The sequence below is a fragment of the Dermacentor andersoni genome, chromosome 2 (genome assembly GCF_023375885.2).
Source record: "Dermacentor andersoni chromosome 2, qqDerAnde1_hic_scaffold, whole genome shotgun sequence".
Taxonomy (NCBI): Eukaryota; Metazoa; Arthropoda; class Arachnida; order Ixodida; family Ixodidae; genus Dermacentor; species Dermacentor andersoni.
The window spans coordinates 148636302-148780480 of NC_092815.1; the positions used below are offsets into that span (position 1 = coordinate 148636302).

Below are 144179 nucleotides of genomic sequence, written 5' to 3' on the forward strand. Positions count from 1 at the left end.
AATGATGAACACTTTGGAGGAATATGCAGCGGCCCCACTAATGGCGCAGCGTGAACGGCTAAGCACGACACCTCAGGGACGCTCGGTTTTACAAAGACTTCACTATCCACTGACACCACAATATTGCGGCGACGAAACAGCACTACTGCCATCTGAAACCCGAGAGCGGATCCACGTGGCGCCAATCCCCGACACATGCACCCAGTCCATCATGCGGCACGGAGACGCGCGCGGGCAGCCACCTTGCTAAGGCGGCGAAGCGATCCGGATACATTACAGACACGTGTTCGGATCACAGGAATACAGGCACCCTCAATACAATTGCAGCAGTCGTGACTAGCCAAGGACGAACAACCGCAGCAGCATCCATACACACTAAATCGGTTGCAACGGCCCAAGCTGTGGCCATAGGCCAGGCCATACGCGCCGCGGAAGCTAATGGCAAATCGGTCTACATGCTGACAGACTCGCAGGACGCCTACCGCCTCTTCCTTGAGGCGGGGGGGGGGGGGGGGGGGCTGTACGGGGCTGCGGCTTCCGCATCCTAGCAACGGAACTCACCACGGATCATTGCGTCACCTGGTGCCCGGCGCACACAGGGATAGCGAGGAACAAACTGGCGGACCTCTTGGCTCGAGGCACGACAGGACGAGTCGTGGGCCACACCGCCCGAGAGAACACCTCTACACCCGGTGCGCCAAGAGAAATCCTCGAACTTCAACGGCTAAGTGGGCGAACCAAAGCCCTCCCTCACCTAGACCTAGACAGGAGGCAAGCACGGGACTGGCGCCGCCTGCGAACAAACACTTTCCCACATTTATACAGGCTACACAAAATTTACCCAAACAAATACAGCCCTTTGTGCGAAGGAACATCGACATTGGAACAGATAACATTCCAGTGCGCGTTACGTCCGGCGGCTGCCAACCTTGCCGCTGCTGGTCAACACTCTCCATAACTGGTCGTGGGAGGCGCGACTCGCGGAATTGGAATAGGGTAGCCAACTGACGACCCTTGACCAGGCCCGGCGAGCCGCTGTAACCAGTGGGGCCCTGGAGGAGGGGCTCCACCCACCATAACCAAACAACCTATACTACAATACACGTTCACTCTCTCTTTACTCTCTAGCAATTCACGTGGTAGACCATGTCGCAGAATGACGTGATGAAGAAGGGAGTAAGCAACGCCTTTCGCGGTGGCGGTTGGCAGCGCCGATGTTTCAGCATACCGTGTGAGGCAGTCCACGGCGACAATGACCCACCGGTTGCCGGAAGGGAAGGGGACCGAAAAGACCGACTGCAACGCAGTCGAAAGGTCGGGCAGGGCAAGGCAATTGCTGTTGAAGACCGGCGGTGCTTTGAGGAGGTGTCTTGCGGTGACCCGTAGGACATGACCGAACATAGTGGCTAACGTAGCGATACATGCCGCGCCAGTAGTACGATAGACGAAGACGGGAATACGCCCTGAATGTGCCAGCGCGGCCACATTGGGAGTCAGCGTGGAAAAAGCTGCAAATATCCGAGCGCAGATGACAAGGACTAACAAGCAGCTACCTGCGACCGTCGGTCAAGTAATTGCCATGGTACAAAAGCCTCCGCGAACGGCAAAGTGTGAAGTTTGAGGAGGATGGGTGCATGAGGGTGAGTCAGACGAATATAGAGATATATGGTCAAGGAGCGGAGCGGAGCCATCCAGGGACCTTAGCGCTGTTCCGCCGGCATATAGGTGATGGTAAGGGATGATGGCGAATCGCAGGTGGAATTTGTTGAGCAAACAGGTTCAGAAGGTAGGGGCGAACGGAAGAGGGCGCCAGCGTCCGAGTGTTTTCTTTCCGAGCGATAAATAACACGAATATCATATTCTTGAAGGCGTAAAGCCCTGCGAGCGGGGCGTCCAGTGGGATCTTTCATAGACGATAGCCAACACAGGGCATGGTGCTCGGTAACAACGTCAAACTGACGACCACAAATGTGAGTACGAAATTCACCGATTGCCCAAATAATGACCAAGCATTCCTTTTCTGTTACGGGGTAATTTCACTCTGTCCTTGTTAGTGTACGGCTGGCATATGCCACAACATTCTCATCAAAGCCACGCTTGCGTTGGGCGTGTACGGCACAAAGTCCGATACCACTAGCGTCCGGGTGGATTTCAGTAGGTGCGGTAGGATCAAAGTGACGCAGTATTGGAGGGGATGTGAGGAGTCGGCGAAGCGTTGTAAATGACTCATCACACTCGGGATTTCAAGTCGAGAGGTCAGTGCTGCCGGCAAGAAGCGGCGTCAAGGGGGCCATAATGGAGGCGAGATTGCGGATGAAACGCCGGAAATACGAGCACAAGCCGATGAAACTACGGAGCTTCTTTAGAGTGCAGGGCTTGGGGTAATATCCTACCGCATGAAGCTTCGCAGGATTCGGTAAGATGCCTTTATTCGAGACAACGTGGCCCAAGATCGTAAGTTTACGGGCGCCAAAATGACATTTTTTTCTAGTTTTGCTGTAGTCCTGCGACAGTGAGAACCTCGAGAACTTGTTCAAAGCGAGTGATGTGAGAGAAAAAAATCTGCAGAAAATACTACTATATCGTCCAAGCAGCACAGACTGGTCTGCCATTTTAATTCTCTCAGAATAGAATCCATCATCCTTTCTAAAGTTGCAGGCGCGTTGCAAAGGCCTAAAGGCATCACATTAAATTCATATCACCCGTCAGCGGTGACAAAACCCGTTTTTGGGCACTCGGATTCAGCCATGGGCACTTGCCAGTAGGCGGAGCGCAGATCCAGCAATGAGAAATATTCGGCTCCTTGAAGGCAATCCAGGGCAGCGTCAATACGCGGTAGCGGATAGACATCCTTGCGTGTAATCTTATTTGGTGGTAATCGACGCAAACCTGATCGAACCATCCTTTTTACGCACCAACACGACCGGGGAAGCTCAAGACTTTGAGATTCTTGAACCACGCCACGTTTCAGCATATCGTCGACGTGGTCGCTGATAACGTGGCGTTCACTCGGCGATACCCTGTGGGGACATTGGCGCAGCGGAGCATGGTCACCAGTGTCAATACGGTGAACAGCCACAGACGTGCGCCCAAAGGAATGATGATGATATGTGGTGTTTAATGGCGCAAGGGCCAGGTTTGGCCAAAGAGCGCCATGACTAGTTGTGATGTTGACGATGTATTATGGAGATGTGACTTGGCTGTAAACTGGCCTAAAAATTGTCGCTGTAAAGTGCGTAAAATCTACGTGCTATAAAATTATGGCGATGAGTCATGACGAATACTTTGAACATTAAAATCCATCGTAAAAGAATGATGCAGAATAAAACATATATGAGATAATAAAAATACCTGGAGCACTGTTGCCTCACCGGAGCCCTTGAAACACAAGGGCCTAGAGGCACGTGCTATACAAAAGAGCTATCACAGCGCCATCCTCCGAAGAGAGGAGACGCTACGAACATATGGGGCTAACAACATGCAACACAACATCTTTCAGGAAACTTAGGACTGCATTGGCGTCAAATAGCGGTTCTGGGCCGAGTAACATTACGGGATGAAGGGGGATCTGCTGCCGGTATGCTAAGGGAAAATGTTTCTTTCTGTCATATTCGGCTTCCCGACACTTCAGGAGGACGTGGAGGACGGTCAGCCTCTCCCCGCATCTACCGCAGGTTGGAGGCTCATTTCCAGAGAGTAAAAAGTTATGCGTGCCAAAAGTGTGTCCTATTCTCAGGCGAGAGAATAGGACATCTGTTCGCCGTGATTTTGTTACGGGGGGCCAAGAACCTAACTGTGGTTTTATCACGTGCAGTTTGTTATTTACTTCTGCGTCCCACATACGTTGCCAGTGGTTTCGCAGTTTTCTTCTTAAGAAAGGTTTCAGGTCTGTGACAGGGACTGCAGCGGTAGAATTAACAGTGTGTGATGCAGTTGATGTGGCCATCTGGTCCACTAGAACGTTACCCTGGATGCCGCTATGGCCAGGCACCCAGCATATAATTACATGCTGGTTAGATACATATGCTTTACATAGGACGGAATAGAGTTCGATTATTATAGGATTTTTGTGCTTACAGAACGACATCAAAGACTTCACAACACTAAGGGAGTCCGTATATATAACTGATTTTCTGAGTTTTGATTTCCTTATATGCTTCACGGTCGACAATATTGCGTAGGCCTCAGCCGTGAAGATACTAGTTCCGGGATGCAGTAAATCGGATTTCGAGAAGGATGGACCGATGGCTGCATATGACACCCCCTCGCGTGACTTCGATGCGTCTGTGTAAAACTCCGTGCAGGAGTGTTTGTATTGCAGTTCCCGGAAACGCATCTGGATTTCAATCTCTGGAGCGTGTTTTGTAACCTGCATGAAAGATATATCGCATTTTATCGTCTGCCACTCCCAAGGAGGTAGCAGCTTAGCTGGAGGCATTAGGCGGAGCTCGAGGAGTGGAACATGCATTTCATCACTAAGCTCTCTCACACGCAGCGAGAAAGGCTGTCTTATTGAGGGACGATTGCGAAAAAGTGTAGCATATGTCGTGTCATTAACGGTATTGAAACATGGATGTTGAGGATTTGAGTGGACTTTCAGAAAATATGCTTGGCTGATGTATGTTCTCTGCAGATGAAGTGACCACTCATTCGATTCTACATATAAGCTTTGTATGGGACTCGTTCTGAAAGCGCCAGTGGCCAGTCGGATTCCTAGATGATGCACTGGGTCTAGCATCTTTAGTGCGCTCGGGGAGGCAGAGTGATAAATTACGGCACCATAGTCAAGTCGCGATCGAATGAGGCTTTTATAGAGATTCATTAAACACTTCCTGTCACTACCCCACGTAGTCTGGGATAGAAGTTTCATTATGTTCATTGTTTTCAGACATTTTTCTTTAAGATGTTTAATGTGGGGGACGAAAGTGAGTCTGCAGTCAAGTATAACACCTAGAAACTTGTGCTCTTTGTTTACAGGTATTTGTTGTCCACCCAGTTCTAAGCAAGGGTCTGGGATCATTCCTCTCTTTCTTGTAAAAAGAACGCAAGTGCTTTTGTTAGGATTGATCTTAAATCCATTCCTGTCTGCCCACATTGAGACTTTGTTCAGGCCATGCTGTACCTGTCTCTCGCACACTGCGAGGTTACAGGATTTGAAAGCTAGCTGAATGTCGTCCACGTAGACAGAGTAAAAGATGGCCTGAGGTAATGAAGCGCGAAGCGTGTTCATCTTCACAATGAAGAGCGTGCAGCTGAGCACGCCTCCTTGGGGTACACCCGTTTCTTGCGTAAAAGGACGTGAGAGTGCATTGCCTACTTTTACCCGGAACGTACGATTTGACAGATAGCTTTCCATTATGTTAAGCATATTTCCGTGGATGCCCATTTCTGACAGGTCTCTTAAGATTCCGTAACGCCACGTTGTGTCATAGGCCTTTTCCATATCGAGAAATATCGATAGGATGAACTGTTTATGTATGAATGCCTCCCGAATATTTGCTTCAACACGTACGAGATGATCGGTTGTGGACCGCCCTTCTCGAAAGCCGCATTGATAAGGATCAAGCATTTTGCTCATTTCAAGGAAATGGATCAGTCGCCGATTAATCATTTTTTCAAATACCTTACAAAGGCAACTTGTGAGGGCTATCGGGCGGTAACTTGCCACTGAGGAAGGGTCTTTACCTTGTTTCAAAACAGGGACCACAATAGCTTCCTTCCATGCGGTTGGAAGGTACCCTGCATCCCAGATGGTGTTGAAAAGTGTGAGTAGTGTAACTTGCGTGTCATCGTTTAAGTTTTTGAGCATTTCATACATAATTCTGTCAGATCCGGGTGCAGAGCTCTTGAATGAGCTCAAGGCAGCTTTCAACTCAGCAATACTGAATGGGCAGTTGTAGGATTCACTCTGTGGACATTTTCTTTTGAGTGGCTTACATTCTTCTATTTGCTTATATTTCAGGAAGGATTTCGAATAATGTTTTGAACTTGACACACTCTCAAAGTGCTCCCCAAGTGAGTCTGCCTGATGTTGCAGCGTATCACCCTGTGTGTTTACCAGAGGGAGTGAATATGTTTGTCTCCCTCTAATTCTATTTACGCGGTTCCAGACTTTCGCCTCATCTGTAAACGAGTTGATGTTCGATAAAAACTTTTGCCAGCTCTCTCTTCTGGCCTGTCGGCGGGTTCTCCTGCCTTGAGACTTAACTTTCTTAAAGTTAACGAGATTCTCTGCAGTGGGCGAAGCGCGTAGCAACCCCCACGCTTTGTTTTGATTCCTACGTGCGACTCTACATTCATCGTTCCACCACGGGACATGCCGTTTGCATGCCGATCCACTTACTTCACGTATGCATTTAGATGCGGCATCTATAATAAAAGCTGTAAGGTAATCCACAGCAGCATCAATTTGTAACAAGGACATGTCATCCCATGATATGCTAGTTATGGTTCGGAATTTCTCCCAGTTGGCTGTGTCAACCTGCCACCTAGGAGCGTGTGGTAGATATTCGTTTTGTTTAAGTGTTCTTAATAGTATGGGGAAGCGGTCGCTTCCGTAAGGATTGTTCGCAACTTCCCACTCCAGTTCAGGCAGTATAGTCGGGGAAACTATGCTGAGATCAATTGAGGAAAAGGTATTATTTGCAAGACAGTAATAAGTGGGTTTCTTCTTATTCAAAAGGCACGCACCAGAAGAAAAAAGGAACTGTTCAACAAGACGACCTCGCGCATCTATACGACAGTCACCCCACAGGGAGCTGTGCGCATTGAAATCGCCGAGAACAACATAAGGTTCTGGCAATTGATCTATATAGGATTGAAATTCTTGTTTCGTTAATTTGTGATGTGGGGGTATGTAAAGAGAGCTAATGGTGACGAGTTTGTTTAGGAGGACAGCTCGAACCGCCACTGCTTCGAGAGGCGTTTGTAGCGGGAGAAGTTGACACGCAATGCTCTTATGGATAACAATGGCGACACCGCCCGATGATGCGACAGCATCATCGCGATCTTTACGAAAAGTTATGTACTGTCGGAGAAAGTTTGTGTGTTTGGATTTTAAGTGTGTTTCCTGTAAACACAGCACTTTTGGATTGTGTTGGTAGATGAGTTCTTGTAGATCATCGAGATTCCTAAGAAGACCTCTGACATTCCATTGAATGATTTGTGTATCCATATTAAAGAAAAATTTGGTGCTGTGTTTACGGAAACGGTGGTGATGTCTTAGGTTACAGAGCTCTTTCGAGGCCCTGTAACGGGAGTTCTGCCCTTTTTGAAGCGTTCGAGGGAGCCTCGCCGCTCCTTAGGCGCTTGGTGCGCCTTGAGGATAGGTGTTGTGTCCATTGCCTATTGTGAGGCACCGGACACGTGCTCTTGCGAGCGAGAAATTACAAGAGAGAGTCCTGTCTTGGAGGGCAAGACCCCTGCGCCCACCAGCCCAGAGGTCGATGGGGCACCCTGCGGGATTTGGCTGCGCCGGCTGTTGCCAGCGCTGGAAGGGGCCGGGGAGGTTGGGACAGCCTCGGCGGCGGCCACCTTCGGGGTCGATGGTCCCTCATTCTGGGTCGACGGAGCAGCGCTAGCTGCAACCGCCGCGGGGGCAGATGGCGTAACTGCCGACTCACTGCCTGTGGGTCGGACAGTTGCCGGAGGCCGTTGTGGCGCTGCCCCCTGACGCGCCACTTCGGCAAAGGTTTTCTTGGGCAGGTACGATACTCGCCTGCGTGCCTCCTTGAAACTTATATTTTCCTTTACTTTAACTGCTACAATTTCCTTTTCTTTTTTCCAGGATGGGCACGCACGCGAGTACGCGGCGTGCTCCCCTTCACAATTTACACAATAGAGAGTGTTCTTGCAAGCTTCAGAAGTATGTTCATGGGCACTGCACTTTGCACAGGTTTGACGGCCTCGGCAGCTCTGCGAACTGTGGCCGAAACGTTGGCATTTGAAACATCTGAGCGGATTTGGCACATATGGCCTAACACGGAGCTTGATATACCCTGCCTCGATTGATTCGGGCAGGACACTTGATCCGAAGGTGATTATCAAGTGCTTGGTTTGGATTTCTTTGCCATCTCGCCTCATCTTAATTCTTTTGACATTGATTACATTCTGTTCACTGAAGCCCTCCAAGAGTTCAGCCTCAGTGAGCTCGAGCAAGTCATCGTCCGACACAACGCCGCGGGTGGTGTTCATAGTACGGTGCGGGGTTACTGTTAGTTGGTGATCCCCAAATGACACTAGCTTAGGCAGTTTCTCGTATTGCTTCTTATCGCGGAGCTCCAGGAGGAGATCACCGCTTGCCATCCTGGTCGCCTTATAACCTGCTCCAAAAACATCAGTCAGGGTCTTTGATACAATGAAAGGTGAAATGGTGCGTACTGGTTTGCCTGGTGTTTCCGAGTGAACTACATGGAAACGTGGGAAGTTGTGGACTTGGCGTCCGAAAAACTGAAAGACTTCATCGGTGCGCCCTCTTTTCTGAGGGCGATCAGGGAGTTGAGGAAAGGAGCTATCCATAAATATATGTGATATTTCGGCAGTAACGCCAGCCACCCACCATGGAGTCCTACAAGGGGACGCTGCAGGACCTGTGAAACACTGCCTGCAAACGCCAGCTGCACATTACCACTATAACCAAATATGAAATAACCAAGGTTGGCTATTCACACAAGGTTAACCCTTGCTGCCTGGAAAAATCGGAATGAAAAGAAGCCAGAAGACAGGAAAGGTGGAAAGTAAGGGAAAGACGAAGGTTGTAGGGAGAGAGAGACAGGAAAAGGCAACTACCGATTTCCCCCGGGTGGGTCAGTCCGGGGGTGCCGTCTACGTGAAGCAGAGGCCAAAGAGGTGTGTTGCCTCCGCCGGGGGGCCTTAAAGGTCCAAACACCCGGCATCGGCTCAACCCCCAGGATCCCCCTTTCCCCGGACACGGCTAAGCCGCGCACGGCTACACGCGGGAGGGTCCAACCCTCGTGTGCTCGGGTCCGTGGTGTCGCAACACACCAAACGTCTCCTGACGCAGACGCCCCTGCGGGGTGCGCCCAAAGGAAGGATGGTCAAGGTCAAAAGACGCACGAAGACGTTCAAGTAGTTTAGCGACTTGGCTGCGCTGGGCTTAAGTCAGGGCGTTATCTATGCTGCACGACAAGATGTCTTGGTCACGTTAAGCGGGTGTGGTGGCAGAAGTGACTACATCAAGAGGCAGTAGCGCCACATCAGAAGATATCTGGGATGGGAAAATGGCATGAAAAATGTCCAGATTGAAGAGACATTCGCCGTGTAATAACGTTGAAGGGCAAGGAAAGGGACTGCACGCGTAAACTGCGCCGCAACCATCAGCAAGTTCGACGACGGCAAACGGAAGTTCGAGGTTCCGGCGACTGGCAGAATCTTCAGACGGCGTAAAAATAGCACTTGAATCAGTGATAGAGCCACAGCGGATGGACACTAAGGCGGCCGAGAACGGAGAAATGACGACATCGGCAGCGACAACCACTTTGGAGGACGGGCACGTAGGGTCTGCGATTATCGTACTGAACAGATATTAGCCAGTTGTGCACGAGCGCAGTCGACTACAGCATGATGTTCGAAAAGAAAATTTCAGCCTAGGATAACATCATGCGACGCACGCAAGAGGACGACAAATTCGACGACATACGGGGCGTCTTCAATGAAAATACGAACGGTGCACGCGGCCAAAGGTGTAACGTGCTGCGAGCTCGCCGTCCATAATGACAGGTCAGGAACCGGTGTCATCCCTTTTTTTCAGTTTGCGGTACAGCAGTTCACTTATCCCAGAAACAGCTGTTCCTGTGTCAAGAAGAGCTTCGGTCGCGACACCATCTATAAACACTGCGATTTCATTAGAGGGCAAAGTATGAGGCCTTAAAAATTTCGACGACAGCGCAGTTCTTGCTTCAGGAACTGCGGGTGTCAATTTTCCCTCGGCGGAGAATTGGACCGCCGAAGCATGGGGGAAATGGAGCGGCGGCGAGTTGAAGGCGACCGACGTGAGCTGAAGGTGGCACGATGTGAATAATAGTCCGAAGCGTCAGCGTGAACATGGCGTTCTGTTCGTTGATGTGTGTATCGAAAGTGGGGTGCGACGTGACGAAAATACCCTCCACGGCGGCGACAGTGGCGAGCAACATGCCCAGCGATACCGCAGGCGTAGCAGACGGCGCGATTATCTGGAGTACACTATGGCTTGTGAGGGGGTCCGGGAGGTGGGTAGGCTGGTAGGTGAAGCGCGCGTGCGGAACGTGGCGCGGAGCAGAAGCTGTAGACTGGGCTGCTTAGCGCTGGCGACGTTCGCACATATTAGCGAATCACGGCTTCAGCGTAAGTAAGAGGCGCTGTAACGTGCGCTGGTGCCGCAGGGGAGGGCAGTGCCTCAGGGACTTGTGTCTCAATGACATGACGGAGCGGGTTGTCCAATGCGGTAGAGGTCTGGGGAACAGATGCCACAAGGGACAGCTGGCGGGCCACTTCCTCGCAGATGTACTGCTGAATTTGCGGCAACAGGACGGAACATTCAGCTCCTGTACGTGTGGTTTCCAAGGCTGAAATTTCCGCGGGTTGCAAAGTGATACGACGCGTGGAAAGGCGCTTCTTACGCAGCTTATCAAAACTTTGGCAAATTGGGCGATTGTCCGACGGTTCTTAGCGACCAGGATATGGAAGGCATCGTCGTCTATGCCTTTCAGGATGTGCCTTATTTTCTCGGTTTCCACCATTAAAGCATTCAGCCGCCTACAGAGATAGATAACGTCTTCAATATAACTCGTGAAGGTCTGACCATTTTGTTGAGCTCGGCCACTCAGGCGGTGTTCAGCGCGAAGCTTGCGCACGGCTGGGCGACCGAAGAACGAAGTGAAGGTTTCCTTGAACACCGACCAGGGCCGGTATTTTGTAGCGATGCCTTTTCCGATTCTATGCTTTTTCAGGCTTTTCGCGCTTGGCCAGTGGTCAGAGCGACGGTCTGCCCACATTACCAACGAGATCAGGCGGCCGTGTGTGGTGGATGATAAGAATAGCCTAGAATAAGGCATAAGGCATCGCTACAAAATAGCGGCCCAGGTCGTAAAATCGGCTTCATGACTGGTAAACCATAAGCTGGCCACATCAGTCAGGTAAAAGATGACGTGAGTTAGCTTGGCAGCGTCATCCCGCTCGTTATGAGCGCTACAGCGTTCATACTCGGACAGCCAGTCTTCGACATCGCGATCATCAGTACTGCTGAACGGTGGAGGGTCACGCTGACGAACCACACCAGCACACATGGCAGGCGCGGGGGTGGGTACGGCTTAAAGTAGTGGCGTCCTCAGTCATTGCAGCCGGAGATGATAAAGTACGGCTGCGGAGCCCCAGGACGAGGAAAAGGACTATCGAGCACCTCCACCATATTGTCACGTGGTAGTGACGGTGAAGAAGGCAGCAAAACTGTGATTAACGAAACGAGCGTTTTATTGGGCGAACTTTATCCTCAAAAGCAGGCTACACTCGCAGAACAATAACGGCGAATACACTCGTCGATCGTGGAAAATCTGATCAGCGGGTCAAGCGTGTCGGCTTTTATACAACAGTCGTCGAATGTTCAAGAGTAATCGCTGGGACCCGCGTGCCTTTCACAAAGTTCTACATTATTCGCGTCCCGCATTCACGCGATCAGACTCGCGCGTATGGTACGGTCACAGACAGCGGATGGAAGCATCGATACCATACCAGAAACTTCCGATACATGCAGGCGCGTCCTGCGCAGTGTGATAACATTTGTTAGGCAGTGAAACGTGTCGCCCTATAAAGACAAGTACACATGTCAATACCGCCCTCCTAAAAAGCATCGACCCGATGCTGCAAACAAACGATAGTAATAAAGCAGCACTCGTAGCACAGAAAACAACAAAATAAGGAAAGTTCGTCAACGTCCGTAAAGGGGTTTAAACGCACTACGTCGACCATTTCAGAGCGTGCGCGCCGCCGCTGTGAATGCGAAATGCCGTCTGGCACGCCCTCATATTCCAGTGCGCCAATACGACGGATGACCTTGTAGGGTCCAAAATAGCATCGCAATATTTTCTCACTCAGACCTCGTCGGCGTATCGGGGTCCATACCCAAACACGGTCGCCGGGCTGGTACTCGACGAAGCGTCGTCGTAGGTTGTAGTGTCGGCTGTCGGTACGCTGCTGGTTCTTGATCCGCAGGCGGGCGAGCTCTCGGGCTTCTTCAGCGCGCTGGAGATAGGTAGCGACGTCAAGATTCTCCTCGTCAGTGACGCGCGGCAGCATGGCGTCGAGCGTCGTCGTCGGCTTCCTACCTTAAACCAACTTGAACGGCGTGATCTGTGTTGTTTCTTGCACCACCGCTTTGTAAGCGAAGGTTACATACGGCAGGACTGCGTCCCACGTCTTGTGCTCGACATCGACGTACATTGATAGCATGTCGGCGAGGGTCTTGTTCAGGCGCTTCGTTAGACCATTCGTTTGCGGATGGTTGGCAGTTGTCCTCCTGTGGCTTGTCTGGCTGTTTTGCACAATGGCTTGGGTGATCTTTGCTGTAAAAGCCGTTCCTCTGTCGGTGATGAGGACTTCTGGGGCACCATGTCGCAGCAGGATGTTCTCGACGAAAAATTTCGCCACTTGGGCAGCGCTCCCTTTTCGTAGAGGTTTAGTAAAAACGTCGGTGTTCCCTTCCACTGAGGGCTCCACTGAGCGGCGGCGAGGTAGGCAGTGATATCGCGGCGAGGTCGTTCGCAAATCTGTGGTTGCGGCGCGTTAGCGGCGAACCCTCGGAGTCCCATCTCCCGGTATGGGCATCGACGGTAGATGTGCCCGGCTTCTCCGCAGTGATAGCAAAGCGGACGGTGGCGGCGAACGCGCCAAGCATCAGTGTTCCTCGGAATGCTGCGTGGGGCGATGCGTTGGCGCGCTGGCGGCGGGGGTGGTGGTGGACGACAGAACTGTGTCGTCACTGGGCCCTGCTGTGGGCGCGGAGGGCGTACGTGACGGCGGGCTACAGCGGCGTATGTCATCGCTTGCGGCTGAGGCTGCGGCGATTCAGGGGTTACTCCGAGTTGTGGTTGGAGCTCCTCACGGACGGCGTCGGCAATCGAAGCCACTTGAGGCTGTGATGACAGGAACAGCTTCTGTAGCTCCTCCTGCACGACCGCTCGGATAGACTCGCGCAGGTCGTCGGTGGCCAGTGACTGAACCACGGCGTAGTTTGTCGAGTTAGTGTGGTGGTTGAATTGTCGGTTCCGCATTTCCAGTGTTTTCTCGATGCTGGTGGCCAAGCGAAGAAACTCGTCGACGGTTTTCGGTGGGCTCCGTACCATTCCGGCGACAAGTTCCTCCTTTACAGCACGCATCTGTAGGCGGACTTTCTTTTCCTCGGACATTTCCGGGCCGGCGTGGCGGAATAGGCGGCTCATTTCTTCTGTAAAAATCGCGGTGGTCTCATTAGGCAGCTGCACTCGGGTTTCTAGTAGTGCTTGGGCTCGTTCTCGGCGCAAGACGCTTGTGAATGTCTGCAGGAAGCCGCTTCGGAAAAGGTCCCAGGTCGTTAAGGTGGCTTCTCTGTTCTTGAACCACGTCCTGGCAGCGTCTTCCAATGCGAAGAAGACATGTCGCAGTTTGTCGTCGCTGTTTCAGCTGTTAAAAGCAGCCACCCTCTCATACGTAACAAGCCAGGTTTCCGCGTCCTCGAATGTTGAATCGCGGAATGTCGGAGGCTCCCTTGGCTGCTGCTGCCGGACGATGGGGGACGCTGGGGCTGCCATTAGGGTTGCCTCGGCCACAATCTTCTTGGTCCTCTCAGGTGGCAGCTCCGGGGCCAGCTGTAGAAGACGGCGGCTTGCTCGATGGTCCGGGACTCCGCTGGTGTGTTCTTTGCGGTCTGGGCTTGGATCATGGCTTGTCGGGGGCGTCCGGTATATGAACGAAAACCACCTCCACCAGATGGCACGTGGTAGTGACGGTGAAGAAGGCAGCCAAAATGTGATTAACGAAACTAGCGTTTTATTAAGCGAACTTGTGCCCTCAAAAGCAGTCTACACTCAAAGACCGATAGCGGCGAATAAACTCCACTCGGCAATCGTCGAAAATATGAACAGCGGGTCAAGCGCGTCGGCTTTTACACAACAGTCGTCGAATTTTCCAGAGTAATCGCTGGGACCCGCGTGCCTTACATTATTCGCGTCCCGCGCACACGCGATCAGATTACACAAGGTTCGGTCACAGACAGCGGATGGAAGCATCGATAACCTTCCAGAAACGTCCGATACATACAGGCGCGTCCTGCGCTGTGTGATAACATTTCTTAGGCAATGAAACGTGTCGCCCGATAAAGACAAACAAGTACACATGTCAATATGTAACAGGCGTAATCGTCTCAGCAACGTGGGCACGCCGTCTGGAAAAGCGCCACTGACAAGGCAGCCACAGCAAGAAAAACCGACAGAGTGAGACACACACGAACGTCGAATTCTGTAGCTGTGCTGGCACAGAACTGGTTGCCGTACCATACGTATATATTGCGCTAGAGCGGCAAGTTCGGCTAGTTGGTGGAAGTTCATATTGTAATACTGGGGTACTGCGCTGTAGACACAGGGAAAACAGAAGTGGAAGTGGGCAGGACGCACGCAGACTCACGCGTCCTCATGCAGTCTGCGCGTGTCCTGTCCCCTTCTACTTCTGTTGTCCGTGTATATATAGCGCAGTACCCCGCTATTACAAACTGATAACTGTCGCGCTTCCCCTCTCGGCTGGCGAAATAAAACAATTAAGAGGACGCTTAAACTTCGTCTTTAAGAGTGGAACCTGAGAGCATTCAAATATCCCTGACTGCTTCTCACGCTTCCCGGCAACTGGAGCGCATGTAATCGTACTGTTTACCTGGAAACGCTTGCCGCGAACGCTATGCACGAAGGCGAACTTTGTCGTAGAACCACGGCCTCTTGAGTGGGCCGCGATGTGGTGGAGGCGAGCGCTAGCTGGAGTTAATGCAAGGAACCGGGCGCGACGCTCCGTGGTCCAACATACTCATCGCGCCGGCGCGCGCAAAATGGCGGACGCCGCGGCCGGTTTGTTGTGTGTGAGGGGGTTTCTTTGAGTTCTCGCGCAAGAGAATTATGTTTTCTCGTATAGTAGAATTACAATCCGGGATCTATCATGTCTGTAGAGTGTGTCTGTAGATTATGTCTGTAGATTGCTTAGAAATTCAATTAGTTCAGTCAATACATTGCATGATATGGAAGGCCTGGGTATACGTGGTTCAGAAATCTTTTTGCCGATGCGACGTCTGACGGAAGACACCTAATTTCCTCCCATACAGGTCCTTAACGCTGTCGCGTTAAATCGAAGAACCCGGAACCGCTGTCGTAACACGCCATCGCGCAGCCTGTAACGATGGCGGCAACTGCCATACCGAAATAAATGCGCGAGTGGAGAAGCCGGAGGGCGGTGCGCGTACGTAATGGTGACTAGACAAGCCGGAATGGTCTTTCCCTGGGCTAAGCAAATAAAGTAACTGCTGATTTCTAAGTCGTGGAAGTTTTCTTGAAATCAAGGGCAACGACTGCACGGCACACCGCGCTGTCATATCTTGATTTCGCCACCCGAGAGGCGAAGGGAAACCGTTATCTTTGCCTATGCCTCCGCCGTATTGTCAGACTAAACGCCGCACGCAACAGCCACGTCACATCAGGGAGGAGCTTTGTGCCGAATCTCACTCTGTTGCATGTGTAATCATGCGAACGACAATTAAAATTTGAAGTCGCATATCTCGGAGCAGAGACACACTAGAAGAATTCTTCCAAATGATGCTGCGTCGAAACACGACTGCCTCTAATTTTTCAATACAAACATAACCACTTACTGCCGTAAAAAAAAGTTAATTATTCAATTTTAGTTCATTGGGCTGCTGACAGCGATAATTCTCATCTCAATGCGTTTCCCTGTGGCCACAGAATTTATTCGCACAGCTGGTCTTCGCGTGCCTCCCAGTGCCTAATTTTAGGACAAGTATGATGCTTAATTGTGAACAGCCGGTATATTATAAAGAATACAGAGTGGCGGAGGCGGAGATTGGGCTGGGCTGCTTGTTCGGCGAGCACCAAGAATTAGAGGAAGCCGAGGCAGAATAGAGAAGCCAGCCCTGTGAACGAGTGTTGTCTGTTTCTGCTTTACAATGGCGCAGTCAGGAAACAAGGAGCCATAGGATCATATCCGCCTCTGTCCACGACTCTTCTAGATATAGAGGTTTTAAGGAAGAAGAAAAATATTAAGCAAACATAGACCGAATGCTACATTAATAAATACCTATAGATAGTTTTATTGAGGGTGCCGCCATGTTTTGATCACAGCGCCGTCTCTCGTCTGGCGCCATTCTTGTATGCGGGATCGCGCTGGAGGGTGCACGGCGAACGTGTTGTTCACGATGAGTCTCAATTTTTCGTGTTTTGGGACAAGCTTTAGGGATTCGGAAACGTCTTAGCGTGTCGTTATTAAGCTTTCAGCTTCGATATAGCGGCAAAATCGCACGGCGGCGGGCCTAGAGACAATTCTATGGCTCTGCTCGCTATCTAAATAGGATTGATGACATCCGGAACTTTACATTTTGCCGCGCCAATGATGATGATGTATGGCGTTTTGTGGCGCAAGGGCCAGGTATGGCCAAAGAGCGCCATGTCTGTGCTAATGAGTCTGCAGTGTACTTATGATTACTATGGAATTGGTGCGAGGTGGCTGTAAAGAGGCCTTAAAATATACGCTCTAAAGTGCGTAAAATCTGTATGATAAAATGATGGCGATGTCGTATGACTTGTTCTATGAAAATTTAGATGCATATAAAAAGAATGATACGATAAGTAAAATATATCACGATTATAAGAAATGCCAGAGCACTACTGCCTCCTTAGAGCCCTTGAAACACAAGGGTCTGGAGGCATGTGCTATACCGTACAACTATCCCAGCGGCATCCTCTAAAGAGAGGAAGCGCTAGGAATGCATGGGGCTAATAACATGTAGGACCACATCTCTCAGAAAACCTAGGACTGTGTCTGTGTTAAAAAGCGGTTCTGGGCCGAGGAACATTACTGGATGGAGAGGGATGTGCTGTCTGTAAGCTAAGGAAAAATGTTTCGTTCTTTCAGATTCGGCTTCGCGACACTCCAGAAGGACGTGGAGCACGGTCAGCCTCTCCCCGCATCTACCACAGGTTGGAGGCTCACTTCCGGTTAGTAGAAAATTATGGGTGCCAAACGTGTGTCCTATTCTGAGCCGACAGAATAGGACATCTGTTCGGCGCGATTTTGTAGTAGAGGGCCAGAATCCTAACTGTGGTTTTATCAGGTGGAGCTTATTATTCGTTTCCGCGTCCCACATGCGTTGCCAGTGGTCCCGCAATCTCCTTCGCAAGAAAGGCCTCAGATCTGTGACAGGCACCGCAGCGGTAGGGTTAACAGTTTGCGATGCTATTGACGTGGCCATCTCGTCCGCCAGAACGTTACCCTCAATGCTCCTGTGGCCAGGCACCCAGCATATAATGATACGCTGGTTAGATATGTACGCTTTACACAAGACGGTGTACAGTTCACTAAGTACAGGATTTTTGTGTGTATAGACTGACATCAAGGCCTTCACGACGCTTAGGGAGTCTGTATAGATCGCTGCTTTTGAAAGTTTTGATCTTCTTATATGTTTCACGGCAGAGAGTAATGCGTAGGCCTCGGCCGTAAAGATGCTTGTTTCGGGATGCAGTACGTCGGATTGCGAGAAGGATGGGCCGACTGCTGCATAGGATACCCCGGCATTTGACTTCGAAGCGTCTGTGTAGAAATCTGCACAGGAGTGCTTGTGCTGTAGTTCTAGGAAATGCATTCTGATTTCAGCCTCAGGAGCGTGCTTTGTGACTTTTATAAAGGATATGTCACATTGTATCACCTGCCACTCCCAGGGAGGTAAGAGCTTGATTGTGTGCATTAGGCGATGCTCGAGGAGTGGGACATGCATTTCATTGCTAAGCTCCTTCACACGCAGCGAAAAAGGCTGTCTTATGGAGGGACGGTTGCTGAAAAGTGTAGCGCACGTCATATCGGTAACGGTATCAAAACATGGATGTTCAGGATTAGAGCGTACTTTAAGGAAATATGTAAAGCTGTTGTATGATCTCTGTAGGTGGAGAGACCATTCATTTGATTCGGCATATAAGCTTTCAATTGGGCTTGTTGTGAAAGCGCCCGTGGCTAAACGGATGCCTAGATGGTGAACCGGGTCTAGCATCTTTAGCGCGCTTGGGGCGGCAGAGTTATATACTACGGCACCATAATCTAATCGTGACCGGATGAGGCTCTTATACAGATTCATTAGGCACTTCCTGTCACTACCCCACGTAGTCTGGGATAGAAGTTTCATTAGGTTCATTGTTTTCAGACACTTTTCTTTGAGTTGTTTAATGTGTGGGACGAAAGTGAGTCTATTGTCGAGTATAATACCTAGAAATTTGTGCTCTTTGTTTACAGGAATCTGTTGTCCACACATTTGTAAGCAAGGATCCGGAACTAGGCCTCTCTTCCTTGTAAACAGCACACAAGAACTTTTTTGAGGATTGATTTTAAAACCATTTTTCTCTGCCCACCTTGACACCTTGTTCAACCCATGCTGTACCTGTCTCTCGCATACTGCGAGGTTACAGGATTTGAAGCCTATTTGAATGTCGTCCACATAGACGGAATACAAGATGGCTGGTGGTAAGGACGCACGAAGCGTTGTCATTTTAACAATAAAAAGTGTGCAACTGAGCACGCCTCCCTGGGGTACACCAGTTTCTTGTGTAAAAGGACGTGACAGCACATTGCCGACTTTCACCCGGAAGGTACGACTGGACAAGTAGCTTTTTATTACGTTTAACATATTACCATGAATGCCCATTTCTGACAAATCTCTCAAGATTCCGTAGCGCCAGGTCGTATCGTACGCCTTCTCCATATCGAGGAATATCGATACGAAGAACTGTTTGTGTACAAGCGCGTCACGAATATGTCCTTCAATACGTACAAGATGGTCGGTTGTGCAGCGCCCTTCTCGGAAGCCACACTGAAAGGGATCAAGCATTTTGTTTTGTTCAAGAAAATGGATGAGTCGCCGATTTATCATTTTTTCAAATACCTTACACATGCAGCTTGTGAGGGCTATCGGGCGGTAACTTGCCACTGAAGAAGGGTCTTTCCCTTCTTTCAAAACAGGGACCACAATGGCTTCTTTCCATGCCGTTGGAAGGTACCCTGCGTCCCAGATAGTGTTGAAAAGTGTAAGTAGTGTTACTTGCGTGTCATTGTGTAAGTTTTTGAGCATTTCATACATGATTCTATCGGATCCCGGTGCAGAGCTCTTGCATGCGCTCAAGGCAGCTTTCAACTCAGCAGCACTAAAAGGGCAATTGTACGGTTCATTCTGTCGGCATTTATTGACGAGTGGCTTGCATTCTTCTATTTGTTTATATTTTAGGAAGGATTGCGAATAATGTTTTGAGCTTGATACACTCTCAAAGTGCTCCCCAAGAGAGTCGGCCTGATCTTTCAGTGTACCGCCCTGTGTATTTACTAGAGGAAGTGAATAAGTTTGTCGTCCTTTTATCCTGTTAACCCTGTTCCAGACTTTCCCCTGCTCAGTATAAGAGTTGATACCCGATAAAAACTTCTGCCAGCTCTCTCTTCTGGCCTGTCGGCGCGTTCTCCTTCCTTCAGATTTTACTTTTTTAAAGTTAATAAGATTCTCCGCAGTGGCAGAGGCGCGTAGCAACCCCCACGCTTTGTTTTGTTTCTTACGGGCGGTCCTACACTCGTCGTTCCACCACGGGACGCGCCGTTTGCATGCGAAACCACTTACTTCAGATATGCATTTAGACGCGGCATCTATAATGAAGGCTGTAAAATACTGAACGGCAGCATCAATTTCTAAAGAGGACATGTCATCCCATGAGATCCTGGTGAGAGTTCGGAATTTCTCCCAGTCGGCTGTATCGATTTTCCACCTGGGAGCCTGTGGTAGACATTCGTGTTCTTTATATGTTCTTAGTAGTATAGGGAAGTGGTCGCTTCCGTAAGGATTGTCGTTTACTTCCCATTCAAGTTCAGACAGTAGTGACGGGGAGACTAGGCTAAGATCTATTGAAGAAAATGTTTTGTTTGCGAGAGAATAGTATGTCGCTTCCTTCTTATTCAGAAGACAAGCACCAGAGGAGAAAAGGAACTGTTCAACGAGACGACCTCGCGCGTCTGTACGAGAGTCGCCCCACAGGGAGCTGTGCGCATTGAAATCACCGAGAACAACATAAGGTTCTGGCAATTGATCTATATAGGATTGAAATTCTTGTTTCGTTAATTTGTGATGTGGGGGTATGTAAAGAGAGCTAATGGTGATGAGTTTGTTTAGGAGGACAGCTCGAACCGCCACTGCTTCGTGAGGCGTTTGTAGCGGGAAAAGTTGACACGCAATGCTCTTATGGATAACAATGGCGACACCGCCCGATGATGCGACAGCATCATCGCGATCTTTACGAAAAGTTATGTACTGTCGGAGAAAGTTTGTGTGTTTGGATTTTAAGTGTGTTTCCTGTAAACACAGCACTTTTGGATTGTGTTGGTAGATGAGTTCTTGTAGATCATCGAGATTCCTAAGAAGACCTCTGACATTCCATTGAATGATTTGTGTATCCATATTAAAGAAAAATTTGGTGCTGTGTTTACGGAAACGGTGGTGATGTCTTAGGTTACAGAGCTCTTTCGAGGCCCTGTAACGGGAGTTCTGCCCTTTTTGAAGCGTTCGAGGGAGCCTCGCCGCTCCTTAGGCGCTTGGTGCGCCTTGAGGATAGGTGTTGTGTCCATTGCCTCTTGTGAGGCGCCGGACACGTGCTCTTGCGAGCGAGAAATTACAAGAGAGAGTCCTGCCTTGGAGGGCAAGACCCCTGCGCCCACCAGCCCAGAGGTCGATGGGGCACCCTGCGGGATTTGGCTGCGCCGGCTGTTGCCAGCGCTGGAAGGGGCCGGGGAGGTTGGGACAGCCTCGGCGGCGGCCACCTTCGGGGTCGATGGTCCCTCATTCTGGGTCGACGGAGCAGCGCTAGCTGCAACCGCCGCGGGGGCAGATGGCGTAACTGCCGACTCACTGCCTGTGGGTCGGACAGTTGCCGGAGGCCGTTGTGGCGCTGCCCCCTGACGCGCCACTTCGGCAACGGTTTTCTTGGGCAGGTACGATACCCGCCTGCGTGCCTCCTTGAAACTTATATTTTCCTTTACTTTAACTGCTACAATTTCCTTTTCTTTTTTCCAGGATGGGCACGCACGCGAGTACGCGGCGTGCTCCCCTTCACAATTTACACAATAGAGAGTGTTCTTGCAAGCTTCAGAAGTATTTTCATGGGCACTGCACTTTGCATAGGTTTGACGGCCTCGGCAGCTCTGCGAACTGTGGCCGAAACGTTGGCATTTGAAACATCTGAGCGGATTTGGCACATATGGCCTAACACGGAGCTTGATATACCCTGCCTCGATTGATTCGGGCAGGACACTTGATCCGAAGGTGATTATCAAGTGCTTGGTTTGGATTTCTTTGCCATCTCGCCTCATCTTAATTCTTTTGACATTGATTACATTCTGTTCACTGAAGCCCTCCAAGAGTTCAGCCTCAGTGAGCTCGAGCAAGTCATCGGCCGACACAACGCCGCGGGTGGTGTTCATAGTACGGTGCGGGGTTACTGTTAGTTGGTGATCCCCAAATGACACTAGCTTAGGCAGTTTCTCGTATTGCTTCTTATCGCGGAGCTCCAGGAGGAGATCACCGCTTGCCATCCTGGTCGCCTTATAACCGGCTCCAAAAACATCAGTCAGGGTCTTTGATACAATGAAGGGTGAAATGGTGCGTACTGGTTTGCCTGGTGTTTCCGAGTGAACTACATGGAAACGTGGGAAGTTGTGGACTTGGCGTCCGAAAAACTGAAAGACTTCATCGGTGCGCCCTCTTTTCTGAGGGCGATCAGGGAGTTGAGGAAAGGAGCTATCCATAAATATATGTGATATTTCGGCAGTAACGCCAGCCACCCACCATGGAGTCCTACAAGGGGACGCTGCAGGACCTGTGAAACACTGCCTGCAAACGCCAGCTGTACATTACCACTATAACCAAATATGAAATAACCAAGGTTGGCTATTCACACAAGGTTAACCCTTGCTGCCTGGAAAAATCGGATTGAAAAGAAGCCAAAAGAAGACAGGAAAGGTGGAAAGTAAGGGAAAGACGAAGGTTGTAGGGAGAGAGAGACAGGAAAAGGCAACTACCGATTTCCCCCGGGTGGGTCAGTCCGGGGGTGCCGTCTACGTGAAGCCGAGGCCAAAGGGGTGTGTTGCCGCCGCCGAGGGGCCGTAAAGGTCCAAACACCCGGCATTGGCTCAACCCCCAGGATCCCCTTTTCCCCGGACACGGCTAAGCCGCGCACGGCTACACGCGGGAGGGTCCAACCCTCGTGTGCTCGGGTACGTGGTGTCGCAACGCACCAAACGCCTGCTTGCGCAGACGCCCCTGCGGGGTTTTTTTTTTGCCGCGCCAAAGAGGTTGCATTTATAGCTATTGAGTTCAGTTTGTAGCCAGCTTTCACAAATGACGTTGCAGAATAAAGTTGCCTCACAGCAACGAAAGAAGCGGCTTTCATGCGAGGAAGTCCTTCTTGCATTCTTGCAGTCAAGTCAGTTTCTGGTAAATAGAGGCATCTTTCAGGGATTTTATGATTGATCCAATTGTTCCTGCTACCTTTCAAGAGATGCGCAGGGTCGACAACGTAGAAAACAGGACGAGCGTTACCTGCTTGATGTGTATAAAGAATGCCCACTTGAAAACTTGCAGCAAAAAACGACATCATCTTTTGGTTCAAAGCATTAATGTCAGTTACTACAGCAATAACTTTAGGCATCATTTTCTCAACTTATAAGATAATGCTTGAGGCATGCACCTGCAAAGTTTGTGCATTCATTTTGCTCTTAGGGAGTATATGAATCACATCCCTGTTTGGAGAAAGGAGTGACTGCACCATGAACGCATGAGCTGTTGTTGCTGATTTTGTGGGATTGACTAATGACCGCAATATGCACTGATAATCACCCCTTTTGTAATCGAAGTAAGGTTTTACTTGTATTTCACCAATCACCAGAGTCACTATCTTCTAGTGTTCTTTCAATGACTTCACTCGCTGTCGCATGAGAGAAAGGCAGTGCGTTGGCTTTTGTCTTGTAGTGGATCAGCTCTGTAACTTGCGCGAATGTGCCGGAGTGTGGAAGGATAGGGCACAATTTTTTGTTTTTTTTTTTTCGCACAGCTCTTGTAAAGGGATGTTACAAGAGATGCGTTATGTGACAGCAGCGCAACACCGTAGCCGCTAAGCCACCGCGGCGGGTCGGAGACGCGTCAGTAGAAATCGCAAAGTTCAGCCTAAACACAACCTACAGACACGATAGCGTCGGGTTGTAATTTGAATATGCTGCAAAAGGTAAACCTGTTTAGCGGAAGCTAAAAAAAAAAAAAAAAAACTCCTTTTCCAGCGTTTCTATCATTCATGAAGCCGCCCGCCGCGATCGGTTCCTTGCTACACCATCCAGATGGTGGTCGCCTCCGCGCATCTGCGACCCAGGCAAAATGCAGTGTTTCTACTAGAAAACTGACCCCCTCGCCTTCGTAAATAGCGTTCGCTGCCAGCGTTTTCCGGTAAACATTACAGTTTCATAAGCTGCAGTTGCCGGGAAGCATCAGAAGCAGTCAAATATCCTTGGATGCCATCGCGTTCCACTCTTAAAGGCGAACTTTACACGTCCTCCAATTTTTTTCCCAGTGGTTAGAAGCCTACCTAGTTAATGCTAGCGCTAGAAGCGCATTTTTCTTTTCACCTTAAAGACTATGATTAACCACATCTGGGTGTTGGTGTTATTAGAAGTAGTAGGAGTGTCTTCACCACAACACTTGAAACGGAATGGCAGACCTTGAAGCATATACAAATGTTCTGCTGAGGGGCACTTTTCATCGGTGCTTGTGTCGCTTATGTTAGCTACAGGTCTTCACCCGTAAAAGTAATCCAAACGCCAGACGATTTATTACCAGCGTCAGTTACATTAATCGAACCAGGACATCCTTCGGGAACCTTCAAATTCCGTGGCAATATTTTTTGGAAATTTTCGGAGTGGAAATCTTTTGTTGAAAAGAAAAGAGCAAGGTGGAAGACCAGTAGCTTTCCTCTCATGTAACTAAAGACAACGTTTGAAGGTTTCTTTATTTTTTTTTTGTGCAATAGTGGTAGAGACACGAGATATCACTTCGAGTAAGCGATTTTAGAAAATGTTAGCATGAGATTGGTAACCCAGGAAATGACACGCCCGATGGCATCATGGCTCTCAACCGAAACATCTTAGAGTCATTCAATGGCCACTAGGCGCTGGTTAGCTGTGGTCACTAGTGAATAAAATAGACAGTTACAAGCGGCTTGTGGTCCCAAACCGCTTGGGACCCACTAGCGCGCATGCGCAGAACCCAAGCCAGTCTTGGGTTCTTGCGTTCGCGTTAACCCAAGACCCAAAAATCGAAAACTAGCGTGGGCCCCCAAACCGTCTTGGGCCGCCCTCGCGGGTGACAGCGATGGCGTACAGCAGATGGTCGCAGATCAGACTTGCTGTACTTCGACTGATTTTTGCCAATTCATGCGGGTGAACTCGCAGTTTTTTCGCAGCGCGTGACAAGAAAACACCAACTAAGAGCACTTGCCTTCGATTGGCTTTGCTTGGCTTAGAATTGCACACTTAATTCGTAATACTAACCGGTACTAACACAGTGATTGCGTTTCTTACATTTTATTGTTCGCTCCTCTTGCTCAAAATGCGTTGTGTTCGTTTTCACTTGTAAGAAAAGAGGTTTTTCTTCTTCTTTTTTCAAGCACCTGCACCTTTATATTTTCCACACTGCGGCCTCCTGAGCGCTCAACCCACCGGTGTCTCTGTTCGACCCAATCCTCAAACTCTGCTGCTTGGGGCTTGGGGGCCCAGAGCCTCTTGCAAGTTGTTTGTATGGATGAAGTGCCTCTAGGAATTTATCGCTCACGGCCAACGCCGCCGACACCGACGACTCCGGCTTTTCTGCGACACGAGCTCCTTAACGCTGTCGCGTTAAAGCGTATGCAATAGGCATTAGTGCCTCTATAGGAACCTTGAAGTACGCGGCTGAGAGGCATGTGCTGTGAAAACTTCTACAGCGAAGCTGTCTATGGCTAGCATTCGCGGTTGTATGGCGTCCGCGCCGAAAAGCCCTCCCCTAACAACCCTCCCCTAAAAATTAAGAGAAAGAGCCAACAGCAAAAGCAAACTCATATCACCGCTCTCGTCGGGGCTCGGTTTACCGGCCACCTGCATCCCAACCAGCGCTCCGTCGCAGCTGTGCCTCAATGAACGTATGACGTACTGCGTGACGTAATGTGCGCGTGATAAGGCGACCAAGGGGAATTGATGGTACCGTTTCGCTCCACCTTTGCTATGGAAAGGCCACGCGTGATCCGTGCGCCTGACCAGCTCATCTATCTATCTCTCACTCACTCTACACACACACACACACACACACACACACATACATATATATATATATATATATATATATTTATATATATATATATATATATATATATACACCTTGCACTTGAAGAAACTTCGTGTGACCTCGAAGAGTTCTTCATTGAAGTGACATCGCAAACATCCGGCTCGTCATTCGCCGGTTCGCCTGTCACTAGGCAACGGAAGTAAGCCACAAAGTTTAATTTAATTTATACGCAGATATTTTAAATTTTTCCGGGAAAGAATAAAAAAAATAAAACAATTTCTGTTAATCTCATTTCACATTCTTCCTTTTTTTCGATGCTCGCGGCCCCAATTCGTCGGTGTTGATACTATAGCGTGACGTGTTTCCTGTTTCCAATTTTCGCCGAGTGTCCGCTCTTGTTCAATCCCTTTCTCTATGCGTCTATCGTCAGACACACCGCCGAAGCGAGAGAGACCGGCCGCGCATCTGAGCGTTGGACTGTTCGGGCACCCGTCTGCCTGTTTTTCTATTTTGGGATTTAGCCTGGTTTGGTGGCCTCTCGGCGAATTATTGCGTTCTTTCGGAACTTCGACATGGCAGCACTGCACTATTGGACTACGGCAAGGTGAGAAACTTTGTTCGACAGTCTGCGACGCACTTCAAGCAATTAGGCTTACTGCCCGGCACCTAGGCTAGACTTGTGACGCAGTTAACGAAAAACAGCGTGGTCGTCGTGGAGTAGTTAATTTGAATTAATGAATCGTACTGGGAGATGTTTGCGACGCTTCCTATAAGCCCCAATATTATTTTAACTAATTTCGGTAGTTTTTGGGCACGCTAGTCACACAGGGTGCTGTGACGCAGTTTCGCGTGTACTGAATTTTACGGCGACAAGTTTTGGCGCTTTCTCTGACTGCCAACATTATTGAAACTAATTTCATTACTTTTTGGGCTACTTTTCGAGCGCAGTAGTCGCGCCTGGCGCTGTTACCCGGTTAGCGAAAAGCAGCTCGGCCGTGGTGCGCGGTTTCGCGCTTTAATGCACTGACAAGTTCATGGCGCTTTTCTTTCTCTGACGCCCAACATTGTTGAAAATTATTTTCGGTACTTTTATGTTATGAGGCCCGCTCGCCGCGCCTGTTGTGACGGAGCGAAAAGCAGCTCGGCCGTGGTGACAAAGTTAGTTTGGCGCGTACTGAATCTTACTCCAACAAGTTTGTGGCAATTTTTATGTCCTCGCAACAATTTAAGCCTTCTTTCGGTACCCACGCTTGTCGAAAACGCGACGAGCAATCGTCAAGAGTGATAACACGGGACTGCGTTGTTTGCGCCTGCAGAACGCACAAGAGATAAGCCAAGGAGCTCAAACGCCAGGAACTAGTAACTCGAAAATTCTGTCTTCTGAACGGCACCCACGCATTTTGTCTTGAGTGCGAGTAGCAGGAATTCTGCGAGCGTCCAGCATGCTCGGTTGAGAGCCTGTGTTGTGGCCACCTCTGTGTGTTCGTAGCGTACTATCGCGTCGGTTTAGCCCAGTTCGCGAAACGCGCCGCTGCCCGCGCATTCGTGCTATTAAAGTGCAGGAAATAAGTATTGGGAAGAGGGGAATGCTTGGAATTAGAATGTGTTTGTGGTATGGCTTGGGATGAGTCGGGTATTTTCTACGCCGTGTGTGTAAATACGAACTGCTTTTGTTTGTAATGCCGCCCACTCACCACTTTCGCACGCTTTGCCTCTACAGGCATTCTTACATGTTAATACCAAAATAACGCTTGTAATTTTTTCAGCTCACATCGTCTGGTGGAGCTTCCTGCGGAAACTACTGCTGCTTACCTGGTGCCACAATGTTGGATGAATGCACAAAAAGCCCGCGACGAGCATTTACAAAGAATAAAATAAACATTAATTTTTCCTCATTTCACAAGGTGTCTTGCGTCTTTATGAAATTGCACGTGCCACATATTCAATGGAGGCTTGTGAAGATCATTCGCAATCAGTTTTGCTTAATAAAATGATTTGCAAATTAATATTTAATAAATAAGAGTAAATAAACATTTGCTGCAAAAGGAAAAAAAAAGAAGAGCGGAGCCGGCGTGACGCGCACCTGCTAGTATTCAAAACGCGCGCGCACAAAACCGAAACCGGAAGTGTGCTTCAGGTTTTAACATCCACGGCTTGGTGCGCTGCAGTCAATTCGGCCGCTGGGCTCTATGGGAGGCGTGCGTCTATTTGTCGTACAAAAATCCCTCACGTGACCTGATCCTAGGTGCCTAGGGACAGCATCGTTTAGGGATTTTTGAGAAGGCGCGATGCTGGCGCCGAACGACGCCGTGGCGTGTTCGTCCTCGGCATGATCGTTCTCTGGACCGCGCGTTGTTCAACATTGCACATGTGATTGTACGTGCGTTGCTTGTGTGTTGGTTGTAGGTTCTGTGTTACTTGGCGGAAAGCCGTGAGTAGTGGGGGTGCGGCAGGGCGGCTTTGGCCTCGGTGAGCTCTGGCAGTACAGAATCTGCGTTGTGTGACCCGTGCTTTCTTGAGAACCCGGCGGTGGTGACAATTGAAATAATGAAGTGGCCTAGCGCCTTGGCAGCGAACCGCGATGTGGCGTCGCCGTGTCCGACTTTGCTTAACGGACATCGAGGGATGTGCTGCTCGCTGCAAGTCATGTAAATGCAACTGCGTCGACCGCCCACTGTTCAGCGCTGAATGTGTGTTTGGTGTGCTGTGCTTGAAACGAGTGGTGCAGCCGTGCAGAGGGGGTGGCGGAGTAGCAGAGTGGCTTAGGGGCTCCGTTTGCGCATTCACAGACATGTGCTCCCGTCTTGGTCTCATTAGCGGCTGTCGCGGGACTGTGGTGTGCTAGCTCCTTGCCTAGTATGAAGTGATATGAAAGCACAATTTTTATTAAGGGGACAAGATGTTGCCGAGATGGTTGCAGCGCAGCATTTTTTTTTTCCAGGCACCTTTTCTACTTGAAGCTTCCATTGCAGTGTTTCGAGCTTCTTTGAACCAGCACGTAGTGTATATAAAAATTGGACATTGATTGGGAACATCACCTAAGTTCATGCCTATCTATAGTAAAAAGCTGTAGCACGACCAGACAAAATAAAAGAAGGGGGTGGGCTGCAGCAATACTAAGTGTTAAATGGTGCTTTATCCTTTCCCTAAATTTTCTGTTTTTGTGCTTTTTATGGATCCTCCGCAGTAACCACGGGAGTGCCGAACTTGAGCTTATTGGTTTCAAGTCTCATGGTTGTTACTAACAGAACAGTGTGATAAACAAACAAAGGCTTCGAGGCATCCGTTCACCTTGCTTGCCTCATGGTGCTGCTTCATAAGCACCGTGAGCATCCAGGCCAACTAGGAAGGGAGGTTTGTTGCAATTGCTTCTGAACTGTATTGCCACCAAACCAACAGTGCTCTCAATGACAGCTTTTGGACAGTAGAATGCTTACACCCAGCAAAATCGTAAGAAGGAAGCATTCAGGATGTGCAAAGTGGGCTTTTGAAGCTAGCAGCATTACTGAAGGGGCTTTGCCCATGTGCCCTCTTTATGGATACACAAAGATGATTTCCTCTTTAAGAGGGATTGTTTCAGAGGTCGTTACATGCAACAGTGTTGGGTGTTTAGTAGCTTGTCTTTGCCAACTGTTAATAATCTGTTCCTTCTCCAGTGCCCCTGTGAAGTGCCTACTTTTTGGACACAATGTGCTCTCCATGCATGCATGCATGCATGTTTAGCTTGTAAAGACTTCTATTGCCCCTTGCCTCAAGCTGGTCCTTGCTGATGTCACCCAAGAAGGCATTGGGGAGTATGGCAATGTACACTTACAAAACACTGTTGATACCAGTGAAACCAAATTAATGGAGCTGCTGTTCTTTTTTTGTCCACTCCATCCTTGTTAGTTACAATGAGCAATGTCCGAACAGAAGGCATATGTAGTTGGTCGTGCATAGCCTGCGCACTAAGACTTGTTGGCATGTTATGGCCTTAGCACAGTGTTTAGATGTAAAAACCTTCTGATGTGTTGATGACTTCCTTCTCTTTATCATACTTTGCCTGATGGAGCCAGCCAGTGGGTCAACCAGATGTTCAACAGGCTTCCCACTAGTTTTCCCAGAGTCTCCTTTACCAGGGTGCTGCTCATAGATATCTGTTTTCTTGACCTTGCACCGCACTTCAACCATGGCCACACCTGCCAAACCTATGCCATGCGATCAAAAAAGTGCTATAAATCATGTTCCTCCAAACTCGTGACATGTGCTACAAGGCCTTGAGGAACACCCTCATTTATTTACGCCCTCATCATACTGTACGAAGCTTCGCATGATAAGTGCGACAATTAACATCTGCTGGTTTTTCCTGTGTTATTCCTGTCCAGCTTGCTGAAAGCTATCCTGAGTGTTTCAAAAGCAAATGACCGCTGCTGGACAAGAAGTGCTTAAAACAAGGGTCGCTATAACCACATATGTCACACGAAATGAAGGCCACTGAGTATATAGGTGGTTTATTTCATATCCAACAAGCTTGGTTTTACCTTTGCTAGTGAGTAAACTCAACTTGCCCCGAATACATGGCCTGTGACAAACTATGTGCCAGATGCTGTGTCCCCTGCAAAGCTGAAGATGTGTATGAGATCCTGACACCCTGCAGTGGCTTCTACACTGGGCAACCAGGCTACTATAGAAACGACTGCCTTTACTAATATGCTAATAACATGAAAACGGGCAGAAATTTGGCTATTAATTGGACCCAACTGCAGGTGCAAGCCACTCTTCCACCAGATGTGTGTTGTTCATAGAAACTGGAGCTATATAAATGCAGATAAAAACAATGATGTTTGAAAGTAGCAGAGTTGAACTATATTCTGCACAAACAGTGCTACCTGCAGTGCTGGTACCTTATAGCCACAATTCATGGCTGCATCACCATGTAAAGGCACTATTCTTGAATTATTAACTTCTATTATATTTATGGTGGCCATATATAGCAATTACATATCATCCACATTGTGTGCAATATGGTTAAATGTCAATTATGATAGCCATTCCTAATCTGAAATGCAACAAAAGAGCAAATATAGGCAACAAATTGCAATTCAAAGAGAGAACCAGTGCACAGGATAAGTGACACACTTCCTTTTATGGCAATTTTCTCATTGACACTTTTAATCTAACAGCAATATTTGAGAAGCTCATTAATTAATTAGGACTAATTATGTATTTAGGTAGAACGAAAAAAGAAGTAATGTGAGTATCTCCAAGTGTCGGCAAACAACATTACCTTGGTTCTGTCCAGCTGTGTGGCATTCGCATATATTTAAACTCTGTCCAAAGTTAGCTGGGACACCCTATATATCAGTGAAGGGTTCAATCACAGGATTCAGCAGTGAATTGCAATTACAATAATGGGAGAGTTAGAATTGCCCCACGCAAGGCAATACTGATATAATAAATTCGGCAGGGACACTTACGACTGCTTATGTGTGGGAATGCGAAAGCATTAGTCCTTTTGCTGAAATGCTTTTTTTGTCCACATTCCTTGTCTGTGCAAGCTCTCGGCCGCTTTTCTGTGCCTTGGTGAGACAAAATGAAAATGTGCCAAGCATCTTAGTGTCCTATATGCCCACAAGGAGTTCATAATTCAATAGACCACTCAGCGACATTTAATTGGACATTAATGCTTTTTATTATACGCACTCACTTTATACACTCGTGACGTGGCGTCACCTCCTACCCATTGGCTGCACTGCCACGTGCACAACGACGCACGCACTAGCGCTGCGACGTGACGTGCACAAGGATGCACACACTGAGCGCTCATTTAGCCCATCAGAACCGTGGAGCAACCGTGGCATTGGGGAAGTGTGCTTGTCTCGCACTCCGGAGGCCCGGGTATGATTCCCACCCACACCAAAATTTACCTAATATTCTTTTCAAGAAATGTCACGTGTGTCATGCCACCAGCAGTGGGTAGCAATCTTTCAAGCTTGGGTGACAGAGGCAAAACTTAGCAAAATGCTACAATCACACTGTAAAACGGCCTTGGACACAACAAAAAACGACATCATATTGTACAGAATGAAAGGGCAAGACTCCATCTAAGAACAGTCTATGGCACCACATATTTGACATGGTGTAAAAAATGTTGACATGCCCTACCCATAAAGAAAAAGCAACAAACACAGAAAACATGCAATGTGCAGAGTCTGAAACCAAGAATAAACAACCTGAAAAAGGCTTCGTTAAGGCTTTCAGCAATTAAAATTGTCAAACTGTCTCATCACTTCTTAATGAATCTGCACAGGTGAAAATGAAGGAAGGAAAGCCCAATAGCAGGGCTGCAGAAAATGTCACCGAATAAATATACTTTGCTTACCAACGATACCTGTGGTTTAGTTGTGGTCTGTGTATAAACTAATTGTGTATAAACTTTTCTTGTTTAGAATGGTTTAGCAGATAGGGAAAAAATGACCATAAGATCACCAGGTGTATGCATAGTCTACGCACGAAAAGCCACTGCTTTCTTTTATTTTTTTTCTCTCTACTACTATGCATGAGTATTTAAGTGCCTTAATAGCACTGCTAACATCCTACTGCAAAACACAAGATTGGGCAAGTTGTGGCATAAAGAAAATTGCAGTTTCACTCGTAATGCGAAACAATGATGCAGTAGCTGGTGAAATATGCGCAGGAAGCTTACTTCATGCAGCATTTGTTAAACACTTGCCAATGCAAGTCGGTAATCTTAAAAGTAACATAAGTAAGAGTCGTATTTATTTGTGGGAGTTGTGCCTCCCAGTGTTGAAGTGGAAAGACTCGGCTTTTCTTCCTCCTCTTTCATATCCAGACTTGGCCACTGCTCTACACCGAAACAACCCTTTAGCTTCTTACTGCTGAATTCATTTTGGTGTTCTCAAATCTATATTTGGGCTACCCATTGCTAGGTCTCGCGCTTAATCAAAGAATGAATCAATGAAATGAATCATTTCTCAAAGAGCATGTGCAGTCCAGCCAAAAGCAGGGGCAAGAATCCACATTGTGCTCCTGCATTGAAGGTGAATAACACATACCATAATGGCGAATGTGCTTTAGTAAGCTTCCCTGCAATATTAATTTGTAATGTACAAAGAATTGTCAATGAAGCTTACCACAAGCACAGATGCACTTGCAAATTATGTCACAATTGAAAATAATGAGCACAGTGCATACCTATGTGCCCTTTCCACTCTTAGTATGCTTTACTGCATGATGCTTATTTACACCCCTGTATTGCGGTGTAGCAAGGTACAAAAGAAACGTTGCATAATTAGGCTTTTTACGATTATCTTTTTCGCAATACACTAATATTTCGCGGTGAAGCCTAAGCAATGTACTGCGGTGAAACATACTAAAAGTGAAAAGGGGCCACTGTCACCGGACATAATAAGAGTTCTTTAATTATACACTCGCGCACCCGCCGCCTCTCATGTCGCCTAAGTGGACATACTATGCTGGCTGATAGCGGCCCCCTCCCACTTTTAGTATGCTTCACCGCGTAATTAAAATGTACTGCGGCGAAGAAGCCGTACATTTTTATTGAGTGAATAAACAAATGGTTTTTACCACACGGAAGAGCGTCGCAACATACGGTAGCTGATTCACACAGACATGTGTTTATGTTTACGTTCGCACTCCTTGCGTAATAAGACTCCCAGAACTTCCACAATAGAAAGTAATTTACAACACACAAACGCAAAGAACACAGACATACGTCTCGTTTTCAACTCGGCCGTCATGTAAATGACATATAGCGCGGAAAAACGTGAACATGCTGTGTGTTAGCGTCGTAAACTTCATACTAGGCAAGGAGCTAGCACACCACAATCCCGCGACAGCCGCTAATGAGACCAAGACGGGAGCACATGTCTGTGAACACGCAAACGGAGCCCCTAAGCCACTCTGCTCCTTCGCCACCCCCTCTGCACGGCTGCACCACTCGTTTCAAGCACAGCACACCAAACACACATTCAGCGCTGAACAGTGGGCGGTCGACGCAGTTGCATTTACATGACTTGCAGCGAGCAGCACATGCCTCGATGTCCGTTAAGCAAAGTCGGACACGGCGACGCCACATCGCGGTTCGCAGAACTTCGCTGCCGAGGCGCTAGGCCACTTCGATATTTCAATCGTCACCACCGCCGGTTCTCAAGAAAGCACGGGTCACACAACGCAGATTCTGTACGACCAGAGCTCACCGAGGCCAAAGCCGCACTGCCGCACCGCCACTACTCACGGCTTTCCGCCAAGTAACACAGAACCTACAACCAACACACAAGCAACGCGCGTACAATCACATGTGCAATGTTGAACAACGCGCGGTCCAGAGAACGATCATGCCGAGGACGAACACGCCACGGTAGGGTCCCTAGCCACGGCGTCAATCGGCGCCAGCGTCGCGCCTTCTCAAAAATCCCTAAACGATGCTGTCCCTAGGCACCTAGGATCAGGTCACGTGAGGGATTTTTGTACGACAAATAGACGCACGCCTATGGGAGTGTCCGCTCTTGTTGTATTCCTTTCTCTATGGTGCAGCCGTCTGCGCTTGAAACGTGGAAGCAGCGTGCCGCGCAGGGTGCGCTCATGTTGTCATACGCGGCTTTTTGTCTACATATTTTTTCGCCTGCAGCCTTTGCGCGTTTCACGCTATCTCCGGTCACTAACTGCCGTCGAGCAAACTCTGGGAAAACTCGGGTGAACGAGAAACTCGGCGCATCCTGCATAGCACCCCTGCTAACGAATCTTCCGTAGGCGGTGGGCGCCAAGCTAAGATGCGTTGTTTCCGTAGCTCGTCAAAACTTTGGCACAAGTTGATAACTTCGGCCACGGTACGCGGATCCTTCGCTAGCAACATTTGAAATGCGTCCTCATCAATGCCTTTCATAATGTGTTTTATCTTGTCCTGTTCCGCCATTGACGGATTCACGCGCTTACACAGGTCAATGACATCTTCGATGTAACTTGTGAACGTTTCACCGTGATGTTGCGCGCGCCCCCGTAAGCGTTGTTCTGCGCGAAGCTTGCACAGCGGGGCGCCCGAACACTTCTGTGAAACTTGTCTTGAATCTGCTCCACGTTGTGAAATCGTGTTCGTGGTTTCGGAACCAGAGGTTCGCGACGCCGGTTAAGTAAAACAGCACATTGTGCAACTTCGTGACGTCGTCCCACTTGTTATGCTGGCTCACCCTTTCGTAAGATGACAACCAATCCTCCACGTCATGATCAGCGGTGCCGCTAAAGATGGCAGGATCACGCTGGCGCAATGCACCGGAAACGATGACCGTCGGAGGCTGTGGTGCATCTTCCTGTGTGGTTTCGTCAGGCATGGTCGCAGCAGTCGGTAGCGTCCGGCTTCGGAGTTCCAGTTTTCGAGGTTACCCCGCAGCTCCACCAAATGAAATGGGGTTTATTGTAGCTCGTTCGAGGGATCGCAGGTAGTTCTAGATCACGAGTCCTAGCGCTTCGCATCAACAACCCGCGCCCGTGTCTCGCGCCGCAGCGGTGGCAGTCCGCACAGTGCCACATGCATATTACCCACTACAACTACAGTGCCACATGCATATTACCCACTACATTATATATAATATTTCGAAGGGTCGCCCGTATTTCAGCAGCTTTTGTTAGCCATGCCGTGAGGGCATGCCGTTCTAATAACATGCGTACTTACCGGTACTTACTAGTAACTTTCTTGATGTGCTACAGCAGTGTTTTATTCGTGGCCAAACACTGCTATAAAAGTATAAAGACTTCAAACTATAAAGTATAAAGACGTATGTGAAGCAAAAGACCCAAAACGACAGTCACCACCGGAACATTCAGTTCTTTCCTCGAAGTCTTGTTCTTCTTGGTTTCCATATCCCCACGTCTGCCTGTCCGAGACCGTGCTGCGTGCCGGAGACTTCACGTCGGAAGAAATCGAGCTCGGACAGCGTGGCACGCCCCAGGGCTCCGTCCTCTCGCCGACGCTGTTTAGCCTGGTGATGACTGGACTCTCCGAACGCCTCCGGAAGATACAAGGCCTCAACCATACGGTATACGCGGACGACATCACCATCTGGTGCTCCACGGGGTCGGACGGCTGCAGTGATATAGGCAGGGACGCTGAAGCTTTCGCTCAGCGTGCTGAAGAAGCGAGACAACTCGCTCGCGCCGGTATCGCTCCACAACAGGACTACGACGCTCGACGCTACTATCTACGGCGCCGCTACATCACATATCAGGCAGGCGACAAAGTGTGGGTTTGGAGTTCCATCCACCGGCGCGGGCTTTCAGAAAAGCTACTCAGGCGGTACTTTGGACCCTACAAAGTTGTACGGCGTCTCAGCGACCTCAACTATGAGGTTATCTCTGATAGTCCTGCTTCCTGCATGGCGAGGCAGCGTCCACCAGAAGTCGTGCGCATTGTGCGCATGAAGCCCTATTGTTCGGAGTGAAGTGCCCACACCTCGTCTGACACATCTTCCTGCCGCTAGGTGAACATCGGGACGATGCTCTCTCTGGAGGGAGCCAAATGCCACATCCAGTACGCGGCACGTAGAGGAAGACGAACAACTCGCGCATTGCGGAGGAGAAGATGTCCCTGCGTGATAGTTTTGCAGTTTGCCTGCAATTAAAGTGTCCTGCACTTTTTTATCAGTTTCTGCTGCTAGTGAATCCTGACAATATATGAAGACTACTGCTCTCATACAAAACAAAGTGATTTGTTATCACTAGTGACTCAATCCTACCATCGCCTAATAGATTTGAACTTGCATTTTATGACTTTCCATTTGTTTATACATGACAAATCTGATGCTGAAACGTACAATGACATCAAAGGTAACATATCACTAGTGATCGCTAATGAATCGGCGTCATCAAATAACGATGGTAACCAACAATACTCTTGTTCCACGTTTGATACCAATGACGATGTGCACAAATCAAGGCTACCGCTCTCATACTCAAGAAGGTTATCCGTGATCACTAGTGACTTCGCTCCTACAATCACCTAAATATAACCGAATCAACGGTAAATTTCATATAGATTACGCTACACTATATAAAATACGGTAACATCTAACTGAAGGCATCACAGAAGACTAATTACCGGGCGTAGTCGATCGGCAGTTGTAACCAAAGAAATTGTCATATAATGATTTTTGGATTAATATCATTGCCAAAGTACATGCATAGAGGGTGCCACTGACATAAGAAGCAAAGTGATTCGTGATCACTGGTAACTCAGTCCTACAACTTCTTATTACCATAGTTTAGTTACTTTTTGAACGACCTTTCATTAGGCATTCATGACGCCATATTGGGCGAAAGTCAGTATCGGCATTATCAATTAGCAATGATAACCAGAATGCTAATTTAATTACAGTGTGAATGGATCATTGACGACGACGGCGAATCAAGAGTACCGTTGTACCAGTAAAAGAAATTATTCGTTATCATTACCGACTTCACCAAATCAGCTCCCAGCAGGCTTCATTGTTGAATCACTCGTTTTCTTATATTAAATTTAGCTTCATGATAGTAATGCTGTGTAAAACCAAGAAAGTTCAGCATGGTATGTTAGCAACTAGTCATAACTAGTTATAACTCGCCCTTATAATTCGCTGTATTTTGTAATTAGTTCATAATTCAATATTTCAATCTAATTGCTGATTGGTTTTCAGGAGGTAAGCTGGAACAAAATGTCTATCGTTCCCAATGTTCTTAAATACCAAATAAACAGCTTTACCATGTGTCAGGACTTGAAAAAATGGCGCGCGCTGCCGGGCTTAATGCTTGGATGTCACTCCATAAAGCCATTTGGTCCGCTGCTTCGTGTAGAGTCTGACAGTATCATCTGTTCTTATACGCGAGGGCGCGAATGTGCATCACAGCTGCACAATCGAATATTCAAGTCGATTAGCTTTAACATTATCGACGCTCCATTTCCGGTCACTTCAACAACAGACGAATCTTTTGCCCCTGCAGTGCTGCTTAGCCCCATAGTGCCGAACGAAAGTGCGCCAAAAAAAAAAAAAAAAAAATGTCAGCCAGCGGAAAATAGCCAAACTGGTCCAACGCATAGAGGTAATTACAGAGTATATGTAACTCGAGTGCAATTAGCGGATTAATTCTCACTAGGCTGCAATCAGCATTTCAAAAATCACCCAACACGTTGTGAGATGGTTTAAAATCAATACAGCCAGTTGAATTAAACTAGACGTAACATATAGCGTGAGACCATTTAAGTGCATAAAGTGCAATTTGCGAGAAACGAGGCATTCCTCGGCAATCGATTTTAAAAAGAGATCATTGCCACAGAATTGCGCGGATCGCATCGGCCCAGGGTCGGCTTTGCCATAGTAGGCGATGTCTCAGATTACTGAAATTGGTTACGCTGAAAATTATCTCTCTGTACAGCATGCCTAATCGCGACTGTAAGGTTGCTAAAAAAGGCTGAGTCTCTCGGTTGTGAAGCGCGCTCAGTTTCTGTGTACGTGCAAAAAACTCAAACATGCGAGGGCGATGGTGAGAGCGAGAATTGAAAAAAGCTAGAAAATCATAGCAGTTACGACGTTTCAACCCAGTTTATCACACCAAAGGTGCCGCCGGCTATTCAAGAAAACCCATGAAGCGAATTTCGCAGCCAGTTCTCGTGGTAACGTGTCAGAAAAGTTTGCTACACCAACGCGCGAGAAAAATAATTGTTCATAAACACGCATTTAGTAGCTTTATTTTTGTTTTCAGGAACAACAAAACGAGTCTTGATAGGTGGTTTAAAAAAGAAAAACCTGACGCACTTGGTGCTGATCATAAGTTTTATTTCAGTTCAAGCAATCTCGAAATCTCCATGGTCTCTCTCTATCCGGATAACTTGGCCTACCATGATATCGATAGCAGTTTTGGAGGAAACCATTTTTTGCAATCACTATCGTAAACTGTGAATATCTTCTCGTGAGGGCACAGGCTCTTATATTCTTGCTGGCAGTTTTCAAAACGTATTCCTTCGCTTTTTTTCCAGAAAAGGAGTTCGCATCTTGTGACTCCTGAAGAGAGAAACAGAAATGCATACGCTTTTTGGCAAAATGTCCGTGATAAAGTAACAATGAGCAAGTAATGAGACTCCAATTAAGATTATAATATTCACAATTTCTGAACAAGGAATGAGCGCTCGTAGAAAGATTGCCGTTTGAAGTTGCGATTGCCTTACTACGAAGGTCGCTATTGCACTTCATAGGACATTCGGCATGAACACTCAACCATTATCTAAATTTAAATTTCCAATCATACGTCACATATTTGCTCTAATGTTTGTGCAAGACTGACATGCAAATAACATTAGCGCTTTAATGATTATGCCGCACGTAACGGGTTAATATGTCAACAATATATTTAATATGTGTAAAGGCCCCCCCACAGCCACGTTACGCGATGTTTCGCCCGACTAGGTCCGTCCAATGCACAAACATCAAATCAGTCCCGATGCACGCCATAATGACGCCTCACCACAAATCTATACCCATAAGCACGCCATGCGCAAGCTGGCGTATTTATTTTTGTCTACAGTAAACTACACTTGACGATGAATTTTATGCAGAAAGGTTTCACGGCCAAGCCGATTCGCCATATAATGGCGCAACGCCTAGCAGTAGGACAGGCCATGACCTTTTCCTGAACTTCATTGAAGCACACGTGAATGTGTAACTCAGGTGCGAACTTCGTCATTTGGCTGATAACGGTTTCTTCACTAAGTTTTCTCACTCGCATTAAGAAAGGCGCCCTAAATGACGGCCGATAACGAAATAGTGCACCACATGCGACATCGTTAACCGATGTGTAACAAGGATCCTTAAGGTTAGACTGTACTTGAGGACATATGTGAAAATGGTGTATGTTGCTTGCACGTGAAGGCACCAATGATTCGATTCTACCTATGGACATTGAATAGGCCTTGTTCGGAAGGCACCTGTAGCCAGGCGGATACCTAGATAGTTGACGGGATCCAGTATGTTTAAGGCACAAGACGCGGTAGAGTTGTACAGCACGGCTTCATAATCAAAACGTGACCGAAAAAAGAGTGATGTACACGTTCAATAAGCAATTCCCGTCGCTGCCCAATCTTGTGAGAAAGAATGTTCATTAAGTTCATTGTTCTTAGGCATTTAGCCTCGAGACAGTTGATGCGTGGAAATCCAGTTTCCCGTGAAACACCACGTCAAAAAAAAATAATAATAAAGCAGCGGAAACCATCTCTCGAGGTCTCTCTACTGAGATGCGTTAGCATCGAATAAATATAGCGATACAACGAATCGGTACTATCCAAAAGAGCTATGCATAAGGCGTGTACTGCAGTGAGACTCCTCTTTCGCGCTTCCCTAAGACTACTCGGCGCCATGAGGCGCCACTACCGCGGAACCTGCACAAGGCCTCCAATATGCATGGCGCGCTTGTGCACAGGCAAACGCGTCATACGGCAAGCGGTTCCTTCTCTCGCACTTCTTTCTGTACACGCTGCGCCATCTAGTGGCACGGCGGAGAAGTCAACGCGTAGCCTCTGATCCAAGAAGCGCACAGCGCTGGCTCCTGCAAACACTGAGAAGTGTTCCGTCCCTTGCCGCACATTCAGAGGTACATACCAGGCTGGAGACCCAAGTTGGTGAAACGAACATTGAAGAGCGGCACATACCCAACACATTCATGGCCCATGTGTCTAAAGCGTTGTCGTGAAAGGCGTTCATTGAAAAGAGGCAGATACCCAGTGCATTTTCGGCACAGCCTGCCAATAGGACGGATTGATGTGCTTGAGTAAACTGTGTGACGTTGGTTTGATTCCGCCCAGCAGAGAAGACATTTAAGGGTGTATTTTCACCACTGTAGGTCGGAAAACTCCCAGTGGCACGTAAATAGCTACCCAAGTTGGCGTCAAAGACGTCATTTGAAGAGCAGCACACACTTAAGGCACGTACCCAGGGATCCAAGCTGGCAACAAAGAGGTTCACTGAACACCAGTACAGACCAAACTGCACATACTCAGCGCTCCAAGTCGGCGTCAAGGAGTTTTCTCGAACAGCGTCGCCTACCCAGTTCCAAATCTAGTGGTCCATGTTGGCGTTGTTAAGAACGGCCCGGTGAAGTGCAAGTTTTGTCAGCCAGTTGCTACAGTGGCGTCAACTTTTCCTGGAAAGCCACCGCAAACCTCTAGCCCCGGCGTCACTGAGTTGACTGTGTGTGGATAACAATACGCGCGTCCTCGACTCTCCGTCGCTGGAGCCGAGTTGGATGAAGAAGGCTTTGTGCCTGCTTCATCACACACACACACACCGCACCGTGAACGTGTGCGAGTGTGTGTGTGTGTGTGTGTGTGTGTGTGTGTGTGTGTGTGTGTGTGTGTGTGTGTGTGTGTGTGTGTGTGTGTGTGTGTGTGTGTGTAATCCCTCTCGCAAAAAGGCGGCTCGTCTCCTGGTCCAACGTTTCCCTCACCTTGGGACGAGGGAGGACCGAGTGTTTATAAAGCGCTGTTGTGCGGCTGCTCAGTGCTCTTTCTCTTGCAGTCATGCTAGACTGATGAACTGCAACGTCCTTATGTAGATACTGTAAATAAACCCATATTCCTCGTTCTCGATGAGAAGCAGTCCATCCCTTCAACAACGTCCTCAGCGTGGATAGGTTGGACGACGGCACTGGCCAGCTACCTTCTAATTCATGCCCGACTCCAATCTTTACAACTGATTATGAACGATGGGATTGAGCCCCCAACCCTTACAACTGGCTGACAGCGGTCAGACGGACTTTGCGACGTGGTGCTGTGTATGTGGTGAGTGCTTCGTTCTTGCTTTGACTCTCTAGGCTTCGTTTTGTGGTTGTTTTGTTTAGAGCAGTAGGGAAGCTAGATTGTTGAGTGTTAGCTAGGTTTTGTTTTCCCAGCTAGATTTAGTGAGCAGGATCAAGGCAGTAAAGCAGCAATCATGGAGTTAAGGACACTGCTGAGAGACGAATTGTTGATTGTTGGTTAGGAACTGGGCCTACACGTGCGCGACGAAATGTTAAAGCGGAATTACTGGAGCTAATTTCCTAACAGGCCAGTGAGGAAGAAATTGAAATGGGGTTGGAACTTGTGAAACAAAAAAAGAGAGAAACGGGCCAGAGTGAGAGAAGGACGGGAGAGAGAAGAACGGGCCAGAGAGAGAGAGGAACGCGATAAAGATCGCGTGTTAAGAAAAATGCAACTTGAACTTGAAAGCAAACGTTTGGAGTTGTCTCAAGGAAGCGAAGGGCCTCTGGGACGATCAAGTTAGGCAGAATCATACCGCATGAACAGGCTATTAAAGCGATTTGGGGTCGGGACCGACATAGGCTTGTTCCTAAGCAATTTTGAAAGGACTTGCGAGAAGATGAACTTCGGTCCGAGGACATGGCCACAGCGGTTGTTGTCTATGTTGCCGTGTGAGGCTGCAGAGGTAATCGCCAGACTCAGTGCGGAAGATGCATATGATTATGCAAAGGTCAAGGCCCGTCTTCTAAAGAAATACCGCCTTTCAGCCGAACCCTTTCGGCAAAGGTTTAGGAGCACAAGCAAGAAAAATAGCGAAGGGTATCCGGAGTTTGCATATAGCTTAAAGGCAAACCTAGTCGAGTGGCTCAAAAGCGCGGAAGCGTACAAGAGCACAGACAGGATCATTGAATGCATGTGTCTCGAGCAGTTGTACAAAAGCATCCCACCATCTGTGAAGCTGTGTGTGCAAGACAGAGGAAATGTAAACACTGTGGAAAGGGCGGCTGAATTAGCCGAAGAGTACGCAACGCGTAGAAAGTTGAACGCCGAGGACGGTAATTGGGACAGTCGAAATGGACCGCGAAAACCATTTCCGCTCAAAAGGGGTTCGCAGACTGGACGATCGTAGCCTGGAGGAAAGCCCGTAGCCGTGGAGGAAAAGCCCGCAGAAGAAAGCGAGGAGAAACCTAACGGCGAAACTGTACAAAAAGTGCAGAAAAGAAAATTTGAATCGTTTAGACCAATCCGCTGCTATAAGTGCCACGTACTGGGACATATCGCTGTGAACTGCGGAAAGCCTAGCGTAGTTTTTTCCTACGTAGAGGAATAAGACGAGAATATGGAACTTTTAAGCTCATATCTTCACGACCTGCAAGTTAATGGCAAACCATGCAGGGTGCTGCGAGACAGTGCCTCCACGATGGACATTGTCCATCCGTCTTACGTGACGGTAGATGACTTCACCGGAGAAGTAGCATGGATCAAACAGGTTGTAGAAGAACACAGCGTGTGTCTGCCCATGGCCAAAGTCAAAATCAGTGGACCATTTGGGGAGCTAGAGACTGAGGCTGCAGTTTCCAAATTTTTGTCACTGCAGTACCCTTACATCTTTTCCAATCGTTCAAATCGGTTACTGCGTGAAAAAAGGGCTTAAACTGGAAGAGGTCATAGTACAGGCACTGACCCGAGGCCAAGCTCGTAAAATCGCGTTGCTTTCGGCTGAAAATGCACAAGCTGCTCCAGCGGAAGCAGAAAAAGCGATAACTTTAATACACGAATCCGAGCTAGGCCCGAGAGACAAGAAAACAGTTGAGGAAAGCCTGCCAGCTGACCAGCTCAATGAGAGCGTATCACTAGAGTGTCAAAGTTCAAGCCTGCAGGAAAAGCAAGCTGACGCAATCGCAAGCGGGACAGGGTCGTTATTATCATCGGCCTCAAAGAACTTTGATCAGCTCATACATGTGGATAGAGAGTCACTGGCAGCCGAGCAAAAGAATGATGACGATGATGTGTGGTGTTTTATGGCGCAAGGGTCAGGTTAGACCAGAGAGCGCCATGACAGGTGTTAATGTTGACGCTGTATTGTGGATGACATGCACAATGAACTTATCATGGTAGATGTGATATGGCTGTAAAGGGGCCTAAAAAAACTGAGGCTGTAAGTGGAGTAGAATATATAGGTGCTAAAATAATGACGGTGACTGGGATGTGATGTGGGCTATGGCAATGGGCTTTCGTTAAAAGATGATGCAGTAAAACATAACACTGACACCAGAGTTTCAAGAGAGCCCTTGAACGCAGGGCTCTTAGTCGTGTGCTCAAAAGTTGCCTGGCCAGATGATTTTCAGGGTGTCCGTTTCGTCTAAAAACTCTAAGACTGTTTGCAGATTAAAAGGCGCTTCATCGCTAAGAAAGAATGAAGGGAGAAGGGGTAAATTCTCGCGATATGCAGCAGGGAAATACTTTTTCCTCTCTGTTTCTATTGCAGGGCACTGAAGAAGAACATGGAGGACTGTGAGATTATTGCCGCACTTAACACAAGTTGGAGGATCGCCCCCAGTCAAGAGATGAGAGTGGGTGCCGTATGTGTGGCCTATCCATAATCGACAAAGAAGTACTTCCTTGTACATTGCCATTTTCCCATTTATCCAGTTCCCCAGTTTTGGTTTTATTATGTGAAGCTTATTCATTGCTTGTTTATCCCATTCGCCTTGCCAATGATTCCTCAGTTTGCTGCGTAGAAAAGGCTTTAGGTCTGTGGCAGGGATGGGGATGTTTGAATCTGCATCGCTAAAAGTTACTGACCTAGCGCTTTCGTCAGCAGCTTCGTTGCCTTTTATACCTTTGTGACCAGGTACCCAGCATATGACAATCATTTGATTGCGCATATATAGGGAGCACAACAGAGTGTACAGCTCACTAAAAACTGAGTTTTTATATTTTCTTGGTCTAAGTAGGGCTCTGACTACACTTAATGACTCTGTATATACAATAGCCCTAGCAAGTTATGTGAGCCTTATGTTTTGAATTGCCGATAGTATAGCGTAGGCTTCAGCTGTAAATATACTTGTGTGTGGATTTAGTGCTCCGGATACTGAAAATGAAGATCCCAGAGCTGCGTAGGAAACTCCTTTAGAGGACTTGGAAGCGTCTGTATAATATTCTGTACAGGAGTACTTCTCCTGAAGTTCACGAAAATGGAATTGTATATGTGCTTCTGGTGCCCTCTTAGATATTTCTACAAAAGAGACGTCGCATTCAATGGTCTGCCATTCCTATGGTGGGAGCAGGCGAGTGGGTGCCATTAGGACATTCTCTGGGACTAAGACGCATGTTTCTTCTGCCAGTGTTGTCAAACGAAGGCTCAACGGAGGTCTAATGGCTGGGCGGTTACGAAATAATCTGGCTGTAGACACTTCATGAATAGATGAGTGACATGGATGCTGAACGTCTGATTTGCCCTTGAGAGCGTAGGAAAAATTTAAATGTGTCCTTTGGAGATGTAATGACCATTCATTGCACTCCACATACAGGCTTTCTACGGGACTTGTCCTAAAAGCGCCTGTAGCCAGGCGTATACCCATGTGGTGAATGGGATCTAGCATCTTCAAAGCACTAGGCGCAGCAGGGCTATATACTATTGCTCCATAGTCAAAGCGGGAGCGTATAAGGCTTTTGTAGAGGCTCAAAAGGCATCTCCTGTCACTTCCCCAAGATGTGCGGGACAAGAGCTTTAGTAAATTCATTGTCTTCAGACATCTCGCTCTCAGATATTTAAGGTGAGGGACAAATGTTAGTTTAGAGTCTAAGATGATTCCTAAAAATTTATGTTCGTAGCTGACAGATAGCCGTTGTCCATTAAGATAGATAGCAGGGTCAGGTAATATACCTCTCTTTTTCGAAAATAGAAGGCATGTGCTTTTTTGGGGGTTTAACTTGAATCCATTCTCGTCAGCCCACTTAGATTTTGGTTTAGGCCAAGCTGTATATGTCGCTCACAGATAGAAATGTTGCATGATTTAAATCCTATCTGTACGTCATCCACATACACTGAATAAAACACTGTTCGCGGTATGACGCTACAGAGGGACTTTATTTTTACGATGAAGAGCGTGCAGCTCAGTACACCACCTTGTGGCACACCTGTTTCCTGCGTAAATTGACGAGATAGCACTTTACCAACCCTCACACGGAACGTACGATTAGAGAGGTAGCTTTGAATCAGATTCAAGAGATTGCCTTGGACACCCATACAATCCAGATCCCGAAGAATTCCAAAACGCCAGGTTGTGTCGTATGCCTTTTCCATATCTAAAAATACGGCGAATAAAAACTGCTTGTGCACGAAGGCATCTCGGATATTCGCCTCCATGCGGACAAGGTGATCTGTCGTACATCTACCCTCCCTAAAACCACACTGCAAGGGGTCTAGTATTTTGTTACTCTCAAGATAATGAATTAGGCGTCTGTTTACCATTTTCAGAGTTTGCATAGGCAGCTTGTCAGGGCTATAGGCCTGTAGCTGGAGACCGAAGTTGGATCCTTGCCCTCTTTGAGAATAGGAATGACGACTGCTTGCTTCCAGGCAGATGGAATGTAACTGGCAGAGAATATGGAATTAAATAGTGATAGTAGTGTTTTGTGTGTTTCGGCGTGTAGGTGTTCTATCATCTCATAAGCTATTCGATCGCCTAAAGGAGCTGATTTATTGCAAGAGTTCAGTGCAGCCTGAAATTCCACCATGGTAAATGGCCGGTTGTAAGGTTCATTTTTATTCCTTTCCGGTTCAGAGGCTGTCGTTCCGCTTGTCGCTGATATCTTAGAAATGTATCTGAGTAATGGGATGAGCTCGAGATGTACTGGAAATGTGCCCCTAGCGAATCCGCTTGGTCCTCAATAGTGTCACCTTGTGTGTTTACTAAAGGTAGAGGGTGAGTTTGGCGGCCTTTTATTTTGTTGACCCTATTCCAGGCTTTCCGTTCGTCTGTATATGAATTGACGCTACTGATGTATTTTTGCCAACTTTCCCGTTTGGCCCGGCGGCGTGTTCTTCTACCTAGTGACTTTATTTTCTTGAAATTGATAAGATTCTCGGCAGTTGGAGATTCGCGAAGGTGACTCCAAGCCCTATTTTGATTTTACGGGCTTCTTTGCACTCCGCATTCCACCAGGAAACACGTCGCCTAGTGGGTGATTCATTTGAATCAGGGATACACAGTGACGTCGCACCAACAATAAATGCTGTCAGATATGCCACGGCGTCATCAATAGGAAGTGCAGAGATGTCTTCCCAGGTCATGCGGGTGAGTTCTTTATAACGCTTCAAGTCAGCTGACTCGACTGTCCAGTGGGGGACGCATGGGGAGCATCGATCATGTTTTGTTGATTTTATGACAATTGGAAAATGGTCGCTCCCATATGGGTTTTTAAGCACGTTCCACTCTAGATACGGAACGAGCGTACCAGATGCAGTGCTCAAATCGATCGATGAAAACGTTTTGTTTGCCACGCTATAGAATGTAGGCTCTTTATTATTTAGTAAGCATGCACCTGTAGTGAAGGGGAGGCTTTCTACTAGGCGTCCCCTGGCAACCTCCCCAAAGGGTGTTGTGTGCATTGAAATCGCGGACGACAATATAAGGTTCGAGCAGTTCATTAATGAAGCTTTGTAATTCCGTTTTTGAAAGATGGCAGTTCGGGGGGATGTATAGTTAGCAAATTGTTACTAGTTTATTAAACAATATCGCACGGACTGCAACTGCCTCTAGGGGTGTTTTAAGCTGTAATTGCCGGTATGCAACACCCTTATCTACAATTATTGCCATACCGCCAGACGAGGCAAGGGCGTCGTTGCGGTCTTTTCGGTATATGGCATACTGCCGGAGAAAGTTCGTGTGTGAAGGATTAAGATGTGTTTCTTGGACACACAGCACCTTTGGACTGCACTTGTGTAAGAGTTCCATAATGTCGTCTATGTTATGGAGTAAACCCCTGACATTCCATTGTATTATCTGTGTATCCATAATGTATGTGGTTTGTGCTGTGTGTCTAAGAAATATAGATTATCTCACGAGACCTTTCCAGGCCCCGTGAAACGAGATCTCTCTATCTTCCGGACGCGCTCGAGGGTGCTGCGTCGTTCCTTGGGTGTCTAAGACGCCAGGTTTGTGCTCGTATCTATCACCTCGTCTGAGGCGGTGGATACTGCCCGCGGAGCGCGTCACTTTCGTGGGAGTGGTGGGCCGATCTGCACCGGCAGTGGCCCTGGGTTCAACAGGCCCAAAGGTCTGCTAGCCCTCATTTGCGGGAGACGGAACAGCGCTGGCTGTTCCAGTCAGGGGGCGAATGGCGTGACCGCCGTCACTCTCCGAGTGACTTGGGCGGCTGCCGAACGATGTGGCGCTGCCCCCCGGCGGGCGACATCGGTGTAAGAAGGACTGGTCTGATTGTTGGTATAGAAACGTCTGCGTGCCTCTGGGAAAGTCAGATTTAGTTTCAACTTGAGTTCTATTATCTGTTTTTCCTTTTTCCACGAAGGGCAGGATCGCGAGTAAGCAGGGTGGTCTCCTTCACAGTTGGCACAGTGGGTTGCTGAACTGCAAACGTCAGAAATGTGTTCGATGGAGCTACACTTGGCACAAGTAGCACGCCCTCTGCAGGTTTGTGACCTGTGCCCAAAATGTTGACACTTAAAACATCGACGCGGGTTTGGAATGTATGGTCTGACACGTAGCTTGCAGTAACCGGTCTCGATTAACTCAGGAAGAATGCTGGTTCCAAAAGTTATGATTATATGCCTAGTTGGTATTTCTTTGTCATCTCGTCTTATTTTAATCATTCGCAGCTTGACAACGTTCTGTTCTTACCATCCTTCTAGTAATTCGCTTTCACTAAGTTCGAGAAGGTCATCTTCCGAGACGACCCCGCGCACTGTATTCATCGCCCTGTGTGGGCCTACTGAGACGGGAATGTCCCCAAACGCTACAAGCTTCGAAAGTCTGTCGTATTGTTGCTTGTCGCGAACTTCTAGAAGGTCACCGCTTCCAATCTTTGATACATTGTAACTTGGGCCTATTGCTTCAGTGAGGGACTTGGCTACAATAAAAGGTGATTTCATTCGGACTGTCTTAGTTTCGTGTTGACTGTGAACAACGTGGTATTTCGGAAAGGACTCTTTAGGTTGCATAAAGAAGATGAATGGTTCATCGTTCCGCCCCCTCTTCAGGGAGCGATAAGGCAATGAGGGAAAAGCGCTTGCCATACAAAGTTTGGAAATTCGGCGGCGATGGTGGCCACCCACCACCGAGCCCAACAAGGGGACGCTACAAGGTCGGGAGAATACCTACAGACGCCAGCCATGCATCACCGCTATAACCTAATATAAAATACCCAGGTTTGGATAATTACTCCAGATTAACCCTTGTCGCCCAGAATACGGAAGTGAGAAGAAGTGATAAGGAGACAGGAAAGAAAAACAGCGAGAGAGAAAGCAAAAGATTGAAGAGGGGGACAGGGAAAGGTGACTGCCGATTTCCTCCAGGTGGGTCAGTCTGGAGGTGCCGTCTATGTGATGCAGAGGCCGAAGAGGTGTGTTGCCTCCGCCGGGGGGCCTCAAAGGACCAAACACCCAGCATCGGCTCAACCCCCACGGGTCCCCCTTCCTCCAGACACGGCTAAGCCGCGCACCGCTACACGCGGGAGCGGCCAAACCTCGTGTGCTCGGTGTACGTGGTGTCGCAACACACCAAACGCCTGCTGACGCAGACGCCCCTGCGGGGACAGTGACCCACTTGTTGCCAAACGTGGATAGCGGGAAAGGGCCAAGTAAGTCCAAGTCAACGCAAAAGAATGGGGGCTATGTTGAAAACAATTTTTTTTTACCCAAGATTTGTTCAAGCGTTGCTGTACCTTTCTCTCGTACACGGTAAGGTCACAAGATTTCAGGCCTACTTGCGCGTCTTCTGCGCAGATGGAATGGAAAAACGGCGCAGAAATCATCGACGCTGATTCTTAATATAAGCTAATAGCCGGAACCAACGAAGAAACGAACGAGCGAGTAAGCATTAGACAGTTAGTTATAGTGAGAGCCTGCCATCTTCCTCCATCCGGTACCTTCCCACCACTCGGTTGATCGAGTGCAAGCACCCTTTTCCTCGCCATTCCGCGACGAGCGAGCGAGCGACAGCCGCAACTCTTTTGTCCATTTCTTCTCCGACACTTCCTTGACTGAGTGCACACGGTATATCCTCGCCTTCCCGAGACGAACCAGCAAGCGACAACTTCAACTCGTCCTTTCTCCAGTTCCTCCTCGACAGTCACTTCACCGAGTGTGCGCACCGTTTTCCTCGCCTTTCAGCAACGAACAAGCAAGTGAAATGCTCCCGTCTTCCTCCAGTTTGTTCCCACAAATCGCTGAACCGAGTTCACGCGCGATTTTCCTCGCCTTCCCGCTACGGACAAACGAGCGACAGCATCAACTCTTCCTTGCTCCAGTTCCTCCTCGACAGTCCCTTCACCGAATGTAAGCACCATTCCCCCCCCCCCCCCCTTCCGTGACGAACGAGCGAGCGACAATATCGCCTCTTTTTTTCCTCCATTTCCTATTCGACAGTCGCTTGACCTAGTTCACGCGCCAATTTCATCGCCTACCCGTCCTCCAAGTGCCATCCTCCCCTCCCTACATTTCCTTCCCGACACTTGTTTGATCGAGTGCATGCAGCATTTTTGCTTTCCCTCTGCGAACGAGGTAACGGGTGCCTACCGTCTTTTTTCCTCCTGTTCCTTCTCGACACTCGCTTGATCATGTTCACACGCCATTTTCCTCGTCTTTCCGCGACGAACGAGCTAAGGACATCCGCCCGTATTGCTTACTACAGTTGCAGCCGACAAGACGCTTCACCGAGCGCACGTGTCCTTTACCTCGCCTTCCGCAACAGACAAGCGAGCAACAGCGCCCCTCTTCCTCCAGTTCCTGCCCACCACTCGCTTGACCGAGTTCGCGAGCCATTTCCACCACCTTCCCACGATGAACGAGCGAATGACAGCCTCTCCTCTTCGTCCAGTTCCTTCTCACCACTCGCTTGATGGAGTTCACACGCCGTTTTCTTTGCCTTCCCGAGATGAACGACCGAGCGGTAGCCTCAACTTTTCCTTCCTCCAGTTCCACCTCGACAGTTGCTTCACAGATTGCACGCGCCATTTTCGTCTACCCACGGCGAACGAGCAAGCGGCAAGTTAGCCTCCTCCTTAGCTCCAATAACTGCCCATCAGAGGCTTGACTGAGTCCATTCTCCCTCTTCCTCGCCATCCCGCGACGAACATGCGAGCGACATCCTCAGCTATTCCGTCATCTCGTTACTGCCCACCAATCTCTTGACCGAGTTGACGCGCCATTCTTCTCGACTTTCCGTGACGAACACGCGAGCGACAGCGCGCACACTTTCTTTCTCCAGTTCCTGCTCGACAGTCGCTTGACCTAGTGCACGTGCCATTTTCATCGTCTTCGCGCGACGAACGAGGAAGCGCCAGCCTCCGCTCTTCCTTCCTCCGGTTCCTCGATGACACTCGCTTGACGAAAGGCACGCAGCCTTTTCGTCGCCTTCCCACGACGAACAAGCTAGAGACAGCCTCAACTCCTTCCTCCACTTCCTGTCAACCATTCATTTGACGGAGCCTCGGCAAGCGCTTGATCGATTGCACCAGTCCTCTTTCCTCGCCTGGGCAGGCACCACTGTTGGAAACAAGTATTTGACGCTGATTTCGAGCACTGGGTATGTGCGTGTCACTCGCTCTCTGCTGGTCTTCAATAACGCTCTTTCACGTAAGCTTTATTCACCGCGTATGTGCCAGCAGGTGTGTGCCACTTTTCAATGAACATCTCTGGCGACAAAATTTATAAGTACGTATGTGTCACTGTAAATGTGGCGCACTACAATAACGAAAAAGTTGCCTTAAATTTGTCCTATACTGAGCGAAATCGAACCAACGACACAAAAGTTGCTCAAGGACAGAGACCAAACGCATTGTCAGGTTGTTCCACTAATTCTCTAGGTAGGTGGCACTTTACTATGAACGCCATTCACATCAAGGTTTAACGTAGCTGCGCCATGAATGCACTGTGTGTGTGCCGCTCTTCAATGAACGTCTCGCCAAATTGGATCCCTGAGTGTGCCATTGAGCATGCGGTAAGCAAGAGAACTATTCTCAGCGTTGATAGGTATGGGCGCGCCACTTTTTTGATCTCTGAGGCCACGCAAGACTTCTGGGCAGCATGGTGATAGCAGTGCGCTCTAAAATAGCGATAGAAATGCCGGGTTGCCGCATGACGCGTTTCTCAGAGTTCCACGCACCAGTGGGCCGTGATCTGGTATGCCACCCCTGGCTTCGCGGCGGTGGTGTTAGGTGACGTGAGCGTTCTTAGGGAAGCGCGATAGAGGAGCCCCACTGCATGCAGCACATGTATGTACCTCGTACATGACTCGTTTCGATTAATATGTTGTCTGGTTACATTGATTTATTGTTAGCGCATTACTGTCGGTAGTCATCGAGAGGTGGCTTCGGCCGATTCATTAACTAAACAGGCATTTACTAGAGGTTGGAAGCAAGCTTTCTGTAAGTCGTCCTCTTATATTGCAATGGCAGTCTACGGAGATAGTGTTATGGGTATCAAAGTTACCGGTGATAATGTATGGTTCTAGGAGCTGGCCTCTGAGGCTACAGAATTCTGCTCTAGTGAACCGGTAATTCGGTGATACGTAAATAGAACAGATGGTCACGAACTGGTCAAACTGAATCGGTGTTATCGAAAATATTACGCAACTTTAAAAATTCACCTGTTGCAAATGCCTTAATTCAAGTCATTGAGCTCGATTACTCACAGAGACGGATATTACTTGCTTAAGTAGCCGATATATGCAGGCAAATAATTAACACTAACTCATTAATTAGCTTCTTATTATTTACTTATTGCACATATTGCAATTTACGAATTCTGCACGGTGAGCTTGAAATGAATTGCCAGAATGGCACCAGCTAGCAGATATGTGCAATGAAATTCGGCGCAAAAATGCATTGCGGTTCCCCCCCCCCCACAACTAAGGTTAAAAAAAAAAAAGCTCTTCATGCATCGAAGCACAAAAATAACTGCAACCCCCGTGCTCTTCGTCCAACACTTTGGAAAATTATATCTGTATTGATCCTGGGACATTATGTGTAGTCACTCTGTAGTAGAGAACAGTAGATTGGTAAACGTTTTGCCCTGTTTTCGGAGTGAATTCGTTTTCATGGCCACGAATCTCATGCATGAGTTATCGGCAGACATTTATTCATTGTCATTAAGAATCATAGTTATTTAAGCATAGTGTAAGTTGCTACAGATTAATGGCATTTTATTAATTACAACCACTAGTGAGCGCGCCCGTAGACTGATCTTCCAAGTAGTATTTTGCTGTTGATCTTCGATATGCTTATGCACAGAAAGAGGGCGTTGACGGTTCATGCCTCAGACAACTGTGCTAGTGTTCGTAAATTAAAAAAAAGTACGATAGATACAATTGACGAATCCCTCGAAAAAGTTTCTCGACAAACACGAGGAGGCGGTCAAAGCACTAGGGGTCAGATGCGATAGTCCAGAGCGCTACGTTTCTGGAACGGCTCCAATTACGTCGTTGGACAAACTGAATAATACCGACACTGAAGGTCTGCAGCGGCTGCACTCCGCAGCATGTTATAATACAAGCTAACTACTACGTCCCACCATGGTGGCACATAACAGGCTAATTAATGTCTGACAGTGGAACTGCAGGGGACTTCATCGTAAAAGGAATGTCCTCCTACAGTTCATTCGCACGCACCCGGAAAAGCCAATTGTCATCCTATTACAAGAAACGCTCACAGATACGGTCACCCTACCGGGCTATAAATCGCATAACCAATATGGTGATCGGAAGAGGGGCATCAGCGCATTAGTCACCAATCACGTTCATTGCCAACGATCTCAATCTTGAATGCAATAAGGCTGAACACTCGCTCGGTGAAATCATCCCCGGCGGACAGTTAAAGACCAGTATGTTTAGTAAAGACCAGCGTTTGATTCTGTCGAAACTTCAACAGTCATGGAGGCATTGCGGAATCAGGGTGTAGACGAGCCGTATGTAAAAATACTGGAAGATATCTATAGCAGCTCCACAGCTAACGTAGTCCTCCATAAATAAAGCAACAAAATCCCAATAAAGAAAGGCGTCAGACAGGGAGATACGGTCTCTCCAATGCTATTCACAGCGTGTTTACAGGAGGTATTCAGAGACCTGGATTGGGAAGAAGTGGGGATAAGAGTTAATGGAGAATACCTTAGTAACTGATGATATTGCCCTGTTTAGTAACTCAGGGGACCAATTGCAATGCATGCTCACTGACCTGGAGAGGCAAAGCAGAATAGTGGGTCTAAAAGTTAATCTGCAGAAAACTAAACTAATGTTTAACAGTCTTGGAAGACAACAGTAGTTTACGATAGGTAGCGAGGTACTGGAACTGGTAAGGGAATACATCTACTTAGGGCAGGTAGTGACCGCGCATCCGGATCATGGGACTGAAATAATCATAAGAATAAGAATGGGCTGGGGTGCGTTTGGCAAGCATTGTCAGATCATGAACAGCAGGCTGCCATTTTCCCTCAAGAGAAAAGTGTATAACAGCTGCGTCTTACCATTACTCACGTACGGGGCCGAAACCTGCAGGCTTACGGAAAAGGTTCTACTTAAGTTGAGGACGACGCAACGAGCTATGGAAAGAAGAATGATAGGTGTAACGATAAGGGCTAAGAAAAGAGCAGATTGGGTGAGAGAACAAACTCGAGTTAATAACATCTTAGTTGAAATCAAGAAAAAGAAATGGGCATGGGCAGGACATGCAATGAGGAGGGAAGATAACCGATGGTCATTAAGGGTTACGGACTGGATTCCAAGGGACGGGAAGCGTAGCAGGGGGCGGCAATAGGTTAGGTGGGCGGATGAGATTAAGAAGTTTGCAGGGACGACATGGCCACAATTAGTACATGATCGGGGTAGTTGGAGAAGTATGGGAGAGGCCTTTGCCCTGCAGTGGGCGTAACCAGGATGATGATGATGATGATGATGATGATGATGATGATATTTATACATAAGGTATACAGTACAGCCAAGGACCTAAGGCAAAGATGCGCGGCAGTTGTCAACAGGGCTACTAGCAAGGCCAATACATTTCAACTCCTGGTGGCCGGAGAATTCAACGCTCCGCATCAAGCATGGGGGTATCAACAAGTTAACCGCAAGGGCGGTGACCTATGGCAAACTACCGCCAATAATAACCTCACGCTTATAACATATCCGGCTTTTCCGACTAGGATCGGCAACGCCTGCTCTAGGGATACCACGCCTGAACTATTTTTCATCAGAATGCAGAGTCGGCCTCTTGGTCCAACTTCCAAATGGACCCTGGCAGCTATCACGATATGCTGGCCACCTCCGTCAACGTGAGAAGCGGGGACCTCAAACAGTTCACTATTACAGACTGGGAATACTTTCGCAAGGTTAGCGAAGAGCGAGCACAAACACATGACTCAGCACATAGCCTAGAGCTGTGGGCTGAAGAGTTAAAAGAGGATATCTGTGCGGCGACAAGGAACGTCCAGACTGAACTGGAGGTGGACAGGATGGATAGCCGCCTCGCTCATCTTCTAGAAGCTAAAACCTCGCTGTGGAACAGATGGAAAGGGCATAAACTCAACCGAAGGCTCCGAGATAAGTTCGCAGGGCTAAAAGAAACTATAGAAAATCACTGCCAAATCGTGAGCAGACAACAGTGGGATGAGGTCTGCAATTCCGTGGATGGCTAGATGAGAGTTGCAGCTAAAACGAACCTACTCAAACATCTGCTCGATGATACCAATACCAAGTGAAACCAAAGACAAGTGATAGCGAAGGTTCTAAACGATGCATAACAATCAGAGACAGTAAAGGTCGCACTCGAAAGACTCGCTCGCAAGTACCTGCCACTGGGGAACTCGAGTGACGAAACCTATCCGCCCTACAAAGGCTCATCTTGTTCCGAGCTAGATAAACCCTTCAATCCATGTGAAGTAATGGAATCCCTCCAGAATGTAAATTCTGGAGGGATTCCAATGCCAGGTAGGCCCCTGGTCCCGATCGCATCCCCAACCGGGCCCTCAGAAACCTGGATGACGGCTCCATACTATGGTTGACAGAAGAGATCAATGGAATATGAGAACGAGGGGTTGTCCCGGAGTCCTGGAGAATGGCCTCGGTCATCCTCATTCCAAATCCTGGAAGACCCCCGAGTCTCTCAAAGCTCAGACCCATTTCCCTCACGTCCTGCGTGGGGAACGTGGCGGAACATGTAATACGTAATCGCATTTCCATGTACATCGAGAAACAAGGATTGTTTGCGTACAACATGATCGGCTTTCGTCCGGCCCTGTCAACGCAGGACGTGATGAAGCTCATCAAGGGTCAAATCATTGACAATACCACAAGAGATATCAGAGGCATCCGCTAAGACGCCCTGACATGTAGAGGGCCTTTGACAATGTACCCCATGCTCACATTCTCAACTCCATCTCGGAGCTTAATTTCGGTGACGCCTTCCACAGATACATGAGCTCGTTCCTCAGAGATCGCAAGGCCACGCTCATAATCTGCGACCTCAAGTCGGACAATTTCAGTTTGGGCCCCAGAGGCACGCCACAACGAGCGGTAGCCTCACCGCTACTTTTTAACATCGTCATAAAGAAACTATCGCAACGGCTCTCCAACATAGAAAGGATCAAGCATACGCTCTACGCTGATGACATGACAATATGGTGCACCGGAGGAAGCAAAGGAGCTGTTGAATTAGGCTTACAGGAGGCCGTAGTTCAAACAGAGATGAACCTGGAAAACACGGGGCTTAGATGCTCCCCGAGCAAATCTGAGCTCCTCCTCTACACTCTACAGGCCGTTCAGGAGAGGTCCCAAACCTAGAGGCTGGAGACCGTTGTCTGAAACAAACATAAAACTCTACACTAAAAGCAGCTGTACCGTACCCAGAGTAGACGCCATTCGGGTCCTCAGCATGTTCATCGAATCCAATGGCAGTAACAATACGACGCTCAAAAAGCTCACAGCCAAGACTAAGAACATGATCAGACTTATCAACAGAGTCTCGATTAGGCGTGGACGCCTTTACGAGGACAACCTCTTCAGGTTCTTCCACGCCTTCCTCTTGAGTCATATAGATCATGTGGCAGCCATGTACAATTGGCATAACTCCGGGAAGAGAAGATTAAACACGCTCATCAGAAAGAGTATCAAAAAGTACTAGGCATTCCGCTACCGGAGAGCACGGAGCTCAACCCTATCCTCATGGAAGAGCGGAAATATGAAATCTAAGAAGATGAAAGGAACAACATGTCACGATCCACCCGAGTTCGTGAGCAAGGGAGGGCTCGAGGCACCCTCAGATAGAGGGACGCTCCGCAGCGTGGTGGTGCTGAACGATGACTGACTGCCGAGCAGCCGTGCTCTTCAGTGTTTATTGCGGTGCGCTGACCAATGTTGCCTGCCGAGCTTAGCAGGCCACCGAGCTTGGCGGCGAACGAACATTATGCCTGAGGGGGCGTCACATGCTTGCTACACCCCCTTACCCCCAGTTTGTTTGTTAAATAAAGACAAACGGCCATGTTCAAAATATGAGGCTCTGCCTCCACCCTAGCTGGGTCGACGCTGCCTGCTATCCAGGGGAGTAACGGTCCGGTGGCCTCCGCAGTCGAGTACTCCGCCTGGGCACCGGTGTTGATGGGTTGGGTGTGGCAACGCCGGGTGCTACCTGAGCCAGCCTCGCTCCAACCGGAGGGTCCGTAGTGGTCGGCCTCGTGAGAGGTGCTGGGCTCGACACCGGTCCAACGGGTGCCGCACCACTGGCTGCGGTTGCCGCCTCCGAGGTGGGCGGTGCTCCGCTGGAAGCGACTGGTGCTGCCACTAGTCCTCCTGCGGGCTGGAACTCAGAAGTGGCAGTCGAGGGAGCTGGCCAGGTCCCGAGGCGAGGCCTGACATGGTCAGCGTGTTTGTGCCACATGGCCCCGTCTGGCATGCGGATGAGCAGCGATGAGGCGCTGGCAGGAGACACCACCTGTCTGGCAGACCAGAGTGGGCCGGGACGGAAGTTCCTGGCGAAAACTGCAGCTCCCGACTCCGGCAAAGGCCCGAGACGGCACCCTTGGTCAGCAGCCTGTTTCTGCTTCAGCTGCTTCAAGAGCACTGTGCATCGGAGGTCCGGATGCAAGACGTCCAAGGGTGTCTCGACCATCCCACCCAGCAGAAGCTCACATGGGCAAGGCCAGTGATATCGTGGGACGTGGTCCGGTACTGAAATAGTATCCGGACAATCTGCGTCCGGAAATCCCCAGTTTGGTTCTTCTTGAGCTTGTCTTTGATGGTTTGCACCACCCGCTCGACTGCACCATTTGAAGCAGGGTGGTACGGCGGAACCATCATCCGCCGGATTTGGTTCTTCGTCAGCCAGGCCAGGTACTTTGTGCTGGCGAACACAGGACCATTGCCGGACACGATGACATCCGGCAACCCCTGGGCGGCGAAGACCAGTCGTAGCGCTGCAATGGTTGCGCCTGCTGATGGAGTGGTGACAGGTAGAACCTCTAGCCACTTTTAAAGGCGTCCACAACCACCAGGAAATAATGGCCTTTGAAGGGTCCCCTAAAATCCACATGTAGGCGGGACGAGGGTCTCTGTGGGAACGGCCAGGGGGTGCTTTCCACATGACGCGAGGCTCGCTGATGCTCCTGGCAGATTTGGCAGCTCTGCACCACATGCAGGCTGGCTTCCGGGCACTATGGCAGACGAATACCCAGTGCATGAATCCACTTTCGGCCTAGCAGCGTCAGCGACGACCCTTTTGTTAAGTAAAGGGGAAGGGTTGCCTCCCTGTCGCCAAAACGAACGCTGACCTGTGCCTGACCCTGGACCTGGGAAAGTTGCCCGGAGGAGCTGCGCAGCATCAAGCCCGAAGCCTCGACGGTTACGCCGGGGAAAGTGCGCTTGAAGAGTTTCCCGGCCATTACTGACAAGCTGTCGCCTGTGTCCAGCTCCATGGAAATGGGGTGCCCACAGATTTCGACGGTCAGCATGTACGGCGGCGCAGACGACGGTACAAAGCGTGTGTGCCACATGTCGAAAATCGGCGGGTTCTCGGCCACGACGTGTAGCCTGGACGTGGAAGAACTTGAGCCTGCTGCCGCACGCCCCCGCCGCGTACGCTTGCGACGGCTACCCTGGCCGCGGGCTTGTGTGGTACCTGGGCTTGAATCAGGCTGCTGCTTGCTGTTCGTCCTCCCGCTTCGGCATACACGTGCCAGGTGCCCAGTTTTCCCGCACGTAAAGCATTGTGCTTGAGAGAACTGGCACTGTGAGGGGGAGTGCGCACCACCACAGCGACCGCAGGTACTGCCCTTTGTCCTCAACTCGTTGACCGCCGCTTCCCCCGACGGTGAGCCAGTCGCACCGGAAATCTCGGCGGCGTCCTTGGCGGCAGCTTCCATTGCCAGCGCTGCCTTCACGGCATCGTCCAGTGAGGGGTTGGGAAGCTCCAGGAGTCGCGTCTGCATGGCGGTGTTGTTGATGCCGCAGACGAAACGGTGCTGGAGCAGCGAGTCCAGTTGGTCCCCGAAGGCGCAGGCGCTCACTCACCCTCGTTGTGCAGCAACGAACGGCCCGAGTGTCCCTGCTTCCCGGCGGCTCCGGTTGTTGAAGCGGAAACGCTCCATTAGTGTGGACGGTGCTGGGTTGAAATGCGAGCGCAGTATGGCGAGCAGCTCACGCAGCGTCTTAAAGGGACACTAAACGTGAATATTAGGTTAACATGGACTGTTGAGATACCATCACAGCAACCTCGAAATGCTTGTCTCGTGCGAAGAAGAGACTTATTTTAAGAGAAAATGCGTTCTGAAGCGTCCGCGTACCTCTAGCGCAGTTCAAATCACCCGCCCCCGATCGAGGAGTATTGACGTCATGGTCTCATAGTGACGTTGCGCCGTCGGTGAGTAAAACGGCTCCCGCAGACGGCGCTACGGCTTTTCTGCACAAAACGAAAACGCGCGGTCAGAAACAGAGCCAACAGCAGCGCGAAAGCGGAACTATGTTGGTTAGCGGAAGGGAAAGCGCACGACGATAAGCTGGTTCTTTATTTTATGACGCCAACTTCGACGCTCGTTGCAATGGATGACCCTGACGACACATTAGCTCGTGATGCTGGGCTCGAGTTCAGCGATTTAAGCACTGATCAACGTCATCTGCTGTTGAGGGCTCGCGCTGCCGGCGTCGTGGCGTACTACTACGACGACGACCTGCTTTGAAAGGCACTTCACGCGACTTCAGGAAGTCGGCGCTGAACTCGTAATCCTCTGGACGAAACTGCGGCGAGCACACTACGTGATTTTGGGGCTCTTTGCCAGCGCGCTGTGGCAGAGGTACGGCACCTAACCACTTCGAACGGAGACGTTCACTCGTTGCCACACAGTGATAAGTAACGTTGGATACGCCGCTGCAACTCCCCTTGGCCAAGTTCCGCGGGCCGTTCGCGCATCCCACGACATCACATGGACGTGAAATTCTCGCTGCTTGTTCCAAATGCAAGTTTCGCGAGCCAGCAGGACCACCGCAGCACGACGCGATAAAGAAACAACTGAAACTCCAAAGCGCGCGCGGGGCAAACTTGAGCGCGCAGAGTCAAGCGAAAACGAAACCTTTCGATCACCCATACTACTCAAGAGTAACGTCAAAATGTAATTTTTTTCTTAGAATCGAATAGAAATAGACAAGTAGCATTTTGTTCCGTCTTGTAATCTAATGAAATGATCTTTTTAATACGAGTAGTTGAGTACTAGTGACAAATTATGATGAGAAGTGCTTTCGTCATCGGGCTGGTACCGGTATGTCGCTGGGGGGTCTCAAATCGTGTCGTGCATTTACCTCAATTTCTCGGTTACTAAAGCTCTGTTTGCGATTATATTGACGCCTTAGACGTTCTAGAGCATTGCTTTATCACTTTAGCTTGACTTTCTGGTAACCTTTAGTGTCCCTTTAACGTGCGGAGTGGCTCACTTGACAAGGTCGAGCAAGAGGCTGAAGACACGGGTCCCGCAGCTGGCCAGGAAAATGTCCCGCTGTTTGGCCTCGGGTGTGTCGTTTGCCCGGAAGAACACGTGGACTTGCTCCTCGTAAATTTGCCAGGGGGACCCATCTCCCTCGAACGGCTCGAGCCTTCCGTACAGCGGCATGGCGGCAGCAAAGGGGGCAGTGTTTCGCCGGTCGCAGCGGCGTGGGACGCTCCGTGGGTACTCGCCGCGAGTGTCACGAGGGTCCCACCTTCGTCGCCAGTGTCACGATCCACCCGAGTTGGTGAACAAGGGAGCACTCGAGGCACCCTCCGATAGACGGACGCTCCGCAGCGTGGTGGTGCTGAAAGATGACTGACCGCTGACCAGCCGTGCTCGTCGGTGTTTATTGCGGTGCGGTGACCAATGTTGCCTGCCGAGCTTAGCAGGCCACCGAGCCTGGCGGCGAACGAACATTATGCCTAAGGGGGCGTCACATGCTTGCTACACAACATACGAGTCGCACCATTTCTCCATATTGTTCATCCTCAACACAGGCGGACGCGGGGCAAGGGCCCTCGCCCTCCTCAAGGATACCAAAGACGATCCCTACTCGGCATGTTTTGTCGACGCAGTGGAATATGGACATTCGTCAAAGTTTTTCATTGCCCTCATCGATCACAACGGACAGATAGTGAATACTGCTTCCCTGAAGTGCTCAATACCAACCAGAGCGGACCAGGTCGCAATTGATATAGCACTCCTACATAACAGCATATCACGAATCTTCACTAATTCGAGATCGGCGGTCAGGGCTTTCGCTTCAGGTTCCATCGCTGAGGAGGCTCACAAGATTCTCAAGAACGAGATAATCTCCCGCACACCATCACGTGGTTCCCGGCGCACCTCGACCCCCAACTTGACACCTTTCCCGATCTGAATGACATCGCCCACTCCCAAGCGCGCGCACTAGACCACCGCGCGGGAGCATAGTCGAGCTCTGACTCCGGGGTTCCCGAGTTTCTGGCCAGTCTCACTACTTTCAGCGAAATCACTACGCACTATCACCTGGGTAGAAGTACTTATCCCCCCCTGATAGCAAACTGGCTAGACCTCTGGCGTCCAATTACGCACGCTTCAGACTAAGTCCTATCCAAACCTGGCCCTTTTCCATACAACCACTCCTGAGGCTTTTCGCTGTACTTGTCCCGACTGCGGGGTTTGCAATCTCGCACACACGCTCTGGCGATGCCCCTCGTTACAAGGACCTAATTGCATCACGGAAGAAGAATGGAGCTCTGTCATCCAGAGCTCAGAACTTTCACGGCAAACTTGAGCTGCCCAGAGAGCCCGCGATGCGGCAGTTAGGCTCGACCTACCAGTCCTCACGTGGGAGTAGCCGCCCATCTCTGCCCTAGGGCAAAGCTTCTCAGGACCTTGTAAATAAAGTTCCTTGTCTGTCTGTGTGTGATGCGCGGACATTTCTATTACTTTCAGAAATGCTACAGATCATTCGAGCGCTTACTGGCGACCATTTGGGCCATGAAATTGGGTACTATACTGACGATGAAATGTTGCAGAGGTGATATTTTGTAGGCTGTGTTGGCAAGTCTGTAACACCAGAATTCAAGAACTTTGCTTTTTCGTTATTACAAGCCTATCACAATAATTATGCATCGTCACTGCACTTTTTTTTGAGAAACACATATTTAATGTTACTCTTGGGAAATGGTGCACATCCCTAACGCAACTAGGCGTTCGGCTGTCTGTATGAATGTATGTTGGAAACAACAGATCAAACGTCGCGCGGATGATTTTTTATACTCTCTAGCAATAGTAATACGTTTTGTATTAATTATGTAGTACAGTTGCTAATAGCGTTATGCTAAATCTGACGAAGGCTTTCTATGTGAAAGTTCTCTTTCATACACCTTTCATGGACAGTTAAAGAACTTGGCGTCGTAAGCGTTCTCGTGGCGTTTGAGCATATAGTCACTGTAGTAAACTGTGGTTGTTTTCATTTTTAGAGGTGCTCCTAGTGTTTTGTAAATGACTAAGCGAACCAGGCCCAACGGCACTGGAGTATCGTCCCTTCATAACAGTATATTAATTCAGTTTTTGTTCAACCTGTCTAAAAGTAAAGGACCCTGGTTCACATGGTTTATATTTAAAGCGAACTTTTATGTGCAACGCCAAAGGAATTGTCTAGCTTCAGGGGTCGCGAATAGCAAGTAAATTGCGGAAAGGGCGCCGCGATGTCAGGTATTTGCCTGGAAAGCTGACAACGGAAACAACCATAAAGAAAATGCAATCTGGCTTACCGTCATTGAATGTGACTACGGCACAGTGTTTGTCCGGGTCATGGTATTGAAAAACGTATTTTCTTGAATCAGTCCGTTCTGGAAAACAACGCGCACAGTGAATGATTGAATTGGAAAATTAACCATGTACTTAAGCTCCACAAAAATTATTTCCCATTAAACTAGAACACCTACTTAAAATGACAGATTTAGCGGGTCACCACGACGTGCATATTCATTAGCACAATCATCACCCTGTTTATTGTTCGCTGCGTACAAAAGGTGACTCATATATTCAACATAATTGATGGCAGAGCGGGGTTAGATAATTGATTTTGAGCGTTTCATAAGCCCAGAACCTTAAGCGGTACGCTAACCAGAAAATGCACGTGTAGCTGTTCTTTAGCTGCATGCAGAGGTTTGTGTACTACATCCCCTTGTCCCACCGTCGCGGGAATGTAGGACACGTACGCCTAGACCTGAACGACCATGTACTGGAACATGCATCGACATAAATGCGGGAGTAGGGAGCAATCCAACCGTTTACGCTGCTCCAACATGTGTGCACCCAATTCAGTGCAGTGGAGAATCCTTAGGTGGTACAAATATTAATGAGAAATTCACGCGAGATAACTCACGCGAGATTACCCCCCAGTGTATGACAAGTGGAAGCGGAGATACACGCTACTTTATTATGATGAACATTGATTCTCATCCCCTTTGAAAGGGGGCGGTGACAAATAGTCATCAAGCCTGCTTGATTTAATCAACCATATTGTACATGTATTCTAGCATATTTTTACACGTCTGCATACTCCTTTTTTCCACAAAGCTTCTAACCAACCTTATATCGCTACCTATGCCTATAGCATATCCGGTCGTATCAACTTTTTCCCTGCCTTTTTTCTACCAATGCTCTGAAAGTCTCGTGCTTATCTCGACTGGTGACGGGTCTACGCTTCTGTCTACTTTAAATTTACGCGTTCATGGAAGCTCTGCTTTACCTACGCGTCTTTGGATTTTCGCTGCAGCATACACATGCTTGAACTTGTTGCGAATATTTGCTCCGGTATGTTATTGCCCTTAGGCAACCAGCTCGAGCCTCCAATAGCAAGTCACTGACCCTTGTGTTATCAAAAAAATTTTCCGTTCTGGTTTATTTCTTTCCATTCTTCTAAATCTCAATGCCCTTTATTGTTTCCATTCTTCGTGCGCAATTCATTGTCTCTATTTATATGACTTTAATTGTGATGATTTCTGGATGTCAATTTACAGTTTCAATTACCCTGCACTTGGTTGCTGTATTCCTGGACCTCTTTCTTCATTTTGTCTCCGCGCTTTGGAGGTACAGATGCTCCTTTCCAGATTCCACGCACTTTTTCCTACGTTTATGTATACACCGAAGCATTCATATTGCTTCAATATTCGTAAGATTTGGTGTTGAATTGACACCAAATAATTGTGCTGACTCACTCCCACACCTCTCCTAGCCTTCGCACATCTCCCCGCCCTTCCCCTTTTCGTGTGAAAAGTGGGTTTGCGCCATCCCCGCCTTCCTCCTTTGCGGGCACGAGAACGCCTCCCCCCCCCCCCCTTCCCGCACGCACCAATCCACCATCCTTCTTGGCTCACCCTCACGTGATTTCCCTCACACCAACAGCATACAGCGAGGGGTTGCGATCTTATCGCACTTGAAATTTATACGGAACTTCACGGCGACGCCGATGGCGGGATTTCCTCTGGAGTGGCCATATTTCTCTAGAAGTAAAAGAAAAAGCTTCCTAACCAAGTGTTCCAAAGCGTTATACGGTCTTTATGTGCAATGTTTACAAAAGGCCTAAAAGAAGTGCACTTAACACCTAGCCAACATTTCGAGCAATTGAGGATGCACTGTTAAGCGCAGTGCGTGGTACGAAGTTCTCATTCAGTTTCTCCGGCGTCCTGTGCGCACTAAAAAGGCAGATTGTTTATATTAAGGGAAATGAAGAGGTAAATGACGGATAATGTTTGTTGGGTAAACAAAATTGATTTGTCTTCTATTACAACTGTATTCAAATTTATAGTGTAAACATAAAATAATTACTATGTTGGAAAAGCGAATTGCCAATTTTTGTGATTCGTATTGTCACGTAGTAGTGACGGTGAAGAAGCCAGCAAAACTGTGATTGACGACACTAGCGTTTTGACGTATTAGTTCTGCGGAAACCCGCAAGATGGAGAGAAGTAATTAATAAGGGGAAAATGAGACGTCTACCCAATCGTAGCAATTGCTACATAGGAAGCCCATACAGGTTCCTCGAATAAAAAGCCTCGCAGTTAAAGAAAAATTCGTCATGGTCCGGGAATCCAACCCGGGACCACCACCTCTCCGGGGCAGCCGCTCCACCATCTGAACTAACCAGGCGGCAAGCAAATAGCAGGAAGAACTCGAACTTGTCAACAACTGGAGGCAAAGGGAGTGAAGTAATTAATAAGGGGAAAATGAGACGTCCACCTAGTCATTGCAAGGTAAATATGCACGGCAGTGAAGATTCCATAGGAGCCCATACGTTCAAAACATGACGGTTCATCGACAGTTGATGGGGCTTAGCGCCATCTGTATGTGGAGAGAACACTTTCGGCGGAAGAAAAAATAATGTGACGCCACGTCCGTTAAAAACAGAAGTGACATCATTTTGTTTTTGAAGGCGCCAAATCAATTTTGTTGGCCTGCATTTAGAGCTATATATTCAAATGCCCCGCCATTCGACTTGATGGGAGTTTCGAGTTTTCAGCGTGGAAAGCGATGCAGGAAAGGCCAGCCGTACGGTTGTCGAAATCGCACCCCTGCACAGAACATACTTTCTTTGGAGGCCGACGGAAGCTTTAGGTGTAGAGTGCTGCTACTATCGTCCGATGCCAAGCCCGTCGGCCAGTGCAGTCGCACGAAGACAACTAAACAATTACCAGGCGGTCGTAACTCACTACTTTTGACTGGACAGGTTAAGAGGCGATGAAGCTACCCGCGTCACCAAATTCAGACAAACTTCGACAAGCAAAAAAGGACAACGTGTGAGGGGGGCGTATTCCAACAGGTGAACTTTACGACCGCGGCTTTCTGCACATTTCAAGAGCTACATTGCATTGCGATAGCGGCGTCAACGCCCCCTGTAACGATGGGCTCTGAAAAGAAGTGTATTTATTAATAATATAATTAAATAAACATTTGTTTTCTAACTCGTCGCCAATATATAAAACTGAACAGCAATTTTATTTTTGTTGAATGAATCTGTGTCTCGATTGAACAAAAAAACTCTTTTTTTTCTTTCTCAATGTCTGTTGCCTCCAAACAGAGACGCGCTTCAATTGCTGCTCACAAAACCACCCTTGCTGATTTCGGTGACAATTTGTACTGAACCGCTTTTAGCCCCAAGCTTCGCGACCTATTTGGATCGACCTTGGTCGTTCGCCCACCCAAACTAGCGTTTTATTGGGCGAACTTGTGCCCTCGAAAGCAGACTATACTCAAATAACAACGATAGCGGCGAAAACAGTCGGCAGTCGTCGAAAATATGATCAGCCGATGAAGCGCGTAGGCCTTTACACATCAGTCATCGAATATTCCAGAGTTCCAGAAAGTTCTACAGCATTTGCGTCGTGCATACATGAAATAAGATTACGCAAGCTTCGGTGACAGCAGACAGCGGATAGAAATAGCGATAAAATTTGAGAAATTTCCGATACACGCAGGCGCGCCTTCCGCTGCGCGATACGATTCGTTAGGCGGTGAAACGCGGCCACCTGTTATAGATAAACAAGTACATATGTCTGTACCCCCTCTTAAAAAGCATCGTCCCGATGCCACAAACAAACCAAAGTAATAAACAAGAACACCCGTAGTAAAGAATCAACAAAATAACTAAGTTCATCAGCGTGCGTGAACGGGCTTAAGACGCACCACGTGTACCACTTGAGCATGAGCTGGCACCGCTGTGATTGCGAAATGCCGTCTGGCAAAACCTCATAATCCAGTGCACCATTACGTAGGATGATCTTATAAGGTCCTAAATAGCTTCGCAATAGTTTCCCACTGAGTCCTCGTCAGCGTATCGGGGCCCAAACCTAAACACGGTCGCCGAGCTGGTATTCCACATAGTGTCGTCGTAGATTGTAGTCTCGGCTGTCGGTCCTCTGCTGGTTCTTGATGCGCAGGCGGGCGAGCTGTCAGGCTTCTTCGACGTGCTAGAGATAAGCGGCGACGTCGACATTTTCTTTGCCGGTGACGTTCGGCCGCATGGCATCGAGAATCGTCCTTGGGTACCTTCCGTAAACCAGCTTGAACGGCCTGATGTATGTTGTTTCTTGCACTGCCGTGTTGTAAGCAAAGGTTACGTACAGCAGGACTGCATCCCACGTCGTGTGTTCGACGTCCACGTACAGCACTGTACGTGGACGTCTCAAGATGTCGGCGAGAGTCGTGTTCAGCCGCTCCGTAAGACCATTAGCCTGCGGGTAGCAGACAGCTGTCCTGCTTCGGCTTGTCAGGCTGTACCGCAGAATGGCTTAGGTGAGCTCTGCTGTAAACGCAGTTCTTCTGTCGGTGATGAAGCCTTTTGGGTTACCATCGCGCAGAAGGATATTCTAGAGGAAGAATTTCTCCACTTCTGCTGCACTACCTTTCGGCAGAGCTTTCGTTGCCACGAAGCGGGTGAGGTAGTCGGTCGTCTGGACGATCCACTTGTTTAGAGACGTTCACATCGGAAAGGTTCCCTACAAATACATACCGATCTGCTGAAACGGTCGGCAAGGTGGCTGGATCGATCGGCTGTAGTAATCCCGCTGGCCTCGTTGGCCGTGTCTTGCGTCGTTGGCAGTCACGGCAAGTCTTGACGTAAGGGGCGACGTTGGTGACATAGGAGTATTCTTGTGTATTCTTGGAAGTGTACGGGAAAACCTGCGGTGGCCGGCTATGTGATCGCCGTGGAGGGCGTGCAGGACTTCTGACCGGAGTGCTGAAGTCACAATGAGGAGGTAGTTTGCGCGGGCTGGGGAAATGTTCTTCTACTTCAGGAAGACAGTTCGCAAGAAGAGCGAAAACAATCCGCGCCTAAATATCCTCCGGACAATGTCGGTCTATCCTTCTAAGGACTTAGCAAGGCTTCTTAGCTCGGGGACCCCTCGCTGCTGCTCAGCAAATTCTTCTGTGCTTATTGTTGCTAAAAACGCGTTGTCGTCTTGGTCATCTTTGGGCGGTGGGTGCTCGGAAGCACGAGACAGGCAGTCGGCATCAGGGTGTTTTCATCCAGATTTGTATATTACAGTGATGTCATATTCTTGCAGTCTGAGGCTCCACCGTGCCAGGCGTCCTGAAGGGTTGGTTAAGGTCGGCAGCCAACACAAGGCGCGATGGTCGCTTACGACTTTGAACGGTCTGCCATATACGCAAGGGCGAAATTTCGCTGTAGTCCATATGATGGCAAGGCATTCCTTTTCGTTTGTAGAATATTTGCTTTCCGCTTTTGACAGCAACCGGCTAGTGTAAACTCACCCGTTCAAATCCGTCTTTCCTCAAGACTAGGACGGTACCGAGGCCTAGGCTAGTGGTGTCCGTGTGGATTTCTGTATCGGCCTCCTCGTCGAAGTGCGCAAGTACTGGAGGCGACTGCATGCGTCGTTTGAGTTGTTGAAATCGCTGGCCTGTGGCGTTTCCCACTTGAACTCGACATTACATTCAGTTATATCTATCAGCGGCGCAGCGATGCGTGAAAAGTCCTTTACAAAGCGTGTCTATTAGGCGTACATGCGAAGGAATCTATTCACTGCCTTGTTGTCGACGGACTGCTACAACTTTGCGATGTCAGCTGTCTTTTGCGGGTCGGGGGTATTCCATATTTGCTGATGACGTGTCCCAGGAACAGCAGCTCTTCGTACGCAAATTGACATTTTTCCTGTGACATTGTCTATAGTACTGTTTCAAGGTGTCTCAAGTGCTCGTCAAAACTTCTTAAAGAAACGAAGACGTCATCCAAGTAGACGTGGCAGGTCTGCCATTTCAACCCTGCTAACACCGTATTCATCACGCACTGGAATGTTCGAGCGCCGAGCACAGTCCGAATGGCATTACCTCGAACTCATAGAGGCAGTCTGGCGTGATGAAGATAGTCTTTCCGCGATCCATCTCGTCGACTTCTACTTGCCAGTAGCCAGTCTTAAGATTCATCGACGAAAGTTATTTAGCGCTGCAGAGCCGATTCAATGCGTCGTCTATCCGTGGAGGGGGATATATGTCTTTCTTCATAATCTTGTACAATCGACCATTATCGATGCAGAAACGTAGGGTTCCGTCCTTTTTCTTTACGAAGACTACAGGAGACACGCACGGGCTTTTCGACAGCTGGGAGATGTCGTCGCGCAGCATTTCGTCGACTTGATGCCTTATAACTTCACGTTCTCCTAGTGAAACTCGGTATGGGGCCCTAGCGGAGTGGTCGAGCACACTCTTCGGAAACTATGCGATGCTTTGCAACTGGTGTCTTTCGAATCTTCCATGACGTCCAAAAGCAGCCTTTGTGTCGCCGGAGAAGAATTCTGAGTTGTTGCTGCTTACTCAGGGAAAGATTTGGATTTATGTCGACGTCTTGTTCGGAACGTTTGGTCGTTGGGGTAGATTCCGCAGATTTCGAGAGGAAAAACGCATTGCAAGTTTTCAGAATTTCCTCGATGTAGGCGATCGTCGTGCCCTTCTTGATGCGGTTGAACACCTGGCTGAAGTTTGTCAGCAACACTGGTTTTTGCTCCGTGCAGTCGAGCAATCCCCCTTGCGTCGCAAATTTCACGGTCGAGCAGCAGACGTTGGTAGCCCTAGATGACGCCTTGTACGGCTGCAGGTCTTTCGGTGCCGACGGAAAAGGCAGTGCTAAAGCGCGGCGGGATGTTGACTTGATTTTCGAGCACACTCAAGGCATGGTGACTACGAGAGCTCTCCGGTGGTATCACTTGTTCTTCGGATAGCGTTATCGGCTTCGACTTCAGGTCGATGACTGCGCCGTGTTGGTTCAGGAAGTCTATGCCGACAATTATACCTCGTGAACACTGTTGGAGGATAACGAATGCGGGATGGTAGGTGCGGGTCATTAATGGTAATTCGGGCCGTGCAGATTCCAGTCTTTGTTACCAGGTGTCCTCCGGCTCTATGGATTTGAGGGCCTTCCCATGCAGTCTTAACTCTCTTCAACTGGACGGCAAAGGAACGACTCATCACGGAGGAGTCGGCTCCTGTGGTCATTAAGGCAGCGACTGCGTGGGCATTGAGAAGATCGTCGAGGTCGGTGGTTTTTTGTATTGCGTTGCGGTTAGGTTTCGCCATCGCATCAGGGCTGCGTCGTGTGGACGTGTGGCTGGAACGGCGCGTCGTCAGATCTTCTTTTGACGGCGCATTCTTTTCTCCCAGATTTAGTCGGGATGGCGGTGTCTCGTTCATATGGCGTCCAAAGAGGCTTTTAGGCGTCTTCGTCGCCGGCGGAGGAGCTTTGTCTGTTCAACGAACAGCAACCGCGCCTCCATCGCTTGCTGCTTTTAGTTTTTCGGATAGGGGCTTAGAGACTGGCTCCAGGCTAGGCCAGTGTATGATCGGAGTTGCGGGGACAGGTGTCGGCTGGGCGACGGCGAAAAGGATGGTCGTCATGGGCTCCACTGAGTGGCGGCAAGGTAATCAGCGATATCGCGAGGCCATTGGTCTTGCTGCGAGCGCGGCCCGTTGACAGCGAACCCTCGCAGACCCAAGTCACGGTATGGGCATCGGCGGTAGACGTGGGCCCTCTTTTCTGCAGTGATAACACAGCGGGCCGTGGTAGGTGGCGCGCCATACATATACCTTCCTTGGGTAGCGGTGCATGGCGGAAGACGGGTGAGTTGGTGGTGGCGGCGGCGGACGACGGAATGGCGGCGCTACAGGGCCCTGGCGCGGGCGTGGAGGCTGGGCCAGGCGGGAGACGGTGGTGTAGGTCATCGCTTCCGGCATGGCAGGCGGCGATTCGCGTTTCACTTCGGAAACGCCCAGTGAGTGTCAACGTTCGTCCTTGACCATGTCAGCTTGTCTCCGGTGATCTCCAAGAGACCATGTCTTTTTGAGATCACCGGAGCCCACATTCTGGGTTGCGCACTGGGGCGTGAGTACTTAGCGGTTATATTGATTAGTGCGCATTTCCAGAGTTTTCTCAATCATCGTTGCCTCTGTCAAGAACTCAGCCACTGTTTTCGGCGGGATGCGGATCAGTCCGGCGAAAACTTGCTTTACGCCTCGCATCAAGAAGCACACTTTTTTCTCCTCGGGCATTTCTGGGTCCGTGCACCGGAAAAGACGGGTCATGTCTTGCGTGAAGTTGCCGATGGGTTCATTGGGTAGTTGCTCTCGCGTTTCCAGCAGGACTTCGGCCCTTTCTGTTCGCACAACCCTTGTGAAGGTCCTCCGAAAGTTGCTGCGGAAAAGGTCCCACGTTGTAAAGGTGGACTCCCAGTTCTCGAACCAAGTCCTCGCGACATCTACCAAGGTGAAATACACATTGCGTAATTTATCCTCAGAGGTCCAGTTGTTCAAGGTTGAGATCCTTTCAAAGGTTTGGAGCTAGGTTTCCGGATCCTTCTACGAAGCTATACGAAAAGTAGGAGGCTCCCTGGGTGGCTGAAGCAGGCTGGGGCACCCTGGGGCTGCCGTTGGGGTTGTTGAGCTGGCCACGGTCTTCCTGGTCGTATCAGGCAGAAGGCTGTGCTCCAGAGGCAGTCCTTGCAGTCTGTGGCTAGCTCGCTGGTCTTGGACGACGTTGGTGTTGTCTTCGGATTTCGGGCTTGGATCGCTGCTTTGCGAGGGCGTTCGGTACATGAACCTAAAGCGCCTCCACCGGATGTCACGTACTAGCGACGGCGAAGGAGGCAGCAAAACTGTGATTGACGAAACTAGAGTTTTATTGCGCGAACCTGTGCCCTCAAAAGCAGGCCACACTCAAAGACCAACGATAGCGGCGAATACAGTCGGCGATCGTCGAAAATCTGATCAGGGGATCAAGCGCGTCGGCTTTTATACATCAGTGATCAAAGGTTCCAGAGTAATCACTAGTGCCCGCGTGTCTTCCAAAAAGGTCTACAACCATTGGCTGAGCGCATACGAGAAATCAGATTACACACGGTTGGGTTACAACAGACAGTGGATACAACCATCGATAACATTCGAGAAAATTCCAGTACATGGCGGCATGTCCTGCGCTGTGCCATAACATTTGTTAGGCGCTGACTAAGCAAGTACATGTGTTAATGTAGTGGCTAATATTTAGGTATCCATGAGAATACTGACCAGCTAAGAGCATAAACCAACTGGCAAGTCGTGCCTTGTTATTAGGAGAGCCTTTCTATTAAAATCACCTTCATCAGCCGTTCTTTATGTCCACTGCAGAACGAACGCCTCGCCTTGCGATCTACAATTAGTGCCTTTTACGCTAGCTGATTCCAACTACGTAGTACGTAGCTGATTCCAACTACGTGATTCCACCTACGTAGTAAGGCAGAGGATACAAGCGCTCAGGAAAGTTAAGCGAACAGTGAATACATTCGTTAAAATTACCCATACAACACACAGAGCAGCATACGTTTCAATAAAGAGCAAGTTCAACACAAGCATCTGAGCCATCAGTAAAGCATTACATACCCCCCTTCAGCAAATGTAGGGTGATTATGCAACAGCTTCGCTAAATTAGCCTTATTTCACCTTAATAATACCAAAGGTCGCGGGTTTGACTCCCACGAAAGGGTGAGGGTTCGACTGTCCTAATTAAGTTCATAATAATTCAGTTTAGCTAATTGACTTTACCTTAATTAAGACCACTCGATAGACCAACTCTATCCTAATTCAATCTGCTTAATCACATTCGCTATCGACCATGATAAGCGAATGAGCGATGATTAATAAGGGTTCATGCTGTTCGCATCAAGTTCCATAACATTGATAATGGCACTGGGCCGCGTGGAGATGACCAGGTGGCACAATGCTTGCGCATACTTAGACAACTACCACAGATGTTCTGAGTTAATTTTTGCTCTTAATGTCAACCAGAATATCGGCTATCCCTGCTTGCTATCTGTTCCATCCACTCCACACTCTTCTGGTCTCTTAACGTTACGCCTAACATTTTTCGTTCCTTCGCTCGTTGTGCAGTCCTTAACTTTTTCTTGAGGTTCTTTGTTAACTTCCAAGTTCCTGCACCATATGTTAGCACTGTATAATGCAATGATTGTCCACTTTTCTGTTAATCGACAATAGTAAGCTCCCAGGCAGTGTTCGTTAATGCTTGACGTGTGTACGGCAACCCATCTTTTATTCTTCTGCAAATTTCCTTCTCATGATCAGCGTCGCCTATGAGCAACTAACGTAGATAAACGCACTCCTGTATAGACTCTGAAGGCTGAGTGGTGATACTGAATTCTTGTAGCGTTGCTAGGCTACTGAACATTATCTTTCTCTTCTGCATATTAATGTGCAAGCCCACTCTTACTTTCTCGGTCAAGATACTCCATCTGTTTTAATTCACCCCCGGCTTACTGAACAGCACAATGTTACCGGCAAACCGAAGGTTGCTGAGATATCCGTCGTTGATCCTCACTCCTAAGCCTTTCACTGGCCTTATTGGGAGCGCCTGGCCCTGAGATTAAGCATTGCGCTTCATCGAGAATCCGGATGGGGGGTTAGTAATTGGTAACCATAATCAATTATATTTCTCAAAGAAGTATTTTTAATTCTAATCAGTTACTTTTTTTCTGTATCGTGTATAAGTCTGTTGGCTTTATTTTGTCGTGATTAGTAATGAAGACGCTCTGTGTCGCCTCTTCTGAAAATTAATTATTGAAAATTTATCCGTTGCAGGTCAGAGTCGAACCCGCGTCATCTATATTCAGACAATCTTGTCTCAATAAATATTCTGGAGTGAAGAGAAATGCTCGTTGCTGCAGCCACATCGCCAGTCTCCAGAAAGGCGCGAGCTCGAAATTGCCCGGGCTTCTCGGGCTGAAAAACGCTGCCAGCGCTTCCTGCTGCGATCGTGTAGTGTCCTTTGCTCGCTTTCGATTTTGGTGTTGGTTGCTGCAGTTTTCGATCACCCTGGCATTACGCAGGCGGAATCTGCTGTACGTCATGCCTGACGGCGCCAGTCAGACATCCTCACCGGTTTCGCCAGCCATCATATTGTAACGATGTTAGTAAAACAACGATATTTATTAAAGGCGAACTTGTGCCCACTAGTAAAAGTCACTGCGGTCGTGAAGAATATCCGCGGCAGTCGCGTTCTCAAACTGGGCTCGAACCGTCTTCCTCTTCGCCTCGCGTGACACCTCGTGCGCGTGGCGCATGCGAGCCGAGTCCAACTGGCTGCCCGTGCCACGAAGATCGCTGCCTATGGTTGCTGAACACCACCACTGTACGGCGTGCACGGTGCCCAATGCAAAGGGCGCGCAACTTAAATGTCACCAAGTTGGTCGTGGCATTATCCCCCTCCTTACCGCATCGGCCCGATGCGTGAGAGGAAGTAGGGGTTCCTGTGGGCTCTCACTTTTTTTTTTGTTGTTGTTGTTGTTCATGACCTCTCCTGGTAGGGTTTCATGCGGACAACATGCACAACTTCCGTGGAGTTGCGCCGTCTGGGGCTCTCGTGTCCAGCGGATTTGACTTCGTAAGTGACGTCGCTTATGCGACGAAGTATTTCGTAGGGGCCGAAGTATCGGCACAGAAGCTTTTCAGACAGTCCACGGCGTCGCACTGGGGTCCATACCCACACCTTGTCACCGGGCTGGTAATGAGCTTCACTACGGCGCTGGTTGTACCGGTTGGAGTCGATGCGTTGTTGGCGGCGTATTCGGTACCTTGCCATCTGTCGTGCCTCCTCGGCTCGTTGCAAGAAATCATCTAGGTCAGATGAGTTATGGCTTTCTTCATCTAACGGCAACATAGCATCCAAAGTTGAGGTTACTGCTCGGCCGAATACAAGTTCAAACGGGGTGACTCGTGTTGTTTCCTGAACGGCCGTATTATATGCGAAGGTGATGTATGGCAAAATTTCGTCCCACAGCCTATGTTCAACGTCGACATACATCGAAAGCATGTCGGTCAGTGTTCTGTTGAGGCGTTCAGTTAAACCGTTTGTCTGCGGGTGGTACGCCGTAGTTTTCCTATGATCAGTATGTGTCATTTGCAACAAGCATTTCATTAGGTCCGCAGTAAAGGCCGTTCCACGATCAGTAATAACAACTGTGGGAGCGCCATGCCTGAGCACGATATTGTGGACAAAGAATTTTGCAACCTCGACAGCCGTTGCATTGTACAGGGAATCAGTTTCTGCGTAACGGGTCAGATAGTCCGTGGCCACAACTATCCACTTTTTGCCTAAAGATGATGTTGGGAAGGGTCCAAGGAGGTCCATACCGACTTGTTGGAATGGGGCTTTTGGTGGCTCTATAGGCTGGAGGAGGCCGGCCGGTTTTACGGATGGAGTCTTGCGCCTTTGACACTCGCGACAAGTCTTGACGTAGTGCTGCACGGATGCTAATAACTTGGGCCAGTAGTATTTCAGACGAATCCTGGCGACTGTACGGCTCACGCCCATGTGTCCAGACGTCGGCTCATCGTGACATGCATGCAAAATTTCGTCTCGCATAGATGTGGGTACGACAAGTAAAAACTTTGTCTCGCTGTTCTCGAAGTTTCTCTTGTAGAGGACACTGCCTCGCAGACAGAACGAAGATAGCCCCCTAGAGAAAATACGCGGGAGATGAACGTCGAGTCCCTCCAGGCGCTGTATAAGGGGAAGCAATTCCGGGTCATCTCGTTGTTGTTGAGCAATTTGTGACGCGTCAAGAATGCCAAGGAACGGGAAATCCTCTTCTTCTGACACAGTTGTCTCGACGGGTGCGCGGGACAAGCAGTCGGCATCGCTGTGTTTCCTCCCGGATCGGTATACGACAGTAATGTCATACTCTTGAAGCCTAAGGCTCCATCTTGCTAGTCGTCCGGATGGATCCTTGAGATTCGCCAGCCAGCAAAGCGAATGGTGATCGCTGACCGCTCTGAATGGTCTACCATAGAGGTAGGGCCGAAATTTACATATTGCCCAAATGACTGCAAGGCATTCTTTCTCGGTCGCGGAGTAGTTTGCCTCTGCTTTCGAGAGCTTACGGCTGGCATAAGCAATTACTTTCTCCTGGCCGTTATTCCACTGCACTAGTATGGCACCGAGGCCGACGTTACTCGCATCGGTATGAACTTCAGTGTCGGCTGTCTCATCAAAATGGGCAAGGATTGGAGAAGCTTGCAGGCGTTTCCTTAACTCGTCAAATGCGTCTTGTTGTTCGCTTTTCCACATGAAAGGTTGATCTTCTCTTGTCAGTATTGTAAGGGGCTCAGCAATGCTTGAGAAGTTTTCCACAAATCTTCTGTAGTATGCGCATAAACCCAGGAAACGTCGCACTGACTTTTTGTCTGTGGGTGTCGGGAACCTCGCAACAGCTGCTGTCTTTTCGGGATCTGGACGAACGCCTGCAGCACTGATAACGTGTCCGAGAAACCGAAGTTCCTCGAAGCCGAATTGACATTTTTCCGGCTTAATTGTCAAGTCTGCTGCGCGAATAGCTTCTAATACTAGTCGCAGGCGCTCAAGATGTTGGTCAAATGTGGTGGAAAATACGACCACATCATCCAAATACACTAAGCATGACTGCCATTTCAATCCTGCAAGCACAGAGTCCATCATTCGCTGGAAAGTTGCGGGCGCGGAACAGAGGCCGAATGGAAGTGCTTTAAATTCGTAGAGGCCATCAGGGGTTACGAATGCTGTCTTTTCACGGTCCCGTTCATCCACCTCTATTTGCCAATATCCACTCTTGAGATCCAGGGAGGAGAAAAACTTTGCACATCGGAGCCGATCTAACGTATCGTCGATACGCGGAAGCGGGTACACATCCCGCTTGGTTACGCTGTTCAGTTTACGGTAGTCGACGCAGAATCGAAGTGTGTTATCCTTTTTCTTAACGAGCACTACCGGAGACGCCCATGGACTGCTGGAAGGCTGAATAACGTCATCTGAAAGCATCTCCTCTACTTGCTTCTTGATGATCTCCCTTTCTTTTGGTGAAACTCGATACGGGTGCTGGCATACTGGTCTTGCGGCGTCCTCTGTAATGATTCTGTGCTTCGCAACAGACGTGCGCCGTACCTTCGAGGACGTGGAGAAGCAGTCAGAAAAATCCTTTATCAGGGCATATATCTGTTTCTTTTGGGCTTCCGGGAGTCTCGGGTTGACGGTAATTGATCTGTCGACACTGCAGGTTCCTGGAAGGGCAGTTGACGTAGTTAGGCTGCATAATTCGGTCGCTGCACAGAACTCGCGGAAATAGGCAATAGCTGTTCCTTGTGCGATGTGTTGGAATTCATTACCGAAATTTGTAAGTGCGACATGTGCACGGCCATCGCTTAACTGAACAAGGCCCCGAGCCACGCAAATACCTTTGTTGAAAAGGAGCTCTATGTTTCCATCCGCTATGCCTTCGCGGTCGGAAAATCTTTCATTTTCCACAAGAACCATTATACTGCAGCGTGGCGGCACAGTTACGTCATCGTCAACGACGCGCAGTGCAGCGAGACGTCGCTCCTCGGATTCTTCCACAGGTATAGCTTGTTTTGTGGAGAAAGATACACTGGACCTACGTAGGTTAATTATGGCGCCGTTAGCTTGTAGAAAATCCATTCCCAATATAAGTTCCCGTGAACATTCTGGCAGTACAATAAAGTCAGAAACGTAAGTAAAGCCTTTTATCGTAAGTCTTGCGGTGCATCGTCCAAGGGGCGTAATAAGATGACCGCCTGCCGTGCGTATCTGCGGACCAGTCCACTTCGTCACAACTTTTTTAAGGTGCTTCGCCATCTTGAAGCTTACTACCGAATAATCAGCGCCGGTGTCGACTAAGGCATTCAGCTCGCATCCGTCTTTTATCAACGGCAAATCTGACGTAATCGTTTCGTTCCTGCACCTGTAGACTGGAATTATCTCGTCACCGCACTGGAATCGCGTTGGAGGATCTTCGTAACTCTGGTTATCAGCGGCCTCACCTCCACAGGTCGCTTGCTTCAGTTTTCCTGGTGTGGGCTTGGTGAACGACGCCTAGGCAATCTTGGAGACGCGCGTGGGCTAGGCGATCGGTAGCGCATGGGCGACGGTGATCGTGGTTGACGTTGGCGAGGAGTCACGGGGCTTTGGCGCGTCGACAAGTATTCTTCGATCTCCGCTGGCCGTTCACCGTTTCGGGGGCATGGTGCGCTTAAGGGAAAACCCCTTAACCCAACTTGACGGTACGGGCAGAACCTATAGAGGTGACCCGCTTCTCCGCAGTGGAAACACAGAGGCCTGCGCTCGTGGTCACGCCAGACGTCACTTTTCCGGGGCCTTTGTTCCGCAAAATGAGGTGCACTACGTGCTAAAGGCTGATAGGCAGCCGGTGGTTCCAGTAGACGAGGTGCACTGCGTACTGTAGGCGGGTAGGGAACGGTCGTCGCAACTGCTCCACTACTGTGCACCGCGGGTTGCCTGAGTACGTCGGCGTACGTTGGGGTGCGCCGCGTCGGCTGTGGCTCACGCTCTGGATCCCGTATGATGTTCCTGAGTTCGTCCCGAACAACGTCGACTATAGATAGTGCAGCTGGAGCCTGAGGTATCTGCAACTTGTTGAGCTCTTCCCTGATCACTGACCGGACAAGCTCCCGCAGGGCTTCCAGGTCGTTTGGCAGGCCTCCAGGGAAGACATGGACAGGTGCGCAGCTTGCCTCACGGTTGTATTGCCGAGCCCGCTGTTCCAGGGTCTTTTCGATGGTCGTTGCTTCACATCTGAACTCGGCGACCGTGCGCGGTGGGTTGCGGACGAGAACTGCGAAGAGTTCCTGCTTTACTCCACGCATGAGATGGCGTAGCTTCTTATCTTCACTCATGGTGGGATCAGCCCGCTTGAACAGGCGGGACATGTCCTCGATGTACATCGCCACGTTCTCGTTTGTGAGCTGGTTCCTGGCTTGAAGTGCGATTTCCGCCTTTTCTTTACGATCCGTGCTGGCGTACGTTGCTAGCAGTTGTCGTCGAAATTCCTCCCAAGAGGTCAAAGAGGGTTCGTGGTTTTCATACCACGTTTTTGCGAAGTCTTCCAAAGTGAAATATACGTTACGGAGCGTCTGTCTCTCATTCCATTCATTAAAGCTCGCCACTCTCTCGAACAGCTCCAACCAATCTTCCACGTCTTCGAACGAGTCACCATGGAATGTTGGCGGCTTGCGAGGTTGGCTTACGACTAGCTGTGCCGGTGTTACCTGGGTAGTCATTGTGGCGTGGTCCGTTGTGGGAGTTTCTCTTGGCAAGAACAGAAGAGGACCGAATTCGGGCGAGTCACCTCGAAGACGGCGGCTGGTCCGCTGGTGTACAGGTGTCAGTTCCACGGGATGGACTCGCGGGTTGTCGGGGCTACGCTGACTTTCGTTCGTGGGGCTTCGACTCATACCCCGCACCTCCACCAGAAATGTAACGATGTTAGTAAAACAACGATATTTATTAAAGGCGAACTTGTGCCCACTAGTAAAAGTCACTGCGGTCGTGAAGAATATCCGCGGCAGTCGCGTTCTCAAACTGGGCTCGAACCGTCTTCCTCTTCGCCTCGCGTGACACCTCGTGCGCGTGGCGCATGCGAGCCGAGTCCAACTGGCTGCCCGTGCCACGAAGATCGCTGCCTATGGTTGCTGAACACCACCACTGTACGGCGTGCACGGTGCCCAATGCAAAGGGCGCGCAACTTAAATGTCACCAAGTTGGTCGTGGCAATATGCACCCCAGCCCAGCGTCATCTTGATCCTGACGTCTTCAGAGCCACCGACGAGACCGACGAAGATTGGCTGGAGTCGTATGAAAGAGCGTGCACCACCAACAAATCCGACGATCCCTTGAAGCTCAACAACGCGACCTTCCACTTAACGGCTATCCCTAAACTGTGGTTTAAAAACCACGAAGTCGATCTGACGTGGACCAGCTTAAAAACCAGCATCACAGAAGTTTTCTGCTGCCCTGGCGTGCGCAAGCTTTGAGCTGAACAACGCCTACGAAGGCAATCCTGGCAAACTGGTGAAACGTACACCAGCTACGTAGAGGACGTCGTCAACCTCTGCCGGCGTGTCAACTCAAGGATGACCGAGGCGGACGAGGTTCGTCACATCATTAAGGGCATTTCCGACAGTGCCTTTCATACGCTGCTGTCGAAAACCCCTGGCATTGCTTCTCAGGTTATTGCGCTTTGCCAGAGTTAGGACGACCTCCGCCGACAGCGTCTTCCCAGGCGGCGCCCTCCAGTGTCTGACGAAACCTTCTGGAGCATGACCACCGTTCCTGAGATTGACGCATTACTATGCCAGGTAAAGCAGTTCGTCCGTGATGAGATCGCTCGTCAGCTTTCGTTACTATCTTCTGCTGGGCAACCGCCCTCGCCTCTGCCTTCTGCCCTCGACACTCCGCCGGTGGCGACGCCCGTTCCCTATACCGAGGTGACGCACCACTCAGCGGCGCCGAGGCTCTCAGTGGCCAGCATGTCAAACTGTTGCGCCATTCCCATCAGCCATGCCACTGCTCACTCTTCCCTTCATTCAATCGAGGTACCTACACAGCAGTAGACAATGGTGCACTCCCGACAACCCCGGCGATTCGTTTGCGTGTGGTCTACCTGGCCACGTGGCATGATGTTGCCGGCGCCGCGCACCATCCTACAGCTGTAGTTTCGACCCTACTCCACACGTTACGCCGTGCCCGTCGGCCTCTGCATCTCGGAACTCCGGCCAGATGTCTTCGTACTCCAACCACGGCCCTCTTGTTGACTGCCTTTCGCCGTCACCTCGACACCGGTCGCTTTCGCCGATGTTTCGTTGTCCATCTACGCCTGAACGTCGCCTTCTAGGCCTTGTCACTTTTATTAATGCTTCCTTGCATGGCTTTGGGTTCGAGCTGTTCCTGTTGGCTTCTCATCCAAGCTTCTCTCTAAAAATTGAGGACCCTACCGTGTTATTGCGCAGACATCGCCTGTGCATTATATCGCTGAGCCTGTCGAGCCACCTACGAACCAAACTTTGCTGTGGTCGTGAAACCGCCCACGTACAGCGCCTATGCCGTATTACGGCCCTCTGATGTTATGTTCACCACGAGTCGCCAAGTTGAGTTCTTCCGACAGGGGGGTGGGGGTGATTGTAGTTAAGTGGAATGCTCGGCGCTCCAGCCATATCGCCAGTCTCCGGGCAGGCGCAAGCTCGAGATTTCCTGCACTGCGCTGGTTGGAAAAACAGCATCCGTGCACCCCGCACAGATGGTGCTTATGTTGGTGCCCATGTGTTTATGGTGACGTCAAGGTTGTCGCTGCTTTGCCTCGCGGGCACGGACCGTCGGATCCTCTTCCTGACGTCGCCGCTGGCGATCTCGCTCGGCGGCGGCGTCGGCGACGTAACGTGGCCGCTTTAGTTTCGCTTCGCGAACTAGCTCGACCTCACGAACGGCCGGATCGGCCCGAGATTACCGCTTGCGCTCCGTATCGCCGGGCCGATCTTCTGCCGAGGCATTGGCGTGACGCCGACGAGATCTCTCCCACTCCTGCTCTCTGCGCTATTGCTCGAAGTCCAGCTGCTCCTCGGGAGAACAAACGACGCGGGCCCATCAGAAACGACGACACTATCGGCTTAACGAATAGCATGCCCCATCTTCCACCGGAGGGTTTCTTTGGTCAGACCACGAGCGTTTCGCCTAAGTATATACAGGTTCGCTGTAAAACGCTGTCAACGCTTCCTGCTGCTCTCTTGTCGTGTCCTGTGCTCGCTTTAGTATTCATTAAAGGATGCACCGGGCGCGGACTTCACGGTGGCGCTGCGAGATGGCGTGGCCTGTCTGGAAGAATATTATCTGACTAAATCAAGCAGGCTAGGTGACTCTTTATCACCCCCGGTTAAAAGTGGATGCCAATAAATAATAGTCATCATCGAAGGAGTAGGCTTAGGCAAAGACTTCATACAACTTTTGAGGGAGATTTAAAAAGTTGCGGTTTGCAATGACTGCGAAAAGATGAGAACGAGGAGATACTTGATATCTCGAAAGGGCTAAGACAAAGGTGCCCTTTATCCCTTTGTTCTTTAAGATGTACAAGTTCGTGTACTCTTGGTACGAACATGGTACAGCATGGGCGCCCTCCGCGTAGCTCCAGCGCACAAGGCGCGGCTGCGCATCGAAGCTAAGCGACATAGGCACACAGGAGCTTCGAGGCGGGACTTCCTGTTGTCTGTTAAAGCGCCAGAACACGCTGTGCTTGCCTTGCGCGTGAAGCACGCCTAACTGTCTGCATGCTTGTAGCGTCTTAGCGCGCCGCCACGGCGTTGCGGGAATTTGTTGGTCTCCTTGAATCCCTTGGGTACAACAATATCGGAGGAAAATACACATGTCGGCGACAGAGTTCAGTAAGTGGCGATTGAAGGCGCGCCTTAGGACATTATTGAAGTTGTGCTTATTCGGACACTTCTCAAATGGACTACTATTGCCCACTAGCTGACATTAATCAAGAAGGGCATTTGGATATCTGCGCTTCTTCCTACTGTTACTTTGTGTACTTAATGACGGAATTTATTAAACAGGCTGAACTAAGCGAAAACCTGCTTTCCAATTTCGATAATAATTACGTACTTTCAGAAGAAGCCGACTATCGTCCGCGCACACTCCGCCGCGGCAGCCAGCGTAGGAATGAAAGTATTGCCCTCCCTGCTTATGGGTGTCGTAGCCGTAGGGTCTCGCTAAGTTCGACTAGCTTTGAACACTCAACTAGCCTCGTATCACCCGAAACGTAAGGTCATACTGCACGCACGCTTGCCAGCGCGCGCTCACTCCTGGCCGCTCCTGGTTAGGCGCTTTCGGAGACTTGGCTTCGCAAGGAGATATTAATAGCACTTCAAAATGCGCAAGTTGGATGTGGCTACTATCCATCGGTCAAACTGGTGCAGTACAAAGCCGGTTCACACCATGCAGCATAGCCATACAGGTGCATGAGCGTGAGTGAACACCATAGACTGCCATGCAGAAATCAAACGCTGCAGTTGTATATTAAAGCTGCGGTCAGCGAGGTAGCATAGATGCTGCGGCCAAATCACTCGGCAAGAGTACTGCGGCTCGCTGAGAACAACCGCGTTTGGCTACGTCTGGCACGTCGTAGGCGCCAACATCGGAAATAGTGGCATCTACGTGAACATTCAAAATAGAAATATGAAATGAGACCACGTTGACGTTCTGTAGGCGGACCGTTGTGGGCACACACCCCTCCGCCGTAGCCTTCGCAGTGCAAACCATATTGCCAATCATTCCTCTCTGCTAAACGCATTGAATAATTTTTGCGGCAAAGCATTTCTGATAGTCTTAGTTAAATTTAAGGGGGGCGGGGGGTGCTAGAACGCGCAGTTCTATCACCCGTGCTTCGTATGGGCTGGGTGTTTTTCAGCGTTTCAGCAAATATTGCAACCGTGTGCTAACAAATTTCGGTGCACAAGACCGTGAACCCCTTGAGAGTGAGTGGACAGTGTCCCTTTTCGACCATTATCTGGACTTTTTATTGAACGACCGACTTGTGCTATGAATGGACGGGTTAGGCCTGGCTGCGTCAAGGCTTAGTTCGAGTACGGCCGTGCCAGCTGGCAGTCGGGGGTAAGCCTTCTGCATCGTGGACTCGATGAACGCCCCTCCACCCATCGTAGGCCCAATTCAGGTTTTAGAACGTCTCACGGATTCAACCATGGTCTCTCATTTGGCTGAAATCACCGTGGAACACCGGAACGCCAAGTCAACGCGGCCGGGATCGCGCTCGGTGTCTGAGGTGGACGCGGAGGTGGAGGCGGCCGTCTCGGCCTCCATGACGGTGACGCTGCTCACGACGACGAGCCTCGAAGACAGCATGGAGCACGAGGATGACGACTCATCGGACTGGAGCCCGGTGAGTTAGCGCAGATACACAACGCGAAGACTCAAGGGCGAACTGTGATCGGAGCGGGTGAGTAGGCCTCCCTTTTTCGTGCTCGTTAGGCCGCTTAATCAAATGTCTATAGACGACTAGCGCTGCAGCCGCACATTCGGCATTTAGGTACATACCTACCGCCAATACAGTTAGACTTTCCATTTGGGATCAGCAGCACTTAAAAAATTTGCTGGCACGGCGCGAGCTCACACTAACGCTAGAAACTTCAGGTGAGGCGCGTATGATTCCTGTTGAAATAGTGGATGCAACCCAATCTGCTGAAGTCACTGGCAAGGGGGTCGTGAAAATTCGATCGGAGCACACCGAAGAATACATCGCCAATCACATTCGCTGCGAATCTGCTAATATGCTGGGATTTGGTATCATGGGGAAGACAGAGAAGCTTCTGGTCACGTTTAATACGCCACATCCACCTAGCAGACTCCTTGGACTACGAAATTGTCCCAGTGTACGGGCACCGACCTAGGACCCGTACATGCTTCTGGTGTTACGGGCTAGGTCACATGGCCAAGTTTCGCCCCTCGCCGGCAGTATGTTGTCACTGTGGCGAACGCATAAGGAAGATCGCCATTGTGAAGACGCCATTCTGCGTTGCCTGCCAGGCAGCCAGGCATATTTCTGTGGCCCCCAATTGCCCCACTAGAGCGTAAGCCGCAAGCTCGTGTGCTCCGAAGAAATCTCCTGCTACTAAAGCATAACGTAGAGAGCAGGAACCACCATTAGTAAATGTACGGGCACTCCTGTCAAGACATGGCCGTAGGCAATGACCTCCAACAGAACCAAAAATGACAGTAAGATTGACGATAGGATCCAACGTTTCGAGCAAGTCCGAGCAGTCTCGGCAGACGCCTTCAGCAAGTTCCAATAACAAATGGAAAATTTGACACAAGAGGCCTGTATCCAAGATGTGATCTTGGATACAGGCCTCCCAAGGACAACGCGAGCAAAGAGCAGTGAACCCACCACAGGTAGGAAAAACTGCAAAGCCACCTGCACCATCACCCCGTGAGAAATCTCTAATTCCACTAGAGCACTCTTTGCAATCTAAAGCTACGACGCTGCCAAAGACCGAAACGCAGGGTGCGCCACAGAACTCTCCTGCTTCTCTCCGACGAAAATCTCCCGTTATAGCGGACCAGAAAACGGACACCATCATGCAACTTCTCGAGAAATTGAACTCGCATATGGAGGAAATTAAGCGAGCTGTCGAACAGGAGCATGTTATCATGCAACAAAAAGAGGTCCACGAGCGGGAGCTCGCCCAGCATAAGGCTACTTTAGACGAATGCAGGAGGAATTTGGGGCGCCCTCGCAACCGCATCAGGGATTAATAATGAAAACTCCCAGCAATATATGTATTCAGTGGAACTGCAGGAGCATCTCTCAATGTCCAAGCGATGAGGTATCAAATTGAACAATATAAACCCCTCATCATTCTGATTAAAAGCGCTAGTGGTCCAGTTTCAGTGCATAACTGTCAGACTTTCAGGCAACCAACAATCGCTGACGTTTCTAGAAGGGGCACAGACCTTGTTCCATTGCAGGAAGGGCAGGCAGCAGTTCTAGTTCACAAGTCATGCATTGGAATACTCATGGATGCAACGCAAGCGAGCAATCACTACCGGTAGATTGTGGCAGTGAAGCTGGCTTTGCCCGGCAAAGGTAAACAGCAATCCTTGGCGGTGGCCTTGGTCTACTGCAGACCACGTAGCGGCATCACATCGCTGAACGAATGCACATGGATACCGAAGCTCTTGCACGAAGCCAACCTCACTCAGATCAACATAGGGGGCGACTTCAACGCCAAACATGGTATCTGGGGATATGCCACCGCTGATTCAAGAGGACGCCTCCTGGCTGATGAATTACAGCCATTACCGCTTCATATTTCCAGCATCACAGGTGTCCATCACTGAACAGTGCTTCATGTGGAGCAAGTCGAAACTACACCCGATTTAATCACTGCCTCCCCGGAAGTAGTAAAACGCTGGGAAACTCATCCTACCATATCGGGCAGTGATCACTTCACCATTGGTTTTGCCATCAATAAGAAATTTTGCAAACAACACAAACTTATTCGCACGATCAACTCGTCCCACTTCCGAGAGGGCAACGGAAGCAAATTTGAAGCCATTGAATAATTCGCCCAGCTTATGCACGACAACCTCATATCTGCCACCGAAGAAACACTTGGAGAAGAAGACGACAGAGTAATCGACTCCTGGATGGTTGCTCTCTGGAACAAAGCTAACAAGCTAACACAGAAGCATAAGGCCAATGGCAGAAGGTATCATACTCTCCGTCGCACCAGAGGCATCTTCTAGCTTATGAGGCAGAACGGCAAAGACCTAAATCGAGCGCATTGGATCTCCGCCTGCGAACGACTAGGCAAGATCAAAGGCATGAAAATGCTCTGGGGGATCCTTCGCAATATGCTTGACAAAGATAGAGGACAATCTCCACTCGAAACCCTTTCACTTCGACACGGTTCCGACAATCACGAAGAAGAAATCATAAAAGCATTATTCCCTCACGCAAGCAAAACACCGCCCGCGCCCTTCGAAACCCCAAAACTAGATTTCACGAATCCTGAACTGGATGCCCCGTTCACACTGGGATAACTTCATGCTGCCATTAAACAAGGTAGACGCTCCGGGTCATGATGGTATCACCTGGAAAATGGAATGGAGAAGCTGAAATGGCTCTCCTAGAAGTCATAAAGTAATAAATGTTCCGCATTACATGCGCCTGCCAATAATCAATGCGATACGAAAACCGCCGAAAAACTCTACAAAAATATCGAATCTCCGGGGCATATCGCGCACACCAACCATATGTAAATTCAATGAGTTGATGAAACTTACAAGGATAACCCACTACATCGAATATCACAACCAATGCTTACATCCGTCTCAGGCAGGGTTTAGGTACAACATGAGAACCCACAATAACGTCCGATTGCTTCATCATCATCATAATCATCATCGTCATCATCATCAGCTTGACTACGCCAGCTGCAGGGCGAAGGCCTCTCATACTTCTTCAATCACCCCGGTCATGTGCTAATTGTGGCCATGTTGTCCCTGCAAACTTCTCATTCTGATCCGTCCACCGAACTTTCTGCCGCCCCCAGCTCCCCAGCTACGCTTCCCTCCTATTGCAATCCAGTCCGTAACCCTTAATGACCATCAGTTACCTTCCCTTCTCATAACATGCCCTCCCCATGCCCATTTAGTTTTCTTGATTTCAACTAAGATCTGATTAAACCGCGTTTGTTCCCTCACCCAATCTGCTCTCTTCTTACCCCCCCCCCACTTAACGTTACACCCATCATCCACCTTTCCATAGCTTGTTGCGTTGTCTTCAATTTAAGTAGAACCCTTTTCATAAGCCGCCAGGTTTCTGCCCCGTAGGTGACCACTGGTAAGAAAAAGCTGTTACACAGTTTTCTCTTGAGGGATAATGGCAACCTGCTGTTTATGATGTGAGAATGCCTGCCAAACACACCCCATCCCATTCTTGTTCTTCTGATTATTTCAATCTCCTGATCCGGATCCGCGGTCACTACCTGCCATAAGTAGGCGTATTCCCTTACCACTTCCAGTGCCTCGCTACCTCTGGTAAACTGCTGTTCTCTTTCGACACTGTTAAACATTACTTTAGTGTTCTGCAGATGAATTTTTAACCCGCCCTTCTGCTTTGCCTGTCCAGATCAGTGAGCATGCATTGCAATTGGTCCCCTGAGTTACTAAGCAAGGCAATATCATCAGCGAATCGCAAGTTACAAAGGTATTCTCCATCAATTTCTATTCCCAACTCTTCCCAATCCAGGTCTCTGAATACCTCCTGTAAACTTGCTGTGACTAGCATTGGAGAGATTGTATCTCCCTGCCAGACGCCCTTCTTTATTGGGGTTTTGTTGCTTTATTTATGGAGGGCTACGGTGGCTGTGGAGCCGCTATAGATATATTTCAGTATTTTTACATACGGCTCGTCTGCATCATGATTCCATAATGCCTGCATGACTGCTGAGGTTTCGACTGAATCACATGGTTTCTCGTAATCGATGAAAGATACATATAGGGTTGGTTATATTCCGCACATTTCTCTATCACCTGATTGATAGTGTGAATATGATCTATTGTTGAGTAGTCTTTACGAAATCCTACTTGGTCCTTTGGTTACGTGAAGTCTAAGGTGTTCCTGAATCTATTTGCGATTGCCTGCGTGAATACGTTTACGCAACGGACAGTAAGCTGATCGGTCCATAATTTTTCAAGTCGTTGGCGTCCCCTTTCTTATGGATTAAGATTATGTTGGCCTTCTTCCAAGATTCCGGTACGCTCGAGGTCATGAGGCATTGAGTGTACAGGGTGGCCATTTTTTCTAGAACAATCTCCCCACCATCTTTCAAGATAGCTGCTGATACCTCATCCTACCGTGCTGCCTTCCCCCTTTCCATAGCTCCCAAGGTGTTCTTTACTTCTTCTGGCGTTACTTGTGGGATGTCAAATTCCTCTAGAGTATTGCCTCTTTCATTATCCTCGTGGTTGCCGCTCGTACTGTATACATCTCTATACAACTCCAAAGCCACTTGAACTAGCTCATCCATTATTGTAATGATATTGCCGCCTTTGTCTCTTAACGCATACATCTTATTCTTGCCTGTATACGGTTTCTGCTTCACTGCTTTTAGGCTTCCTCCGTTCCTGAGAACATGCTCAATTCTTTCCATATTACACTTTCCTATGTCTTGTATCTTACGCTTGTTGATTAACTTGGAAAGCTCTACCAGTTCTATTCTAGCTGTAATGTTAGAGGCTTTCATACATTGGCGTTTCTTAATCAGATGTTTTGTCTCCTGCGATAGCTTACCGGTATCCTGTCTAACGAAGTTACCACTGACTTCTATTGCACACTGCTTAATGATGCCCATAACATTGTTGTTCATTGCTTCAACACTAAGGTCCTCTTCCTGAGTTAAAGCCCAATACCTGTTCTGTAGCTTGATACGGAATTCCTCTATTTCCCCTCTTACCGCTAACTCATTGATCGACTTCTTATGTAGCAGTTTCTTCCATTTCCTCCTCAAGTCTAGGCTAATTCGAGTTCTTACAATCCTATGGTAACTGCAGCGCACTTTGCCGATCACGTCCCCATCCTGTATGATGCCAGGGTTAGCGCCAGAGTACGGTCTATTTCATTTCTAGTCTCGCCACTCAGGCTCCTTCACATCTACTTTCATTTATCCCGCTTGCGGAAGAAGATATTCATTATCCCCAAATTATTCCGTTCTGCAAACTCTACTAATAACTGTCCCCTGCTATGCCTATTACCTATGCCATATTCCCCCACTGACTTGTCTCCAGCCTGCTTCTTGCCTACCTTGGCATTGAAGTCGCCCATCAGTATAGTGTATTTTCCTTTGACATTACCCATCGCCAATTCCACGTCTTCATAGAAGCTTTCGTCTTCCTCGTCATCATGACTGGATGTAGGCGCGTAGACCTGTACGACCTTGAATTTGTACCTCTTGTTAAGGTTCACAAGAAGAACTGCCACCCTCTCGTTAATGCTATATAATTCTTGTATGTTACCAGTTATATCCTTATTAATCAGGAATCCGACTCCTAGTTCTGGTTTCTACGCTAAGCCCTGGTAGCACAAGATGTGCCCGCTTTTTATAACTGTATATGCTTCATTTGTGCTCCTAACGTCACTGAGTCCTATTAAATCCCATTTAATGGCCGCCAGTTCCTCCAATTACACTGCTCTACTCGCCTCACTAGATAACGGTCTAGCGTTAAACGTTGCCAGGTTCAGATTCCAGTGGCGGTCTGTCCGTATCCAGAGACTCTTAACACCCTGAGTGGACCGCCAGAATACAACCTGGCTGCCGACATGTGGAAAGCATTTGACAATGTCAAGCAAGATCACGTTGTCTGTAATCTAGCACGTCTATATCACAGCCAACGAACACTAGACTGGTTCGCACGATTTCTTGAAGCGAGACCCATTCGATTTCGCAGCAACAGCAATGCCGTTCCAGTGACTTATCATCTCGACCGAGGAGTCCCTGTTTTTAGACCGCTGTTTTTTAATGTGGCCATGCTCACTGTGGCCCTCGAACGAAAGACGAGCACTGGCGCCCGCTATACCATATATGCGGGCGACACAATCATTTGGACAGAAGCACAAGACTATGGCTGGAACATTGAGCCACACCCTTCCTTCCTAACATCCTTCCTAAACTAGGACTCACCTTAGCACCTGACAAAACGCATCTCCTATGTGTGAATGGCAGACGAAGCGTGCTCCTGCCAAAGCAGCCAATAATGTTGACATTGGGTCAGCAGGAACTCAGGTCCACGCACGGTCACGTTAAAATTCCTGGGATTCCCATCCACAGTTGCAATACGGGACAGTTTTGAACCACTAATCTTATAAGCAATGGCCCAGGCTTTTTCACACTATAAAGCGCGTTTCCAACAAATTTGCCGGTGCACGGCAGACAGCTCGCACCATCGATCGTAATTGGTAAAAGAACTACACAAGCACAGTTGTGACACCATCAAAAGCAGCCGAAAAGACCATTCAAGTTCTCTACCGACAAATCCTCCGGAATATTATAGGTCTACAGATCCAGAATATACGCAAACTGCAAGACGTAACGCTCTGCCACCCATCGACGACATCATCAAACATGCTCAGACATCACTCAATAATCGACTGCATCTCACCATACAGGGCCTGGACACCCTGATGTCGGACACGCGACGCGTCTGCATAGAACCGCGGAACACTGCAGGCGCAGACAACACCCTTGGCTTTACGACCCTTCACTTCTCCAAGATGTCTACGCCACTCGCAACAGGGGCCACTACGGCTAGACAGCAACTCTCTCACCGACACAGTCAGTACAACGCCAACGCAATCTATACTGACGCCGCACTCAATGGCAACCGCATGGCTCTGGCCTAGTACAAACCCTGGTGAGGCTTTCACGTCCTGGTGAGGCCAGGCGCTACATGTGTACACTAAACTACGCGACCACTTTTACAGGCAGAACTTTCGGCCGCCTGGATCGCCTTGAAAGGCAACACAGCGCCATGCACCATCTACACAGACTCATTCGAAGCATTAAAACATATTGAGGACCGTAGTGTGCAAGACGTCACTGTTCTACGCATCCGTCAGATTCTACAGCCCAAGCTTAATAATGCTATTGACGTTAGGGTCGCCTGGACGTCGGGACACGTGGGGCCCCAGGAGGGAGGTAAGGAGGTGGCGCATGGTCTTGCCGCGTCACAATCTGGAGTTCTACCTGATCGTCTCCAGCCTCTCTTATGATGGTCTCCCGATCTTGGTGACCACCCCTATGCGGATTTATAGCCGAACTCTCACTTCAAAATGGCACGAATACGCCACTTCCTCAAGTGCACTAACAGGGAGGGACTCAACGATCTCACTCCTCCTCACATGTTTAATGACCTCGCCCTCGGCCGATCCCAGGAAATATTCATAAGCAGTTGCCAACACAGCCACTATCACTGATACAGTTCACAAAGGGCAGACTTTGGCTGACCGAAAGCAGGACATTCACGTCTCTGCCCCCCGAATATGCACCTCCTGCCACTGCGTATGCGAAGCCAACTTGCAGCATTTCATTTTACACTATCTCACATTGAATAACTATCGAAACGACAGCAATATTTTTCTACCTTGGCATATTGAAGCTTTACAGAACGACATTCTCGAAAACCCCGATCACCTAGTAAAGTTAGCCCACTTCGGTGTTGCTAGCCTTTGTGACTCGCGCGTTTTAGTGGGTGTCTACCTCTCCTTCGTGTGTCTCCCCCACCAGCGGCCTTCGGTCCTCCCTTTTCTTAATAAAAAAGAATTCGTTCACTAATTAACTTTAAACTATTGTGTTAGCTTCGAAAAAAAGTGGTTCAGGGCCCCTTTGATGGTATAATTAGGGTTTAGATGAAACTTTCATATGATTAAAATGTGCATTGGGTGGAGGAACAAGCTCAATAAGTTTGAAGTAGCTGCAAGGTGAGAGCGGTGTTAAGTGCTGTATTTGCGAACATTTCCCACTTTTCTTTATGATCCAGGTATATTACTTCGTGCGTCAGTTCAACAACGGGCCCTGTCTTTTCCTTGGGGCACCGGTATCGTAGATGGGGGCGAAATACAATATTGCCTTTATACATTGCATTGGGTGCACGCTAAAGAACTCAGAGACGTAAAAATTATTCTGGAGTCTCCCACTACGGCGTGCCTCATAATGAGTTCATTGTTTTGGCATGTAAAAATGCAGAATTAATTTACTAACCAATATCTTACCTCACTTTAGAGAAAAGGCCGGAACCTCGCCCATGCATAAGCTAAGCTTGGTTTACAATGATATAATATCCTTTTCGATACGGTAAAACAGCGTTACAGCATGTTTAGCGTCTTGTGGCTCACATTCAGTAGGCAAAATTGTGTGGATACATTACAATCTGAAAACTCTTTACAACCCTAGGTGCGCGCCTCTGTCCAACAAAAATAATCGTTAGCTGTGTTGTGTGCCTTTTTTTTAGCCCTGTGCGGCCCGTATTTTCACGGAAGGAAACGCAAGACAGACAGACGAAGTTAGGAACAAAGATACGCCCTGGAACGGTCTAAACGGTTCTTGGAATGTAGCGGCTTGGCTACAATCAGGTAACCGTGCGTGCTTTGCTCTACTGTTCAAATCGGTAAGTTATGTAATGCACTTTACGGGCCCTGTTGCCTTCCCACAAAATTACTTCATTTCGCTTGTTCCTTCATTATGGTTATGTTTTAAGCATTGAATTCTTTTAGTGCCCGTTGTCAGCGACATTTAAGTGAACTTGAGCCAGAAGCAACAGCCCTTATCCGGGCACTCAAGCGAGAGCATCCGAGCAACCAGTCAAAGCTTAAGAAAATGCGGTCACTGCCCTCCCCCCACACCAATCCTCTGTACAGGACCGCAATACATACACTAGTTAGTGTCCAAACGCCGTAGCAAAAAATACTGTCTCCGATTTCTCCCTAATGTTTGTTCATAATATCACTCAAGCTGTACCTTCTAGTACGTAGAAGTTTGATTTGTCATTTCCAATAGCGGCGTTCAATAAGGAGATACAGGGCGCCATACACTTCATCGTCATCTTTTGGTGCTGAGACAGGGTTGCCTGTGCTCTTTTGAACGCCAGCGGTCCGTGAGTTCCGTGGCGCAGGGTTTGCCTCACCTCGAGAGATTGCGTCACGCGGCGTGACGCCTCCTTCAGGCGCTTTTTTTTTCTTCTGGCTGGGCAGTGCGCTCTGTGTCCCTGGCATATTTCGCTGCCCGTCATGCCACCTTCAGCCGGTTTTCTTCTAGCTGAGCAGCGTCTGTCCATAAGGACCAGTGCATAGTACGGCGTGGTGTGGTGTGCTGTGGTGTGGTGGGGGGAGCCGTTGCGAACATGAACTGCACTAATTTTATGTTTGTGGCTAGTATCATCTCCAAGCAGCCTGCTTTGCCGGTTGCCACTTCATGCTCACATCTACTGTCGATTACGGGAGAGCAAGCACTTTCTTTCGTGTTGTCTCTGCACATCTAAGATACTTGACCACATAGAGAAATTACAAATTCCAAGGCAGGTTAGCTTGACAGGAACTTTAACACGGCCTCTCAAGCTGAGTGTAATGTACTCGAATCATGAATATGGAACCTTCTTTTCTTAAGTTAAGCATTGACGAATCTATGATCACGGGATGCGATGGTTCAGGGTGTGGCAAAATTGCTCATTAGAACAAACATCAGCATAAAATGGCATTTGTGAATACACTGCAAGGCACTTTTCTGTCTTACGTTTAATTGAACTGACGTCCTGCGCGTGCCCTACTGTAAGAGAAGTCTTGAAGTATTCTTCTGGCGTCGCCTCCATTGTAGGTGCTTGGTCCCTACCTTCTCCCTCTGTGAGTTGAATCTGCACGGTGTAATAATAGCTGCAACAAAAAAAGGAAATTCAGCAATTCAGTCTTTACACGTACACGATGACTCAAAGTGCAAGTGCGACGCTCAGGCTGAAACAAGAAATTCGGCAGGTGTGCGGATAAACTTACACACAACTTCGTGCTGAGCATCAGAACATCTATGCAACTACGTCACTATAGCGCGTAGCACTGTTTCAACGCTGAGGTCGTCGACACTAAACATCAAAGCTAACGGCGTTTTGGATTTCCCGAGTAGCTCTTGGAGATCTGCTTTTTTAAAATGTGCAGCTGAATTAAAGCCCATGGGTGATTTGCATTCCAGCTCCACACTCTTAATTGAGTAGCCTTTACTACAGGTACGCAAAATAAATTAAATTATGGGGTTTTACGTGCCGAAACCACTAGCTGATTATCAGGCACGTCGTAGTGCGGGAGTCCGGAAATTCGGACCACCTGGAGTTCATTAACATGCACGTAAATCTAAGTGCACGGGTACTTTCGCATTTTGACGCCACCAAAATGGGGCCGCGAGGCCGGCATTTCTGGCGGCGATTTGGTGCTTAGCAGCGAAACACCATGGCCACAAAGCAATCACGGCGGCTTTACAGGTGCGCATTTTCAAATTTATTTATTTATTTATTTATTTATTTATTTATACCGCATCGCATTATAGGGCTATAGCAGGAGTGGCAACATTATACATTACTATACATTACACATTAAAAACACACATAAACACAGAAATATGAACGATCAAAAAGAAGCGCTTTACATGTTAGCGAAGTGCCTATCACCGGTAGCTATGAAATCTTTTAGTTACATTCAACGAATGTTACCGGTAGAGTATTAAAAAGCTCTATTGCACGTGGAAAAAAAAACTTAACTTGAATGTGTTAGTACGGGCATAAATAGGTCTTACGTTCAAGGGGTGGGAGCTACGGGTACAACTTGCGTTAGTAAATGCGATATAGTTACAATCAAAAAGACCAGAAGTAGAGATAATAATTGCATATAATAGTACGCGTTTAAGGCTAGATGCACTCGGTGCATCTAGCCTTCAACCGCCCGTTGTCTCTGTGCATATGAATGCACAGAGACAACGGACGAGCGGGGGGAGGCCGAGCAACAACAGCAGCAACCGTCTTCTGCATCTTCGTCTTCTGCTGGCACTCGTATTTCTCATTAGAATCGCTCTCCGGCGAAAAAGGAGCCATCCTGGCGACCTATGGAAACGGCAGCACTGGTGGGTCGTAGTGTGGCTTCAGTCGGTCTAGATGAACAGTGTCGTATCCGCGTCGTTGGTCCGTAGATGGCTGAATAGACTCAATGACGTAGTTGAGCTGGGACGTCTGTTTTAGAACCCGGTAAGGACCGTTATACTTTGAGCTGAACTTTGTTGAAAGGCCAGGACTAGAGGAAGGAACGCGGAGCCATACCAGCGTTCCAGGTAACTATGATGCAAAAGTCAAGCTTGCGTCACGACTATGTTTCTGGTTGGCCTGGTGTTGCGCGGTAAGTCAGCGAGCGATCTGACGGCATTCTTCGGCATAAGTGGTGGCTTTGGATAAAGTCGTAGATTCGGAAGCGTCGGGGCGATACAAAAGAATTGTGTCTATAAACGAGGAACGTTCCCGACCATAAAGAAGATACAAGGGAGAGAATCCCGTGGTAGACAGAGTGGTGCTATTGTAAGCATACGTAACAAAGGGGAGGAAGCGGTCCCAGTTAGTGTGGTCAGCGGAGACGTACACGGTGAACATGTCGCCGAGTAAGATTAAAGCATTCAGTCATGTTTCCGGATGATAGGCACTTGTAGTTCTAAGGACAATGTTGCATTCGCGAAGGATGGCTTCCACAGCTTTGTATAGGTGTAAGAATGATAGGTGGTAACGTTAAGGGATAAGAAAAGAGCAGATTGGGTGAGGGAACAAACGCGAGTTAATGATATCTTAGTTGAAATCAAGAAAAAGAAATGGGCATGGGCAGGACACGTAATGAGGAGGGAAGATAACCGATGGTCATTAAGAGTTACGGAATTGATTCCAAGGGAAGGAAAACGTAGCAGAAAGCAGCAGAAAGTTAGGTGGGCGGATGAGATTAAGAAGTTTGCAGGGACAACATGGCCACAATTTGTACATGACCGGGGTAGTTGGAGAAGTATGGGAGAGGCCTTTGCCCTGCAGTGGGCATAACCAGGCTGATGATGATGATGAAAGAACACGGTCACTCACTAGCTCCCGAGGCGCACCGTGTCGAAGAACAAGGTTGCGAAGGATGAACAAGCCGACTTCACGTGCTGTGGCCACCGAGAGCGCTGAAGTCTCGGCGTAGCGCGTGAGGTGGTCCACGGATGACCCAGTGGTTGCCATATGTGTGTGCGGTAGAGGGCCGTACAAATCAATGTCAATACGGTTGAAAGGCCGGGAAGGACAAGGCAATGGTTGGAGCGGCCCTGTTATCTTGTGAGGTGGGTTCTTGCGGCGTTGGCACTTGGAGCACGAGTGGACGTACTGCCGAAAGAAGCGATACATTCTTCGCCAGTAGTATCGAACCCGTAGGCGTGCATACGTCTTTAGCACACCGGCATGGGCACATTGCGTATCGGCATGAAAAGAGCCACATATGTCGGAACGTAAATGACAAGGAATCACTAGCAACCATTTACGGCCATCAGGTGCGTAGTTCCGGCGGTACAGGAGCCCTTTGCGGATGGTAAAATTGGCAAGCAGTGCGACAAAGCGAGCGGTCAGTGGTACGAGGTAATGGTTCAGATAAATATTCTAGAAGAAAGGCTATGCAAGGATCCCTGTGTTGCTCTGCTGGCATGTCGGCGAATGTAAGAGACGAAGAATCGTAGCTGGAGACAGACGGAGTACCATGCTCATGGGGCAGTGGTGAGCGTGAAAGAGCGTCGGCATCCGAATGCTTACGCCCTGACCGGTAGACAACACGATGTCACATTCCTGTAGACGAAGCGCCCAACGAGCTAGGCGGCCGGATGGGTCTTTTAATGACGGCAACCAGCACAGGGCGTGGTGATCCGTCACGACGTCAAATGTACGGCTATAAACGTAAGAACGAAATTTCGTGATTGCCCAAACGATTGCAAGAGATTCTTTTTCGGTGATCGAATACTTGGTTACCGCTTTGGTGAGAGTGCGGCTGGCGTAAGAGACGACGTACTCTCCGAAGCCAGGCCTACGCTGGGCAAGAGTAGCGCTGAGGCCTACTCCACTAGCGTGCGAGTGGACTTCGGTAGGAGCATCCGGGTCAAAGAAGCGTTGGATAGGTGGGGATATCAAAAGATGGCGGAATGTGGCGAACGCGTCTTCACAAGCGGTAGACCATGCCAAGATGCCTTGGCTGTTGGCAAGCAGCTGCGTTAAGGGCCCAATTATGGACGCGAAATTACGCCCGAATCGGTAAAAGTACGAACGCAGGCCTATAAAGCTACGGAGTTCTTTCGGCGTAGACGGCCTGGGGAAGTCGGCGACGGCGCGAAGGTTTGCAGGGTCGGGAAAGGCAACATCCTTGCTAGCAACATGACCTAAGATGGTAAGCTGGCGGGCGGCAAAGTGGCACTTTTTCAAATTAAGCTGCAGTCAGGCGTGTGAAAGGCAGGTCAGGACGCTTGCGAGGCGGGTCAGACTGGAGCCAAAGTCCTTCGAAAAGACGACAACGCCGTCCAGGTAGCAAAGACACGTGTGCCATTTGAGGCCTCTAAGTATGTTGTCCGTGAGACATTCGAAGGTGGCAGGCGCATTACAAAGGCCGAACGGCATCTTGTTCAACTCATATAGACCGTCTAGGGTTACAAACGCAGTACTGGGACGGTCAGCTTCCTTCATAGGGACGTTCCAGTACACAGGTCGAAGGTCTAAAGAGGAAAAGAACTCTGTTCTTGCAAGCAATTGAGAGGGTCGTCAATTCTGGGCAGCGGATAGAAATCCTTTCGCGTAATCTTGTTAGGGCGCCTATATTCAACGCAACATCTGATGCTACCGCCCTTTTTCTTCACCAGCGCAACTGGGAAGGCCGAAGGGCTGAGTGAGGGCTGAATAACGCCACGATAAAGCATGTCGTTGATTGTTCATCAATGACGCGGTGTTCAGCGTGAGAAACTCCATATGGAGGCTGGCGTAGTGGTGCATGAGTGCCAGTGTCAATGTGGTGAACGGTGGCAGATGTGCGACCCAAGGAAGATTGCTTACGATCGAATGACATCGGAAAGCGGTCGAGCACTCCCAAGAGTTGGGTACGCTGGGCAGCCGGGAGTTCGGAGTCAATTGAAGGAAGTAAGGCCTGTAAGGACAAGTCAGCGCTGGTCACATGAATAGGGCTCCTGACGAGAGGACAACATATTAGTAAAGTCGACGGAACCAACATTGTCCAGCCGACCTATAAGTTCGCCACGGAATAAGGTGGCTGTGGAAGAAAACCGACTCGTGCCATAAATGGCGCTGCAAGACTGCGAGAACGCAAAAGGAAGGAGGAAGTTTTTTCGATATGTGAAGGCTTCGGAGGGTGCAAACAGGGCAGTGGAAGAGGGAGCATAGCCGCAAAAAAGTGCTACAATAACAGAAGACAAAGAAGGTATCTCAGTGCCCGCAGCGACGACCACTCGAGAAGGTGGCTTGTCAGATGAAGCGTCACACATCGACAACTCAAGTTCGGCATGCACACAGTCAACAACGGCATGGTTTGTAGCAAAATACTCCCGACCCAAAATAACGTCCGGCGTACATGGTGAAAAAACCGACGAATTCGACTACGTACAAAATGTCCTGAATTACAAGGCGAGCTGTGCATGCAACTGAAGGTTGAATGTGGTACGCGGTTGCGGTACAGCACTAGCAACCAACCTTAACAAGAACTTTGATATGGAAATAAAGGAATCGTCACCACTCTGCTCAAGGCTGGGAAAACAATCGATGCGACATTCAAAACTTCAAAACCGAGAATCTCTGGCCACGGCCATTTCTAGTTACTATCCAATATAAAAAAAAATTCCGGTCGGCCTATCGTTTTCAGCAGTGAAACAGTGACTGACAAAAAATATCCAGCTTTATTGACGTCCTCATTACTGACATTCCATCTTCATTCCTCTCGAACATCAAGAACACAAACCACTTCCTTCGGGATGTATCCTATTGAAAACAAGACGTTGTGAAGACGTCTTGGACCAGGCAAAATGAACTAAGTCGTCTACAACTGTATAGGACGTCTAAAGGGCGTCTGTTTACGCACGTCTGGAAGACGTTCTGCAAAAGACGGCTAGGAAACGTCTTGCTTAGATGTCTTCTGCTTGCGTCTTGCTAAGACGTCTTTAACACGTAGTCAGAAAACGGCTTGAGAACGTTTTGCGTTAACGTATGGAGGATATCTCTGCTAATCTGAGTTTGGATATGTCTAAAATAAGACGTTTCGGTGCTTTTCTCGGCTTACACGGTCGTTACACATCTATCATCCCAAAATGACTATATCAAGCTCATAGCGTCTATACATACGTCACAGAAAAAAGCACTCATCGAGCGTAAAATTAATAGCGCTGAACTCGATTAATAACGCGTGCGTGCATAGATAAATATCAATCAAAACTTTAGTGAATACGCAAATTGGTTCAGAATAAATACAAAGGCCTGCGTAAATACATGTGAAACAAACACACACACCAGCTGAAATAACGGGCTGTACACTGCTTGACGCATAGTTATCGCAGTGTTGCAATGTTTCTTTAAAGAGAGATACCTGTAATTGGCTGGTTTTATTGTTTGTGCTTTTTGGTAACAACGTCAATTATCGTCAATATCGATGCTACACGACTATTTATCGACACTACAGCTCTTGCTGCACGAAGCGCAAGAATAGACACGAAACCGGATATATATTCCAGCATTTATTTTTACTGTCGCCCAAAGTGGCGACTGCACGAGCGTGGCGCCAACTCATAGCGACGAGAGATGCGCGCTTTCTCTCGCGACAATAGACGGACTTTGCCTTTGCGCATCGCTTTTCAGTGGCAACGGGCAATACAGAGGTTGATCAGTGTGTAAAAGTCGATCGTTCGAACACGTAGTCCAATCGATTTGCATGCCACCAAACAACAATGTACAATAACTATTTATTGGTTTGCGTAGCAAAAGTATTCAAGCAAATGTGATGCTACTTCTGGGATATTGAGCACGGTGTATTTATTCGCGAACATAAACATACATGCCATCATAGCCCGAATGGAGAGACTAGAAATGAAATAGACTTCATACTCTGCGCTAATCCTGACATCATACAATATGTGGACGTGCTCGGCAAGGTGGGCTGCATTGACCATCGGATGCTAAGATCTCGAATTAGCCTAGACTTGAGGAGGAAACGGATGAAATTGGTACATAGGCCGATCAATGAGTTAGCAGTAAGAGGGAAAATAGAGGAATTCCGGATCCAGCTACAGAACAGGTATTCCGCTTTAACTCAGGAAGAGGACAGTGTTGAAGCAATGAACGACAATCTTGTGGACAGCATTAAGGAGTGTGCAATACAAGTCGGTGGTAACTCCGTTAGACAGGATACCAGTAAGCTATCGCAGGAGACGAAAGATCTGATCAAGAAACGCCAATGTATGAAAGCATCTAACCCTACAGCTAGAATAGAACTGGCAGATCTTTCCAAGTTAATCAACAAGCGTAAGACAGCTGACATAAGGAAGTATAATATGGATAGACTTGAACATGCTCTCATGAAGGAGGAAGCCTAAAATCAGTTAAGAAACTAGGAATAGGCAAGAATCACATGTATGCGTTAAGAGACAAAGCCGGCAATGTCATTTCTAACATGGATGAGATAGTTCAAGTGACTGAGGAGTTCTATAGAGATTTATACAGCACCAGTAGCACCCACGACGATAATGTGAGTGAGAATAGTCTAGAGGAATTTCAGATCCCACAAGTAACACCGGAAGAAGTAAAGAACGCCTTGGGAGCTATGCAAAGGGGGTAGGCAGCTGGGGAGGATCAGGTAACAGCAGATTTGTTGAAGTGTGGTGGGCAGATTGTTCTAGAAAAACTGGCCACCCTGTATACACAATGCCTCATGACCTGGAGCGTAGCGGAATCTTGGAGGAACGCTAAGATAATCCTAATCCATAAGAATGAATGAATGAATATTTGATGTTTAATGGCACAAGGGCCAGATGTGGCCAAAGAGCGCCATGCTAATTATTAATGAGTTCGCAGTGCCTGATGGGTTTATGGTCTTAATGCGCCGTGGCTGTAAAGGGGCCTAAAAGAGTTGATGCAAATTCCATAAAATGTACGAGTAATAAAATTATGGGAATGACAATTGGCGTGTACTATGAACATTAAAATGGATTGAGAAAGGATGATGCAATATATAAAATATGTGATTGTCTAGATGTATAATATTGTCTAGAGGACTACTGCTTCACCGGGGCCCTTGAAACGCAAGGGCCTAGAGGCATGTGCTATACAGCGAATCTATCCTAGCGATATCCTCTGGAAAGAGGATGCGCTAAGAAATGAATGGGCTTGTAACATGTAGTACATCATCTTTCAAGAAAGCGAGGACTGCTTTGGTACCAAAAAGCGGTTCTACACCAAGAAACATGGCCGGATGCAGAGGGACGTGATGGCTGTGTGCAAAAGGAAAATGTTTTCTCCTGTCTTTTTCGGCTTCCCGGCACTCCAGGAAGACATGGAGGACGGTCAGCCGGTCGCCAGATCTACCACAGGTTGGAGGCTCGTTACCGGTCAAAAGAAAGTTATGAGTGCCAAATGTGTGTCCTATTCTCAGTCTAGTGAATAGGACGTCTGTTCTTCGTGTTTTCGGTATTGGCTGCTATAAACCTAACTTAGGCTTAATTACGTGAAGCTTATTGCTCGTTTCTGCGTCCCACAAGCGTTGCCGGTGGCTTCGCAGTTTGTTTGAGGAAAGGCTTCATCTCTGTGGCAGGGACTGCAGCAGAACGAGTACCCTGCGATGCCATTGATTTGGCCATCTCGTCAGCAAGCACATTTCCCTCCATTCCTTTATGGCCAGGAACCCAGCATATTACAACATGTCTGTGTTATGAGTAGATGTTACATAAGTGTGTGTAGAGTTCATTGAAGACAGGATTTGTATGCATTTGTAAAGAAATGAGTGCGTTTACAAGACTTAACGAGTCTGTGAATATTATTGATCTGTCAAGTTTCAGTGTCTTTATATGTTTTACTGCAGACAGTACTGCATAGCTTTCTGCAGTGGAGATACTTGTTAGGGGGTTCAACACGTCAGATTCAGAAAGAGAGTGACCAACAGCAGCGTTGGATACACCAGCATGAGATTTGGACGCGTCTGTGTAAAATTCGTAGCAGGAGTACTTCGATTGAAGCTCTCGAAAATGCATAGCAATTTCAAGCTCAGGAGCGTGCTTCGAGACCTCTACAAAGGATGTGTCACATTCAATCATCTGCCACTCCCAGGGCGGTAATAGATTAGCAGGAGCCATTAGGCGATGTTCGAGTATTGGGACATCCATTTCTTCACTAAGTTCTCTTACACGCAGCGACAAAGGAAGTCTGATGGAGGGTTTGTTACGGAAGAGTGTTTCACACGTTAAGTCGTTCACTGTCGTGAAACACGGATGTTCCTTATTAGAGCGCACTTTAAGAAAGTAGGTGAAGCTGATGTATGTTCTCTGAATATGTAGTGACCACTCGTCTGACTCTGCATATAGACTTTCGACAGGGCTTGTTCTAAATGCGCCAGTGGCGAGGCGGATACCCAGATGATGAACGGGGTCTAATATTTTTAGCGCCCTCGGTGCAGCAGAGTGATATACTATGGCACCATAATCTAACCGTGATCTAACTAGGCTCCTGGAAAGATTCAACAGGCACCTCCTGTCGCTAGCCCATGTAGTGTGGGATAGAACTTTAAGTAAGTTTATGCTCACTGGAATGTAATATTCTCGCGTCACGGTCAGAGAGTTGGCCGTCAGGATTAAAGCAAAAATCTTACAGCGTGCCCGCAAATTTGTTCTAATCAGGACTCTCAATGTACGTGCAGTAACCCCAGAAGTCATATTCCTTGCGTAGAACATCTTCTCTCACGCCATTTATTTCCCTTGGCCGTTAACGCTGCCAAGGCCTTATTTGGGGGACATGTCAAATACAGCCTAGGAAAAGTGTTCGACAGCGCATTCAATGGAAATACTTATAAGTTCTGGAACCAAATATGTGCTGAACCCCGCGGAATGCAATTGACCCTACATTTCGGGCATTTATTGTTTCGGAGACAAATCAAGCATGGCAAGTCTATTGGCACAATAATCATACTTCGTTGAAACAAGGTATTAAAACGTGGATATCTAGGTAGATCTCAAGGGGGATTTCACTTTCTTACATCCACTAATAGTTGTGTCCGGTTTCGTTACAAAGAAGTTTCACTGTAACATGTACCTGTTAATATCATGTCTTGCCTCCTAATTACAGGCACTGTAAATCGGAGCTCAAGCAACATTAGGAACAAACTACATTGTCTGTGGCTGTATCAGCCTGTGGAACTGTTTAAGTCAGCTCCCTGAATCGTGAATTGACCAATGTGTGATTAAAGGCAGTTACAAATCTCTCTAAGGTGCATTAGAAGCGTTTTGCTTATGTAGTGGTGTTATCGATTTGATTTATTATAAATTCTTCAGAACCTTTGGCCACTTTAGCGCTACATTTGTGTGATTATACATTCTTTATGTTAACCGTGGCTTTAGCCTTGCCAATATTTCTGTGGTGCTATGGTCACTTGTAAGAAATGGGCCATAGTCATTGGTGCTGTCCGTACAGCCAAATATTTTTCAATATTGCGAGGATTAGGAACATTCCCATTGATATGTCCATTTAGCAAGTATCAGGAGACACTCAATTCGTTTATAGTTGATGCTATAGTGGAGGGTGTATTGTGTTCCTAAATTCACCTGTTTGTCAAACATCCATGTAAGAAAAACTTCCATGATAGTGTTGCTGGAGTCCTTGATATTATTCCATCCGCAAATCTCGAACAATGTTCCTCGAACAACGTTGGCAAGGTATGGAAAATTATCTTGGGTGTTCCCAGACCATCGAATATATGCAGTGTATGCCGTTTCGAGTCAGAACACTGAAGCTCAGCATCATTTCGCTAGACAGTTGATCTGGGATGAGACCGATACTGGATCCTGATGTTATGACTGAATTTTAGCTTCAAGAGACTAGCTAAAATGTCAACTTTGCGCTGGCGCTTCTCCAAAGAATAGTGTTCCCAATTTAAATCTACAGGCTTGGTAGGTCGTGCTGTCATTTTTGCAACTACTCCCAAACCATTGAACAAGTGGTGCTTTCCGATACAGTTTTAAGGTGCTGATGTTTGCAATGAATGTTAAACATTCCTGTCTAGAAGTGTCGCCCCTTTGTAAAGTACTTTGAATAGTTTGTACGTACGTTACCTTGGAGCTTTAAATGACCTGTCACACAACAAATCACTTTACCAAATTATAGGGTCACGTTGCACAAATATAGACGTAACTACCTCAACCGAAATTACCTGAACCATCCGAGACTACTTTTGGTTAACCGCCCTCCCTTTTTATACAACCATTTCTCTCTCTCTCTGTTAGAACCACCTCGCCATTCACTGTTGCCAAGTGCCTCACGCACACATTCAGTAATTAATGGTCCCGAATTGACAAAAACGCTCAGGGGCGACCGGTTTTTTTCCACCTAAACGTGTTTTTTAATATTCTTTTACAAGTGCCTGTGAACATCTGTTTATAAGATTTTCAGAAAAATTTACGATGGGGTTTTGTCAATTTCGATTTTTAAATAGCGTTCATTTTCGTCAAAACTTCATATTTGAGGCGAATAGTGAAAATGGTCATTTGTGATACAGCAACAGTATTCAGCAGAATCGTTCAACAGATCCAGGTCTCACCGTCCACCAAATTTCAAAAGGCTACATGGATTGGTTTAGTCGATAAAAATAGTAAATATAGGAACTTTTGAAAATTGTAGCAAATTAAGCAGTTATTCTAGAACACCCGTTTCGCACGGAAGCCTCAAACAGTGCTAGCTGACTCTTCTTTACGTCTACGTTTTACAGACGAAAATATATTCTTTGTAGCTGTAATATATTGTATTTCACATTGTTATGAATTTGCGGGAATGACTTGTGCATGAAATGGGCGCCTTCACACTGAAGAATTTGGCTATGTTTTTCCTCCTAATATATTCATTTAGCAAAGGAGCCACATTCACTTTTGTGCTACCTAGTGATATGCGCATAAAATACAAAATAATCAGTTGAATGTAACATATGAATTTTTTTACCCTTCTCGATCTCTTGTGAAATCACCCTGATGTAAGTCGGTTTAAAATACACGCACAGAAACGTAGGTGCATACTCTTCTGAAAAAAGAAAAAAAAGGCGCGACTCTTGTCTTAAGTCTTATGATCAATCGAAACGAACAATCGTAAACAGTGTAAACACAGATTTCTAGGAATAATTCCAGACTCTAAGCTTACCTTCATTCCCCACTCTAAATATCTGAAGGCAAAATGTCTGAAGACGAAGAACCTCTTGAATCTTTTGTCGCAGACAACTTGGGGTAGTGATTGCTGATACCTTTCCCACTTATGCAAGGACCTTTTCCGCGCACGCCTTGATTAGAGCACTATAATCTATAATAATTTAGGCATCTACTGTGCTATCGGTGCCTTCAGGACAACTCCTATAGAAAGCATCAAGGGAGAATCCCACGAGTGGTGACGCTGTCTACAGAGGTCATATTGTAGTTTGACACATTATCTGAAAGTAGATTTAAATGCTGAACATCCTTGCTAGAAAACTGGAAACGATGTGTGCTGTAGCATACTCTTTAATAATCTACGCACAGCGTGGGAGCGCCTCGGACTGCGTCTGAGGAAGCTCAGCGATGAAATGCAAGTCCCACTTATAGAACACCATCCATTGCTTCCAGCAACACTGCTACCACCGTGGCAGTCATAGCTGGGAGAATGTGAGAAATCAGTTATCAATGTCACAAAGCACACTCCAGGGGCACACATTCGAATGCGCTTCCTTGAGCTTCAAGCCAAGTACTCATGTCCAGAACTTTGCACCGACGCATTAAAGTCGCTTGGCGAGACCATTGGGTGAGACCATTGTCACCGTATTTCAGGTTTATCAGAGTGGATTAGGTGAAAGCGGGGAAAGTTCTGTTTTGGATGGCCAGAAAACATACTTCGGTGTGCCCTCGTTTCTGAGGGCGATCATGAAGTGCGGGGAAGGAAGTTGGCATGAATACACATAATAAATTCGGCAGCGGCGCCAGCGACCCACCACGGAGCCCAACGAATGGACGCTGCCGGACCTTGAAAGGGCAAGTCCTGCATACGCGGGTTGTACGACATTACTGTAACCAAATATGGTGTACCCAAGGTGGTCTAACAACACAAGTTTAACTTGCTGCCGAGAAAAGTGGAAGTAAAGGAAATAAGGAGAGTACAGGAAAGATTGAAAGTGAGGGAGAAAGACAAAGACTCGAGAGAAGAGTAGGAAAAGGCAACCACAGATTTTCCCGGATGCGTCAGTCCGGCGCTGCCGTATAGCTGAAGCAGAGGCCAAAGTGGTGTGTTGCCTCCGCCAGGGAGCCCTAACGGTCCGATGACCCAGCATCGGCTCAACCCCCAGGACCCCTCTTTTCCCGGAAACGGCTAAGCTGCGCAAGGTTAAACACAGGAGGTTCCAACCCTCGTGGGCTCGGGTACATAGTGTCACAGCACACTAAACGCCTGTTGACGTAGATGCGCCTGCGACGAAGAGTCTGACCATGTCTACACATCATAACAAAGGCGAACATGAATGATACGCTCGCATGACACCCAATGTTTCGCTCTCTCTTACGAGGCTTCCCACATTTTTCTTCAAGCTCCCTGCAACGTGCCGCGGAGGCGCAAAGACTGGAAACAGGTTGAGAAGAAAAACGGGAAGCACATGGCAGAATGGGGGTTGGAAGTATGGGTTCGTGCATCTGGCCCGAGCGACGCGGGTGCTTGCGTTGTCGGCGCTACGAAGGCTCTGGATTGAGGCTACAGTGGCACATACTCTCAGCAATGTGAAAGGAAAGACCGTATCTGTGTTCAGAGCCAGTAATTCTTTTGTGTGCTTAATATTCCGTAATGATGATAGTAGATGAGATAAAAAAAAACTTTTATAAACGTATAGAAGATGGCACGAACATGCCATATTGGTGGCCTTAGGCTACGGCGCGAATATCGCAACCGAAAATCGTTACCATAGGGGTGTAGAAAATACGGGAGCCGACCCTTCCATCTACAGACGCGCTATATGCGCAGCATAATGAATACGCGTGTTTCGCAGAAGCTAACGAAAATCGAGGCTCAGAAAATCCTAAGTTGAGAAGCAAATACTGCAGAACTCATCTCCACGATGACTGTCAATGGTAATACGATTAGCATTCAAGATATGTAGCGAAGCACCCTGTTTCTGAATTCATCTTTAACGTATTCAGTGGTCATTCTGGGAATTCCGTTGGTTCGGCTATATGGGACATGATTCCATGACCGTAATTCTTTAACAGGAGAGCTACGTAAAAAATGTGTCAGTGATGTTCCAGCTTACTTGTACGTTTGCAAGGATTGCTGTCTCAAGACAAACGAAGCGTTCCATTTGATATTTGCGAATGTTGTACTTAAAGCTGGAACATGCCACTGTGCAGTGAAGTGACATTGAGCTATCAGCGCAATAGCCCATCGTTGTGCTGCTTGTAACGTGGTGGACATGTGGACCATATATAGCCGCGAAGTAAGGAGTCCATCATTCTGTCGAAGTTTGCCGCGGCTATACAAAGGCCGAACGGCATAACCTTGAATTGCTAGAGGCCGTCAGGTGTTACGAAGGCAGTGTTCTCACGGTCCATGTCATCTGCCGAGATTTGCCAATAACCGGATCGGAGCTCTATCGATGAGAAGCACTTGGCTCAGTGCAAGCAGTGGAAGGCGTCCTTAATACTCGGCAAGGGGTACACATTCTTGCGTGTAATTTTGTTGAGGTGTCTAATCTACACAAAAGCGCCAACTGCCGTTCTTCTTGACAACGACAACAGGGGACGCCCACGGACTGCAAGATGGATCAATAACGCCTTTAGTCAACATCTTATCGACTTCTCGTTGTATCACTTGTCGTTCAGCACGTGTAAAACGGTACGGCCCTCGGCGTGTCGGAGTGGCGTCTCCGGTGTAAATACAATAGGTGACCACCGAGGTGCGGGCTAAAGTGCGGCCATCGAGGTAAAAAATGTCGAGGTAAGTTTCCAAGAGACGGCGGAGGACAGCAGATTGTGCCGGAAGATCAGTCGCAATGATCTTGCTAAGTTCGCCTGTGAGAGTCAGTGAATCGGAGGTTTAGCGTCATTTAGCGGCAAGAGCCGATAACTCGCTATCGTTCACAGGCTAGATGTCGCCCGAAGAAATGCCTCTGGGATGAATGTGATTCGAGCAGTTAAGTTTGAGGAGAGAGAGCGAAGTCTCGTTCGCTGTAACAGAGCAAGTTATGGGGAGTGACCAAATTTCTTTCAACAAGTATGCCAGCGGTGGGACGTCGTACATAGACGCCGTCAGGAACAGATGCGAAGGACAGTAGAGTGACGTAAGCAGTGGCTTGAGGCGACAGGCCGATGTCTTCGGGAGAGCATAGCCGTGGTTGTGTGACTCGTGACTATAGCAGCCGTGCGGTAGCTGAAGCTCAACGACACTAGACGCGCAATAAAAGCGGGACGAATGGGCGATAAAAAGTCCAAGCCGAGTATGACGTCGCCAGGGCATTGTTCCGAAACGGCAAACAAAACAGCCATTAGGCGCTGCGCGATGCCATTCCGAGCGATGCACATACCAAGCACGTAACAATTTTATGAGGGACACAATCTTCCGCGTGCGGGATCACTGACTGTAATTTGTGTGATAGTTTGTGAAGAGCGACGAAGGTCTTAAAACTGAGCTCCCGATTCTGACGAGTGGGCGTAGGAACGCTGCTTTTTGCCTTGAGCTGTGTAGGATATTATGGAGGATATCCGACGTTTCACTGCCAATACCAGCCTAGAAACAACCCGCCTATAAAATTTCCTTATCTGCTAAGGGTAACGCGTCTATGGCGCCTCATTTTCCATGGCATGAAGTAACGACGGCGGTAGCAGTAGGTAAATCTGACAGTTCAGCCTTCATGTAAAGTAAGTTCGCTTCACGAAGCAAGTACAGCAATTGTAACTTACAATTGTAACTTGAATTGTAATTGAAGCAATAATTGTAACTTACATTGTCGTGCCGCGGGCATATGCTTCCTTAACCTTTAGAGTATTCCCTTGCAGTAATATTTTTTTATTACAGATGCACTTTGCCTTGTGGTTGTACTCATCGACTAATTCGAAGGACCTTTGTAGGACATAAACATCTTGCTCCGTGTTGTAGAACTGAAAACGAAGAACGTACACAGTCCTCGTCATATCGAACACATGTACAGGAAACGAAATCCTCAATTAAAAAAGTTGACCATGCTTTGTAAATATAAAGCTCAAACTCCTTGCTGTGCCAAATAGTACCCAGATAAGGAAGGAATATGTAGGTGATAACGACCGATAGGGGCCCCTAATATCGGCGTTCGTCCAAGTGATGCCTACTGTTAAAGTCTGCCCGCCTCCACATCAGTCGTACAGTTAGTTACGACGGTTCGAGATTGTGAAAGAGCATTCGCAACGCCCCCACCGCCCACTTGGAACGAACGAAGCTCGCTATAGAAGTGACACACCTCGACCGAATGTACTAGCGCAGTAAGTGCGGCTTCAATGAGGGCGGCTACATAAAAGCTGTTAGATTTCGCTTAAAGTTGTTTCCAGCCAAATGCAGTGCAAGCGCGATCATATCTTTTAGTGAATTTGCATGTTCATTAGGCTGTCATAAGTTTCTATTTTTCCCTGTGGTTGTCTGCAATTATTAAACGGTATTTCTTCACGATTCAAGTAATGCTTATGTTCCATGGTCAGTATTCGCATGATATACCTCACGTGCTCATGAACTGCAGAAGGAATTATGACCATCGCCATGGCAAGAGGTGAAATGAGTGGAGGCACACCACTACGTCATTTCTCCACCAACGTGCAGCTGCAGGGCGCTACTGTCATATAAACGTTGGGTTGCGCCGTTCACCGCAGTACACGTGGGCGTCAAAGAGGTTCATTGAAGACCGGCACATACCCACCCAGTTGCCAAAGTTAATCCGATGGTTGCATTCGAACAGGATTCCGTCAACATAGCAGCCCAATGATCTACCTATTAGACCGTGGACTACCTGGTGACTAAAGTTCGCAAGAAAACCGTTGGAGGCATAGACGCACAAATAGATAAGACCTGATATTGCGCGAACAATCAAAGCAATGGGATTGCTACAAAAGAAGAAAACGATCTGCCGTGCCTTCTAGCACGATATCGCACAAGTATTGTTAGGCTTGAGATCAGTCACAGTTCTAAATGATATAACAGGCCTGCGTTGAACATCAACGCAAACACTCTGCTAGAATTACAAGGGGCATGTAGGCCGCGTTCTTCAGAGCACGAATGAGAGAGTTTCGATGCCCATGCGCAAACGCATATTGCAGCCTTTCTTTTTGCAGGGTTTCCTCCGAATTGGAAAAAAGACATGTTAATTTAGTGATATGGAAGCAACCTCACTGCTTGCTTCGGAGGTCGTTCTACAGCTTCTGCAAAAAAATTCTCTGTGTATATCGAGACGACTATGAGTAATATGCCGTCAGTCTCATTTGTAAGTTGTTCCCTTGAATTTTTTATATTTCCCGTCAGCAACATGAAACACAGGGTAGTTAACTCAGCAACCAAAGTGGAATTTTCATATAATAAATATCCTGTGTATTGAGCACATAGTAAAGGCACTCTTTTAGGTTATACTGATAGAAGCTCTGAACAACAAAGATGTTTTTTTTTTGTGAGAAAGAAGCACTGTACACCGATAGCACATCTCACCTTCGTCAAATCATCGAGAGTGGGCCTACCAGTGTAATCAAAACTAGCAGCGCTTAGTCCAAACGCACAAGCGAGAAGAAGAAAACTCATGTTGATGCGAGACTCGTTGAGGAAACGGCTGTCGTAGATTATAGTCAAGTGAGAGCGTATATATACGTTTTAAAAAGTAATATAAAAGTTTCTTTGCGTTTGTTCTTTTATTGCTGAAATCATATGAGCATATGTGTGGCTATTATAATACAAAGAGGCATACGCGCTTTGTAGAATAAACTGCAGAGGCGAAATTCAAGAAATAATAAAAATGGCAGATAATGATCTTGCTAGTTTCATAATAGCACTGAAAGGTACCCTGGTACTCCTCGTTATAAATACTGCGTTCCTCTCCAGCTGGTGAATGCACCTAATGAGCGAGAGAGAAGGAAGGAAGGAAGGAAAGGCACGGGGAAATGCTAACGTTGGTTCAAGGTACTTATTGTGGCTGACGTATTACAGTGAAAATTAACAGCTTTCCTCACGCAGTCTACGTCAATGTAAATGTAGCTGCTACTTCTCCGCTAGATCCCATTGTCTAGAAAGTTAATGTCAAGTCATTAACAAAATCAATATACTGTTTCGCAGCTTCCAAACGTCAGCTTTGGGTAACCGAAAACTGTTATGGTTTCGATCTACTGCTTTAGCCGCCCGGTGAAATCTTCACTCAGACTGTGAAATCACCAGTGCTCTCAATGTGCTATGTCAAAAAACCCATGTGGGGTAAATTAATCTGGGGTCCCCCTGATTACAACAAGCCTCATAAATAGATTGCAGTTTTGAAACTCTGAGCCGCAAAAGCAATATATATGGGCCAGCCCACATAGACCACCATTTTAAAAATGCCCAAGAGCTCTAGAGTAATTGAACCGACTGCATAGTAGCCGCAGTCATATGTACTTACGGCGAGTATCTTTTTTTTCTTCAAGTAATAATTATTTACTTTTAATTAGCGAACTTTCTCATTAATCTTTGAATCGTAAACTTATCAATTACAAAGTTGTAGGGCACCTTAACTAACCTTTTTCGTGCTGAAGTGGTCCTGGTTGTTTTTTTCCAACAAAAAAGCCTGCGAAATACTCGAAATACGAAATAGATGCGCACTCGCACGCCGCTACTCAAGCGCCTACAAGCCACCATTGAAAGATATACGGCTGCATTCTCTTATCGCCGCATCGTACAAGGCTCCGCTGCGCTTATCAATGCGTCAGCGCCGTGTTCTCTTGATGCTGCGACCATCACATAGCGTGAAGCACTGTGTCGAGCTGCCGCCGCTAGCAAAGCCATGTATCCGTGGCTATAGACCTCAGACTCTGCCCAGGCGGCGCTGCGGAAAAATGCGTCACCAGCGCCCCCATCGCAGCTTTGGCGCGAACTGAGTAGTGCAAGGAGAGCTGTCCGCGGCTGTGCGCAAGCGAAGGTGCATAGGCCACAATGGACCTTTCGTTTGTGTTGAGGCACGGATCCCTAAAAATCAAGGACCTGGAAAGCTTCTTCCCCCCGTCCACGCTTCGGAAAGGAATCTCAGCAGGGCGAAGTACGTGTGCAATATAAAATAAAGTCTCAGGTGTTATTTCGGCGCGCTGCAATTCGGAAGTACATAGAGCATCAGGTTTGTCTGTAGGCACATCAGCATAAAAATCTAAGCATTCCAAATTGGTTCATATTGAATATGTCCTGAACACAAGACTTAAGTATCTCCTGTGTTTTTATGTATTTTATCGTAATATGTCGTCTCGCAATTATTTACAGAGAGTAAATCCTTTCATAGCCTTTTCCAGGGCAGCAACCAGCGTGCGATCATAACGAAAGTAAGCTTCCTACAGAGTCTACGCGCTGCATCTATCTTTCTCGCAGGAGCTACAGCATCGCTCAGTACCTTAATTTGAACTTTTCGCAGACGCTTCGAGCAACAAGGGCGCACAAATAAATGTAAATAAAGGCGACATTTTTTTCTTATTCTTAATTCTATATTCTTAATTCAATTCAATTCACGCACGACCTTCGCAAGCCAGTGGCAGGGCAAAATGGGAGGAAGTGGAGTATGTCGTATATAAGCCGAAATAAAGGATATCTCCTTACGGCTAATATAGGGGGGGGGGGGGGGGTATTCTGTAAGATTACACCTAGTGGACTGTCTATTTTGGCAGCTGCTTATTGGATGCAGGTGTACGAGAGAGGAGGAGACGAACGGCCCTAGTCAATCAGCAGCGGCCGAAATGGACCGTTCACTAGGTGCACTATTACAGAATACTGCCTCCCCCCTCCAGATCTTGAATAAACTTGACTCCAGAAAAGCGACATTTCTCAGATGCTAATCGCGTCACCATCGACAGGCATCCGTAGATGTGTTGCACCGTTATTATTATATATTTTGCATCTTATAACTTCATTTGCAGGTGTGTGCTCGTAATCCTACAGTTTTTCTAAGCGTAATGTTTTACTTTGCCCCATGTTAAGCATTTTTCCCTGTTCTTTCACAGTTTGATATACATTGCGGTCACTCGCACACCGCTGTCGGTGCGCACTTTCCAGGACCGTGCGTTGCCCAACTACCACTGCTGGCTCGAGCACCACGAACGTGCAAGTACACATTGCACCGCGTCAGCGCCTGCTCCGCTCGCTCAGTGGGCCGACGCGCTGATGCGCGCGCGCGACCAGCAAGCCAGTCAAGAGAGGCCTGTCCTTTGTCTAGCGCCTGCCTTCGCGCACTACACAGGCGAGGAGATGCGATGACAAACAAACCCAGGAACATATGGGGCGCAATCCGAAGGCGCTGTCTCAGGACATTGAGCCGTCGGAAGAATGCGCGCAATCGTCCAGTTCAAGACCTCGACGAACCAAAGAAACGATCAGCCGCGGGTAGAGAAAAGGGCCGCCATCGGGAGGGACGAACACCTACGTGCCTTCCGACGTTTGAGTGTGGTCTCCCCAGAGCTCATACAGTGAGCACGCACACAGAGCGCTCGCAAGCAAGGTTCCGAAGCTTGCCGTAACTCGGCCATTGGGGCAGCCCCCTGACCCCTTCGTCGGCGTGATGAATGCCGAGTCGCAGTGTTTTGTAACACGCTCCCACCCCGTCTAGGAGGGGAGGGGACAGACACGGAATTCTCAAAAACGCAACGGCGGCGCTCGACCATTACGAGCGTTCGAAACCGAACAACATGCGCTTCCTCTTTGTGTTGTAGCTGATTTTGGAACCATGTGCATTTCCTCTGTTATCCCCCCCCCCCTCTAATGCCACAAAGGAGCTACGAGGCACCTCACCTTCAGATAACAAAACTAGTGTTCTTTGTATCGTCAACAATTGAGGTTCTTGATGGTCCTGGTGAAATACTGATGGCGCACGAAATTAGAGAGGCCAAAAATCTCCGTTGAAGCAACTTGTTTCCAACCAGTGTCATGCTAATTGAAGATATACATATGTTACATCTGTATTTATGAGAACAGTTTCAATATTGGACATGTAGGAAGAAAAACGTTAGCGTTTTCTTTCAAAGAGTGGCATGAAAAAAGAGCTTTTTAGACTTCTTTCCTATCGCATAGAAATACCCCGGCCCCTATATATTCACTAAGTTATATCGCCAGAACAATTACTACAATAATTAGTCTCAATTAAAAAAGGCCTGCAAAAGCGCTTCAGAACTCAGTTGTATATAAGCTTCTTCATGCTGAAATCCCGGGGTGCTTTTAAAGTAACACTTCAATAGCTTGTGCACGTCATTCGGCAGCCACCTTCCTCAGCTCCATATAGGATTTAAGCGAGCATGTTAAACAAATATTCACTTACCTCTTTCTGAAATACCTCTATATTCTCTTTAGGAACGTCTTCAGCAGTTTGCTGCCTATAGATTAGAAGCTTGCTAGAGTCCTGCAGCTGTTAAAAGGAACAGAGCTTGCACATGGATAACACAAAAACCATTGAACTGACCATTTTGCAAAAAGAGTTATAATAGTATAAACGGCGGCAATCTTTCGTATTATAAAGTACCTATACTTGATAATGCAATGTTGAGCAAATCATAACTTCGATTGAAACCCGGATGCCCGTTATGATACGCGCACATCATATTGGAGGGAAGCATAAGGCATGCTCAGTACAGATGGCAGTATGCGGATTTGATGACCAGCGATTTAGATAAAGGCGTACCACAGTGTAGAGCATCTCGCTCTCCTCAGTCTCCTCAACTGTTCGAGTTTACCGCGCTTAATTTCAATATATATATATATATATATATATATATATATAACCCGCCGTGGTTGCTCAGTGGCTATGGTGTTGGGCTGCTGAGCACGAGGTCGCGGGAGCGAATTCCGGCCACGGCGGCCGCATTTCGATGGGGGCGAAATGCGAAAACACCCGTGTACTTAGATTTAGGAACACCTTAAAAACCCCAGGTGGTCGAAATTTCCGGAGTCTTCTACTACGGCGTGCCTCATAATCAGAAAGTGGTTTTGGCACGTAAAACTGCATAATTTGTATATATATACATATATATATATATATATATATATATATATATATATATATATATATATATATATATATATGTATGTCTGTATGTATAAATACATGTCTGTATGTATAAATACATTGAACGTACGAATTATTTTGCGCTCAAGGTTCCTTTTGCGACGTTCAAATATGTTCAGTACCGATGCGTCTACACAAGGCGTGTTGTTTCTCCTGTTTTATTTAATATTTATAAGTTCCACTTCAGTGTACGATGTCGCGAAGTTAATGTCTCTGAATACGTCACTATGTCCTGTACGTCTGCCACTGAGACTCACTCACTGTACACAACACTAAGTTCACACTTACGGTCAATTAATGTTCATTTGAACTTCTTCAAACGTCAGCTCAGGCTAGTAAAGGTGCTTTGATCATTACTTTGACTGTATATATATATATATATATATATATGTATATATATATATATATATTAAATATATATATATATATATATATATATATATATATATATATATATATATATATTGCGTCGACGTCCCTCTACCGCTGACACGGAAAACTAAGTGGCGCAGTTCCAGAGGCAAGAACTGCGTCATCGTCACAACGCTCAAGCCCTCTTCTTTCGCCGCCGAACGTTATTGATGTCGCTTTTGAAGGAGTCTCTGTGCTTGCCCTCATTGACACAGGTGCCGCCATATCTGTAATTGCCAAGTTATTGAACTGTGCCAAAGCTATGACGAGCTCCGCCGTCAACGCCTCCTCACTCGCCGTCCTGTTCCCCATCAGGAATCGTTGTCCGGCTTGACCTCTCCTTTTCCAGATGCCACCCTCCTCTCGCAAATCAAGGCTTTCGTCCGGGAAGAAGTTGCTCGCCAGCTCTCCCTGATCTCCAACCCACCGGAGTCCAGTTCGTCTCTTAGTCCGACCCTACGACACGTTATAGAAGAACAAGTGTCCGAAGTCCTTCCTCTGGAACGGGCGCCTCAACTCACCGCCCCATTGACTTACGCCGACGCCGTCGCACGACCACGACCACCGACATTCCGGGCTTCGCCTCCGATGCCTAGCCCTGTTTTTACCCCCACGCCACCACGACCTCCAGCCCATCGAGTAATTAATCCCTGGCGCACACCGGACAATCGGCCCATCTGCTATTCGTGCGGTATTCCCGGACACGTCGCACGCCTGTGCCGCCGCCGTCCACTTCATCCACGTGACGACCCACGCACAGCCGCGTACGACCATCCGTCGTCTTACGCTCCAGACCGCGATTTACCCCTTCCCCGCCCAAGCCTTCGCCCAGTTTCCGACCGCCGTTCTCCTTCTCCTCGTCGTCACTCGCCAATTATGGTAAAGAAGTCCGACACGGTTGTGGACGACACGAAGGACGCGGACAAGAAGACGCAACAGCGTAGGCTTAGCCAGTCAAAACGAGGCACAGCGTCTAGCCCGAGCCCCACTTCAGTAGCGCTGGCGATCCGGCTGCGGAGCTCGGCACGGCGCACTTCTTCCTTACAATATATATATATATATATATATATATATATATATATATATATATATTTCTGTATGTATAAATATATGGCTGTATGTATAAATACATTGAACGTACGAATTATTTTGCGCTCAAGGTTCCTTTTGCGACGTTCAAATATGTTCAGTAACGATGCGTCTACACAAGGCGTGTTGTTTCTCCTGTTTTATTTAATATTTATAAGTTCCACTTCAGTGTACGATGTCGCGAAGTTAATGTCTCTGAATACGTCACTATGTCCTGTACGTCTGCCACTGAGACTCACTCACTGTACACAACACTAAGTTCACACTTAGGGCAAATCTGAAGTTTACCATCTGCACATAGCAGATGATGAAAACAGACAAAAGTCACCAGACTCAAGGTATATAAATGGGCAAAAGTGTAAATGAATGTGAAGAGCTGCTTATAGGATGGAATCCTTCATTTTGTCTTTTGTGGATCAATAATAGTATCTTAACATAACGTCAAGTGTACATGACCCTCCCTATTTGTGTAAGTAGGCTATTCCATGCCAGCTGTTCCAACATGGCACACGACCACTTGGAATTTCTGTTTGAAAACTGAGGGCCCTTCAACATAGAACAAATCTCAATTTCACGCAATACTTAAAGCAAAAAAAAAATTTGCACTGGCATAAACATTATGTCAAATTTTGTGTAACGCACCAAAGTATGCATCATAAAATGGCATAGCCAACAATTTGGTTCCTTCATTAAGAGGGCGAAATTTTTAACAACAATGGAGAGAGGCCTTATAGCAAAAACTTAACTGCTTATTAGCCACTGCTCAGTTTATTATGGCTGATTAAAAATGGACAAAATAGCTTATTAACTTTATTTTCACAGAAGTGACCTACAGCAAAAGCTGCAAATTTATGCAATCCATGTGTTTAGGACTTGTGCTGCGTGCAGGAATGGTATCAGAAAGATGCATTATGCAGCAGTGCAGAGAGAGGAGGATGAACTTTGAAAAGAAGTCAGTTTTGGTGTACGTTTATCGGCCTACTTACCATTGAGGCAGCCCTAGTAAATTTATGGCAAATACCATGTATGAGAGTACATTGTATTGTTTTTAAATTGGTAAAGCTTTATCAAAGTAGTTTTTGTGTTAAGCAAGAAAAAAATTGTACAAATGGTCTCTTGTAGATTCAAAATTTGCATCGCATTTCGCCTAATACACATAGCCTCTTGGCGGCTAAGACAAAATGCATGGGCTTAAGCATCCCAGCACAGATAGCAGGGAGTCTGAACTGCTTTGAAGTTACTTCTTTCATTGCTGAGTGACTACAAGCCATTTCACTCAAAAAGACGCCGCTTAATTACAGGTATTTACCTGAATCTTTATGTCGGCTGTCAGCCTGCTGGCATCATCACTAAGCCTGCCAACTCCCTAGTGGACGTAGTTGGGACATGGTGGCGGCAGGATGCAGTGGCAGAAGCCACGAAAAGCTCCCAACTCCCTAGTGGACGTAGTCAGGACAGGGTGGTGGTAGGACGCAGGAGTAGGAGCTGGCAGAGTGTACCTGCAACAAATTTGCACAATTGTTCTTAGTCCTGCCATGTCACGATTTACAATAAAAATTGAGCTGTCTGTGTAACACGGCTACCAATACAAATAAAGGTAAACAGTTAGGTCCTACGACACAACTAGAAGCCCGACAAAAAAGAAACAGTACTTATGTTTATGAAAATTTAAACAATGAAAGAAAAATGTGCAACTGATTTGTGCGTGGAAGCTCGGTTGAAACCTGAGCTCATACCATCAAATGATCTGCTAGTCAACTGCAAGCCTGCCACCTTAAAATGTCATTGCAAATTTTTTTACATGCATTATTTTAAGCTGCATTAATACAAGTTCAATATCTCTTAATATAAGTAAATCACCAAGCTAAGCTAATTCAATTAACGAATTCCAGTGGTCGTTAATGCAACAAAGTGCAAGGTCGGAATGAAGCTGGCCAAACTGGCCAGTGAAAAATAAAAATGTGGTTCTCTACATCTTGTTTTCCTGGCTTTCGCTCTAGCACTGGAATATACAAGAATTTTGACATTCCTGATATTTCACCCTGCTAATTTTTATGCCATAATGCATAATACTTCAGCAAGAGCAATAATGCTTTCTTTTAATCATAAATAGTGATAGAACAAGAAAATTCATTGGGGCCAATGTTTTGAGAAGAAAAATCTCCTTCTCTTTGTCGAAATATTGACTCCAGCGATCCTTGTTCTATGGCTCTTCATCAGTTCAAGTCTGTCTTCCTGTGTATCTCTGTACTTTCAATGTTATGTCAATGAAATTGTAATAACGGATCATTAGTAAATGTAGCTGATGAGGAACTTGGGCTTGTTGGTAGATAATGACAGAGTAACTGCGCAACATAGAGATACGGACAAGGGAGGCTTGTGTGTGTTGTCTCCTCCAGCCATGTCTCCCCTTTGAGCGATTACTCTGTCTCAATGTAAAACTGTTACCCTTTGCACAATAATAGTAAAATGCATAAAGACAGGAAAGTGGACACAAAAATTACAACAAATAGCATCATATGCTAATGAGGTATGAGAAAGTGCCTGCTACGATTTGTCTCACCCATAACGTGCTGGATAAGATGGCGACTTCTGGCTGCTGCCATTTCTTGAATACCTAAAATAAAATACATTTCAAAATTTAAAAATACACAGGGCAACAGCAGTAGCCGAAGACATAACGCATTGTTTAGTACAAGAAGGTAAACTAATCTCTGATACACAGCAAACGAAATTTCCTTTATTAATTTAGTAGAAAAATACACACTTCATTTCATTCAATAGTGTCAGCGTTTCTTGGTACAAGAAAAAAGGTATTTCTGCATGGAAGCAGCAAAATAATAAATGGCCTTCTACTTTCACAAAATATGCTGCAGCGACTAAGCCAACTACAGCTGTATATACTTAAAATTGTTGTATGCACATTACAATAGCCAAGACAGGATAAACTTCGGTTCATATGCAGCTCACTGGAAGGTAAAACCTTGCAATGAACTATTTCTGCTTGGCAACTGTACGCACTAACATAAAACTACAAATAAAATTACCCTGTTTTCATAAAACACCGGACTCAATATAAAAAATCCAGTAGCAATATTACAATTTCACCACATAACACAGCCACGTTATGTAAGCCTAGTAGGATTTACAATATAAATGTTGCCGCATATTCATGCTTTTAAATATATACAACCGTGGAAATAAAGATTACGTAAAAATAATACATTATATATAGGCTTAGATTGTCAGCTAATGCGTTTTGTGTTTTCTACTTACAGCCAAATGCACATAAAATTTGTTCTGTTTCAGCGTTTTTAAAGCGCTGTGTCTGTTCGCTTGTGCATGCAGCCGCTTTACCGCTCTTAAAATATATGTGCTGCCACATCGCCTGACACTGCTATACAGCGTTGCAGCGCTTTTATTATTCGCGGTAATATACCTAAAGCGCTAGTAAATCTTCAGAATACACAAGCTGTCTTTTCGACTACCTGTCTTCGCCAGCCAAAGTCACACTGGTGCTAGTATTGTATCTACAGTTCAAGTTACGCAGTATTTGATATTCTACGTATTTTTCCATGCGACAGGCCACTCGTCACTAGAGTCGTTAAGAACGGCGTTTCTCCTGGCAGTACAACTTTGCAATAATTTCAGATGCTCTCCTGAGGCTTCCGTCTGCCAGTAGTATTTTCGCATACATACGCGCACGCATGCCTAAGAAACGTCAGTGAACTGCCACGAGAAACGTGGCGCAAAATGTAGCCATACCGGAAGGGCCGAGTACGCGCCGTTTGTAAACTCGGAACAAAAGCTGATATGCTTACCTGAGACGTTAAGAGAAATATGGCACAGGTCGCACGTCCCCGCTGGTAGTGGTTCGTATGCATCTGGTCGTCTCTGTCCGTTGCGATCTCCCATATCACAATGAAAGATGCAGTGCAAACCGCAGCACTTCGGGCGCTTGTGGCGGTCCAGCGAGCTGCACTTGCTCGATGTCGGCAAAGACGAAATCGGCGATACGCTGCTGCTGGCGGCGGTCCCCTCGTCGCAATCACACAGCACGGACAGAAGATCCCACCGTAACTTGCCGCAACGCTTGGTTGCAGTCGCCCCTAACGCAGCGATTTCAGAACCACTCAACGACAACGTACTCGCGCGTGATGCAGCGCAACTTCAAAATGGCGTCATGCTATTGACGGCTTCGGCTTTGGATCATTCTATATCTGCACAACTGAGCAAAACAGTTGCACTAGTTTCGGTTTTGTTTCCTCGCGTTGAAATAAAAACTGTTTTGCTCACTGATAATTCTACGTCACTTAAGTAATGTTCACGAATGAAACAGCCATGAATTTAACACGCGTGTTGAAATACCCGCTACGTTCACTTGGCAGAAGCAAAATTTGCTCGTCCGAGCGTGGTTGCGTTTGAAATATCTATCAGTGGGCTGTCGGAGCATGCTCGCAGTGTGAAGACGCGGCGTAAGTGTCCTTAATTTGCTTAGCTATAACGGTGCGGCTGCCCTTGATTTGTCGAGTGCAGTTTGCTCTGATGTGAGGTAGAACTACAAAGCCGCCCATGTTAGTGAATGATCTAGTGCACCTGAAGCTGCCAGAACTCCGGTATTTCCTCCACAAGTTCTTGCGACTGTGTGCCGCTGTCACCAAATGCGAGCGTAGTCATTTGGCGGAGATTTAGCAACGCATTTTCTAGAGCTATCGTTCACCGCTCTCTCAAGACATGGAGAAGCAGCGTGGTTGATCCTCAGTAAAATTTTCCATTTATTGCGAATTTTGCGATAGCAATTATATGGACACAACCGCCGAAATATATCTGTCGGTGTTGCCGTGAGCTTACGTATACAGTCAAGAGCGATAAGATCCTATCCTGCGCCGTTGGCTGTGCGCGTTAAAGGAAGTGTACGAGAGTGAGCCGAGATGTATAGTGCCTGGATGGGTGCCCCCGAGTATCTATAGGTGGTCACGTGATAAAACGCGCGCAAGCCCGGGAAGCGTGTTTCTATTTACGCCCAAGCCCAGCGCTGGATCGCTGCGCCGCCATGCGCCGCTCGCGTGTACCACGTTTCTAGGTACTTTTCCCCAAAGCTCCACGGCGAGCGCACTAGATTCTTGTAGGTACTTGGTGGGACTAGGGAGATGTTATGCCTGGGCGCACAATCTGGTCACCCAGCTGTCGCTGAGAGAAAATAGGTTTTTCAAAACAAGACGCCTAGGCTGCTTTGAAATAAGAGTTGCGTGCGGAAGCTGACGCAACACTGGACGAAATTGTTCAGTTTGGATAAGGGGATAAAGGGATGTGATAAGAAGTTGGTTGTGGTGTGCGAGGCGCTTCGATCTACAAAAGCTGGGATAATCGTGGGGCATGGAGGGTTTCTCGCACCACGAGCCACATCATCGCTGCGCTCAAGCTTCCTTTCCTTATTGACATCACTATCTCTCTTCCAGCAGAAACAATAGCAATGCACTGGCGCCATACACGACGCATATTAAACGTCCGGGAACAAAAAAAAATCTCGCAGAAAGTCCTCTGGGAGTTAGACTATGCGTAAGCAGCGTAAGCATTGTGCCACTAGCTCATCTCCGCGCAGCCCGGTGTCAATGTTATGTAACTTGATTAGGCCATTACTAACGACAGCTCAGTGGCGACACGAAATGGTGCCGACGGCGGCGCAAGGAGCATTGATGACGCAAGCAAAGTAGTGCAGGTGGAGGTCTGAGGTCCGCTGATGACCGTTCCGATCATTTTATAAGACGTTATCGCTCTTCAGCGCCTTATTCATCCGCGTGAAACCATTGGAGACTTTTAATGTGTCCGGTATTCCGGCAAACGGGGGTGGTTTGGGCGGATTGCCAGATGGGCGGGAGCAACGTGAGCGGTCGGCGCGATGCAGCCGCCTTGGTGGCGTAGAGCTCAACCAGACAAACACAGAGCTAAAATTGCAGTAAGCTACTATATTCTGCTTCGCTGCCGGTGCAAATTTTTGGCAGTGGCATAATTTCCAGACGATTACGCCGCTGTCCAAAATTTACACCAGCAGCCAAGCAGAATATAGCAATTGGCTCCGTGTTTGTGTGGTTGAGCTTTGCGCCAACAGCTGGCGCCACCAATCTGGCCGCTGAAGCTTACGCCCCCCGTTCCCCTGGAAAACCGCCCGCGCTTGCCGGAATACTGGACGCCCTAACATTCTCTATTATTGAGCCATGAACGTACTCAGGCGGCGGCTTATGTCAATGCCGCGTGGGACGCAGCTTGAAAGCGATCTGCGATGCCCACAAAACAGTGCCAACAGCTCATAGCTTCGCGCGCTGTGTTCTTGCCGCTTACATAGTCTTGAAGAGACGCGGGTCCGCTTAACTTCAAAGCGATCTGCGAAAGTTGCAGAATGAGGCGTTAACTGAAAGCAACGCCAGCCCTGTGTTTTCGCCGCTTCGTTGCCGTTGAAGCGGAAGGCAGCGCAAAGGCAAATTCGTTCGCTACTGCGGGCGCTATCTCGAAAGCGGTCGTCTTATTACGGGACGGACGAAGGGACGGTTTTCTCTTTGGGTAAGCATACAGAATTAAAATTTACCTACACCGCCTAAACTCTGCAAATGCGGGCTGGCCCGAACACACCGCGCGCCCTGGCACACGCAAAACCAAATACATCTAGGGCGCGTGCCGTGGCGCATCGGCGAAAAAGTACCTAGAAATGTAGTACGTGCGGGCGGCGCATGGCAGCGCAGCGATCGAGCGCTGGGCTTGGGAGGAAATAGAAACACGCGCCCGGGAAAGGAGGCGTTGGTTTAGCACGCTTCTCTTCTGGCCGTTGCGACAGCCCGGTCTGGCGCCACTCTCGCTCTGTCTTGGAGATAATTTCCGATGGGGCAAAGCAAGGGGGGGGGGGGAGGTAGAGGGAGGGCGCTCTTATAGCGCCATTTCAAGTTTCGGAGACGCTTTGAAGGACGAGGCAGCAGAAGCGTTCTGTCCGCTCTGTTCGCGCCCTTCATCACGCCGACGCTGTGACAGCGAGTGTCCGCGGTCATTAAGTGAGATCTGTTCATGTTTGCACGTGCGCGCGCGACCCCGTGCTTGCTAATTCACGGAGTAAGCGATTGTTTACTACAGTTTATTCAGGCGATGAAACTACGAACCTTGGTTCGTGCAGTTGTTGGTGCAGTGGTTCATGCAGCATTGGGGGGGAAACTGCTACATTTTTGTTTTTACATTTCTAGGGGGTCCAAAAGCAGTGCTGCGTACGCTAATATTTGTTTCTGGTCGCGGAACGCAACGCACTGCGGTAGCCCAGCGGCTTTGGTGTTGCGCTGCTGAGCTCGAGGTCACGGGTTCAATCACAACCGCAGCAGTCGCATTCCAATGGGGGCATAATGCGAAAACGCGCGTATACTGTGCATTCCGTGCACGTTAAATAACTCGAGCTGCTGAAAATAAATCTGCAGTTTTCCATGACCGTGCGCCTCATAACAACATCTTGATTTTGGAACCTAAATCCTCAACATTTAGTTTTACGTAGCGCAATTACATTTACAATCGACACTGTTGAGTCTCTTTAGTAGCCAATGCTTTTTTTTAGATTTACTTATGGTCGGAATCCAGTGTGACAAATCCGGGTCTTCCTCAGCATAGGAAGCCAGCTATCGCTTAAGCGTGTGAGATATTAACAAACATGTTCAAGGAAAATTGATATTTAGAGTTCGATGTAATTGCAGAACATGACAAGGACGAAAGAATGATACACCGCATTACAACCAGGACAGGAACCCGAGGGACTGCCTAAAACAGAAGACGTTATCTCGTATTTCTTCTCCAGCATTTTAATCTTTCTCTCGCCAGACTCATCTCGAATATCAGAGGAGTCGCGATCTTCCACGATGACTCTTCGCGTGCTATTAAGAGTCAAACGACCCATACACAAATGTTGACTCTTGTTTTGTGACTCTACCCGCGCGAAAATGGGTCTTCGCAAGAAAAAAGAGAGTCAAGTTGCCGTGACTCACTTTTTACTCTCTTTTTTCTTAGAGTGTACTGTCTATTCATAATGAATAAATAATGGGCCATTTTTCACCAACAGTGCTTACGTAAACACAGCAAGCATGGCGTGTTCGCGTTCGCATGCGGCGATGTGAACCCATGCACACTGTGACATGAAATATTGAGTTCACGTTTTTGCGATTGGAGCTGCAATAATACAAGTACCCTTCGCACAACCGCTTAGACAGCAAGCAGTCAGTATTAGAGTTGGGATTAAAAGTTAGAATGGAGGTAGGCAGGCCATGCAAAGCTTAGGGCATGCAAATGGCAGTTTATTCGAGTTATAGAATGGGAGGCCGATGGAAGTAACGCCAAGTTGACCGCACTGGAGAACTGGGTGGCTTGATGAATTGATGAAACTTCAACGCATTGGATATAGTAAGCTGGCTCGATACAGGGAGGGGGGCAACTATTCTCCCTGTAGGGGAGACTAGCTCTAAAATCGGAAGGGCATAAATTGCGTTAACTTTGCCGCAGCGCCCAAACAGGAATGGAAACAGCAGTCTAAAATGTTAGAGAAGAAACGAAGCATGCTCTTGCCGCTTTCAAGAGCACTGCACCAAACCTGACGTCATGCCAACGCGTGCGCACTGCATCAACATTGGGTGTTCTCACATTTTCAGCCATCGTCTAAAACGTTTGTCTGGCGCTGTGTCCCAGTGTCTTCCACAATCGCAACGTTCTGCAAAAACACAAAAAGCAGAAAAGCAGCACAAGTCAAGGCACACTACACAAGTCAAATACGCACAAGGACGTAATGATTTATTTTATTTCGTTTGCTTGTCAATGCCAGCACGATTACGCGAATTACTTTCTCTCTGTCACTTCGCATTTCAATATGAACGTTTCATTTTCCTTGAAAACCATGTGTCGCAATCACCCTCATAAACTGAGGAAGCATTTCCATAAGGACAGAAGGCTTTCTAATTCATCTCACAATTCTTGAATTTTTTCCTAACGCACTTCTTCACTTCCCAGAAAAGGAGTGCGCATCTTGTGATTCCTGAAACACAAAATGCATGCGTTGTGCGACCAAATGGCTGGAACAGACTATTATATATTTCAATATTGCGTGGAATACCGCTAAACTGCTAGTGTCGGTGTATTAGTTGTGTCAGCTTCTTGCATGCCGCCGACTTGGTGTTGCCGGGATCCAGTAGGTATCGCAGCAGGGGTCATGTCTTCTTGTAGCAGCTGCCGTTGAGGCTGTTGCAGATGTGGCCACACTGCTGACATTCCTGTATAGAGGTCTGACCTTCTATCTCCCGTTCGAGCTTTGCTATGCGCCGCCGCAACTAGTTGTGATGTTGACGCTGCCAGCTGCGCGTGAGGCTTTGGCGCGCTTCGCACATGTGCAGAAGGCGGGAATCAGTCCATGGCTGCTCTTCAGGCGCTGCCATTTCGTATGTCGTCGAAGTCACGTCGCGGCTCAGCAACCTGAGCCATTCGTTGACGTCCGATATGGGGTCGGGTACTGTTTCTTCGCGTAGCTGACGGAATTTATCCCATTTAGCTAGTGCGCGCCGTGGCCGTCTTCGCCCTCATGGCGGCCGTTTCAAAAATAAGCGAAAAAATGTAATGATCGCTGCCGATCGTGAAGCCCGTCTTCTTCCAGCGGGCGCCCGGTATGTTCTTGCAAACTAAGAGGCCTGGCGTGGTGTCTCTTCACACACTGTTACCGAAGTATCTTGGTTGCTGTGGGCCGTTTAGAAAAGTAAGACCTAGGCCCAAACTATGAAACGTTCCTTTCCTTCGCGCGCTTCCTAACCTTACATGAGGCCCTCTTACAGTGAAGGTCCGATCGAGGAAGCAAGCGTACTCTGAAAGCTCCCATCACCCGTACTCACGTAAGGAGCGGTTGCCGCATGCCTGGGTTCCAGATGATCTCTTAAAATCTTTGCGCGAACACCATTATTCAATAAAAAGGTGTTGTATCGTCGCACAGTCTTTAAATTGAAGAGCTAATATAGAGAAGCGTGCACGCTTTCTTCTATTTTTGTTTACTAAACCTTAAAAAGGTAGCGCATTACAGTGCAAAACTTGATGTGTTCCATCAACGTTGGCACGTTGGCGTCGTGCAACGCCTAGCAACGCTTTCATGCCACACGCTTGACTGAAACAAACATGCCTGTCAAGACGTACAGTGCTCGCGCTTCTCCGCAGGTGGGCGAGAGCGCGCATGCGCAAGGGAACGTCACGTGGTTAAGCTGTGAGGTGAAGCGCTCGTTCAGGTCCAGGAGCGGCGTAAGGACGCATGAAGGTAGCTTTGGAACTACCTTATGCTGAGCAAGCACCAAGCAAGCCTTCACCGAGGGCCCCTCAGTAAGGAAGCTTTCAGAGTGACATAAGGTAGCCTCACCGCAATGAAGGCTTCCTTACTGAGGTACGGAAAGTTTCATTGTTTGTCCCCTCGATCTTGATCGGCCTCCGATAACCGGGTGCCACAGCGGGTAACATTTTGAGTAACATAACTGTGGGTATTTGGCGTTGAAGTTGCCCAAAAACAGTAGTTGCGTTCCTTTGGACAACAGAGACGCTTTTCGGAGGACCAGTACAACGTGATTTCCCTTATCTGGGGGTGAGTTGTAAATGCTGAGGACGAAGAGCAGGCTGTGTCCCCTTCTCCTCGGTAGAATTTCAAGGAGTGTGCGCTGGATGTCTATGCCCTCAAATTCCTGTGGTGTGCCTGTAAAGTTGAAGTGTACCTTACAGTGTCTACATTAACTTCAAGGGATTGGATATAGGTAGTTATTTTATCTATCTGGGACTGCTGAGCGGAGAGTTGGGCTTGCTGTACCAAAATGTTGGCTCTCAAGGCGGAATTCTCTTTTGCCATGTCCCCCACCTGAATGATGGATGCCAGCGACGCTGGGGGTGCCTGTTGCCAGGCCACCAACTGGAGTCGTCCAGCCGATCGTCCAGTCTCTGCTGCACGACCGGCGCCCGCTTGCCGAGAGAGATCGTTGGGTTGAGCGAGATCGGAGGCGGCGGGTGCGGGACCGGGACCAGCTGGCTCGGCCTTGAGGTTGGCTGTTGGAGTCGAGTGGCGGGCATGACGTCCGCCGGGCTCGGAGGAACGAGGAGCGGCTGCTGGAGGTGCCGCGGCGAGACGCGCTGTGCCGGGTCGCCAGGGCTGGGTCTTGCTCTTGCTTCGTTTGGGGGGCAGGCGGCATGTTCGTGACGAAGCGGTGTTTGCAGTTTAAGCTGCTGGTGTTGTGTGCCCCGCCGCAGACGACGCAGCATGGCCCCCATGTTGGAGCTCCGCCTTTTTTGGGTGGGCGTACTCCCCGCCGCAACGGCGACGAGGAGCACTCCCAAGCCAAGGCAGGAAGTAACGAAGGCGGTAGCAGTAGGTAAAGGCAATAGTTTCGCCTCCATGCAAGCTAAATCTGCTTCAGAAAGCAAGTACAGCAGGATGACACATTCGTAACTTAAATTGTATTGCCGCGGGCGTATGCTTCCTTAACCTTGAGAGTATCTGCTTTCAGTGGTATTTTTTTATTGCAGATGCACTTTTCTACGTGATTGTATACATGGAATAAAGAGAATGACCTTTTTACGACGGAAATATATCCATCCGTGTTTTAAAAGTGAAAAGGAAGAAAGCATGCAGTCTTCTTCATATAAAAAGTATCTACAGGAAACGAAATCATCTAACACGAAAGGACACCATGCTGTGTAAATGGCACATTCGAACTCCTTGCTGTGCCAAGTTAAGCGTAGAAAAGAAAGGAGCACTTAGGTGATAAACGACAGGGGCTTGTAATATCGGCGGTCGCCCAAGGAGTCCCACTGCTCAAGTCCACGCACCTCTACATCAGTCATCGTACAGTCCATTACGATGCGTCCAGATGGCGCGTGAGTGCTTGCAATGCCCGCACCTGGCGGTTGGAACCGGCGAATCTCGCTATCGAAGTGACTGCACGTCGAACTAAAGCACTAGTGCAGTAAGTGCGGCTACTGCACTTACTGCAGTGCGGCTAATGAGGGCGGCTACACGAAGCGAGTGAGATTTCACTTTAAGACGCTTCCAGCCAAATGTCAAATGACGCAAGCGCGACCATATTTTGACATTTTATTTCTGTGATTATCTGGATTTAATAAACCGCATTTGTTCACGATTCAAGCAATGCTTCTATGTGGTGGTCAGCGTGCGCTTGACAAGCACAGCTAACTTACTCGCGAAGTGAAAAACAAATACATATTATATTATACGCAGTGGCCCAAATACGTCCGATGGTTGATTTCAAACCTGATTCCGCCCGCAAAGCAGCCCTATGGTCTGCCTATTAGACCATGGACTAGCCAGTGACTAATGTTGCGGACAAAACGGTTAGAGAAAGCCACACGCAAACACCAGGTTTGTGTCAATGACCACATTAATGCTAATTGCTTGAAAAAACATATTAATCAGCCATGGCTTTCAAGGGGAATGTGGGCTTCATTCTTTAGAGACACGATTGAGAGGGTTGCAGTCCCAATGCGCAAGCGCGTAGTGGAAGCGTTCCTTTTTTTCATTGTTCGCAGGCTTTCTTCCGCGATCGGAAAAAGAGACGCACATTAATTTATTAATACGAAAGCAACCTCACTACATGTTTCGGAGGTCGTTCCACAAATTCTTAAATGCGAAATATGTCCTTAAAAGAATATTTAAAGTTCTATCTCAAAGTACTATCTCAAAACAAAAAGGGAAAAGAAAGAAAAGGACTATATGTACATATATACACATACATGGGTATACATGAATATATAAACACATATGCACTCATAAATACATATAGTAGGCAAGCAAACGCGAAAAATAAAATGAAAAAGAAACACTGAAACACTCTTACTGATCACATGTCAAGCAGTTCATTGAAAAAGGCTGAATTTGATGTTTTAGAAACGGTGTCCTCAGGCAGAGCGTTCCATTCATTGATGGTTCATTGATAAATTCTCTGCGTATTGAGAGGACAGCAGACACTATTTCAGGTTATACTTTTTAAACCTTTAAATAACATAGATGGCCTTATGTAAGAAAGAAGCAACAAAAACCGATTGTATATGTTACTTCCTTCAGATTACTGAGAGTGGGCCTACCAGTGTAATCAAAACTGGCAGCAGCAAGCACAAACGAGAGCAAGAAAACTAATGTTTTCCAACAGTCTGAATGTCTTACTGATCCTAGAGTCTTTCTCACTTAAGAGACATAGAAGGAAGGAAAGGCAGGGGGAATTGCTAACACAGCTTCACAGCGCTTGGAGTGGCTGACTTATGTGTCATTGACAGTTTTGCTAACATAGAGTACATCTTTATAAATGCCGCGCATATTTATCCACTACGTCAGAATGTCTAGAAAGTTAATTTACGGTCCATAACGATACCGACATTTTGTGTCGCAGTTTCCAAATCTCAGCTTTGAGTAACTGAAAATTGTTATGGGATTCGATCTAGTGTTAGGCATATGCGTGTATTAGGGATTTAGCGACGCGGTCGAAGCACACCTCATAAAAGTGCTCTGGATGTTCTACAGCAAAGAACCCCATAGAGTCAAAATTAATCCGCGGTCTCCCAGTAAAGCATGCCTTATAAAGAGATTGTAGTTCTGGCTCGGGAAATGCTGGAAGCATATGCAGATATATAGGCCACTATATATGCACCAGTTTCTTTAAAATTTGCCTATGGCAGATAGTGCACCATCGTAATCGACTGCACGACGGCTGATGTATAGGTGCGTGGACTTGAGCAGTGGGACTCCTTGGGCGACCGCCGATATTACAAGCCCCTAACGCTTATCACCTAAGTCCTGCTTTCTTTTCTACGCTTAACTTGGCACACCAAGGAATTCGAGTGTGCTATTTGCACAGCATGGCTTCATTTCCTGGGTCTAAATTTCTCGATGAGGCGGCCATTACTTCTATGATAGATCAAAATGTTGAATGGAATAAGTAGCGTAATTAGGCTAAAGAAAATTTAAATAATTACTTTTGGCAGCATAGTTCAATCTAAGAATTGTAGCCGCTGAGTTTGAGCGGCGTATCCACTTCAAACGCATTCTCGGCACAGCACAAGTTCAGAGGTAATTTTCAAAGCACCCGTCGATATGCATAGGTGCATATGCATAGGTGCTATGCATATGCATAGTTACTTAGTGTAGGAAACCTGCGTGTCACAGCTAACATTTGCAGTTTGATTGACTGCGTCGATGTAAATGTCGTGCTCATTTATCCGCTATGTCAGAATGTCTAGACAGGCTAACTGAGGCCGATAACACTATTACTATTCAGTTTCACAGTTTGCAAATGTCAGCTTTGAGTAACCGAAGATTGTTAAGGCATCGATGTACAGTTATGAATTAGTGTGTATTAAACATATAGTGGCCACATGGAAGCTCAACTCATAATTTGTTACCACAAGTGATCACAATGGGCTACAGCAAGGAACTCCATGTAATTAAACTTAATGGGGGGTGCCCCGCTACAGCATGCCTCTGAAGAGATCGTAGTTTTTGCAAGCTAAATCGCGGTCACAATATATATATATATATATTTAATAAGTGAAATGACGACACGATAAATTAATGTAAATCCAAGTGGCAGGCACGTACCCAGGGGGGGCCCGGGGGGGCCCGGGCCCCCCCCGAAATCAAGTGGCATACCCCCCCTCCTCACCCACGCCACCACTCCTCACACATTCCTAAAGCGCCGCCAGATCAATGTTGAGACGCGGCAGCTATTCATCAGTCAGCATTATGCTGCCTTTTTCACTCCTTTTAGATGGCGGTAGTTATCGGCATCTCTTGTAATGTGAAGGGCAGTTTTCTCATAGATTCCGCACCTGCGCGATTAACTCGAGATGCGTTCAGTTGTCACCATCTATTCAACCGTCACGCGCATAGCTGTTGCTTTTGTTAGTTCAACCTTCTTTGTTTAGGCCGATCCTGGGACCAGGAAAGGGATGCGGCTGTTACTCAGCTGGTCTGTACTCTCGTGGAACGAGTTGCGGCCGAAGAAAACGCCAATTGCGTTTAACTTTTCCCTTTGCGTCATTATTTCCTTGAGTTACGTCTCGCCACGACGCTGGCAGATGCCCGGAACCATATACACGTGATATGCGTTAGATAAGGTGGGAAATAAAATAATGTGAAAGAGCGTCCATCATGAAACCCTGCAATAACCCTTAAACCCATAAGCAAGATGACTGTCGCCCGTTACCTCGTCTGTTTTTCTCTGATTGTATAGCACTTTTCGTGCAAAATTGGCAACTGGAAACAAAAATCGCAAGGAGTTGAAAAATTAAGCGATCTACTAAGGGAGAGAGCCAAGGCAACAACCAAACGGCAAGGAAAAGCGAATAATAAAAAAAGTTAACCGTTGTTTATGAGAATATTTATGGATCAACATCTTTTTATTTAAAAAGGAAGTAGAGAAAACGCCGCCGGAAGTGGAGAACAATTACTTGTTTTGAATGACGCTTCTACAGTTATCGGTCGAACCGCCTCACGTAGCCACTTCTCTGCTGTGCTTATGTGGGTGTTTTTCTAACTTTTCGCGGTGAGCGCAGTACGTCTAGAATCGCAGAGTCCTGCGCTCTATGCGGTTGTATGGGACTGGCGGCCGCACAGCGTTACGCAATTCGCGGAACTGCCAAAACTGATCAACAAGCTGAAAATAGCTGATATTCGAAACTATAACATGAGAAAGACTGAAGAAGCCGTAAAAAATTAACGCAGCCTGAAATCAGTAAAAAGGAAACCTGGCATAGGACTAACCACGATGTATGCACTAAATGATAAGAAGGATAATATCAGCAATCTCGAAGATACAGTAAAAGCAGCGGAAAAATTCTAAGCTGACCTGTATGCAGTACCCAGAGGAGTCACGATAGCTCACTTAGAAACAATAATGAACAGGATACAGAAACTCTCCTATAACTAGCGATGAGGTCAGAAGGGCCCTGCAGGACATGAAACGATGAAGAACGGGAGGAGAAGGTGGAATAACAGTCGATTTAATCAAAGATGGAGGAGACATAATGCTTGGAAAACTGGCGGCTCTTTATACGAAGTGTCTATCGAGTGCAAGGGTCCCAGAAAACTGCAAGAATGCAGACATTATACTAATCCGCAAAGAAGGAGACGTTAAAGATTTAAAAAATTATAGGACCATTAGCTTGCTCCCAGTATTATATAAAATATTTACCAAAATATTCTCCAATACAATAAGGGCAACACTGGATTTTGTCAACCAAGGGAACAGGCTGGCTTCAGGAAGAGATACTTTACAATGGATCACATCCATGTCATCAATCAGGTTATCGCGAAATCCGCAGAGTACAATAAGCCTCTATGTGGCTTATATAGATTACGAAAAGGCATTTGATTCAGTAAAGATACCAGCAGTCATAGAGGCACTACGTAATCAAGGAGTACAGAACGCTTACGTAAAAAGCTTGGAAAATATTGCTACATGCTTGTGGTATTTGTTTGTTTGAACGAGGCGCCCACGCACCTCGTTCAAACAAAAGAGGAGGAAGAACGAACTGGGCTCGCGCTGTGAATCTAACCGGTCAGCGCTGCAACAGTTGTTGTAAATATAATCTGTAAATAGTTTCTCGTCTTACTGACTCGTCCTTCGCGTAAGAATATCTACAGAGGTTCTACAGCTACCTTAATTCTACACAAGAAAAGCAGGGAGATACCTATAGAGAAAGGGGTCAGACAGGGAGACACAATTTCTCCAAAGCTATTCACTGCGTGCTTAGAAGAATTCAAGCTATTAAACTGGGAAGGCTTAGGAGTAATGATCGACGGCAAATATCTCAGCAACCTTCGGTTTGCCGATGACATTGTTCTATTCAACAACAATGCAGACGAGTTACAACAAATGATTGGAGACCTTAACAGAGAGAGTGTAAGAGTGGGGTTGAATATTAATATGCAGAAGATGAAGATAATGATAAATAGCCGGGCAAAGGAACAAGAGATCAGGATCGCCAGTCGGCCACTAGAGACTGTGAAGGAGTATCCGTTTACCTAGGTCAATTAATCACAGGGAACACTGATCATAAGAAGGAAATTCAGAGAAGAATAAAAATAAGTTGGATCGCATACGGCAGACATTGCCAGCTCCTGACTGGAAGCATACCATTATAACTGAAAAGTAAGGTGTGCAATCAGTGCATTTTGCCAGTGCTGACATATGGGGCAGAGACTTGAGAGCAAGTTAAGGACCGTGCAAAGAGCGATCGAACGAAGATTGCTAGGCATAACGTTAAGAGAGAGAAAGGGAGCGGTTTGGATCAGAGAGCGAACGGGTATAGACGATATTCTAATTGACATCAAGAGGAAAAAATGTAGCTGGGCAGGTCATGTGATGCGCCGGTTACATAACCGTTGGACCATTAGGGTTACAGAATGGGTACCAAGAGAAGGTGGTGGTAACAAGTTTATTCAGATTCTGCGCAGTTATCTGGCAGGCCCGAGTCCTAGGATGGCCCCTCAAGAGAAGGAAAACGCAATTGAGGACGACAAAACACTAGGTGGAGCGATGAAATTAGGAAATTCGAGGGTGCTAGTTGGAATCGGTTGGCGCAAGACAGGGGTAATTAGAGATCGCAGGGAGAGGCCTTCGTCCTGCAGTGGACATAAAACATGATGATGATGATGATGATGATGATGATGATGATGGAGGTGGTGGTGGGCCCCCCCCCGAAAAAAAATCCTGGGTACGTGCCTGCCAAGTGGGTGACAAAATGAAAAAATCAATCCTATGATATGACTAAGAAAAATCGGGCCCCTCGGTCAACCCCCTCTCGTCTTGTTTATAAATATATATATATATGCATATATATATATATATATATATATATATATATATATATATATATATATATATATATATATATATATATATATATATATATATACATATACATATATACATATACATATATATATATATACATATACATATACATATACATATATATATATACATATATATATATATATATATATGTGTGTGTGTGTGTGTGTGTGTGTGTGTGTGTGTGTGTTTGTGTGTGTGTGTGTGTGAAAGCGAGAGCCTGGCGGGATCCCGTTGGGTGAAGGTTGCGGTCGCCCGTACGAAAAACACGATGCTGTATTTCCTACCTTCGGCCGGTGTCCGGCCTTCGTGGCATATATATATATATATATATATATATATATATATATATATATATATATATTGCGACGAGGTTTATTGTCGTTCACAACGTTGTGGAACGCTAGGTAAATGAAGGCACTGCAACGACTGTTCGTAGCACGCGGGTCGCTCGGGAACACGGCACGGCCCTTCGTCTTCCTCTTCAGACGGCCCATACACAGGGAGGCGTCTGCTTCATTACAATGCCCCGGGAGCGAAGCGTAGCCATCCTGGCGACTTAGGGCGCGGAGAAGATGAGCGGGTCGTAATACGGTTTCAGGCGGTTGACATGTACTGTCTCTCGCCCACGACGACGAAGGTCTGGTGACACTGTGAGCGGCTCGATGTAGTTGACCGGTGAAGTGACCTCGATGATACGGTACGGACAGTGATAACGCGCCAGGAGTTTGGAAGAAAGGCCAGGAATGTGGGCTGGTATCGAAAGCCACACAAGCGAACCAGGAGCAAAGTTGTGTGGTGGTTGATAAGCCCGGTCATGTCTTGTCTTTTGACGTTCTTGAGTCTGACTAGTCAGGGCACGTGCCAGTTGACGGCAATCTTCAGCATATTTGGCGACTTCGGAAATCGGAGTATACTCTGTAGCGTCAGGTTGTTATGGCAGTATGGTGTCGAAAGGGCATAAAGGCTCACGGCCATACACGAGGAAAAAGGGGGAAAAGTCGGTGGTCACCTGCGTCGCGGTGTTGTACGCGAACGTAACAAGGGGAGTGCGGTGTAGCAATTAGAGTGGTCGGATGAAATATACATCCGCAACATGTCGCCAAGTGTCCGATTGAAGCGCTCGGTCAGACAGTTGGTTTGGGGATGGTACGCGGTCGATTTGCGATGAATTATCCTGCACTCAGCGAGGAGTGGATGCCCTCCGACAGTAAGACACGGCCCCTATCACTCAGTAATTCTCGTTGAGCACCGTGGCGAAGAACAAAATTGTGAAAGATGAAAAAACCAACGTTACGGGCAGTCGCTGCTGGCAGAGCTGCAGTCTCAGCGTAGCGAGTAAGGTGATCTACGCCGACAATAATCCACCGATTTCCACGCCCGCTGCATGGAAACGGGCCGTAGAGGTCGATGCCGACGCGGTCGAACGGACGACGGGCATGGTAGCGGCTGCAACAGTCCTGTGAAACGCTGGGTAGGTGTCTTGCCTTGTTGGCATGTAGTGGAAGACTGAATGTACTTTTGCACAAAGTTGTACATGCCTCTCCAATAATAGCGCTGACGCAACGTTGCGTAAGTATTGAGGACGCTGGCATGAGCGCTTAGGGGATGAGCGTGAAAAGACACGCAGACGTCAGAGCGCCTATGACGAGGTATAGCGAGGAGCCATTTGCATACGTCGGGCATGTAGTTTCGGCGATATAGAACGTTGTCCCGCACGGAAAAGTGGGCTGCTTGGCGACGCAGTGCTCGTCGAAGCTCTGGCAGAGGTTAATGAGTACGGACACGCTAGTTGGGCCTTTGGCCAGCAACATCTGGAATGCGCTGTCCTCGATGCCCTTGAGGGTGTGTCTGATCTTGTCATCCTCTGACATGGTGCCGTTTACCCGCTTGCGCAAATCGAGAACATCCTCGATGTAGCTGGGGATTGTCTCTCCAGGATGCTGTGCGCGCTGGGTAACTGAAGGCACTGCAAGGGCTGTTTGTGGCACGTGGGTCGCTCGCGATCACGGCACGGCCCGTCGTCTTCCTCTTCAGACGGCACATACACAGGGGCGTGTCTGCTTCATTGCAATATGTAAATATATATATATATATATATATATATATATATATATATATATATATATATATATATATATGCGAATGTTCCTGATATTATAAAGTTTATATTTAATGTGTGGGCGACAGCACAGTTTCGGAATCTTTGCTGGTGTAGTGTTGTGAGCGCGCCGGAAGATCGCTAATAACATGTAAATCCCATGTTGATTTCAGTGATTCAAGGCAGCTTGTGACCTTGACGTGGACCAACTAAATTCCGTCAATTGGGCTGTCTATATAGAAATGGAATATCCATAAATATCTCTGAAAACTTGTATTCTGTGCGTTTTCACGATATTAATGCTTCCGTGTAAGTATGTATGAACGCTGAGTGCACAGTTCTAATACTCGTTACATCGTCAACACCTTAAGGCTCATAACTTCTTATTACACACTTCTGGTACATTAGATTATGCAATAAAACACACAAGTTTATGCACAGCAGTGTCGTCGCTTTCGCCACGGTTTATGCCATTTGGCGCAGGGGCAATGAGGCACCATGAGAAGCAGAATTGGGCGTAACGCAGCTAGTGTTATCAGCCGCCAACAAAACTTTCAAGTATTCTCATTGTTTTCTTACTAGGTCTCGGGATCACGTCCCGGCCGCGGCGACAGAGTGTCGATAGGGGTCAAATCCAAAAACACCCGTGTCCCGTGCATTGGAGGCACGTAAACGATCCCCAGGAAGTCACAATTAATCCGGAGTCCTCAAGTACGGCGCGCCTCATAATTAAATCGTGGTTTTGGCACGCAGAACACTAGAATGGGCCTTTTTCATTGGGGTCTCTGCGCATGCGCGCGCAATGCAATGCGAGAAGCACGCGGTCGCCATGTTTTATGGTGTCACCAGTAGAGCCAGTGCTTCCGTGCTGCTGGTTCCCTCGCCCGTTCATTCGTTGCTGCGTAGTGGTCGGATATACTGTGCCTTTGCCGTGTATGCTGAAATCGCTGGCGAGATGCGTCAGCAGCGCGCCGCCGTGGGATGCTTCAACTCCAGTAAAAGCCAGGAAATATAAGATTTTCAGATTGACTGTGGCATCGCTGCATGCAGCCAGAAGGGCAAAGTGGGTGCAGGCAATGAGCCATGTGAATGTTGACGGGTCAGCGTGGCAGCCGACAGCCAACTCGCGCCTTTGCATCGACCACTTTGTGACAGGTAAGGACTTCTTTTTTTGCTTTACTGCATTCACTTTCCTGTGAAGCTATAGAGCGCGAAGCGGCGGCTGCCATACCTGCGTGCTCCGAGCGCACTGTAGCCGAAACGCGCTGGTTTATCGACTACGAAGGGGGACGTCATCTGCACTGTCGTGTGCGTACAGAAGGAAGCTTTAAAAAAGTATCAAAGGTGGAAGGAAGGTACACCCAAATGAATGTGCGCGCGCGTTGCGACTACCGTGTACGCTGAATCGACGACGTTGGCTGTCAGAAAACTATACATTCTGCATTGGAGCCCATGAGAACAACACGCTTGCGCAGACCACGATATCTTCTACTGCAGTGTACTGTGCCCATTTCAGGACAATGAAGGGGAGTGGACGATAGTATCGCGAGGGCTGCGCCTTCCACAAGCGAAACGCTTATGCGCTGGCGAGCCGGCCAAACACGTCAGTGAGCCGGCACCTCGACCTCAGGGCCTCCTCTGCACTGCATTACGTTGCGAGATGAGTGTAGGCCGTCATGAAGGCGACATACACAAATCCCACATCAGGAGCCGTGACGCGGCATTGCTATGAAACGACGAGCAAGCTCGGCTACGCGTCGTGATTTCAGATTAAAATAAGAAAGGCTTTATTGACATTCCAAGGCGCTACAAATGGGAAGGACCCCAGCACTCCGCAAAGGAGTTATGGGAAGGGCTCTTAAGTTAAACAATGTCATTAGAATCTTGTTTTGATGTTACTACAAGTGCAGCGATAACGCGGAAATGTAACAGCATAACTTAAAAAAAAAAACGTGAGGTCGACGTGCACTGCCTTCGCGATTCGTGGACCATCCAGATTATGTTCAACCGATCTTCAAACACAAGGAAGCAAGCAGCGTTGGTGCTCTCGCCCGCTTCGAAAGATCGAAGAAAAGAACAGCAACTGCTAGTTGTCGTCTGAATGACGACGTGTCTTCATTGAGCACTGCACTGCACGACAGCAACCAGACACATGCCGTTATTACTAATGGCATCGCTGAAGTAGACATAACCAAGGCTGCCTTGGCTGAGGATGCAACGACAGGCAAGTGCCACACACGTGATCTGGTTAATAGGATTCAAGAATTTCAATCAGTTTTTGCTGAAGAAAAAGACAGAAACTGTGAGCTTCAGTCACAGCTGAAGTGAGCAGAAGAATATATTGGTCAGTGGAAGACATGTTATTACGAACTGAAGTCAAGGATGCTGTGCCTTGAGAACATGACAATGTCACGTGATATGTTTTATTATACTGTTCTGACGTCTGTAATAGTTTTTAGGCACATTGTCAGTTTTGTGGTAGAGAGTAACCCGCCGCTTGCCAGAAGTGAAAGCCAATGTTTGCATTCTGTGGAAGAACAAATGCTTATGCTTTTAGTGCGCCTGCGGAGAGGCATGGCAACGAAAGAAATTACACCAAACTTTAGCGTTTCCATGTCTACGTTTAGTCGCATTTCCACAGAGCGGATACTCTTGCTGCAGAAAGAATTAGTTGTTGTAACTAACTTTCCTACACTGGCTGAAGTCCGGCAACATATGCCACCTCATTTTAGGCAGTACCCAAACACACGGCTTATACTACAGGCTACTGAGGTGCGCATCCAGACGCCCTCGAGTTCAAATGCGCAAAGGCAAACATTTTTAAACTACAAGTACGCAAATACGATGAAGTGTTTAGTAGGGGCCACACCAGGCTGTTACATCAGCTTTGTGTCATCCCTCTATGTTGGAGGAGCAAGTCACAGGGCACATTGTAGAGGTGTCTGCAGTGCTAGACTTGTTAGAGACAGGTAATGGGCTAATGCTAGACAGAGGGTTTAAGGTAACTGGCCTACTTCCTCCTCATGCTGATCTCTACATGCCTCCATTTCGCATCCCTGGGCAGCGTCAAATGAGTGCCAATGATGTTGAAGTGACAAAACGAGTTGCAAGTGCAAGAGTGCACATTGTGAGAGTAATAAGAAGAACACAGAAATACTACATACTAGATAAGCCATTCCCTATCAATATGCTGGATCTAGCAGACCAAATGTTGGCGACATGAGCAATTTTGTCAAATTTCCGAGCACCATTGTTCGATAATAACAGGGATAAAGAGCAATTAGGCCCTAAATAGTTCGGCAGTACAGCAGGCGGTCTGCATAGACGTGAGCTTGACTTTTCGTTTGATTGTCACTTAAACACAGTTCACAACACAGAAGAAAAAACGCACAGTAAAATAATATATTCAGCATTCGGAGCAGTATCAAAACCTCAATAACAGATGCCGACCGACGGAGCACCGAACCAACTAACCCACCAGATGTGATTTGTGATGTGAGATGTGATGTGAGATGCACGGAAGGTAGTTGAAAAAAGGAATTGAAGCAGCCGAGAATCTGAACAGGGTTTCCATTGTAAACGATAATGTGCTGACAATGGAACGCAGTCCCCCAGCGTGACAGGAGAGGGAGTTCCAGCAAAGTACGTGGAATGCGTGCTACGTGGTGAAGGGTTAGCTGGAAAGAGCGGCCCCTACCTTGAAGCCACCACGCGGAAAAAGCAGGAGCAGAGGGGATAATGTCCATTGTCCAGTCCGAATCACGCGGAAAAGGACAAAGGGAAGCAGGGAGAGGTAAGATAGAGTGAAAGGGTGATCATCGCTGGCGACTCAAACCTGGCTAGGTACTCAGAAGCAATTGTGGAGAGGGTGAAAGGCGATAAAATAGTGGCGGTAGGGACATTTCCAGGGCGGACACTGGGTTCTGTCATGGAGCAAGCAAAAGAAACGCTTGCCGAAAATGCCCACGTGCTCAACCTTGTCATATTAGCAGGTGGGCTAAACGACGTCCTAAACAGGAAAGGGAAAGGACTAGTCCAGCGCATGGCGAAGGCGGTGGACGACTTGCCCGAGCTAATCCCCCAGGTGCAGATCGTTGTGTGCACGGTGCCGGAGTTGCCTGTACGTGACAGTCACGTACAAGGAGCCGTAGTGGCTGCTAATGAGGCGATATGTAAAATAAGCCGAGAGAAAGGCTTCGAGGTTGTCTAAGTAAACAGGGAAGTGAGAAATGTGGTGGTTTTAAACGAGACGGCATCCACTTCAATTACAGGCTGCCACGAGAAATGGGTTGGCGACTTGGTGGTCGCGCTGTTGCTTTTTAAGGGAGCCGGCGGGTGCTCAGGAGGCTAGAGTAGGTAGTAATGAAGAAAGTTGCCTAGGGGAACCTCAGAAGAGCATCGCCGTCGATAACCGAAAAAGGAGGAAAGCACGAAAGAGAGCTCGCCATGCAATAGGCTACATAAACATGTAGGGCGGCAGAAGAAAGGAAAAGCGGGCAGACGTTGAGGAGCAGTTAAATAGAGAACAAATAGGGGCGTATGCGGTTACATAAATGCACCTTAGAGACTCGGAAGAGCCGACAGTGATTGAGAAATATGTTTGGGAAAGGTGCAATCGAACTAACTCGGAAAGAAAGGGAAGGGGAGTCAGAATGCTGATCCATCAGAGAGCCAAATGGAAAAAAGTAATTTCAAATATATCAAGAGCATCGTTGGTTATCAGGTACAATGAGGGGGAAAAACTTGGCTGGGCGTTACCTATTTGTGGCCCGGAAATATTTGCACAGAGAAGAATAGAGTTAGTGGAATGCATAAGTGCTGATATTAAATGTTTCGGGAATGATGCTGAAATTATCCTATTAGGCGACATGAATGCCCACATACAGGATTTAGATGGCTATACCGACAACAACGGCAAGTCAATGCTAGACCTTTGTGGGAAGACAAAACAAAGGGATTCAGCGCCTTCAGTATTGACGTACAAGATTTATTTTACTCGATTCCTCACACAGACCTGTTAAAAAATGTGAAAATGTGTATTTCCGAAGATAATAATAAAGTAAAATTTAGAAATGACAGCGGAGCACCTGTGGAAAGCTTTATGGAAGTACTATTCTTTTATCTTAGCTCTACTTTTCTTGGTTGGAGTGAAGCAATGTATGTGCAAAAATCAGGTATATGTATATGTTCCAAGGTAGCTCCAATACTAAGCGACATTTATCTAGCTCGTGTAAACCAAAGTATTCACAGTGCTTTAGGAAGCTTGGCAAAAATTTTCCGATTTGTTGATAATTTTTTGTTATTTTTGATGGGAATGAACATCGCTGTAATTTGGTTAATGTACTAAGTGTTCCGTGAATGTGGCCTAGGCCTTAAATTCACGCATGAGATTGCCAAAGAAAGCGAACTACAAGTTCTAGATTTGTCTCAGCGATTGCTACTCGACAAGACATGCTGGATGTACAGCCCTAGATCAAGAAAGCCCGTATTACAGTAAAAATCAGGACATTCGAAGACTGTAAAAAGCGGATTTGGGATGTCTTGCCTTCGGGCTGCTTTCGGAAAATCTTGTTGCCACCGAATAAAAGAAAGCTTTGCCAATCAGGTAACAAGACTAGCTTCTGTGGGATTCCCGGAACACATTATAGTCAGAGCGGCCGGAAAGGTAATAAATATAGTCAAGGAAAGGGTGTACAACCCACAGATTCAAGGAACATGCTTAGCACGAACAAAAAGCGCCTTGTGGTTGTACCTTACGTCCATTATTTTTCCCATGGGCTAAAGAATGTTGCCAGCCGGTATGGCGTTGAAGTGTTTTTCAGCGCTCCTGACAAGGTGCAAAAGCTGTGCCAAGCTATTTCAAATAAGATTGACAATACGGTAAAAAAAATGCACCTGCAGTCTTATAGAAGATGAAAAATTCACAAAATGCAGAATAGGTGTTGTGTACCGGCTTCGGTTAAACTGTGGCAACATGTACCTAGGACAAACCGGTCGGCGAATAAACACCCGTGTAAAAGAACATGAACTTTCTCTCCGTAAAGAAAACTATTCGTACTTGTCGAACCACTGTAATCTATGTAATTGTGATCCGGTATTTTTGACACTAACATTTTCTTTTCAGATAAAAACAAACTAACACGTGAGATCACAGAAGCGTTTCATGTCAAAAAGTGTGCTGAAAAATGCATAAGCGAACCATCGGTTGCAATCACTGAAAATGAATTAGCTTTTTTTTTAAATACTGGTTGCACCTTTTTAGTCTGTTTTTAATCTGTTTCTGTTTTACAAACGACTATTCTTGCACATGATCAGCGCTAATAGCTGGGGTATATATGTTCTCTGTCTTTCCGAAAATAAAACAATTGCGAGTAAGCGCTCGTGTGTCCCCCTTCACTTTGTCCTTGTCAATTGTGCGCGCTAGATATTTCACTATGAATTCGTACCAACTCGCCCAACTATCAGTTCTGCTACACCTAACCTACTCGTGAAGTGAAAAACAAATTATATATTAAATTATACGAAGTGGCCCAAGTACGTCCGATGGTTGCTTTGAAGCCCGTTTCCGTCAGCCTAACAGCCCAATGGTCGAGCTATTAGACCATCGCCTACGCAGCGACTAAATTTGGCATCAAAACGCTTAGAGACAACGACACACACATACAGCACAAATTGCTTGGATGATAAGATAAATGTTAATTGCTTGAAAAGAAGAAAGCGAGCACCCATGGCTTCCAGCATAAGCTGGCACAATTATTGCGAAGGTTCAGATCGGCCAAGCGTCTAAATGATATAAAGCAGGCCGCCGTGGAACATCGATCCAAACAGATTAAAAACAGATTAAAAAGGTGCAACCAGTAGTTAAAAAAAGCTAATTCATTTAAAGTGATTGCAACCGATGGTTCGCTTATGCATTTTTCAGCACACTTTTTTGATATGAAACGCTTCTGTGATCTCACGTGTTAGTTTGTTTTTATCTGAAAACAAAATGTTAGTGTCAAAAATACCGGATCCCAATTACATAGATGACAGTGGTTCGACAAGTACGAATAGTTTTCTTTACGGAGAGGACGTTCATGTTCTTTTACGCTGGTGTTTATTCGCCGACCGGTTTGTCCTATGTACATGTTGCCACAGGTTAACCGA

General features: G+C 47.8%; 2 long non-coding RNA genes across 2 annotated transcripts; one reads left to right on the forward strand and one right to left on the reverse strand.

Moving 5' to 3' along the window:
* The first annotated feature begins 26039 nt into the window (after positions 1 to 26039).
* Positions 26040 to 27521, forward strand: LOC126527502 (uncharacterized). The gene is made up of 2 exons (XR_007598789.3): positions 26040 to 26222; positions 27385 to 27521. It is a non-coding gene; the product is annotated as an uncharacterized lncRNA (long non-coding RNA).
* A 10921-nt stretch (positions 27522 to 38442) lies between these two features.
* On the reverse strand, positions 38443 to 109397 carry LOC140215962 (uncharacterized). Its single transcript, XR_011892576.1, has 4 exons — positions 109259 to 109397; positions 93781 to 93917; positions 62853 to 62930; positions 38443 to 38664 (listed from the first exon to the last, which is right to left on the reverse strand). It is a non-coding gene; the product is annotated as an uncharacterized lncRNA (long non-coding RNA).
* Between the last annotated feature and the right edge of the window lie 34782 nt (positions 109398 to 144179).